At 45.5% G+C, this 121,896-nt stretch overlaps 3 protein-coding genes across 7 annotated transcripts; all 3 read right to left on the bottom strand.

Annotated features, from left to right (window-relative positions):
* Positions 1-605: 605 nt before the first annotated feature.
* Positions 606-17,250, bottom strand: LOC134542371 (alpha-1,6-mannosyl-glycoprotein 2-beta-N-acetylglucosaminyltransferase-like). 3 transcript variants are annotated; one of them, XM_063386553.1, is made up of 7 exons: positions 17,165-17,250; positions 9,893-10,257; positions 5,721-5,962; positions 5,206-5,351; positions 3,693-3,853; positions 2,566-2,780; positions 606-2,195 (listed from the first exon to the last, which is right to left on the bottom strand). In XM_063386553.1, the coding sequence occupies exons 2-7, from the start codon at positions 10,238-10,240 to the stop codon at positions 1,982-1,984; spliced, it is 1,326 nt and encodes a 441-aa protein (XP_063242623.1). In that variant the 5' UTR covers positions 10,241-10,257; positions 17,165-17,250; the 3' UTR covers positions 606-1,981. The 3 variants fall into 3 exon arrangements, with proteins under 3 accessions (XP_063242623.1, XP_063242621.1, XP_063242622.1); XM_063386551.1 differs by having other exon boundaries at positions 17,135-17,225; XM_063386552.1 differs by lacking the exon at positions 17,165-17,250 and adding an exon at positions 16,599-17,105.
* A 7,445-nt stretch (positions 17,251-24,695) lies between these two features.
* On the bottom strand, positions 24,696-83,044 carry LOC134542370 (alpha-1,6-mannosyl-glycoprotein 2-beta-N-acetylglucosaminyltransferase-like). 3 transcript variants are annotated; one of them, XM_063386548.1, is made up of 10 exons: positions 82,899-83,043; positions 73,268-73,325; positions 56,639-56,680; positions 52,294-52,703; positions 50,008-50,249; positions 48,884-49,029; positions 47,277-47,437; positions 38,114-38,221; positions 32,880-33,094; positions 24,696-30,564 (listed from the first exon to the last, which is right to left on the bottom strand). In XM_063386548.1, the coding sequence occupies exons 3-10, from the start codon at positions 56,643-56,645 to the stop codon at positions 30,348-30,350; spliced, it is 1,506 nt and encodes a 501-aa protein (XP_063242618.1). In that variant the 5' UTR covers positions 56,646-56,680; positions 73,268-73,325; positions 82,899-83,043; the 3' UTR covers positions 24,696-30,347. The 3 variants fall into 3 exon arrangements, with proteins under 3 accessions (XP_063242618.1, XP_063242620.1, XP_063242619.1); XM_063386550.1 differs by lacking the exon at positions 38,114-38,221 and having other exon boundaries at positions 82,899-83,044; XM_063386549.1 differs by lacking the exons at positions 56,639-56,680; positions 73,268-73,325; positions 82,899-83,043 and adding an exon at positions 56,574-56,595.
* Positions 83,045-86,492: 3,448 nt separating this feature from the next.
* Positions 86,493-94,327, bottom strand: LOC134541945 (mitochondrial inner membrane protease ATP23 homolog). The gene is made up of 5 exons (XM_063385700.1): positions 93,957-94,327; positions 92,284-92,329; positions 90,621-90,702; positions 89,563-89,787; positions 86,493-87,714 (listed from the first exon to the last, which is right to left on the bottom strand). The coding sequence occupies exons 1-5, from the start codon at positions 94,198-94,200 to the stop codon at positions 87,520-87,522; spliced, it is 792 nt and encodes a 263-aa protein (XP_063241770.1). The 5' UTR covers positions 94,201-94,327; the 3' UTR covers positions 86,493-87,519.
* Between the last annotated feature and the right edge of the window lie 27,569 nt (positions 94,328-121,896).

The following is a 121,896-nucleotide window of genomic DNA, read 5'->3' as shown; positions in this document are numbered from 1 at the left end:
AAGCAGTAGGCAAGGTGCCAGGTATAACTAATAAATGCACACACCAAACCCCAACTTCCAAATAATCTTTTACCTTTTTCCAAAATTCCTCTCTTAAGTAGAAAAAAAATTGTCTTATAATACTAATCATACCACGGTGGTAATCAAGAAAGTAAAAAGTTAGGAAACTTGGTATAGTTAAAAATGAACAAAATATACCAACTTCCGAATTTTCGCCCTTGGGGAGGATTTAGTTTTATATGGAAACATTTTGTATCACCGAAGGCAAGAAACTGATATATATGTATATATACACACATATATATACACATAGTGGGACTTTTACTTTGGCTATGAAACTACCAACTCATTTTCACCACTTTCTAAAATACCACCTATAAAGGGGAAAAGGGGTTTGAGTTGTTTTTATGATAATTCGCATATCCAAAGCTTATCAATCTGAAGTTAAGATATTTGGTCTGAATACCGATTTCTTAAATACGTTTGGGAATTTTTTTTTGGGGTGGGGGGGAGGGGGTCAGGGGAGCAGAGGTATAAATATGGGATGGGTTTAGTTTTATAACGAATACATTCTTACATTCTTTGAATGATTCTTGCAATGGGGAGACTGTTTCGAAATAATTTATTTTACATATGCCATTACTGATTGTCATAGAAAAATCTCCAGGTTGGAAAACAAAGATGACATACATAAACATAAGAAAAACAAGGCCAATATCAGCTGATGTCAGCAAGACCGCACAGTTAAGTATTTGGAAGGGATTCAGTCCGGAAAAAAAATCACAGCACAGACGAACACAATGGGGTGATAACGAGACAATGTATCAAGAATAGTAAATACAGAATAATACTCGTAACTCCAGACAACACGGCTGCACAATTACGAACCCAATGATGAAACTTAACAGATAATCTGACAACATAACGATGACAGTTTGTATGAACACAGAAGGCTTTCTATGACAAACAAAAGTTGTGAAGTTTCGAGAACTGGCATATGATCCCGTCTCTATGGACACTCCATGCTTTCCTCATGGCCAACTATGTTAACTGCTTGCCAATAACCAAACATAAGTCGTTTTCTTTCATGCACAGAGCTGAGCTGCAGCGAAGTCATTACCTCGGGCAAATATGTCGTACAAAAACTATGTGCTGTAATCATGAACACTATGTGAAAGTATCCTCGTGTAGCAACTAGTACATCTATAAACACCTGCATTCACTCTTTAGGGTGCATACCCAATTCCATATTTGGGCATATTTTCACTAAAAAACCACAGAACCTTAAATTAAAAATATATATAAATGTACATTTTTACATTCATTTACAAAAAAAAATGTATTTTCATTCATCTACCTCATTTCCCACAGCTGTAAAAAATTTATTGCACTTTGTTCTGAAATGCAAAACTTTATTTACATACCTCACAGTCTTTAAAGCAATAATTTAGTATAATTATGATTTCACTTGAATTATTAGCATCCCTGAATTTCTTTCCCTGGCACGATGAAAACCTCCTCGTTTACTCACGATCACTGTATAGGCCTCAACACTATCGCATGAGCACACGTGATGAGAACTGGTCCAGCAGAGGCAAGCACCCGCGGCAGTCTCGCCACTCACACGTCAGTCACGAGGGACAGGAGCACGCGAGCCCTAGCAAACACAACACTCGCCCTGCTTGTAGGACAGAGTAGCGCTGGTTCTACAGCACTACTTCTAGTGAGTAGGCATGAAAGAGTCCTCCGGAATGTGAGTATTGCTGAGCCTCACAGCTCTCCTCCAGCCGGGCAAACAGAGAGTTCTCGGTGACGGATGAAGCACTGCGGTGGTCACCACCAAGTCAGGGTGGCCAGGTGTTGCACTGATGGGATGTCCACATGGTGACATGTGCACCATCGAGCACTGGAATGGGCAATCCCGAGGCCTGCCGTGGCGATGGACGCCCTCCAGAACGACACACGGAGGGCCCTGGAAGAGTCATCGAGCCGGGAGCGTCATGTTGAGGCAGAGCTGGTGGTCCCTGACGTCGCCCCAGCCGCCGTTGCTCTTGACGAGCTTCTTCCTGGAGGCCCGGGGGGCGGTGACAGCCAGGGCGGGTGGGTAGAGGTGCTGGCGCGCGGCTTGCAGCAGCCACTGGACGGCTGACAGCGCTGCCCTCGGCTCGCAGTTGGCCTTGCCATGGTGCAGACCACTGCAAGCACCCCGTCACACCTGAGCGTCACTCCTCTTTCATGATGTCACACTGTGTGCACGGCAACCTCAGCACTGATCCACCACCAACAACCATAAGGAAGCTGGAGCAGATTCAACTCAAACACTTGGGCAGCAAGTTACAGCAGTTCTATATCGGCAATGTCTTTGAAAATTAATATTTGTATCTGAGGTTACCAAAACTAATTTTTATTTTTATTATCCGCATTGGAAGATTCTATTTACACAAGATCAACGCACCTAATTTCTAAGAAATGTTATAAATTCATAATAACGATACTGGAATTATGGCAAAGCATCAAGCTACACAGCACAGTGCCCAGGTAGAAAGCACAACAACCAGCACCCACCACTCTCCCAGGTGGAACACTCGCGGCTGCTTCATCATCAGGGTGACCAGGTCCGACCGCAGGCACTGCTGTGCCGAGAACTGCAGGCTCCAGTCCCAGTTGTAGTCGTCATACGTGCAGAACACGTGTGCACACTTCTGCACGGCGCGCCACGTGCTGCCGTTCAGCGCCATGCCCATGTTGTGCTTGTTGCCCGTCCACTGCGCCACCACTGTCTGAGACAAACAAGCACACTCTCCTCACAGCGGTGCTTCAGGCCCAGTTAGTGCTGTTATTGTTCATAGCCGCGTGTAATGATAGCTAGGATCTTGTTGTTTCTGGTATTAAATAGCTGTCGCGGTGGTTCCATGAAAACAAACATATATGAATATTGTACTTGATGGACTGGTATCTGTTTAAGAGAATATCTTCGGGGAAGTGTACTGGTTCTTCATGATAAGAAAACTATCAGCTTGAATACCTCAAAGGTAGAACCAACATTTCAAATAAAATTTATGTTTATATACAGACTGTACCTTGGTGTCTATATATTTGTGGATAGTTATAACTACTAATAAAATACCCAGGTACGTTCACAACGAACGATAAGGTCTAAATGTATCAGATACTGCAGCTAAAGCAGCATAAGGACGGAGGAATGGGTGAGCTGGGAGTCTATTACGGCATTAGGCCTTGCCGAGCCAAGTGGCCTGTAGTAAACCTACGTTTAAAATTGTCCCAGGAAAATAAAATAAGAATGGAATTTTAAAGTAGTAGGTATGTTAGAAAAACTTAATTGATGAAACATATATAATTAAAATTCAAAGAAAAAAATTGCGCCACATAAGTTTTATAATTAGCAGCACACAACGATGGCACAAAAAGCCTAACTTGGCATTATTGATATTTTTATAGAGTCGATTCGGGAATCATATACTTTGTCTACAATTATTGATGAACCAACATTACCAACGAATGGCTTTCATGTTTATGAAATTATAATTAATAATACATGTTAGCTTAAAGATCTAATACCATACTTTCCCAAAATGGCGATCAAACATCTTGGCCACCCAAACACATTGCAAGCATATACAGGCACAACTTGAGCTATTGATGAAAATGGTGATCATGCGTAAAATGTGCACCTTATTAGATTCCTTGCTGAAGTCAAACTTCTTCTGGTACGTGCCGAGGGAGAGGATGTTGCATCGCGGGCAGCTGGTGCGACATGTGAGCTGCATGAGGCGCAGTATGTGTATGAAGTCCTCTGCCACGTAATGGTCCTCCTCCAGAAACAACACCAGGCCTGCACACCCCACACTCCATAAGGTACACTCCCAGTGTTACCACCTGTCACTCATCATGTATAAAGTCCTCTGCCATGCAATGGTTCTCCTCCAGGAATAACACCAGGTCTGCACACCCCACACTCCAGCAGACACACTCCCAGGGTTACCACCTGCCACTCATCATGTATGAAGTCCTCTGCCACCTAGTGGTCCTCCTCCAGAAACAACACCAAGCCTGCACACCCCACACTCCAGCAGCCTAGAACCAGACTAGCCTTGGTGAGAGGCTACTGACTTCATAACTCAACCAGAGAAACCCTTCACAGTAAGTTATGCAAAGACTTAATGGGCAACAGATCGGCTCAAATAAGCATATCTTCCAGCCAGTTCTTCATTTTGTTTTACAAATAGGATTAGTTTTCGGAGAGATCGAGTGGACTCTGCCAATAGCAGCGAGGTGTTTGAGACCGATAGTAACTCGATGGTTCGCGATTAAATGTTTAGGAAGCAATAACTTTTATGCTCGACTGGGATTTTCAGATAAAATTACTTAAATATTACAATTTTTTTTCTTTACAATAGCTTGTGGAGAAAATAAAGTCACCTTACCATATAGCCGAAAAGTGCTATAGTGTTGTTATAATACAATCTTCTCAACTAAATTGAGATTCCTGTGAATAAAATTTTCTCTGCTAAATTAAAATAGAATTGATCTTAACTCACATGTAAATATACCTACAATTAAAATTTCTTTACCAGAGAAAAACATTTTATGTGTATTTCATTCCAAATGTAAAGATCATACAATGTTTAAGTACTACTATAAACACTTTGCTTCATTTTTAACTACAACTCATGTCTGAACGTTCAGAGTTTCCAATAAAAAACACAATCATTTCTCAGTTTTTCATGCTTGCTTGGAATGTTCAAACTTAGTTTTCCTGGGAATGACATACCGCCTGGGCCGCAATTATTTTGTTTTTTCTTGGAATGTTTCAAACTTACTTAGTACACTGGAAATGCGAAAAACACACTTTCCTGTAACAAATTAAAACTCAAATATAATTATAAAAGTAATGTTTTGCAAACTTAACTAGACTAGCCCATGCAAGTATTTATATTAATTTATTTCAACGAAATATATTTTTTATATTCATTTCTCCAGAGCAAAATTAACAATTTAAAATTGGTACCACATGGAGAAACACTAAGAAAATGTTTAATTTTCATTCAGAGGCAATTTTTGATATCAACTGTACTTGAGTTGCGTAAATTATGTGCTGGTAACTTATTAAGAATGTCTCAGATAAGTTCAGCATGCAATAATGCAAAGTAACATTTTATTACTGTGGCCATGCTGTGTCTGTACCTTCATGGTTGTGTGTGACTGTCAACTTGTTGAACACCCAGTTGGCCTTCCACCACCAATGGTGTTTGATCTGAGTGAATTTCGCCTCCCTGTAGTGGCCGTATGAGTCGGGGTGCATAGCATTAACGCACTGCGACTGAATGGCTCTAGAAAACAGTACAGCAAGGTAACTTTGGTTAGATCTGGTAATAGTTCTCATTATTGGTTTCCTGTACCCAGTCGAAGATTAGTTATCATCTTATAACTGTCACATCGCTCGTTTCAAAATGTCACAATGTTAACCAACAATCTGTATTCGCCACAATTACAATCAAACTTATATTATGTCCACCTATCCACTGTAGTAAGCAGATGTGTTCAGCTAAGTGAAAAAATGTGTAATTGGGCGAGAGCTAGGAATTGTGGACCTGGGTGGTGTACAACACACAACTCAATGGGGCTCAAAGATTACTATCTATCACAGGAAACCAACAACAACCAACTGGGAGTCAGTGTGGACTGCAAGCATCACTCACGCCTTCTTCTTGATGTTGCGAGGACAGTCGTCGGACGATTCCCCGGGAAACTCGTGCGGGTGGGTCTGGATGGAGTGCGGGTAGAATATCTGCATGACCTTGCAGAAGTCGACGCTCTGCACCAGCTCGTTCATCTCTTCGTCGTAGAAGTCGTGGCTGAACACCAGCAGCACCTGGTCGATGTCGCGTGCCTGTGCCAGGCTGTGTATGAGGTGCCGCAGGTAGGCCATTCGCCGGTGAACCTGCGCCAGAGGACCGGACTGTAGAGGTGGGTTGTTACAGCAATTTTCGGTATCTGTTCCAACCTGTTACTGATACAGTAATGTACTGGTTACAAGTAGCTGATACTTCTGTATCAGCTAAGCAGTAGCGCAGTAGCGGTCCTAGGAAGCAACAAGGTATCAGCATTCTCGTTACAGATTACACATCCTCAGTGCTGTCATCACCAGCGTAAAAAGGTATCAGTTTTCTCATTCTACATTCTTCGTAATCGAAAAAAGGTATCGATGTTCTCTTTCCACGCCTTTCGTAATCGGAGTCTTCAATCTTTGCAAGGAGCACGCACTGCGCACTGAGCGTACTTTGATGATAAGCCTAAGATGTACATCAAGCCCTGCCCCTGCCCGAACACGCCCGAATATTCACCTTCGGCCAACCTCGGGTTTGTTTTATTTTTGCGCAGGAAAAATGAATTCAAATATTAAAAGTAGTCAGTTAGGTTAGCTACATTAAAACACTTTAGAACACTATGGATGGTTAGTTAGATTAGTATAGCTACATTAAAATAAACAGAGAAATATAAATTTATATAAATAAACCCAAGGTTGGCCGAAGGTGAATATTCGGGCGTGTTCGGGCAGGGACAGAACTTGATGTAGGTACATCTTAGGCTTCCCCCTCCCCTACATTCTTTCCCATCTTTATCCCTTATTCGTCGTGCCGCTCCCTCCCCTTTCACAAGCTCCGCCCAAGTGACCGTCGTCTGCGATCGGGTTCTGCGCACATTGGCCGTGGTGTTGTTCCAGGCGAATTCTAAACAGATACTAAAGTACTTGATACTTGAATAGTGTACTCGTTTGTTGTACTTGATACAGGCGTGTATTAGTTACAAAGTATCTGATTGATACTCTGCAACCCACCTCTACCGGACTGTTGCCCTGCTGCATCATGAGCCTACTAGAGACACCTGACACTTCCCGGTGAACCTGCGCCAAAGGACCGGACTGTTGCCCTGCTGCATCATGACCATTCTACAGACACCTGACACTTCCCGGTGAACCTGCGCCAAAGGACCGGACTGTTGCCCTGCTGCATCATGACCCTTCTAGAGACACCTGACACTTCCCGGTGAACCTGCGCCAGAGGACCGAACTGTTGCCCTGCTGCACCATGGGCCTACTAGAGACAACTGACACTTCCCGGTGAACCTGCGCCAGAGGACCGGTCTGTTGCCCTGCTGCATCATGACCCTTCTACAGACACCTGACACTTCCCGGTGAACCTGCGCCAAAGGACCGGACTGTTGCCCTGCTGCATCATGACCCTTCTACAGACACCTGACACTTCCCGGTGAACCTGCGCCAGAGGACCGGTCTGTTGCCCTACTGCATCATGGGCCTACTAGAGACAACTGACACTTCCCGGTTAACCTGCGTCAGAGGACCGGTCTGTTGCCCTGCTGCATCATGGGCCTACTAGAGACACTTGACACTTCCCGGTGAACCTGCGCCAGAGGACCGGTCTGTTGCCCTGCTGCATAATGGGCGTACTAGAGACACTTGAAACTTCCCGGAGAACCTGCGTCAGAGGACCGGTCTGTTGCCCTGCTGCATCATGGGCCTACAAGAGACACTTGCCACTTCTCGGTGAACCTGCGTCAGAGGACCGGTCTGTTGCCCTGCTGCATCATGGGCCTACTAGAGACACTTCACATTTCCCGGTGAACCTGCGTCAGAGGACCGGTCTGTTGCCCTGCTGCATCATGGGCCTACTAGAGACACTTGCCACTTCCCGGTGAACCTGCGCCAGAGGACCGGACTGTTGCCCTGCTGCATAATGGGCGTACTAGAGACACTTGCCACTTCCCGGAGAACCTGCGTCAGAGGACCGGTCTGTTGCCCTGCTGCATCAAGGGCCTACAAGAGACACTTGCCACTTCTCGGTGAACCTGCGTCAGAGGACCGGTCTGTTGCCCTGCTGCATCATGGGCCTACTAGAGACACTTCACACTTCCCGGTGAACCTGCGTCAGAGGACCGGTCTGTTGCCCTGCTGCATCATGGGCCTACTAGAGACACTTCACACTTCCCGGTGAACCTGCGTCAGAGGACCGGTCTGTTGCCCTGCTGCATCATGGGCCTACTAGAGACACTTGCCACTTCCCGGTGAACCTGCGCCAGAGGACCGGACTGTTGCCCTGCTGCATCATGGGCCTACTAGACACACTTGACACTTCCCGGTGAACCTGCGTCAGAGGACCGGTCTGTTGCCCTGCTGCATCATGGGCCTACTAGAGACACTTGCCACTTCCCGGTGAACCTGCGCCAGAGGACCGGACTGTTGCCCTGCTGCATCATGGGCCTAATAGACACACTTGACACTTCCCGGTGAACCTGCGCCAGAGGACCGGTCTGTTGCCCTGCTGCATCATGGGCCTACTAGAGACACTTGCCATTTCCTGTTGAACCTGCGCCAGAAGACCAGTCTGTTGCCCTGCTGCATCATGGGCCTACTAGAGACACTTGCCAAATCCCGGTGAACCTGCGCCAGAGGACCGGACTGTTGCCCTGCTGCATCATGGGCCTACTAGACACACTTGACACTTCCCGGTGAACCTGCGCCAGAGGACCGGTCTGTTGCCCTGCTGCATCATGGGCCTACTAGAGACACTTGCCACTTCCTGTTGAACCTGCGCCAGAGGACCAGTCTGTTGCCCTGCTGCATCATGGGCCTACTAAAGACACTTGACACTTCCCGGAAAACCTGCGCCAGAGGACCGGTCTGTTGCCCTACTGGATCATGGGCCTACTAGACACACTTGACACTTCCCGGTGAACCTGCACCAGAGGACCGGTGTGTTGCCCTGCTGCATCATGGGCCTACTAGAGACACTTGCCACTTCCTGTTGAACCTGCGCCAGAGGACCGGTCTGTTGCCCTGCTGCATCATGGGCCTACTAAAGACACTTGACACTTCCTAAAAACCTGCGCCAGAGGACCGGTCTGTTGCCCTGCTGCATCATGGGCCTACTAGAGACACTTGACACTTTACGGTGAACCTGCGCCAGAGGTCCGGTCTGTTGCCCTGCTGCATCATGGGCCTACTAAAGACACTTGCCACTTCCCGGTGAACCTGCGCCAGAGGACCGGTCTGTTGCCCTGCTACATCATGGGCCTACTAGAGACACTTGACACTTCCTGGTGAACCTGCGCCAGAGGGCCAGTCTGTTGCCCTGCTGCATCATGGGCCTACTAGAGACACTTGCCACTTCCCGGTGAACCTGCGCCAGAGGACCGGACTGTTGCCCTGCTGCATCATGGGCCTACTAGAGACACTTGACACTTCCCGGTGAACCTGCGTCAGAGGACAGGACTTTTGCCTTTGTCACCACTTCCCCATGCCAGGTGTGATGATAACCCCAGCCCTCTACAGCAATTGTGGCTAACATATGCAGCACAAACATAAATTCAAAATTAATAAAAAACATCCGCATATTTTTTCTTATGTGCTTTTGTAGGTACCAAAAAGAGTCCCGGTAAATTCAGATTAAAGAAAATTTATCCTGTATGTACTCAACAGAAAATTTGCAGAGTACAGTTTAGTGGTGGCTACAAAGTACACAACTCTGTGTGTGAGGGGGGGGGGGGGGGGGTAATCAGTTTAGAGGTGGCAGTTTGAATATTTTTGGTTATCATGGCAATGAGTTGAGTGTTTGATTTCCTGAAACCTGTACATTAAATTCTGAACAACAAGAATGTAACATTACAAGAGGCCAGCCCTACATTTAAGCTTGTTGCCTTCCGCGGGGGTACGCGATGGTGCGTGATTGAAGCAGAATGTGCTTCAAGTGGACGCGGCCTAGCCACCACACCATCAAGTAGCGGTCCTAGTCATCAGCTAGGGAGACATCCCCGGAGCCCACGGAACACGAGCAGCTCGCGAGGCGGCGGCTACCTGCACCACGATGACCAGAGTGTCGTTCCGCACGGGCCCGAACACGTCCTCGTTGAGCACTGCCTGCGCCTCGTTGTAGCGCTCGAGGCTGCGGCGGATGTCGGCGATGCCGGGCTGACTGGTGCTGCCGCGCTGCGCCCGCGCCCTCGGAGACGTCGTGGAAGTGAGCTCTGCCGCCCCTCGGTGGCCGGGAGAGGGAGCCTCTGCCCCCGGGGGCGGGCCGCCCCCCTCGGCGCTAGAGGCGGGCCTCGCCACCTGCAGGTGTAGATGCAGCCACAGCAGCGTCGCCAGGACCACACAGGCGGCAGTGCGCGTGCATCTGCCCGCCCTCCGCCGCCACAGCGCCATGCCTGCCACGCGTCATGCTGCAACACACGCGTCATGCTGCAACACGCCGCAACACGCCGTGTCAAAGCACAAGCCTGCCATCTGCACCTCTGTATGCTGCAGCATACACCACACATTTAGGGGCGAAGCCAGGGGGAGGGGGGGTTTAGGGGTTCAACCCCCCCCCCCCCCCCCCCAGCACCAAATCTTTAATTAATTTCTTATTCATCACTCAAACAAATTTCATATTAAAATTAATAAATTTTTTACCATTACAATATTTAAATTTAAGTACCGAAAACTGCTAAAATAGCACTATTTTACACCTTAAAATCCAAATTTTCCCGGGGGAGGACCCCCCCCCCACCACCCGCTTTAATACAGGGGGGGTGGGGGCCATGCTTCTTAACACGCCCCATACACAAATACTGGCTACGCCACTGCACACATTACATGTTAAGATTTATTAATTTGATTATATTATTATTTACTCTTAGTGATAAGCAGTATTGTAATATTATGTAATGAATATTTTGATTGGTCACTTAATTCAAAGTGAACATAAAATTACTGATCGGCAACTTTCCCTTACTCCTCGCGCTAGGAGCTTGGTGCGAGGAGCCTGCACTCGAGGGCCGACGAGAAGAGGTGCCGGCAACCTGGAGACTCCACTTGGAGACTTCAATGCAGGAAAGAAAGGAAGCATGTGTGGGGGCCTGCGGCGAATACATTATCAAAACAGGAACTTAGAAAGTACGAGAACACTGTCTTCTACGGTGCGTGGAGTTCACTCCGAAATATTTTAGAGGATTGTTCACGCTTCACGTGTTAATTTTTAACGTTAAAAGGTTTTTATTTTTTATTTGTAATATATCATAATTAATTTCTTCAGTAAACTGTGAGATGTTGTTTGATAATCTTCAGGTATTGTTTCAAGATTAACTGAGTTTAATCGTAACCTATATGTTAAACATTAATTTATTTGTAGTCTGAACAGTGAATGTTGCAATTCCACTGAGTCCGAGTGAACGTTACATGTTTTCTCAACTTGTATTGATTCTAAGCTGTCAACACTAATTGAAGTTGTTGGCTTGAAGTGTTAGGTTCGTGTTTTCCCCCACCCCCGCCTCTGCTAATCCCTCACCCTCTGCTGATCAGAGTGGGTGGATGTTGTCATGAGTCAGTTGTTATTACTATCATCGTTGATTTAAACTAAGTTTATATTGTGTGAGTTAATATTACAGGGTAACTTATGATTAAAAAATTTCTTTTCAAAGCAATAAATAATTGGAAATTATTTACTGTCGAAGTTGTAATGTAGCGTGAGTCAAAATTGAACGATCTGTTATTTAACATATTTAAAATGAATCGTTTACACTGCATCACTTAATCCTTGGTTTAAATTATAAATGCGATGAACTTTATATGTATTTTGTCAAACAATTCACAAGTCTAGCCAGAGTACTAAAATTTTTAATTTCTTTTAGTAACATGGTTAAATAAGAATTAAAATTTTTGAAGTGGGTTTAGAATAGCTCCTAGAAGAGGAAATGTTTTTTTTTTAACTTTTAGTTTCCGAATTTGGCAATAATGCATTCAGAGAGAAGGCATTCCTCTCGGCACGAACTTATTTTAAGAATGACCCATTCACGTTTGTTAGTTTGGCGACCATGCTGCTATTGTGGGTGTTTGAAGCGGCAGTGTGTGTACATGGCAGATAAGATATAAAGATATACGGCTGTGTCGCAGAGACTGCAGATATCAGAGGGGAAGCAGGCACCTGGAGTTTGTCCACGTCAGCTGATAAGCGATATTGTACTCGAAAATACTGTGGCCTTGCATGTTTCTGGCCATTATCACAAAGTTATTAGACACAGAGTATTTGGCGAAAGTGTATATGTGCAAGCTAATGACTGGATGTTACAAGTTTATCTGAATTTTACATAGGGTTTTGCGCTCATGTTTGAGTGTGATCAATTCTTTCCCTGAACCAACCAAACTCCGGCATATCCAGGATATAGTGCCGTTGATTATTGTGCACTGTAGCTAGAAATAATTTATTGTCAATGAAAATATCTGAAATATATATAATTATATTATACTATTATACTATGAGCCTTCAGCGTTATTTTTTTCTGTCTCTGGCTACCGACTGTTGTCTGTAAAGGAATTTCTCGTTAGTTTCGCAAGGAGAAATTCTGCTACTGGAACTATCGAAGCCGTGCTAACGGCTTAGCAGCCTCGCAATGAGGTTTGCAATCCTTTAACACCCAAAGAAGCCATTTATAGTATCGAAAAATTACTTGCATAAATATTATCGCAGTAAAATCACCATTCGTAGACGAGTTCTGGGTGGCGCTGAGAGCTAAGACGTCTCCATTGTACACTCAGTGCGGTTTTCGTTACTTGACGCTTTGTCGTTCCGTGCCACGGAGCTAGAGGGGTTACAGTGCCATGATCCCTATGCAGAGCTACTTATAAACATATCGATACTTTTATAAATAGTGGTGAATAACTAACATGTGCCACCCAATCCTATCAACTAGATAACGCGGGGTTGTCACGGTCTCACCTTGGAGAGTGCGGGTTCCCGTAGACTCCTGACACTGCGTCTAGGGCACCTGTCCCCACCCCCTTTGAGACACCAACCAGCGGTGCAGTCACCATCTCGCAGCCTGACAGGGCGTGGTCGACACACCGTTGTGCTGAGTGCTCAGCGATAACAGACAAACGAAACACAGGTTGCTTCGCGGCGCAGACCTGGCCACCAACAGGACTGGACAGGAGCAGGGCCGCAACTAGTGGAGGGGGGGGGGGGGGGGCGGCAAGCGGGGCATCCGCCCCGGGCGCAAAGCTGTGGGGGCGCCGAAATCGCTTGCATTGTAATTCCTACTACAACTGGTAACTGGTAAAAAGTTTTTTAACTTGCATGCCAGGAATGTCTAATCTGATTTACAATATAACGTCTCAACATATTTATTTTAAAATACTCTGAGAAAAATGTTAAGTTCATCATTAACATAAAAAATTGTAAAGGGAGAAGTTAGAAAGTTTTAATGCGTCCTCTATACGAATACAGTACAATGTTGTCAGAGAGGGTGGTACCACTGGCTGTGAGGAAGAGCATCCTCTATTAGCTATAATGATATCATCAAAATCTTTGCTGCAAGAAGGTCTCGCAAGTTGACTTTGAATCTTTAAAAAACATTTATGACGACAATTTAATGAACAAGTCTAGTGATTATACGGACTACCTTATGGACATAGTGGGTTCATGCATGGAAGTTACAGTAGCACAGAAACTGTTACATTTAGGTACGGAAAATGCTTAAATAGCACCATTTTTCCGTGGGAGGGCCCCCGGACCCCCCCGCTTTATTGGTGTGGTATGTGCAAAAAAAGAGTGGGGGGCGCATGAATCCATTCATGCCCCGGGTGCCAGAGACTCTAGTTGCGGCCCTGGACAGGAGTGCGGAGTGTGAGCGCAGTAGGACGTGCCTCACGCCGCGCTTGTGCGGTCATAGGGGCGGCGCGGCGGCCGACACGCTTTCCACAGTCGCCCTTATCTCTCTCGCCCCCACAGCACGCGTCACTTCAGGCGCATGAACACCTTCACGTGGCTACCTTAACAACTTTAACTTATAAAAGCGTATGCCATTTAAATATTATATACTATATTTGTACAAAATACATATAAATCAGTTGAAATTATTAACTGATGTAAGGCACGCCACGTGTGCCTGGCCGGATTGCAAGGCTCCTCGCTACCCATCTCCCTCCGCTCCCCCCGCACCATCCCACTGCGGGATATCATCACCTTTAGCAGCCTGGGAATTCCGTGCTTAAAGAGGCCACCACGAGGAGTGGCGTGAATAAGCGTCGTTGTTCTGGGTGTTTCAGGCGTCGGGTCGACCCGGGATGACGCGACTCGTCACAGCCACTCTCGTCCCTTCGAGAAGGACGCCACAGGTATATAAGCGACAACGCCGGCCTCCGCGGCAGTTCCGAGAGTTCGGAGATGTGAAGGGAAGTGCGACATCGGCGAAGAGGGTGAGAGACCACACCCTCCACCCCATGACAGCAGCGCGACGCGGAGCGGCGGGACCGCGCGAGTGCGACCGAGTGGACAGGCGCGAGGTAAGGGGCGAAGCACTGTTGAGCCTAGCTCCAGCGAGGAGTGCGAACTGTGGAATTTGACAGACATTGAGTGACTTGCGAATAAACATTTTTAAGTGTCAGTGAATTGTGATCGGACAAATTTTAAGTACAATTATTTATTAGTAATGTAAATATTAGTAATTAATAAAACTGTAATGAAACTTAATTGAGCTATCCCTTACGAATGCAGTTGTTCGCACACAGGTCGTAACAATATTATTATAGAAAATAAAAATATATATAATTATCCTTACTAATATTATAAATGCGAATGTGAGTTTGTTTGTTTGTTTGTTACGCTTTCACGCGGAAACTACTCAACCGATCATCGCGAAATTTTGGGCGCATATTTTAAAGGGTATAGTAAAGGTCATTGGACACGTTTTATAAATTAAAAAAATATATATTTTTTTGGAAGGGCAAAAAAATTGATATTGGTTTGTATGATCGTCCGACTGAGAGTTTGAGTAAGTTGAATGAAATTTAACGCCATCTGGCGTTTCAATAAGTAAATTAAATAATTCACCAATCTAATACTGTAATACCAGCGGTAAATACACTATTCAATTTTATTTTTCTGTCACCGCAAAGCAATACTTAAACTTTTTTTTTTTTAATTTTTGAGTTTAGGTGTCTGTCTATTTTCTTCGGTGATGGTTGTTTTGACGTTGATACTGAAGGTTATATTTTACTTTTAAAAGAATTTTGTAATTTAGTAGAAAATGATGTGAATATTATTACCCAAGTTTTCCCGGACTTGCAACAAAATTTGAATAGTGATCAGTGGTTGTGCGCAAGAGCAATTTTGGCGCCAAATAATTATATCGTTAATAAAATCAACACTTATATTTTAAAAGAGGTGCAAGGGGAAATGAAGAAGTATTTGTCAATTGATACAATCATCACTTGAACTTTCGGGTGTACCCTCACATAAACCTCAAATGAAACTAAATGTACAAGTCATACTTATGCGAAATCTAGATGCTCCTCGACTATGTAATGGAACGAGGCTTCGAATCATACATTGAGGCAGAATATACTTGGTGCCACCATTTTAACAGGTGTCGGTAAAGGGGAAAGTGTTATCATACCTCGAATTCCAATTATCCCCACTGATCTACAGTTCCAATTCAAAAGAGTTCAGTTTCCCGTCAGGCTTAGTTTTGCTGTTACCATCAACAAAGCGCAAGGGCAAACATTGCAGGTAGCAGGGGTGCATTTGCAAAATAGCTTTTCCCATGGCCAACTATATGTAGCCTGTTCACGTGTGTCCAATGCCCGAATCTACACATGTTTGCACCGGACAGAAAAACTTATAACATAGTATACAGGAGCATCCTAGAATAATACTCTGATTTAAGTTCTTTTAAAGAAAAATTAATTTATTATACGTTAATACTTTGAACTTTTTAAAATTGTATTATTTAAAATTATTTATTTTTGTAATAGTGAATCATATTTCAATAAAGCATTTTTTCAGTTTTTTTAGCCTAATTGTATGATAGAATTTTTAAATACTGATGATCCCAGTCACGCAAAAAAAAATTACCATATTATTTTATTTTCTTTGCAATGATCTTTGATACTTATTTAAGGATATCAACGCGAGCGAAGCCGCGGGTAAAAGCTAGTTCTTTTTAATTTTAGTAATGTTAAAATAACTCAAATATTTAAGTTGACTGTTATTTTCACTAATACGTGGATTTATTTTTATCTTAAATTTTAAATATCTAAATTAAAATGTTAATTTACCATAACATAATTTTGCATAGATCAAGCATTTAAGATACAAATATTGTTTTTGTAGCCTTGCATTTCTATATATATATATATATAACTCTCTTTATATAGGTATATGTTACCGCACGTAGACATAATGTTGTTAAGTAGCATCAACACAAATGCTAGCCTTCGTGACGTGAGGTTATATTTCGTTATTATGTGCATTTGTGGAGGGCGTATGCAGAAGGGTTGATGAAGAGATGCTTCACACGAGCTCTCTCTCACTCTCTCTCCTCAAATCATAAAAAAAATGTATCATTCTCACAAACGAAATGAAATAATTTCAACACAAGCAGCGGGCAAAGTGGTTCTCCCTCCGCAAAAACCAAACCGAAACGAAATTCTGCGTGCGCTCCTGCAGTTGCGCAGTTGATGTAAGAACAAATGAATAAACGACGATGACGAGCACGTCGCTCGAGACGCGCACGGCGACCGTTACCACAGCGACTGGAGACGCGCACCGGCGCCGGCCTCGCTCGCCTGGTCCTGGACTGAGGCCAGAGACCACGCGGCGCGGCTATCGCGAGGCCGGTATCTGCGACCAGATAACACTGCCAGGATAGCAGCGCCACTCGGCCGCACTCAGCAGGGCCTGAAGGGCGATAGTGGCTCGCTGGGACACTGCCGTACTACAGTCGACAAACAATGGTTACACACCTCCACTTTTACTTGTTAAAATACTACGTAGAAAATTTTGCGTATTTAAAAACTCTTGTGAAAACACACATTTCAGACATTTTCACCGCCTGGAAACCAGATATTGAACAAAAGATGTAGCTACATACACTGTCGATGCTATAGCACAGGTTCTTAAATGCGATACACGCTTGCATGGAATTGTTTACTCTTCGACCAACAACCACGTGTGCGTATTCCTACGAGCATGATAGCTCCCAAACACAGCAGGACACGTAGTTGCGAACGGACGGCTGTAAGCGGCCTCCTGATTGGTGCGCCTCACGCGGGATAACTTACAATAGAAGAAGTAGGCACCGAGGAACTCACAAGGAGGCGTGGCGAGGCAGGCTGCAGCATAGCGGAGGCTGCGAGATGTGTAGCCCCGCGGGAACGGCGGAGGAGCCACTGGAGCCAGCCCCCACAGGAGTCGCGGATGTCCGCCGTCGCGACAGGAAGTGACGGACTGATACCCCCCCCCCCTCCCCCACCACCCTCCGAGCAAACAGCTCAAGTCATGGCCGCAACATAGCTGATAAGGGCTCTGGCTGACACAGTCGCCATAAAACAAACAGCACGTGGAACTATTTAGGTATCAGGATGCGAAAGGAGGGGGGAGTTAAGTTTCGAGATTATTTCAGTGCCTCGGTTTGTCCTGACAGGACGTCAACTGTAAGTCTATTGCTAATAGAACTCAGGAAACCATACAAGTAATGCGACATGCACTTATCACATTTATAGTCGTTAAGTTTTTTTTTTTTTTAAAGTTGTGTGGTTTGAAAAGGGCCCAAAAATTGTTAGTAGCCATGCCCTGCCTTGGCCAGATGTACAACATTATTCAGGGACGTCGGAACGTTTTCATGAGTTTGGGGGGGGGGGGGGGCGAAAAGATGTATCACACTTACCTCAGTCCTAGAGTGGGGGGTCCGGGGGCCATCCCCCGGAAAAATTTGGAATTTTAGATGCAAAATTGTGCCATTTAATGAGTTTCCGAACCAAAATATTAAATATACCATTCCAAGAATTTGATGACGTAGTATGTATTAAATACTACTCTGACAGTAGATGTAGTACAATTTAAATAAAATACAATCTAGGAAATTTGCAATCATTTTACAGTATATTGACAATCATAAATTTGATTTTCTAATCAATGTGATCACCAATGCAACGTTTGTAACTACTAGTTGAGAAAAATACTACTAGGACCAAACATTTATTCTGGGGAAAAGGAGGGGGGCGAAATGCTACTCTCACCTCCCCATGCATAACAGCACGGGGGCGACTCGCCCCTGCTGCCCCCCCTGTTCCGACGTCCCTGACATTATTCTAGAATGACTGAACTTTGTCAGAAGTATTTTTTTCTCCTAGTTTGTCAGCAGCCTGAGTGTGACCCTCGAAATGAGTTAACTTCAAAATAAACATAAATAAACATAAACAAAAATGTGGGAGATGGATTGGTCGTGACGGTACATGTACATCCGCCGTGCTGAGTCCGCCGTGTGTGCATCACTGAAAACTTGCAGCTAAGTCCTAGATGACAGCGACATACAGCAGTTCGTTAAAATGCTTCCCATTTGCACATAAACTTACCAAAATTTCTTAAACGCTATTGTACACATTCATGTTGAAAAAAGTTCCAAATTTTAATACTAAAGGTAAGATATAAATAGATGAATTAAAGAAATGTTTTTTTTTTTTTTTACCTCGTTCAAGGACATTAAAACCCGATTCACATAAAACAAAGGATCCGACGTAATAATAAATTCTACAAAAGATGTATATTATATTTTCTCATATTTGAAGTGACATACTTTTCAAGAGGCTAACGTAATTGATTGCATCGCTAGTGTTCCGAGCCTAGCAGTGTTGACCCAAAAGGAAATATCATTACAACAGTAATGTCAGTGTTTTATAATAACATATTAACAGTTTACCGCCGCAAATTTTGTGCGTCACACCGAAAACGTGCAGATAAGTCATAAATGATGTCTTGGAACGATACACAAAAATGCATTTCGTAAATGCAATTTCTATAGTGGACTCTCAATATGGACAACAAATTTATCTCGAAACAATATTCTACTGTACAATATTCTATTGTTACTAGCGAAACAAGTATTTAAGTTTTAACATCTTAATCATTTATAGATATTGCAAATCAATGAAGTTATGAAATAAGGTATTTTTTTTTTAATTTTCGGGAATCAAAATACAAATTAAATAAACGTGAATGGCCCGACATAAAAATCACTTAAACAAATGTTGGTTGACATTAATGAAGATTTAAATGCTATAGGTATTACAACAGTTTATAATATGAGAGGGTTGCAGTGGTCGGGGTGTCACAGCGCACTGCACTATGGGGGGGGGGGGGGGGGGGGGGGGTAAAGTCGCTGGCTTGTGGGGCTTCATCCAGCTAACAAGGATCCTACTACGTAGATGGAAAAGCGTGTTTGAATTTTATCACTTTACACCAGAAACAAAACATTTCCTTATAAGATTAGAAATAATATACACTCATGAGAACTATATTTCAATAGCCTGGGTAAATTACAAACAGACTGCCTACATTACGAAAGTGATTGTATGCAGTGGCGGCTGGTGCCTTTTGAAAATGGGGGTTCACAGCATTGGGCTCTTTATATAAAGGATCACCGACCCCCCTCCCTTTTGAAGCGGCGGGTCCGGGGGCCTCCCTCTGGAAAAAAATTGGATTTTAAGGTGTAAAATGGTGCTTTTTGGGCATTTTAAATCACATAAATACCAACAATTTTTTCCAAGTTATTGTGGGGCGAAAGTGAAGTTTTTACCTCCAAAATAGCCACCGGATTTGCCACTCACACTGATAATATAGCAAATGTTAAATTATGCAGTGTGAAGTCTTTTTAAAATAAATACAAATGATTACCATACAATGTAAACTACACAAAATTCTGATAGTTTGCTAGCAAGAGTGTATTGATGTGACCAGTTTTAAATAAGGTCTATCATTTTATCCATTGTTTTGTTGGTAATTATATATAAATAGATATATTGTATTTACAACAGCATTACATTTACAATATTTAAATACAGCATTGACTTACAAAATTTGAATTACCGGTAGTTTATACTTTTCCTTTGAACTTACTTTCCTTAAGCACTAAATATAATTACAGTAGTACAATAGTAATATAAACATATGGTATTCACAAATTTAATTTAGTTTTTAATCTTTTCCTTTGAGAGAACATTCTTTGAGCATCACTATATACATCTTAACTTGAAACGAATCTGAACAATTCACTGTAAAATGAGCTGAAAAATTCATTTCGCCTAAAAATGATGTTTAACAATTGACGAACTCTGGTTTTAACATAGGAAAACATTATGTGAGGATATTATTTAGAATATTATTGAAATTGAAATGCTTAAGTGCAGTTATTATAAACTAAATCTATCCTTCTATGTTTTTTAGAAGAAAATAATTCAATGACCATGACAATAAAATTTGGTATTTTGTTTATCATGTCTTTTTCTATTGAAAGCATGGCTAACGCACTGAGTCTGCTGTCTTCACACATTGTACTACTTAAAAAATGTTTTTATCCTCTTCAGGGTTGAGAAACATCGTTCAGCTTCAGCTGTAGTCATCGGAACAGTTGAAATAATAAGTAACAATTTGTGTGTTTTCGTAAACGTGGTCTGTAAATTGTTTTCAAGGACAAACTGCAGAAGACTAGCTGATCCATCCATATCTCGAAAGTCGTGTCGCTTGTAAATTACTGCTAGCTCAGTTTTTAAACGAGCCTCATCTAAGAAAGGATACGTTTTGGTTGTTTGTTCAAGAACATGAACAGGAAATTGCTTATATTCCTGGAAGTTTTCGGAATCAAAAAGGCAAACTGCAGAATAATATGCTGTGAAAGAAAACCTCTCCTTTACTCGATTAGTAATCACATCACATACTTACTTGGCTGCAACAGTTCTATTTACATGAACATCTTCCACTTTCCTTTTTTTAGAATGCTGCTCTGGCACCGACATTTCAGTTCGCACTCTCACTTTATCCATATTCTCTCTTTGTTTTCTCAAATGAAAGTTGAAAACTGTCAACATTTTTCCTGACTTTATCGGCATCGATGCTCCTTTTTTGTAGCTGATTAAACAAAATGTCTACGTGCGGCATTATATTGTGAAAAACTGTCAGCCAAAATACAAACACTGGATCATTCAACATGCGCCGAATAGCTCCCGACTGGTTGATTGTTGTTGACTGCCTGCATGACGACTCAATTTCGTTCATGCATTCAATCAGTTGTTGTCTGTACTCATACACAGTGTTAACAGTACGACTCTTAAAATTCCATCTTGTAGAAGAAGCACGAGGAATTCTCCTGCCAACAACGCCATCAAGAACAGCAATTCTCTGTGGTGAGTGGCTAAAGAAGTTAGTTAGTTATATCACTCAAATTGGAAAAGAATACACGGACTTGTTGGTTTTGGCTTGTAGATTGTGCCACAATTAAATTCAACTGATGCCCATAACAATGCACGTAATGTGCATATATATAATTTTGTTGAATAATGGCCTGAACACCAATGTAATGCCTACTTCATTACACTAGCCCCATCATAACTCTGAGTTATCAGTTTCTCTTACTCAAGGCCATAACGAGTAACTTAACTTAGTAGTTAAAACAAACTTTTTAAACGTCGCACTAAACGCACTAAAGAAGTACAATAACACGTGACAAACAGCGCCGTCATCATTCTCGAAGAGTGAGCCAAAATGGGAGAAACAGGACAAGAAATGTCGCGCCGCGCACAGGATAGTGTTGCGCACGACTGGACTGTGCTCCTAGGCTGGCTTATGGGGAGCTACCCCCACCACGTCGCTCCGAGCCGAGCGGCGCGCCGTCGCCCGCCTAGCCTCCATCGCTCGTGCGATCCCAGCATAGCTGCGCTTACTCTATAGCGGCGGTTTTGGAAAATATTGCTAATGGTTATAAGACCAAATGGGTTGCATTTATTTATTATTCGATGTGTATGATACTTAAGTATTACAGTAGGCGCCTATTTAAATGAGGCGAGGGGGTTCACGTGCGAGTGTGCTCTAATGCAATAATCGCCACTGATTGTATGAGTCAGTAACTTTCAGATTATACCTTTTGTATTAATTTAAGTAGTTTCTTTAAAACATAGTTTTTTATCTTAAATATAACTATTTTTCTTGATAATTTACATTCTGAAAACATATCTCATATGATGTCATGCTTTATCCTAATTGTGACATCATGTGCGAACCTCATAGTATATGACTTTAAACCTTATTAGCTATACCATTTTCCCATCCCAAACAAACAGATACCAGCAAAATTAAAAATGAACACTTTAATTGTGCTTTATATAAAGCTTGAGTTTATATATATATATATATAAAATTATAAAACCACATTAAAAATCCTTCAAAGAGAAAAGTTTTTTTAAAATATTATCTTACATGCGTTAATTTAACTGAAATTTCCTAAATTGAATAAACTTAACATATTTGCAGCATTTCCTAAACCAAATTAATTTACTAACTTGTGAACTTGACCAGCAAGGTCGCAAGTAACAACCGTCACTCCGGCTTGCAAAGACGTGAGCACCGCCACAGGACGATACACACTTTGGCGCTTAGGCTGCTTTAGCGATTCAACTAATTGCGCTACACTCTTTATAATTATACCGCCTTAAAGGTTAAGGAATAGGCAACAAATTTTACAAAGATGATTTTTACGCTGGAACTTTCATTTGCATGCGAATCATAACTTTATTTCCAAACTCTCCTGACAGTTACTTGACAGTGATAAACCTTACTCCAACTTGAAAACAGAACCGGCCAAGACCTCATTGGCATCTTTACCATTTTTAGCGCAGAACTCGACGACATCTGTACCATCATCAGTTGGAGGTTCTTCAGCCCAGTCTGACCTCTCCTACAATAGCAATGTCAACTCCAATGTCGGGGACCCTGACTGCAGCACCGATGATGGATAAGCAGATCCTGATGACATCACCTATAGAACTAGAGGAGACTTTAACATGCGCAGTGTCTTCAATATCCATGAAGCATCAACTGGTGGTGTTCTATCACCCGACTGTACGTACTGTGACAACATTACAAACATGATTGTTATAATAACTCTGAAAACATTAAATATCAGAGCAACAGCTGTTGTAGTCAGTTTATACACTACGGAAAATTAAAAGACACATCAGGAATTGTGATGGACTAGTAGCGCATTCAATGGGGCCAAAATGTATATTCTGCTGAAAGATATTAGTATGCATAAAGCATTCAAGGCATCATGAAATATATCACTGTCCTTTTAACGAAAATGAGAACTCTGTGCTGTGTGAAAAATGTGGTAATCGACTGTCATGGGAGATACCCTGAAATTACAAGACAAGACACGTAAAGGACTCGCTTTGCCCTCCGTAACGACTAAACCAATCGAGAAATGCTAGTGATGTTTGTTTTTGCGCTTGTAGTAAAGCAGAAATTATAAATAAAAATTTTTATTTGTAATTTTGTTATATTTCCTGTTCCTATCCCTTTTTTTTCTAGTAAATACCTTTTTTTTATATTAAGGATCGAACCAAGCATTGAAACCAATCGAGTCAACCATTATTTTATAAGTGATGTTTCTGATGAATTTTATAATTTTTCCTGAAATTCTAGCTAAAAAATTACAGATACCGCCCACCTTACTTGTTTACGGTCTTTATAAAAATGCAAATAAACAACACTGCACAAGACTGGCCGTTGGCAGCGAAAATGTTGACATTGGGCACATTCCGAAACTGCGACATACTGCAAACAGTATGAACAGGGTAAAGGAGTTACGAAGTCAAATGGTACATAATACTATTTCAAAGTTTTAATGAATAGAATTAAAATATTATTATTGCTTACAGAAATAATATTTAAAATTCTTTATTTTAAAACTTAAAAAAAAAAATCAAAGATTAACTTACAAAAAATATTTGACAATGAATTTAAAAGAAGGTATAAATTGTTGTTCTAAGTACCGAGTTGCTTTCGATGGCATGATTTACACATTGTCTAGCAAGTAGGAGTGGTCAACTCCAGTTGTTGTGAGGACGGAATGTCAAAGGCAGTTATAACATGTTTATTAGCATTATGCAATGCATGTACACCCTGGATACTCCCTCATGACCTCACATGACGGACAGCCAAGCCACTTACTTATCCTCCTACTTTGTAGTGTTTCAACATCATACTGTGCAGTTGAGGATTGCTCTAATGGCAGTATAAATACTGATGGAGTAATTTTTCTTTCCAGCTTCAAAAGCAGTAATTAATGGTTGCTGATGAAGTGACTACCTGAACGTAAGAAATGGTTCATATGTCACATATTTCTTCACGAAACTAGACAGTACAGGGTGTGAACCAGAGCCTGGCTGTACAACACCTGATAAAAAAATTATCTGTAAAGCCATTTCCCAGTGGATGGTTAACTACTTAACTGTAATTTTTTAATGGTAAGTTAAAATCAATTTTGTTCATTTTATCTCCAAACACTTTAGATGAAGGTTGAAAATCACTTCACTTAAATCAAATGTTTTGTTTATCCTACTTTTCATACAGTTATATTTGAAACTGTAGAATTACAGTGTGGTACGTTTAAAAACTAAGAGTCCAATATACATTACTGCTTGTTGCTATAAACCGTTAACCAAAAAGTTGTTAGTCTACACCTATGTGAAAGTAACAGTTAGTGTAACACAAAGTTTGTTCCAGAAAACAAGCAAAACAGCAGTAAAAAAAAAGTTTTACTGTAGTTCACAACCATTGAGAAAAATCCCAAAGTTTGTTAAAAATTGTTTTTATTGAAAATATTGTCATCACAAAAAAAAAACATTTTATGACTAGGGTAACATCTTCAAAAAGATTATCTGTAGTTATTCCAATAATCTTGAATCTTCACACAGCTTGCCCAATACTTTATCACATGCCGTTAAGTTGAAACCACTAACTTGCTGCCATTCCATGCACTCTCTCTTCTGTTAATGGAAACGTTATGCACATTTTCATAGCTATTTCCTCAATTTTAAAAGTTCTTGCGACACACATTGAGGATAAATACATGATACGTGCAACAAAGCAATACAATTAACCACAAAAATTGTTACAACACACACATATATATTAACAATATATGCAGCATGTGTATTTACAAGTAACTAGCAAACCATTCAAGATAATACTATTAGTGCTGTATTACATGTTGACAATCTTCATTTTCAATAACAGTTAATAAACTGTAAGCACCCAAAAGAAAGTTACTGCTTTTATTGCATAGTGAACCCAACTCTGAAAACCCAAACACTGATATTCAGTTTAACTTCCAACAAATATTAAATTTTTCATTGATATGAGAACTGCTGTTTCATCGGTTATCGCACTCATTTCCGAGCAGTCATGGTACAACACACTTGTGGTGGCTGGAATGTGCCTTCGAACACCTACTATCACTTGCGAGCTAACTAATAACTTTAAATAAATATTGTAAACCACATGATTAAAATTTTGTTCTCGTAATCACAATGTAACCAATATTACTTATGTGTGCCATGATGCCAAAAAACACACAACTGGGGTTAACATCAGTTTTGAGTTTTCATGTGGAAGTGAATCCACTGAGGGTTGTTTTAAAAGTAAGACTATGTCTTTGAAAAACACTGCTTGGGCATGCCGCAAACACATCACACAGAGATAAATAAAAGACTGTATACATTAAAAAAAAAAATACAAATAAAGTATTTTCCAGTTAATAACATGGGAAAAAAATTATTACACTCAATGGAGCACATAAAGTTATTTTTAACATGTTATGAGCATTTTTCAATATCACACATAGTCACATCTTACGCACACTGTTATATACAACATTAACAAACCTGGCTCACAGCCATTACTGATTCACTCAACATTTAGATCTTTGAAAACCAAATATTAAATGGCAAAGAAACATAAATGTACCCCACAGTAAATTCAAGATTGCTATTGTTCTTGGATGTTTTGGTGGAAGTTGAAAGGTGAATCATTGGGAATTAATGAAGTCTGTGATGGTTTAATGAGAAGTTGAGAACAGTGTTTTGGTCGGAATATGGAGGCCATTGTAACTTGTGAATTTTCGTCAATAATAATTACAAGCTATAAAATCATTTTATGACCGAGAGACTTTATTTCAGGATCAATCATCGAGACTAACATTTTTTTATGATACCCAGGGAATTCTTAAAGAGGTAACGCATGTCACAGTCGGACCAATTTGAGCTAGCCGGAGGTCTGGACTCTTATATTCCGAACAGACAGATCATATTAAACACAAAAGTCAATGAAGTTCAATCCTGCCACTGCTCGAACGAATGTGTCTGATAGTAGTGTAGGGAATGAACACGGCCAAATTATCCTTCGCGAACGAGCTTCCTTCCTCCAAGTCCGCCATCCGTTAGCACGTTCGACAACACAAGACTTGGACAATCCCGAGGCTCGCACTTCCAATGTCCTGGGGTTACATCGAGACGCACCTCGCGAGCGGGATGCACGTCCTTCTGGGGAAGCGTGAGCAGCACTCACAGCCACGCTCAAACAAGAGCAGTGCCTCGGACGTATCAGTAGCTAGTGAGCTCGAACAATAATAGCTCGACCAAGACAAAGCCCATTCGCTAAGTCAGAGTCCAGATTGAAGAACGAGGAGAGTCCAGATCAACTCTCTCTCGTCAAATGAAAGGTGCACTTCAGACTCATACACTATCTGCTATAGTAAATATTCTATAATAAATAAATTACTGAGAAATGTATGGACATATAACCAATGAATTAATTTTCTGCCCATGTGTACCAACTGCTACGAACATAAATAAAAATTTGAGAATGAAATGTTTTCTTACGGAGTGGTACCAGAGCAAAATAATTTTAATATGTTAACAGCTTAAAATTTATGTTTACAATCCAATTTAATAAAAATATGTTTTAACAGAATTGACTAATTATTCAAACAACAATAAGTTAAGAAGAGACCAAAATTTTAGGGAGTGTAATGTAAAATTTGATATTCTTTCATGCATAACTAGAGCAGCGGTTTCCGAAAGGTGTTCCGTGAGTCAGGACGAATGTCATTTAAAGCAGGCACAAATATTGTCAAATAACTTTCTTTGGGTTGGGGTTCCGCCAAACGAAAATTAGATCATAGGGTTCCCTGGCCGACAAAATTGGGAACCGCTGACTTAGAGACACGTTTACTACTTAAGTGCACAAAATAGAATCAAAATATTATCTACTTTATTATATCAGATGAATGTTTGAATTAAAAACAAGATTAATGAAATCATTGAATATGTATTGATTAATTTTATGACAAATTTGTCTAGTGCTTTAAAGGTGTGAAAGAATCACCTTCAGTAGATCAAAACAAAATCAAGATAAGATTAGGAAAATCCTCAGAAATTGAGACCAGATTGACAATATAATCTGACTCTTAAAGCTAATACATCAAAAAAGAGCAGAACTGCAGAAGAAACAGGTAGGTAGATATGCTAAGGTTTATCTGTACGTGTAGGTCCAAGAATACCCAAATTAGTCAAAGAAGACTCAAAATTATTTCATTATTTCTTTAATTTTTCATTCTCAAAATTTAAAATCTCTTTCATACTCCATCACATCTAACATTAATGGTTAGTATTTTTGAAATGGTTTTGTTTACACACAGGTGTAGTAAACAGAAAACAGTATTATTTTATCGCATCCACTGCATCAGTGTTTGGGTAAAAGGGACTGAGTTCTTGCTCAAGGCTATCGGACAGACACACCACCGCTGTCACTGCGCAGGTGCCGAAGGAGAGGTGACACCCAGTTGGTGGCATCACTGTCACGTCTCAATGACACACGCTGGCAACCATGAGCTTCCTTCTCTTTGCAGTATTCTGAATGAAACGAATCACCGGACAGGCCGTATTTCGTGTTTATACTATCTCCACTGTTAAATAAACACAACAAAAGAAACTGGAATACATTTACTTAAGATGGATTTAAAACTAAATCTCAAAATACCTTTTAACTACCAACAATCTTGAATGAAGCGGCCTAGAAACTACCAACGTTCACACCGGGGTTGTCTGCTGTTTCAGACACACACTGGCTGCTTCACAACCTTTTCATTGAGCTGAGATTTTTAAAGTGTTTTCAACTACAATACTGATTCAGGCTTTTACTATGTTCTCAAAAATTACCAAATGACATTAAAAATTACACCAGATGAGAGATATTTTCTACCTGGAATCTTTATCAGTGTTGTCAAGAACACTTGACTATAGACAACATAACAAAATTACTAAAAAAATTACTTCAACATTAACATTATCTGCACAAAGTCAATGTTCATGGTAAAAACACTAAAAACATGTACATAACAATAAAATAAAGTAATAAAATTTTAACAAAAAAAAAAAAATATTTTTACAAATAATACACAAGTACAAACAAAAAGTCAAACCTAACTTTACTCTTCAAATTCAGGAAGAAACTGGCTTCCGAGTTTAGAAATGTGTGTGAGTCGAGAGGCATGGCATGGGTGTACACATTAGTTCCGTCATATGCAAAAATTTATTTCACCATTTCATGATTAATACTGTGAATATAAAATTAAAATGTCATTTATAAGAAAATCAGCTGTCGGAAATGTGGGCAATCTAGTACCCAGTAGCCGTGTTATTTACACTGCAGTACTGTGCTGGTTTATCTTCACACTTCATTTACATTCAGCAAGGTGCTTTGTTACACTCGACAGACATACATAAAGTACTTGAACTGGCGAACAGAACAGAGGCGACACATGATGACGGAATAACTGCATCATCGCGCAGTAACTGCTGTACTCGTGTTCCGCGGTCTCGCAGTAGCGCAGCTCCAAGTGTTGCTTACGGGAAAGAGAGCAACTGTATACTGATTAGAATTTGAATTTGTAACAAAATTTTTACTTTTTCTTTGGCCTTACATATAAAGGTACAGTTTAATTCGTACCAATATTTAGTAAAAACTATTCTTATTCACGCAGGCTCATTCATGTTAAAATACTAACTGATGTACCCGCCAGCAAACTGCCCTGAAGCTAGGCACTTCGCGTCATGCCGAGAACACTCATCACGAGGGCGCCCGCTCCCGATGACAAGCTAACCACCTTGCTTGGCACATCGCTTATTCGAGAACTGTGCCCCATGACTGAAACACTCGACAAAAGATATCAATAAATGTTGTAATTCAATAGTCTAACACACATGATGCTTTAGTAGTGTTACAACTGCTAGTCAATATTGAACAGTTTAAATAAGAAAAGAGTTGATGGTAGCGCCACATGGCGAACTCAAACTCTATGGCTGACAGAACCCTGGATCAGTTCAGAGAGACCTTGTACATAGACCTGGTTCATTTAGTCTGGCACGACTACTGCGCTATTAACAGGCCGGGGAACTCTGAGTAAGTGTTCAGTACTTGAGCAAATAAGATTCCAAAAGAATGAAAAGTCGCTACTCGTCGATTGTGCTTATAACTGAAAAGCATACAAATCCTTCTGATAACAATCAATAGCTTTTAACACTTATTAGTTCGTTTTGGTTGTTGAAACTGAAAGACCAAAAGCTCTGCAGCAACACAATTACACAGGCGTTCTGCAGGTTTCTTGTAAAACTAAAAGAAAAAAAAAAATTGTGAGGATGATCTGTAAGTGTAACCTCCCTGACAGCCAATCAAAGCATCATTCAAAGACAAGTTTTCTTCCTACCTGACAGTTCCGTGTGAGAAGTGCCGTCATTCCTCGGACTTCGGGGCTGTCCGTTGAACAGGGTGTCCCTTGTCCAACCCGACACTGTGGCCAACCTCGTCGCCCAACAGTGCTCTCGGCCACTGTCGCACACCGGCCACTTGCTACGAGCCTAACTGTGACGAGATCGACATGTTCTTCAGGGAGCTGTCTGCACGGTGCTGGCATTGGATTACTTGTGACGAACATGCGTTTCACTATGACATGCTGAAATTATTTTTAAAAAGTTTTCTAGCAAAAAGAAGATATACTTCAATTCATCAAGGAATGGAACATAATTAAGATATTATGCATGTTCACAACACTGTTATTTTAGGTTTTCAGCTTAGTGCAAAATGCTATACCGACCAGATACCAACAAAGCCTGCATGTACTTTCCAAGTGTAAAGTCTAAGGAGTGTTGTTTCCAGTCCTTCAGTTGCATATTGCCCGAGAACAGAACGCTAGTCCCATGCCTTGCACGCAAGGAGACGTGGCCCCTGTCCTCGGTCGCGCACACACGTCCGGGCAGCTCGCCGCAGTGGCTCGGAGACCCCGGCGCTGGCGAGCTCAGGAACACGGCAGCTGCCTCACGGGGCAGAAGGCACGCACGGGCGTGTGCTGGGACGAGAGGAGAGTATACAGGGGCGCGGGGCGCGTCGCTACCTGCCAGCTCGAGTCATGTTGACGCACAGCTGGTGGTCGCGCAGATCGCCCCAGCCGCCGTTGCCCTTGCGCAGCTTCTGCTTCTTGCTGGTGTTGGTGACGGTGACGGTGAGGTAGCTCGGGAACAGATGCTTGGCTGCGTGTTTCAGCACCTGCTGCACCTTCGAGATCACCGCCGTCGACTCGCAGTTGGCCTTCTTGTGGTGCACCCCACTGCAACAGCCAGTCCCGTCCCAGAGCACTTCCAGCACTGCACATTCTCCACTCAGCCTCTATTAGCGGGAGCTGCTCTGTGCTGCAACATGGTTGCGAGGACTCTATGGGTTAGGAGCCGCCACAACCTCTCTGAACACCCGCTCAACTATAACCGTCTTGTATCTGGGACAAGTAGCTTACACAAATAAGTGTACTAGATTTTTCCAAAGCATTAATGAAGCATGCATTAAGCAAAAAAAAAAATATCTTATGTACCAGCAAGAGCATACTTTTTATATCCAGTGGGTGGATTAAAAAGAATACTTTTTTTCCTACCAGAGGCATAGCAAAATACACACAGAATGATTGTACTCTGCTACGTTAAGTGAGCCATCTATTCCAGCGGAAATGAACTATGTCCATGCAATGTTTAACACCTATAGTCTATGATCTATTGCCCCCCCCCCCCCCCCCCCTCCATTTTCGGCCATCAAAAAGTGTAAATAACAACACATCCAACAAACAATTTTCTGCATAGATAAACACTGTTATTCATATATTATACAGTTTATATGCAATCATACTAAATAAATATACGGATTGGAGTTTTTGTACACATATAATTGGCAAATTTTCCATGAATGGCAAGACATACCAAACATTAAAAAGAAAGTGTGACAGTTGTTAGACAATGAAAAGTGTTGTGTAGCTACAAATTGAAATTGCTGTTGTCTTCAAGGGCATAATCGCAAAGCAGTCACAAGAAATATTTTATACTAGTTAGTGTAAGGTGCCTAAGGCGCCCACTGAAAAATGATAGATATAACAAACACTTTAATTTAATATACACAATTTAAAAAAATAATTCCATTTCTTTTAATATTGTGCAAATTAAAATAATTATTTCTGATATATATATATATATATATATATAAAAGTATGAAATTATAAAAAAAAATGTTTTTAATGAAGAACCTCTTGAAAATCTACATGGCCAGTTAATGGACTGTGGTCATTCTATAATATTCCTTGCTGTGGATTCCATTCAACATACACCAGGATGGCAGCCATGTTAGCAGTGCGATTCGTATGAAGGTGCTCAACAGTTTGCAACAACATTAGCATGCTACAGTTCAAATGTGCCTTAACATCTGTTCGTGATCAATTTAATCCTATTATTAGCGCTGGTAATCTGCCACTGCAGTGGTTGGTAGATACATATTTGTAAGTGGAGGCCAACTACTTGAATTATATTGAACTGATGTATGCGGCCAAAATGTGGAAAACTAGGCCACAGCTCACTACTTTATCATTGAAAAAAGCTGAAAATATTGGCCACGTCAAAATATGACGTTATGCACCATGCAAATTTTCTTTGTACCACCAACTCGGCAACAATGCTAGGAGGAACAGGTTAGCATGATGTTACACTGTAAGCGCATGAAAACAGAATTCATACAGCTTTACCGAGTCAGCCAGTGAGTTAGTGATGAGCATATTTATATTATTTATATATATTTTTATTTTCTACAAGTTTTTTGTATCTTCCAAGTATCTGACTACCACTACATTAAATAAACACTTTCTTTTGGCTTGTATTCAATGGTTTTGTATGTTCCTAGTTGCCGTAAGTCAGAGAGGGTGTCTACTAAATTAAAATGAATATAACTTTTGTCAGTGAGCTATTTTTGAAGCAACCATCTCTTACGCACCAGTGTGTTTGTAGATCTGAAACCAAAACGATCATGAATACTGGTCTTAAAGTCATATGAATGTGGTTTAGACAACATTAGACCACACAAGAGAGAGCAAGGTTTCACCTCAATCCAACTGTGTACAAATGAAAAGTTTGTCACAATCACACATTCAAAAATATAAAACAAACGAAATTTCAATTTCTTATAATTGTGCTATAAATAAATTTTAAAGTAATATTTATTATCTTCAGTATGATTCTGTGTATTCTAGTATTGGTTACTGTTCTCTACATAATTATTGTTTCTACAATGCTAGACTTGTTCTTGCAGGCATTTTAGTAGTACTACACATTGTACATTCCCCATCCAGGTTCGATCCTGAACATGGTCACTCTTGCATTCTCTCACAGTAAGAAGCCAGCACATGCTGGTGGCTGGGAGTTTTCTCAGGCGTTCGTGTTTTCCTTCCCCACATCCATTGCTGCTCCACTGCAGACCCCACACTCCACCGAGAGTTGCGCTGTAAGTGGCTAGAAGGCTGGCTCGACAAACTAGTGCGTACTCAAGTCGGTTCAGGTTTCTGATCGTGACTGATTGTTCAGGGCGTCAAACAGCGTGTAATGAAGCAGCACGCACCACTCGCCGATGTGGAAGACACGGGGGCCTTTCATCACCATGGCGTGCAGCTTGTGTGGCAGACAGTTCTGGGAGATGTGCTGCAAGCTCCAGTCCCAGTTGTAGTCATCGTATGCGCAGAACAGCTCCGCGCAACGCCACATCTCCTGCCACGTGCTGCGGTTGAACGCCATGCCCATGTTGTGCTTGCTGCTGATCCACGGAGTCACCTCGGCCTGCGACACACGCCACGCACTCTCCCTTTCAGCCGCCACGCAACCCTCCTTCCCCGCGTGTGGGCACACAGACACGACGCCAAACTAACAGTGAGCTACACATCAACTTCCGGCGGCGGCCCCGTGAGACGTAGAGTCTGCTTTTGTGCCGTGCTCTAATGAACAAAAGAAAATAATTGAGAATATGAGGATGCAGGTGTGATCTCAAATGCAAAAAAAAACAGGGAGAGAGAGGTTTAGACAAACACAAGCAGCGTTACAAGAATTCCGTAGCACCACTGCTGCGACATTTCTACCTCTCCCCTGCTGTCACTCCTTCCGGCCATTACAACTAGCATGTAGCATGCTACGCTATGTACCTACTCCCCCCCCCCCCCTTTTCCTTCTCCCCATTCGACCACTGGTGCATGCTTTGGAATGGCGTCGCCGCTGACGCACTCTCCTTCTCTACAACAGCATAATTGTAAGACTTCATGGGTTATGATTGGCGGACATTGATAAACAATAACTACTGTTTGTGTGTTAATAATTCATGCCTAATGTCTTACCTCCCATGATTTTATTTAAAACAGAATTACCCTCTTTTCACTGTTAGGGGTGGAAGTTTGTTAAGATATCTAGTCTACGTGTATTTTATTCAAATACATTTAGTATAAAAGATGAGATTGAGTGTGCGTGGAGTCAACATGCGACTGAAGTGTTAATTATATTATTACGTAAATTCTCTTCGACTGAGACCGCAGATAAAAAAATATATATATGCAAGTGTGCAAGTATGCTGCGTCATTTCTAACTCTCTCCTGTCGTCTCCTCTTCTATTAGTTCCCCCACCATGTACCTAGTCATTCCCCTCATGCAATCGTAATTTTCGTAATGCTCAAAATTGTAGTCCCCTCAGCAAAGACCTTTCACTTAAAAACTTCCAAATATACACATTTTTAAATTATATATTAGTAGTGAGTGATGTTTGGGGAAATATGCGTATTTAGTGACACGGATTACCAGTTGTGGCCTTAGGCATCACCACGTGGACCCGGCCAAGACTACCACAGGCTGTGACAGGGACCGCGAGGCTGGTACTTGCACACAGCAATGGCCCGCTGTTACCATACTGGTATCACACTAGGCATCCGACATGCCCCAGTCGCTGGACGGGTAGACCAGCGGTTGAGCAAAGTGCTCACAGCTTCTGGCAAGTTAAGTTTTGTCCCATCGTTTCAATTGTCCGTTTTTAGACTTGAATCATTAGGTAAAGCAGTCTACCCCTGGAGTAGGCCTTGAAGATAAAGAAAAGCTTTAAGAAAATAATTATAAGCAGCGGATGCTAACGGATCAGTCACACAACAGCGAAGCCCTCGAGGTGGTTCCTTCTCCAGGCGGCGGTCAAGATATCATGGCCGAAGAAGCTTCCGAATTACTGTTAGGTCATGAAAAATTACATGAGGATAGTAGTAATTTCAAACTATTTACATTAAGTAACAAGTATTTACCATGTGTTAATATTATTTATATATTTATGTGTTTGTAATACTTGAGTTCAAGTTTAAAACGCTCGAGTGAGGGTGCAATGACAAGGCTTGCGCATGGCGCCGCTCCGTCCTAGCAAGTAATACCTGGAAACACATACACTTGGCGCTAACAGGAAACATGCAAGAAAATTAACCAAATAGTAAAATATTGTAGGGGATGTGGCACCAACTTTAACTTACGCCTCTTGCGGTGACGGACTAGAACATGCACACATGCGCACACGCACATTGACGTCAATAGGATATTTCCATATTAGCTACTGGCATTGTGTTTTTGTTAGATGATAAAAGAAATTTAAAATCTTTTTGTTTTTACGCTTTAATTTCTAAAATATTTAGCAAATCCCTCATAAATTATTTGGTAGGAGCAAACAAATAGCAAAAATTTTTACTGTAGATATATAAGTTGAATATAGTCTAAACATTATTTGTCTCTGAATACTATGGCATGGCTCTGCCACTCCCATCTATTTATTAATTATTGTAAGTATTTTTATGGTTATTTTAGGAAAACTAGTTTTTATCAATTAAGTTTTGAATTTAATATACTTTTTAATTGGTTTAAATTTACTTTTATACGCATGGTAAATTTGGTTCAGAATTTTTAAGGTTGGCAATGATTTTGACAAGACACTGGATTGGACTAGAAGCTCTGAGGTCAAAGATGATTTATTTAAGTTATAATCATTAGTTAAATTTTTATGTAAGTTTTAAAAGGTCATGTTTTTATATTTTTATTATTGTAAGCATAGACACTTTAAAGTGTTTATATTTATGTATTAATGTATGTATGTATGTGAGTGAACATAAACCTCTGAAAAGTGTGCATAGTTGCGACCAGCGAGCAGCAGTGTGCCGCTGGCCGGGGTCACATGAGGTCACAGCCCTGCATGCGAGCAGTCTAACGAGTACCGGAACAATACCTCAAAGTGTTTTTCTAAGATGTTCGTGAGTGGAGAAATGTGTTTTACGCCTGAGTGAGAAACACGTGTAATAATGTTTATTATTATATATTATATAGTGGTGTCAAAGTGTATCCGCGAATGTGCAACAAAATTTTTTAGACCGTGACTGATGCAAATTTTGGCCGCCAGAAGAGTGCAACTGCCATGCTTTGTGGCTGTTGGCAAGTGGATCAGCGAAAGTTACGTGGTTTTGGGAGTGCTTACGACCTTTCCATCACCTGTAATTTTGGGCATGAGTAAAGATTGATCACATAAATGGAGCACCAGAGTCGACTGCACAAACTTGCAAGTAAGTCTCGCTCCATTCCCCGTTTGGCAAGCTGGACCACGTCGGAAGATTGTGACGACTGTTAATTCAATTTAGTGAGAAATTCAAGGGCGTTCCCCCTTGTTGATTTTGGCAAGTACCCTAAACTTTGCTGTTTGAAACAAGTCCTGCAGGCGAGAAAATGTGATATGTCGCGACAGACCATTAAACTGAATGCAATTTTAAAATACTTTCAAAACTTTGAAGTGAATTTGTTAAAATGGAAAAAAAAGTACTTAGAACTTAGGTCGATATGCTTTCACAGTCAGAAACTACTAAAGTTTTTTTTAGTAATTTTTTATTTATGTAAATAAACTGTATGTTTTCATAGCATGTAAGTTTTTAAATATTTGTACACTGTGTTATATATTATCACATATGAACGTGTAATATTGTAAGTATCTTTAAGGAAAGATATTTTTTTAAGTAACCTTTTTTAAATAAAATGAAACACTGTTGCCATTTGTATATTTTGTAATATTGGTTGTGTTATATGGATTTATTTACATTTTAAATTACTATTAAATTCACAGGAAGTTACTTTGTGATTTTTACCTTTTATGCTACTATCACGTTGCCCTAATACTTTGCCTTTTGAGATTTAAAAAGAAATTGTTTTGTTTTGGACTCACATCCTTATGTTGCTTAGGCGCCCCTTGATTGTGTTGAAACTGAAATGTTATGATGCTGCTGAAGAAAGATGCAAGGTCAGTGTGGTTGTGGGGACAAAAGTCACTTGCAGAATGAAAACTGCTGTTCTATTTATTGCCCAGTCGCTTTTGTTCAGCTTTGCGCTGGACTATTCTGCCTGCGCCCAGGTGTCACACTTGGTCCGTTGAGGTGTGTTTCCCCACAGAGAATTCCGAAAACATCCACAAGCAGTGTCGAACGTTATGCATACTAGTTATGTCCAGCTCTTCTGCAGCTTGGAGCCACACCGAGTGACACAGGCAAGGAACAGGCAGCGCTGCTTTGCTGGATGCAGGTTGGTACTTGCAGGTGCCTGCATGCAGACCAACAGGGGACTGCCCACTGCCGCCAACCAGCAGACTGTAGCGACTACACTGGCGCGCACGTGCGCGGCTACTCTGGCTCCGGTGCACACGCATGCACTAGCATCAGCGACAAGTTCAAGCAGAGCGAGGCGGGACGACTCACGAGCAACTACTCCAGCCAATGAGCATGCGGGGCTAGGGGTGGGGTTCCACCAGTGCAGCGGACGTGTGTCTAGCATGCACGCAGCGCTCCTATCCGAGGTACAGAGGCCTGGCTAGCCGAGTGGCCAATCACACCCCAGGAAACTATCTCACTTACTCACACCCACAAGAAAAAAAATGTGAATGCAATCATATTCTAGGAGAGAATTAGAGCCTTGCTTGGATTCAGCAGTTTGTTTCATTTTAAAGCCATGAAGTAGGGTGTTTGCCACAAAGAAACCCTAATGATTAGTATCACATGGACAAGATTTGGTGAAGTACGCAGGAAAGTGTAACATCTTGAATGCAGAAAATAAGTTTTACAGTAATTAATTTAATTAGTTTACTATTTAATTTACTACATATGTACAATTAGTGTGTCAGCCACAGACAAGGATGTTCATGATGGAGTGGTGCTGGATATCACTGCACAGTACAATAAACAACTGAGTGTTTGAAACTAAGATGAAAACATTTTTACTTAACAATAAAATGGACATAACATCCATGTTAGTATATGTTTGAAACCTAAATGCATTTAAACTCACTGAAGAGGGCCCAGTCAGGAACAGAAGGAACTGAAGAAAACGGTTGTCTGTGGAATTATTGCCAGCTGAGGGTTCCGTAACGGGTGCGATTCGCGCGAACAAAGATGCTTGCCTGGTCGCCAGGAGATGCAGACAAGCTACGGCCACGCCAGCGAGCAGGCACGCAACAGCGCAACAATGTGCTTGCCAAGTGCGATACTGGAGCAAATGCAACGCGGGAGGCCACATTTATGTATCTAGTTCAACTATGCCTATGAAGATACTTCTTAGAATTCTGTGGTAAAACTAGTTTATTTAAGGTACTAATTAATCAAATTACATGTTATCATGTTCCAAAACTTGAAGCGGGATGCAGGCTCTAGTTGACGCACGTATGACCTAAGGTGCCAGCGAGCACCGAGCTATGCTATGGACTGTTAGTGGCGCTACAAGCAAGGAGGCGGCGCGCTACGTGCAGCATGCGACACAGGCTACCTTCTGGTAGTGTTGGTACAGGGCGGGCAATATCTGGAAGCCCCAGGATGGAGCTAGCGATCCCGGGGAGAACGTCTGGTGGCGTTTCAAGGCTTTCAGAGCCTCCTTCTGCAAGACAGAGACAGACACAGCACGCGTGAGAGAGACTCGACATACGCCAGACAAACAGCACGTGCGAGACTCACAGACGTGCAAGACACGGACACTACGTGCACACACATGGGCCGAGGGTAAACGACCACGCGTAGCAGTGCACAGTAAAAGATATTTTGAACACTCTGACACAAATGCAGAAGCAAAAACATTTATTAGCAACATAAGCAAATCATTCCGATTTTCTTAACAAACTGATACAATGGTCGGTTTCAAACCAAAAATTCACTTTTGCACTTTTGCGCGCTTGTAATAATAAGCAGAAACTCAGCTCTTTCACTTATAGTCAAGTAGGAGCCTGTCAGTTGTGCACGTACTGCTAGACTGCGGACACTTCTGCCAGTAGCCCCTTGCTGTGCAGTGACGCACTGCGCTGACTTCAGCACGGCTCAGTCCCTGATGCAGTGCACGGAGACAGGTGGGACACGATTTTATGTTTTTTTTTATAAGTTGTCTTTATTCATAAAAAATAGTGAATTAGGCAACAAATATGGAACTAAAATATTTCTTTATTACTTATTTCACCAGAAATGTCTCATTTTGACCGAAACATCATGCGCTAATACAATAACATAATTAGTAATAAGCTTGTCTACTCAGAAGAACAAAAATATACTGGCAAATATTTGTTTTTTAAATATATATCAATGTCATTAATGTAGAAATGTTGTTAATACGAGATACAATATCAAACAACAATATATTAATTCTTTCTAATCCATTTAGTTAATATATTTTGATAAAATTATGATGAATAAATTACATTCAATGAATTTACCATAATAAAGTATCATATTATTGTAATTTCAGCTAAATTATGTCAAATACAGTGTTATGGTGTATTATCTTGCATTTTGGTGTTAAATGGTACACTGAAATCTTCGCAGTTTATTTCAGTTTCATTGCAATTCACCACGTAAATCTTGTCCCTACCAACCAAACAAAATAAAAGGAATTTCTAAAGTTCATCCTGGTTGTAAAACATAATGCAAAATGTTTTACTCAATTTTGAGGCTCTGCTTTCAAAATGTTTTCTGTGGTTTAAAGAGTGCAGGAAAGCGAGTGCAAGTAAACACAAGCAGTGTAATCCCTGGCGCCTGGCATGGCCGCCACACTCTGCGCACATTAAAACAATTGTTTTTGTCAAAAAAAAAACATTCTGCAACATACAAACAACTAATTTTATAGATCTTTTTATCAGCTTTAAAGATGTCAAGATTATTATCAAGTACTACTTGAAAAAAAATTAAATGTCTATAACTGTTATAAATCTACCTACAACTTGAAAAGTGTATTTTTTTCTATCTTGTTTCATACGCTGTTTAACGTAGTGGTTCTCAGGCCGCCTTGCACAAGGATGCCAATGTCACAGACTGACTACACAAAGAGCTGCACATCCTCAAGATGCTAGGTACATCTGTTATCTGTGTTGCCAATCACATCCGCCAGTGCAGCGCCCAGCACACAACCAGCAACATGCTGAGTTCCTGTCGTCAACGCATGCCAGGAAGAAACCCCCCCCCCCCCCCCCCTTCCCCGAGCAATTCTCAACTACTGCTAGAATTGTTAAAAACCAACAATTTTTAAAGCAAGCTACTATTTGGAACTGACAATACATTTCTTGGTTTTTGTGCAAGAAATCAACTTAATGTGTGCTGACGTCGTCCAGGGCTACGCCCATCTGAGCCCGATGTGCCACCACCTCCCTCCCTTCCTGTTAATCCTCCCGGCTGACGTGTTTTAAATAGCGCGCCGCCGCAAGAGGGCGCTGTAGAATCAGTGCTTCGCTCCCCAAGATATAATAATACTGTGCAATCTTTGGTTTGTTCCCCAAGTGCCATATGTTTTTATATTAAAATTTATTGTAATTTTTATGCATTTTAACCACGTCCGCGGCACGACGGGAGACAGGGTAACTGTTCAGGGCGCTTGGCGCCAAACACCCCCCCCCCCCCCTCTTCACAAGCTACCTCTGCGGCCATTGCTCGCGCAGTCGCTTCCCGTCGCCAGCTGAAGAGAGACGCCCTGTTCCGGCTCTCCGAGGAAGGCGTTTTCATAGAGACATTGTGTTTGCGTGCTTCGAGTGTTGTTTGTCGGCGTGTGGGGCACCCTGAGATCCCACTGCGTGGTTAAGGTAATTGCGAAAGGGGGAAACGAGTCACGCCGCCACACGGGCTACGTCACGCCTGAGACAGAGTCTTCTCGCCGGGTCCGTGCCCCCTAGACATGGTGGCGCCCACTAAAAGTACGTTATAAATACTACCGAATCCCCCGACCTTGTCAATTGGCTCCCAAGAGCGTGGGGCGTGACAAAAAGCTGCCTTAACCACCAAGACCGGATGCGCGGGAGTTGTGCGATTGTTAACCGGAGTGCGCGGAGCCGAGCAACCATTGTCCGTGCAGCGCGCCTAACGGTACTCCGTCGGAGCCGAGCAGCCATTGTCCGTGCAGCGCGCCTAACGGTACTCCGTCGGAGCCGAGCAGCCATTGTCCGTGCAGCGCGCCTAACGGTACTCCGTCGCGACCGAGCCAGTGACCACTAGCGCGCTTCCAGGAATCCAGGCGCAGCAGAGGCATTCCGCATCCCGGTAGCGGTAATTTTGTTGCAGTGCTTATGTGAGTTGAACTAATGCGAGCATGGCAGACGATAGACGACCGGCAGCTGGAGTGGGCTTAATTAAACCAGAGCTCGTGTTTAACATAAACAGTATGTATTGCGTCACGTGCGCACGTCCGAGGCACGTGGGGGGCGTCACGGGGGCCTCGTGGATGGACACATGCGTGTGTCTGGAACGCTGCGAACCACGCCTGGACGGTTTTGCGGGGCGAATGAATTCAGTCGGGATAGAACGTTTGAAGTGTACTGTGGCAACCTGTACTGGAGAGGCGGGCAAGGACGCTTGGTGCCGAAACTGCCGGGCCTTCAAACACGTGCGGTGTATGGACCAGACCGAGCAGGCTTCTTCACGCGACAGTTGGTACGACTGCACCGAATGTCGGGAGGTGAAGTTCGCAACACGCGGGGCGGCGTTCGCCACGGGGACGCGAGTCTATGTCGAGCCAACAAATGCGTGCGCGCGACCTACGCCTGTGGGTCACATCGAGCTGCCCGAATTTTCTGGACGGACGTGTGACGACCCGGGGAAGTTCGTGCGAGTGTGTCATGAGAGACTGAATCGGTACGGCGTGCCGGACGTGGAGTGGGCAGAGCGCGTGGGAGGCGCGCTAAGAGGGGAGGCGAAGACGTGGTGGAGCATCGTCAGTGAATTCGACATGCCCTGGTCGGAGTTCACACGGCGATTCGAGGCGCAGTTCGCGGACGTGAAAGCGGAGATGAAGGTCAGGACGGAGTTGTACTGTCTGGAACAGAGTCTGAATGAATCGGCGGAGGCGTTCATTGTCAAGAAGCTCCGGCTACATAGACGGCTGTTCCCGGCGAGCGGCCCGGAGGGATTGTTGGAGCGCATCGTCGAGCTGATGCGTCCGGAGCTACGCCCGCATCTACGACATGCAACCCGCCAGACGGCCGAGGAGTTCACGCAACACGCGCGCGCCGTTGAGTATGACCTGAAGTCGGTACGGTCATCCAAATCGACAGTACGAGCAGAGACCGTGACAGCCGCTGACGCAACGGCTGTGGTGCCGTACTTCCCATCCGCCAACAACAGTCGGCAAGAACGCCCGCCACCAGCGTGGCGTAGACGCGAGATTGGCGTGGGGCCGCCACCGCAATGCCACTCGTGCCCGAGTGGCACCTTCCACTGGCATGAGGACTGCCCAGTGCGCAACCGATATCGACCAGCAGCCCAACGGAACGATCCGTCGGGAAACGGGCAGCCGGGGGCGACGCGCTAACACGGCCCGCCACCCCCCGCGCAACCGGCTATCACAACAACAACAGCTGGACCAAGCCTGGGGCACGTGAGCGTGGAGGAGTGCGTGCAACTTCGCATCCCGGTCGTGGTCAACGGGCGGGCAGTCAGTGCCCTCATTGACACCGCCGCCAGCCACAACTGTGTGTCATCGCAGTTCGCCGAAGGGACGCCCTTCGAGGCCTTGCCGGGCCAACTCCAGCTGGCGACCACTGGGAACGCCTGCCACACCAGGGGCGTCGTAACGCTGCACGTGGACGTGCGCGACCAACGTTCGAGCACCACGGCGTTGGTGGTCGACGACCTCCGAGACGACGTTATCCTGGGACATCCGTGGCTGTACGACCAAGGTGCCATGATCGAGGTACGCGATGGGTGCGTACATGTCGGCAACCAGGGCCGCCGTACAGTGTATGGCCTCGGACGCTCACCGCCACCAACCAAACACCAGGTCAGTCTCGCTACTTTCAAGCATGGGGTGCCCCGTGAGCACCAGGCAGCTATCCAGAGTGTAATTGTACCCCGCAGTGACGTGTTCGCGACTGCCGATCCGCTGAGACGTACGACGGTCGCAGAGCACTCTATTCCTACTCACCCCCACACCCCTATGTTCATCCCTCCTGGCAGCTACGGGCACACGGGGAAACAGACCATCCTGAATCAAGTGAGGGAAATGTTGCGAGATGGCATTATCGAGCCCAGCGAGAGCCCATACAACTTCCAGGTCGTGCTAGCGGAAAAAAAAGATGGCACTTTACGTTTCTGCGTTAATTTTAAACCAATTAACAAGGTAACAGTAAACGCACCACCTCCACTGTTGAACATCGCAGATACAATCGCGGGTTGGGTAATGCAAAGATTTTTTCCTCGTTAGATCTAAAAGCGGGTTACTGGCAAGTACCCATACGCCCAGAGGACCGCCCTAAAACCGCTTTTACGACTCCGGACGGCAGACGGTTTCAGTTTTGCGCCATGCCCTTTGGATTGCAGGATGCACCCGCCACGTTCCAGAACATGATGACGCGTGTATTAGGGGACTACGCGGGCAAGTTCGCGGCCGCATATCTTGATGACATTATCATTTGGTCACAGACATGGAACGAACACGCGCACCACCTCGCGTTGATCCTAGAGCGACTAGCCGCCCACGGGCTTACATGTAACCCCGAGAAATGTCATGTAGGTACAACGGAACTAGATTTTTTGGGCCTGGTCGTGAATGCGGAGGGGAATCGGCCAACGTCACAACAACTGTCTGTCATTGTAAACAAGCCTATCCCAAACACTCGTAAGCAGCTGCAACGGTTCATCGGACTGGCCAATTGGCTACGTGCGTTCATACCAGAGTTCTCTGTCATCGCCGCACCACTAACGGAACAACTGTCACCAAAAAAGTCCTACCGGTGGACCACGGAAATGCAAGCAGCTTTCGAGGAATTGAAACAGCGTTTCCGGCAATGTCACTTGCTGGCCCGACTAGATCCAGGGAAGCAGATAATTGTACAAACGGACGCAAGCCAACAGGGAATAGGAGCCATATTGTTACAGCTTGGAGATGCTGGCGAGCCTCGCATAATTGAGTATGCGAGCGCCAAGTTCGGGGCAGTAGAGCAACGCTACAGTGTGAATGAGAGGGAGTGTTTGGGCGTGGTGTGGGCCCTGAGGAGGTACAGGCCACACCTAGAGGGCCAGCATTTCATACTGCGGACAGACAGCCAGTGCCTGAAATGGCTTGCCACTATGCAGGGGCGGCGGTCAAAATTGACGCGGTGGGCTATGGTCCTGCAAGCACTCGACTTTACTGTGGAACACGTCGCTGGCAAACAGAACGAGCTGGCCGACGAGCTTTCGCGTAACCCAGACGACACGGTAGAGGCGCGGGACGACGCGGACTGGGACGAGCTCCTCCCACCCACGAGCGGCACACCGACACCTAGGCCACACACACTTAGTCAGGCGGCGGCGCTGTGTGCGATCACAGATGTAAACAATACCCCCACCCTACCGCCAGGGGCGGAACTAGACGATCTAGACGCATTCGTGCGCGCGGCACAACGCAGAGACGAACACACGCAAGGGCTAATACGTCAGTGCGGGGAGGCTGCGTGCGAGGGGTACCGTGTGCTCGAGGGATTGTTACAGGCACGCACCGCAGGCACTCAACAACCATGGCGGACATTTGCACCCGCAGTGACGCGACGCGAAATATTCACAATGTTACATGTGAACAGACTAGCCGGACACCCGGGTACGGATCAGACTGTACGTGCAGTACGAGACCTCTTCTTTTGGCCCGGGGTTAACAAGTATGTGAGGGACGGCGTGCGAGGATGCCGACACTGCCAACGGCGAAAGGTGCGGCGAGCCGATGGGCGAGAACAACAAAGACCCCGGCGACCATCCGAGCCATTTCACACGGTCGCTCTGGATTTGATGGGGCCGTACCCAAGGTCAGCACGCGGGAAGAGATTCCTGTTGGTTGTGACGGATTGCTTCACGCGCTGGGTCGAGGCCTTTCCGCTGTCAAACTGCCGCGCTGGCACCATTGCACGCACCATGGACACAGAATTTTTCCCGCGCTGGGGCTACCCACGCGTTGTGTTGACGGATAACGCGTCACAGTTCTCGGGACGGAAGTGGAGGGAGCTATGCAAGGCGTGGCGAGTCACGACGCATACCACGCCATTGTACCACCCCCGCGCTAACCCCACCGAGAGGCGCAACCAGGAGATAAAGGCGCAGCTGAGACTCCGGCTGGCTGAAGACCACACCCTGTGGGACACGCACATCCCGGAAATCACTTATTGCCTGCGGCGCCGTGTGAACACAGTTACCGGCGAATCTCCAGCCACACTCGTGCAAGGACGTAACCTACCCCTGCCCGGCCAGTACCGGGTGCAAGAGAGATGCGCGGAGGACAGGGAAGAATCCCCAGAGGAGCGCGGGCGGAACATCGCTATGACGCATGAAGAGGCTCGTCGCAGGCAGGCGGCCTACCAGGCGCAACACACACCCGTCACCACACGACCACCGCCGCCACTGACACCTGGGCAGATGGTGTACGCGCGTCTACATCCACTCTCAGCTGGAAACAAAAACTTCTGTGCGGGGCTTGCACCCAAGTGGATCGGCCCCATAGCAGTGTTGCGCATACCAGGTCCCACCGCGGTCGTAGTCACACTTCCGAGTGGTCGTGCCGCGAAGTACCATCGGGATGATGTACGAATCGCGCACGGAGGCAGGGAAGGAGGCCCTGAGGGAGAGGGAAGCGAACCCGTGACCCCCACAGTTACCGAGGACCAACATCACGCCAATGCTGCGACATCAACCCCTATGGAGAACGAGGGCGCAGGATTCCACGGGTTTCCAGGAGTGGAAGTGGAGTCGCCAGTTCCAGCCCCACGCAGAACGGGCCTGACAAGACAGCTGTTCACAGAGACAGACGGAGAGGACTCTCCCTTCCGCGGGTTCGCGGAAACAGACGAACTGTCGACGAGAGGAGACGGTATGCCCTTGCCTCTGATATGGACGCCAGACGAAGCGGACGAACGACCAGAGTCGCCGGACAGCCATGAGATGATGTGGCCATTCCACTATTCCATAGAGGACTCAGACTTTCGGGTCTTCGTGGAAGAACCCGCAGAATCCGAGGCAGGTGAAGGAGAGAGAGAAGCACCCGAGCCCGCTCCAAGGTACAACCTACGACCCAGGAGACATCCAAGGGCACGGAGCTGCTGCTCAGCTGGCGAAATGTAAACATTGCCACAGGGAGCGCGAGGTAAACAATGCCACGCCCACTCAAGGTCGGGAGATGTCATCACATCGGCCTACTTTAGGAGGGGGCAATTGACGTCGTCCAGGGCTACGCCCATCTGAGCCCGATGTGCCACCACCTCCCTCCCTTCCTGTTAATCCTCCCGGCTGACGTGTTTTAAATAGCGCGCCGCCGCAAGAGGGCGCTGTAGAATCAGTGCTTCGCTCCCCAAGATATAATAATACTGTGCAATCTTTTGTTTTGTTCCCCAAGTGCCATATGTTTTTATATTAAAATTTATTGTAATTTTTATGCATTTTAACCACGTCCGCGGCACGACGGGAGACAGGGTAACTGTTCAGGGCGCTTGGCGCCAAACACCCCCCCCCCCCCCCCCCCCCCCTCTTCACCACGCTACCTCTGCGGCCATTGTTCGCGCAGTCGCTTCCCGTCGCCAGCTGAAGAGAGACGCCCCGTTCCGGCTCTCCGAGGAAGGCGTTTTCATAGAGACATTGTGTTTGCGTGCTTCGAGTGTTGTTTGTCGGCGTGTGGGGCGCCCTGAGATCCCACTGCGTGGTTAAGGTAATTGCGAAAGGGGGAAACGAGTCACGCCGCCACACGGGCTACGTCACGCCTGAGACAGAGTCTTCTCGCCGGGTCCGTGCCCCCTAGACACGGTGGCGCCCACTAAAAGTACGTTATAAATACTACCGAATCCCCCGACCTTGTCAGTGCTTACAGCATTTTGAGATGCTCCAGACAGTCAGAAGCATTTCTAAGTTAATTTAATATATAATGATATGATGACCTCTGGTGTAAATAGCGATAACCCTCAAAAGAAGAAAATCTCTGTTTAAGAGATGATTGCGAGATGTGTAAACTGTCCTATGGTTTCAACTTTCTGAAGTTAAGCTAAGGATATAAACGTTCTTGGGAAAACACACAGAAATAAACTACAAAAAAATTTGGTTCTCACTGGTTTCATAAGCACAATTCACAATAATACTGGTAAACATTTATACACAAGAGGCATATTTAGACTATCCAGCTGGAATTTGTAAATAAAGTTATCAAAATTATTAAAATTTCTAACAATTCCCAACAACACAACAGCATTAAAGAAAATTCCCCGCTCCATAAACTAGTTTAAAATCATAGTTTGGTTTCTAAAACAGAAAAAAATACTAAAAAGGAATATCTTTCTAAATTTCTGTGGATATTCTGGTGTATAATACATTCAAAGTGGTATAGAGTATCAAAACAACATCACTTCTACAATCCATGGTGCCTGGCAGACTAGAGTGGTGCAGGACTACAAGGTAGTGAAGCGTGGACAGACAACGGACACACGCCCAGCCAGGCAACACCCTCTCCAGCCACGCACCTTCTTGGCGTCCCCATAGTAGTTGTAGGTCTTGAGGTACGTGCCGAGGGAGAGGATGTTGCATCGCGGGCAGCTGGTGCGACACGTGAGCTGCATGAGGCGCAGGATGTGTATGAAGTCCTCTGCCACGTAGTGGTCCTCCTCCAGGAACAACACCAGGCCTGCACACCCCACAATCCATAAGGCACACTCCCAGGGTTACCACCTGCCACTCATCATGTATGAAGTCCTCTGCCACGTAGTGGTCCTCCTCCAGGAATAACACCAGGCCTGCACACCCCACACTCCAGCAGGCACACTCCCAGGGTTACCACCTGCCACTCATCATGTATGAAGTCCTCTGCCACGTAATGGTTCTCCTCCAGGAACAACACCAGGCCTGCACACCCCACACTCCAGCAGGCACACTCCCAGGGTTACCACCTACTATGTATTATGTGTGAGGTGTCTGTTAGTGAGAATGTGCACTATATCAATGGAACCAAATCTCTGCTGTCACTGCATGCATTTAACTAAACCCTCCTGGTGTGCACTAGTTGAGCAAATTGTGACCAGAAAAACAGTTCTCATAGTTAATATTTGGAACATTTTAATGTAATTATTCTTTTTATTTTTTTAAAGTCAAAATTATTATTTTCGAAAAAAAAATAAACAAAAATTATCAAGCTTTCCACAAATTAAGGACAGATTGTAATTAATAGACTGATAACACTGTTGATTAAGATAAAGGAAAAAAAGTGAAGACTGCCATGCCAAAACGTTGTAAGTGCCAAACCGGGCGAAATGTGTATTCCTGTAAAAATAGGTTGTAAGTGCCATGCTTTTTCATGTGTTAAAAATTGGTGACGATTGTGGCGCTCCAAGTGGCAAAATATGTTATGTGAATCTCAAAACGTTGTAAGTGCCATAGTGCGAGTGCATTCACATTTTTCCTTCTCCTGAACATTTTAGTCAATGGCACTTACAACGTTTTGGCATGTCAGTCTTCAAGTGTGTTAGTGGAGACTACTCGTGACAGATGTGAAACTTCTTGTTTATTCTATTGGGTATATATAGATATAAATAATTAGTATTTTAATTGAACAAGAGATAATAATCAAAAACAGAAAGGATGCAGGTATGATCTTAAATGAAAAAAACAAACAAAAACAGAAGAGTAGACAAATACATGCAGCATTACGAGAATGATGTAGCATCACTGCTGCGTCATTTCTACCTCTCCCCTGCTGTCTCCTCTTCCGGACGTTACAACTAGCATATAGCATGCTACGCTACATACCTATCCCTCCCTCCTTGCCTTCTACCCTTTCAACCACTAGCGCATGCGTTGGAGTGACGTCGCCGCTGATGCACTCTCCTCCTCCACCGGTTGCCCCACCACGTACCTAACTATTCCCCTCATGCGATCAGAATTTTCGTAATACTCAAAAAATGTGGCTTCCTCAGTAAAGAAGTTTCAATTCAATAAAAGCCTTTGAAAGTCCTTAGTAAAATAACAATTACTGCCTGGTTTGGCAAGTGTGAGTTGGATGCAGGGAGAACAGAAAATCAAAACACAAACGGTAACAGTGATGTTGGCAGTAGGCGGCAGGCAGCACACAGCTCACCTGAGTGGTTGCGCGTCACTTCCAGCTGGTTGAATACGCGGTTGGCCTTCCACCACCAGTGGTGCTTGGTCTGCGTGAACTTGGCCTCGCGGTAGTGCCCATACAGGTCCGGGTGCAGGGCGTTGATGCACCGCATCTCCTGAGCCCTGCGACACCACGCATAAGCCTCGCATCAGCAGCTCTGAGCACCACCAGTGTCACCCTTCACTACCTTGCTTGTCATGTCTACTTACTTTACTATACTGACTTTGACAATATTCCATCTAGTTTGATGGATTCGGAAATTTACTAGAACAAATTATGATTGTAACCCAGGAGTGGCATTCCTAACTGAAAACAGTTATTCAACTTATATTACAGATATAAAGGCAATAATCTATGCTTCTTTTAGAACTTCCATGCTGTTTCATGTCAAAATAATGAACGGTACTAGCGAATGTTAAGACTGCAGTCCACTTCTCGCCACTCGCTCCATGCTGATGGCACTACCAGTTCACCATCCTCACCACGTTAGCATGAATCCTTTGTGCAGCACAAGTAGAACCCTGTGCTCAATGTGCTGTGCACTCAACACTATCCTTTGCAAACACGAGTCTCCCTGTGTGAACGAGACCAGCAGTGGCCTGTGAGGATGGGGAGAACCTCACGCTTCAAGCAGCTCTGGCCAGTGGCTGGAGCTCTCCACTATGATCATTACGATGACGAGACAGGAACTGAGAAGTCTTTCACACACTGACATAACTTTACATGTGCTGCACTCCCATCTGGCACGACACAACGTGCTCGAAGTAGACCAGCACACATCATTTCCTGGCTGTCCACCCCCATTACATATTCAAGGACTTGCGCGTGTAACTCTGGATGTGCTACGGGTAAGTAATCGTTGCCCTTCTTCATGTCCCGAGAGGATTCAGCAGATTCAAACCAATTTAGATGACTTAGAAAGAATAAAAAATTAATAATAGTACTAATAACTTAAGTTGACGAATTGTCAACGAGTAATGCTCCAACAAATTGTCTGGATGAATCAAAGAGAATACAACGGACAGAATCTTGACGTTTTGAGAGTAATCACTGAATTACCATCTCATAAACCGAATGCATGAAGAAATGCGAGTGCTTACTGCTCCTTCTTGATGTTGCGAGGACAGTCATCAGGCGACTCCCCGGGGAAATCGTGCGGGTGAGTCTGGATGGAGTGCGGGTAGAATATCTGCATGACCTTGCAGAAGTCGACGCTCTGCACCAGCTCGTTGATCTCCTCGTCGTAGAAGTCGTGGCTGAACACCAGCAGCACCTGGTCGATGTCGCGTGCCTGCGCCAGGCTGACGATCAGGTGCCGCAGGTAGATGACCCGCGTGTGTACCTGCGCAGAGCCACACAGTCATATCACTGGCAATCAGGCTTCTTTCACTGTGAACACTTAGTGCATTGCTATCAGGGAAAGGCCTTATCTAAAGCTAAAAGTCATATTTGTAATTCTGACAAATATAAATGACATATTAATGAGTATAGGAGAGACGCGGGGCTCAAAGTGGTCTGGGTAGGAATCCCGACAGATGTACTCCGACCTTTCGGCCGGCGTTGATCACGTATCCCCTCCCAATGTGCGCCCTTGAAGGGTAGTATGGGAGTATCTTCCAGGTCCTTTCTTTATAACATTCCAGAGCTTTTTAAATATTCAGAACTGCAAGGGATCTCTCCCTATTTGTTGATTGGGCGGGTATTAGAGCTTCGGAGCCGACCAGAGGCCAGGGCCACCAACCCAGCATAGTAGCCTCCTCAGCCCCTCCACCACACTCAGCTAACCAGACAGTTGGCTGTGTCCTGTGCCCTAAGACTTTATCAGCATTGCTGGCGCCTTCCCCAATCTCCCACATCACACTGGGACCCCTCAAAACACCCAGTGAACCCCCGTGGTCCGGTGGAGGCCTATCCAACCTCTGTTAGCTATGCAGGCTAATACCGGAGCTGTGTCTTCGCTCACAATGTCGACTCCGCATCGGGCTAGGGAACCCTTGGAGCCTGCTCCAAGTGATCGGAGCACCACTAACAAGTACGAGTCCTACCCAATCAGAATCCAGGGCCTTGTAGGAAACCTCAGCGGGACACCGTTCAATCTTTCATGGATTCTTCCCGTATTACTACCAACTTGGCGTTGATTCGGCAGACTGTTCGCCAGCTGCTAACCGACTGCCACTCTTCAGAGTTACTCCACAGGATGTCCTCGTCTCCTCGGATTACCCTCCGACCTGCCATACCTCGGCCCGGCAGATTTACAGCTGATTAAGGCCCGGAAGTGCCTGAACTCATCCGGCGGCGATCGCAGGAAGCCCTGACTAGAAATGACAACCTCGATGCGTGCGCAGGATGGCCTCGGGGTTGCCTCGGTAACACCCCCCCCCCCCCCCACAACCACTGAACTAGGGGAACGTATCACACCTAGTCGAGCGGTTTACAGCTCTTTTTTAAACCCGGGTGCACCCAAATACAGGGGCGACTTTCAAGGTCCTTCCATTACCATAGGCCTGATCCATTCACTATGGGGCACTATGAGGCCCTTTGGGGCCGAGACGTCGGGGCTCGGCAGTCGAACCCCCCCAGAAAGGTTTCAATCGCATCTGCTGTTGCCCACAGATTCAGCCAATCCACCATTTCTGGTCCCATACATGCAATTGAGGATGCACTGCGGCAGTGTTACGCCCAGCATTGTCCTCTTCAGTTAAGGCGATGCTATGACCAGAGGTTGAGGCTACCCATCCCAACATAGTCACCACTATTCGCCCCCAACAGCGGTGCCCACGTGAAGGCAGAGGATTGCCACTTGGTGCGGATAGGCTATATATTCGCATCCATGCACCCATTCCGTGAACCTGTTGGATCATGTCTCGGATACTAGAGCCGGCAACAGCTCCGACACCTCAAGGGACAATCACCTTCCCCGCAGGGTCAGGTCCACTCCCGACAGGTTGAAACTCATATTTTCGCGAATGTGGTGGATGTTGCAGTGGCCTGTGGGTTTTCTCGGGGTATTTAAATTTCCCCAGCCAATTTATTTCATCGCTGCTCCATGCCCCATCTCATCTCACCTCACGCATTCTTCAGGCTGTCCGGAACGACAGGCTCCTGTGAGAGTCAGCCCCATTCCAACCGTGTAGACCCTGCCTCAGGCTGGATACTACATGTACATTACCATTCATATTCAATGACTACAGCATACTTTAAACTATATAATAAACAGCGGTTGGTATGATACATGATCAAAGCATTAAAGTGATACATGATCAAAGCATCAAAGTCACAGCTGGCTCTACCGCTAGGAATTCAACACCGAGCCTGTCTACACAGACTAGGACTCGGACAGGTGAGTGTGGCATAAGGAGCTAGAACACACCATTGAGAGCGGCTACCTGCACCACGATGACCAGAGTGTCGTTCTGAATTGGCCCGAACACGTCCTCGTTGAGCACGGCCTGCGCCTCGTTGTAGCACTCGATGCTGCGGCGAATGTCGGAGATGTTGAGTCGGGGTCTCGCAGGGGCGCCGTCGCTCGAGTTGGCGGCGGCCGAGGCGTTGAGGCGCGCGCGCGGCGTCAGGAACTTGTGCAGCACCTGCGGCACCATGCTGAGGATGGCGGCCGAGTCGTTGCCGTCGGCCAGGTCACCGGCCAGGCCCTGGCGCGGCCCGCCCAGACTCGCCACGTGCAGCTGCAGCCACACGAAGGTGACGAGGAACAGGAAGATGACGGTGCGCAGGCATGAGCCGGTCCTCCGGCGCCCCAGGGTGGGCACCGGCACCGCCATCCTGAGGCCCCGGCCCGCTGCAACATGGTCCCACCTCGCACTCGCCTCGCCAGCCTTCCTCACTGCCCTGAGCTCCACCTGGGCTACTATACCTGGAGCACTCAAGCCATCCTGAGGCCCTGGCCCGCTGCAACATGGTCCCACCTCGCACTCGCCTCGCCAGCCTTCCTCACTGCCCTGAGCTCCACTGTGGACTACTATGCCTGGAGCTCTCAGGCCATCCATGAGCCGTACTAGTCCCGGGCAATTGAGTTAACACTCGCTAATTCCACGGGACCATATTTTTGCCTCTGGTGTCGATCGTTTGAGGGTGAACACAGGGCAGCATCGTTTGACATATTCATTAGCAGGGTGTTCCCTTCCGAAGAAGGGTCGACAAACAGTGAGGGGCACAACAACAGGGGGGGGGAAGGGTATTTTGCCCCCCCTCTGAAACTTTGAAGTGGGGGCAAATGGGGGCAAAGAAAGTGCTGTGTAATCAATTTTTAGATAATAAAACTGCTTAAATAGCACCATTTTCTACCTTGAAATACAATTTTTCCCGGGGGAGGACCCCCGGACCCCCCTGCTTCAATGGAGGATCGATGATTCTTTATAAAAAGGTATATTGCCCCCCCCCCCCCCTTTGGAAACTTAGTTGTTGTGCCCCTGCAAACAGTAACACCTCTGGCTACCTTCACTCCTCCGAGAGTGGTCAGGAAGTGTAGCTCACTGGTTCGTCATGTTAGCCTTGGTCCTGGCCAAGCTGCGTTAGTCTCACCTCTCCGCTGCTCGTCAGTTCATACTGACCTCGTACAGGCATGTACACTCTAAAAAATTTTTTGTACTTTTACAAGGGAAATTCTTGGAAACCCTGTTGCCAAGGATATTTCTTGCAAAACTACAAGGCAGAGCCTTGCAAAATCGCACATGGTACAAAGCTCTGCCTTGTAGTTTTAAAAGTAATATCCTTGGCAACAGGGTTTCCAAGGATTTTCCTTGTAAAATATACAAAAATTTCTTTCAGTGTATGAGACAACAGCTGAGAGATACAATCAGCAGACATGTGCCGGACATGTCTCCAAGCCATCTCGTCCACCATGAATCTACGACAATGGTTGTGCGTGCATTGCCATATTCGCCATGTGTTGGACGTGGCTTATGCTCCATGTCGAAGGCAGCTGTGGTCGGCGCCTACACTATGTTCGATTGGAAGTTGGGCCGAGATAGAGATATGATTTGGCATTCCAACCTGGTCGAGAACTTTTCACGAAAGGGAAGTTTGGAAGTCAAAAAAACGAGTTGGATTTTACCGCAATATTATCTACTAAATGGCTTAAATCGACCAGACCTCCAAGTTTAAAGTATTCTTCGAACGCCATGGATTCAATCTTGGTTGTCCATAAAGTAATGAAATAAAGTGCTAAATTTACCTGTTTAATTTAGTGAATTGTAATCAAAGTGTAAAAAACGATTGGGAACAAAATTCGACCCTGCCTTAAATAGGGAATGCAATGTCTCGGGAGATCAGCCTCCAACCACCCTACACCAATTACGAAAAAAGACTCGTGACCTCCTGTGTGGGTGATATCATGATTACTACGAGACACGGAGTCATTTGTTAATATGCTAGACACCACTGTCACCTACACACTCGAGTGATCTATGTTTGCTAAAATGATGTTGACACAATGATGCCTCTTTATTTACCCTATTGTAGAACAATTCGTTTACCAACTTTGTTTCCATCTACTTTATTTTATTATCGGTTCAGGATCATAAATTATGGGATGTCAAATAAAAAATAATAATAATACATTAATTTACGTGCATACATGCACAATAGACAAATATGTGAGACTTACACACAATCCATTTCTTTCATGACCAGCTCAAGTTAGCAAGAGATGTTCGTTCTGCTATTGCCTGCCTGCAGTTTTCCTCGCCAGGCACGAACAAACAGGAGTCCCAGCGCTGTGCGCAGACCAGCAATTATGGCCCCACCCCGCCGACAGCGAGGTGTACCTCGAGTACCGGACCCGGGTACTTTTCCCAGGACAAGATCAGTCTCCATGGGGCAGATTACTAAGGCCCCCTGACGTCCCGTCAGCTGTTCCACTTCGCCTACCAATCTTCAAAGCGCCAGCCTTTCAGTTTTTAAAACCTTTTGGGACTAGCATCCAACCAAGAAGTTTCTCAGATCAGAAATCCAGAAGCTCACTACGACTCTTTAAAATGTTTATTTTCACGAACTTTATTTAAATTGTGTGAATTGTCTAATAAGGGCCGGCCCATTCTTTCAATAATGTGATCTTAAATCCAGATTGTATATGTTTTCTGTTAATCAACTTATATTGTGTACTTATATCATATATAATAGATAATAAACAAAAGTAAAATAAAAAAACAGAGGAACTAATGTCTAGACGAAATCATAATCTTATCTTCTGAAACCAAAAGATCCACTGGTTACCCCCAGTCATCAGGAGAGACTGACGAGGCGTAACAATCGGCGGTCCCAGTCTGATGTGCCGGGCCATAGAGCCTCGACTGCACTCTGCCAGTTGGTGATACTGTTTATGTTGCGTGCTTGTACATACACGTTATTTTAATGGTGAAGAAATGCCAGTAAAATACAAAATAAAGAGTTTGAATGTAGTTGTGTCGGTATGCTTCACAGTGCTAGCGTATTCAGGTTGAGTGTGAATTCGCCCGACGAATTTCGTCTGCAGGTTCATTACGACAAAATTAATTTAAACTATATGTACGAATTACGGTCTAAAATATTTACAAAGTCTGGTATACATCTTTGAAGTTGGGGCTGAACATAATTTTTATAGTAAATACTGAGCATCTAGATTATGTTTAACTGAACGAAATTCATCAGCCACCACGATTTTTGTATCTGTAGCAAAATTATTTCATTGGAATAACTGAGGATATCACTTTTATTTTCCACATATTTATTTGTGGCGTGTTACTACTCCCAATTATTTCAGTGAAATAATTTTGCTACAGCAAAAATATTCGCGGCGGTTACAGAACTACATTAGCTTAAACATAATACAGACATCCAAGGCCACTGCAGAGTCAGGGAAGTAAAACATAAGCAAAAAGGTATGCAGGTTAATAAAACTGAGAAATACTTTGTCTAAAGTTACGATGCGAGCCGGCCTCGGCTTGCTCTGTCATAAATACTTTATTACCTACTTGCAATCCGACCTTCAAAGACTTATGGAAGCACTGAACTGCACACGCAGAGTTCAGACTGAGCCGGTATGTGCGGCACAGCTCAGTCTGAGCCTGTGCACAGCGGGCAGGGACGTCTTCCTGTCTGCCTGTGGGACTGTTTGCTACACAAATATACAGTTTTACTCCTAGCGCAATGCAATTATGCACACTTGACCTTCAAAATAAGACCAACGTTACGCTTTACATGAGATTTAGAAAAAGAAAAAAAAAACATCCTCCTTTTCAGTCATTCACAAATATTACTTTCAAAATACCAAGTAAATTACTGCCTACATCTTATTTCTAAAAAAAAAATCTACCCACAACCCCCTTACCTAAACCTTAATCCTTTCAGCGCCATGTTACATTTAAAATTTCTTCCTTGTAACCACCAGGAGTTTTAATTTATTAAATAAAATTTTATTATTTTTGTATTCGAATCAAGAATCAATATTAATATAAAACATAGTGTTTGTTGTGTTGGTTGTTTCTTTCGAGCATAGTAAAATTTTGCACAATCGTCCTTGCACTAAAATAAGAATAAAATCAATTTATAGGCCTACCTGAGTTTAAAAATAAAAATAAGAAACCACAGGTTCATCAAAGTACGAAGGTACTTTTTAGGCTTGAAAGGTACAATGTTGGTCTATAAAACCACTGAGTGATGGAAAACGTACCCTCTCCCTGCCCACAGTCTACAAGGCTAGCAGTCTGCAGTCTGCCGGGTTCGGGAGACACTCACCACGCATCAGACCGACGGCAGCTCAGGCAGACTCAGCGCCGCCTGTGAACAAACGACAACCGCGCCAGCTCAGACCACAGTCCACAGTCCACAGTCCACTGAAACCAACACTCTACACGCCAAATAACATCCCTACAGGAGAGCAATGCATATTTATACATATGAAAAGTATGAAATAGTAATTACAGGAAACGGTATTCAAAACCTTTTTTCCCTACTTTTCCTTTGAAAGCGTAAAGTCTTTGTTAAAACAATTTGTGCCCGTATGCATGTATTCATGCTGTATGTTGGTGCATAAGTTCGTAGAATCGTGTTGGTCAAAGTGTGCACTGTGTTGTGCACCAATTGCATTAAAACAGCGGTTCCCAAATTTTTTTTTGCCAGAGAACACTATAATCGACTTTTCTTTAGGCTGAACCCCAGCTCCTTCAAAGAAAGTTATTATGGCAATAATTGTGCCTGCTTTATAGGACATTCGCCCTGACTCACGGAACCCATGTGACCCTGCCACGGAACACTTTGGAGTACCGCTGCATTAGAGTTCCGTTAACTACTTTTGGTGAGTATATTTCTTTCAGAAATGCTCTGATCTCACAATACTGTCGCGTTTAGGTACCTATTATTGTAGAGGTTAACTTTTTCTCTCAAACCAATCTTGGTTCTATTTAATGGAGTTTTGAAAATACAACCTGGTAATTACTTATTTATGGATATTTTTTAATGTGTTTATGCTATTGCAATGAATTTAAAAAGAGATGAATCAATAAACCAAAATAAAATATCAAGTTTGTGTCTAATATTATACTACCCTTGGATTGGCCTACTCCGGGCAAGCAAGAGTGGCCTTAATTGAGGTAAATAGTGTTGCTTGCAGTGAGTACCTTGGTCGAGCGAGACCAACCTTAAAACATATCTGCTACTATTTATTACTAACTGCTTCGTCAAAGCCAAGCATGTATTTTGTATTTGTGAAGCACGAATGCACACAGTTTATGCATCAAATCATTTTCCTGACTCACAGGTAATTTTTCTGGAGGTGAAAATTCTCAACATTCACGTCGAGATGTTACGAGCAGATTATCTGCGTGCGCAATACGTAGGTGGGACTTAACTGCATCTCTACTGACTAATTATTATTTGTTATATCGTGATGCTCGTGCTAGTCCACCGCACAGCCAAGGACTCGGCCTCCGAGCAGCCACGGCGGTGCTCGACGAGCTGTGACGAGCTGTGACGAGCTGTGACGAGCTGTGACGAATCCCCCCAGGAGCGCTGGGCACTCTCCCTCGCCCGGGTGTTCCCGCGGGGGCCTCGACCACGCCGCGCTGGTGACCTCGGACAGCGGTGGTCCTGACCAGGAGGGCGGAGAGACGCGACTGGCTAGCACTCCGCGGGCGGCTCTGCCATGTCCTCACTGACCACACTTCCTGTCCCAGCCCGCACCTGCGTCCCCGGATAGCACGCGACACCGTCGGGTCACTGCCCTCACAGCCACTGTCCCATTGTGCCGTGCAGCCTGCTGACACACTTTAGTCCATTCGTCATAGAACTGAACCCTGGTGTGGGTTACCGCTGATTATCATACACCATATTCATTCTTAAAAATTATCTTTGTTCGGGTCCATGCCTGTGGTCATCAATGTCAATCTGTTTCTGTATTATGGTCATTAATGTTCTTTTTTATCGTTGGAAATTGAAGGGGTTTATTTTCCTATCTTTGTCTCTGGGATTGGATATATGTACCTTCTCTTATTCATCGTTAATCGTCATTCTTCTGGTTTTTGGTTCTTTTTAAAGCTTTTCTTAGGATGTTCGGAGCCTTCTGAATTGTTATCTTGTAATATGTTCTTGTGTACAGTTTCTTCCTTATTTTATTCCTTCTTCTCCTCTTCTTTTATCTTTCTGCAATTATCCGTTCTTCTTCCTGCTTCAGCAGGTGAAAATTCTTGTACGTAATCTTCTATTTAGTTTTCACCAATTTAGGATTCTGGAGTAGTGTACCATGCGTCGAATACTTCTAATATCTTCCCTAGCTCTGTCATAAGTTTCTTCCATATGTTATTTGTTCTGAACTATTTTATTAAGTTTTTCATATCTCAAATAAAAGTTGGTAAACAATTTTTTGATATTGGGTTCTTATGTCTACAGTCATATAGAACACGAGCGTAGTATCGTTTTCTCCAAAGATAATACATTTTGGTGACTCAAATAAGTCCGTCTGGTTGAACATTCGCTTGAAGTTCCCGCGTCCTATTGAGTATTGAGAGGTGCAGTGTTCAATTGTCATTCATCGGTTCTTCAAGAATCTTCTTGCGCCTGCATACATCGGGAAAATTCTTTAACTCTATATCCTTTTTCGGATTCTCTCTCTTCCCTCCCCCCCCCCCCCCCCTTCCCTTTTTTATTACCAAATTCGCAATATCTCTTCTGACATTTATTTTATTTAGCTTGGTAACTTTGTTTGTGGATGGCCTGTTCAGTTCAGCCTTTTCAATTATTAATAGATCAATAGGTATATTTCCCGCAGTTCTCTGTGATGATAGAAGCATTCTTCTTATGTCAACATGTTCAATAGCTGGTGTCCATACTGCTGGTTATATTAATATACTTGTATAAACATCTGTATAATCGAGACACCAATTTTATGGTGCAACACTTCTTAATTTATGAAACAGTTTCTTGCAGATGTACTTAACATGTTCATGATAACCTAATCTACCATCCAAGTTGACACCTAAGATATTTAAATTTATTCAACACTTTTACTGGACGTCCACAGAATCTTACAAAAGGGATGGCTAAACCGTCGTCTGCAAATCTGAATATTGTGCAGCCCTCGGATAGTTCTTGTAATAATTCATCGAATAGTACGTTCCATAGAAGAGGATGAACACGGATCCTGACATGTTAAATTGAGCATATAAATCTTATGTTCTTGAATAAGCTGTTCAATGCTTAATATGTTCATTTTTAGGGCATTGAAGTCTTTAGCTTCCACATAATCTGTGGCCACTACACACAATGGAATGCTCTTGCAACTTCTACAGAGATTATATCATATCCAATACTGCAGCCTCTCCTGAATCCATACTGCCAGTTATGTATGCCGTCCGCGCTACCCAGGAATTCAAAAATGTTTCATGAACATGGCCTAACGCTGGCAGCACCGCGAGTGTGACGTGGCCAGGTGCGGAGCGGCTCAGAATACTTGCTTAATGAAGCAATCCCCAGCAGTCATTTCTGACTGGCGGCCTTGTGCAACTGGTGCGCGGCCAATCGGCGCAAGGAAGCCCAGCAAGACCAGCAAGACCAGCAAGCATTTGGACGGTTGACCAGCGATAAAATATACACAGACTAGACTTTCAGCGGTAACCTTATAAATAATTAATGACTTAATAACATAAGTAAAAGTATTGTGCACGTCGTCTTGGTAGTTACGTACTCTGAAGAGGAACTGTGACAATAAAAATATTTTAACACTGATGTCATATAAAATACAAATAGAATAAGTATAAAATGTGCGCAGGCGCATGAGGAAGGGCACCGGTTGTAAGAACTGGCGCGCCGCTGGACGATGAGGGACGGGAGCAGACAGACCAGTTACTGACGTCCTGCCCAGTAGCGGGTACCAGAGGGGGGCGGGGGGGGGGGGGCTAAGGGGCTCAAGACCCCTCCAAAAGCATCTGGGTCCACTATTATTTTAGTGTTTGCCTTGATAAAGCCTAGCCTCAGCTGGGTCAAGCCCCTCCCAAACCAAAATCCTGGATCCGCCACTGGTCCTGCCACCTGTACTCTCACACGCTCCACCCGCCAGCACCACCAGTACTGCCTGCACTACCAGCACTGCCAAAACTGCCAGCACTGCCAACACTGCCAGCACTGCCAGCACTGCCAGCACTGCCAACACTGCCAGCACTGCCAACACTGCCAGCACTGCCAACACAACTGTCAGCGCAGCTTATGTCGACAAGGCCATGCGTATTGGTATACGAATGCCACTGCAACTGACACACATTCTGTTTCAATACCTGACTGCTAACAAGTACATTAAAAACCACAACATTATGTAGACTGGCACTATTATTATTACAGTTGTAGTTATTCCCAAGAATCAATTCAATCCTGAAAGCCAATGATTTCACAGGATAAACCATTGATAGCAGCCCGTCACTATGACCATGTGTATTTAGTAGCAGCCAGTCACTACTGATGTCACGCATTGGTAGCAGACAGTCACTACTGACTCACGCATTGGTAGCAGCCAGTCACTACTAACTCATGCAATGGTATTATGACTTCACGCATTCCTCTCAAATATATACAATGCTTTAACGAAGCCAAGGTCTGAAAATCAAACAAAACTGCAATGGTCTAAAAACTGTTTAAAAGCCAGAGGGCGTCCTTGACAGCACCCCCTCCCTCACGGAGTGCTCTGACGGAGTAGCGAACTGTCAAGAGCACCATTTTTTTTTTTAAATATTGATGAGGACTGAACACGTATCAGAAACAACAACATGGTGCATGATTATCTTATGTTTATTCTCAGACCAATACTCCACAGTGACTTGCAGTTCCCCTCCTTGCATTGTTTGTAGCTTCACCACTCAGCGTTCTGTAGACTAAGCATCAGCCGTAACTTTCAAAGTATTCTCGCGAAAATAGTGACCGAAAGCATCTCTTACAACAAACTGATTTAACTGTTACTTAAAGAGCAGTCCTCAGTTGTTGCTTTATATGGTTTACTAAGACGTTTAGCAGTGTGTTCTGCCGAACCGCTATTAAAGCCATTGTTTAAACTCGCAAGCAGAAAAAAGAGATCTACTGAGAGATGAAAAACCACACGTTACGCAAATTAAATTACCAAGTTTAGAAGAGTGACATACGAGTTTATAACACAAAAGTTTACCACGTGAGAAAAAAAAGGTGCTTGTAGTTATGTACGCGCGTTAGACGTTATACTTACTTGGTGTAATAAAAAAACTTTAATTTTGCATGCAAAAAATAAAAGGACTGGAGTGATATTATAAATACTGTTGGTACAGTATAAATTAAATCAAATTCATTTATTAAATAAATACTCAGTTTTCAATATTAATATATACATGCAAATCAATTTAATTATTTAATTTAGTAAAATAATCAAATTAAATTCTAATTAAACATTAAAATCAATAAATATGCTGAATGTTTATTCTAATTTATTTAAATTAATTAGTTATTAAACAATAATGTAATAATTGATAATTTATAATGCAAATAAATTATACATATGGGAACATAACCTCACTTATATAAATACACTTTAAAACGTTTATAAACACAATTTCTATAACTAATATTCACAATTGATTTTTTTAAAATTATATGTACCAGTATTCAATATCAGTCACTAAAATATATTATTTAAGAGCACTTAATAATTTTTTTTTGTATGTAGCATTTTTTTCATCCTGCCCATTTTTGTTGCATGCTGGGCGTTAATCGTAAACATTCACTATCATCAATTTTTCATAACGCGCCTAAAAAAGTATAACTCCAAAAATATTTTTTTGGTTATGTTGCATTAAGGTGAAACAACCTTTTGTAGGTACATCAGAATGATTGAAGTGAAAAAGGTGACAATAAGTGAGTTAAGTGACCATGCGCGCTTGTGAAAAGAAACACTCATTTCCGGCTGAGGAGTGCGTATTTATAGCGAGCTATGTTTAGTCCTCAATGCTACATCCCAGATAGTTGCCATGTTAAAAATACATACAAGGACTGGCGTCATTATCCATCACATATGCCCGCTACAGAAGACGTAGGGGCGAAGTGGCGTGAGGAGCGCGCGCCATTGTCGCCCTTAGCGGTCGTACGACAACTCACAGAGGGCGCTCCTACATACACTCTCTACAATTTAATAAATTAATACAAGTAAAAAACTTAATTTTTGTGGAGAATATTTTAATGGTTGTAGTTAATATACATACAAATTGATACAAGATTTTATACCCTTAACAATTAGTCATCTGTGACCAACATGACGTAAGTTCAGAAATAAGCCTTTTAATGTAAGAGCCAGGTCTATTGGTTTGAATATTTCAAAAGGTATCCTTTATTTTTACTTAAAACAAAATAAAATTATGTATATATACACAAGTCATTTAAATAAAACAATGTAATTCTCTAATTATAACACCTACGTTTATTAGGAAATGCATGCTCATAAATTATCAATAAATAAACCAACCCTTCATTAAAACACAACACCTGTTAGCCTAAATAAAAATGCGAGATAGTTTTCCTTCACTTTAGATTTAAGTTTCATTATGGAAACTACTACTATATTAAACTATGTGTTTTTATTTCAACTTGGTGCCACAAATTGTTAGTTACATTTTTTCAAAGTAGTATAATAAGTAATCAATTAACATTTATAAAAGTATGTGACTCGGTAGCTATTTGAACGATTTAAATGAAATTAGCACAATTATACTGATAGCTGCCTGATTAAAGCAATATTATAAATATATCATAAATAAACTGCATTAAACCAAACACATTCTCTTGTATCCTTTAAATTTTACATTACTAGATTTTGAAAGTAAACTACCAAGGAAAATTCAAATTCTTTAATTTCAAAATTGCTCCATATTTGTTTTTAAATATTACACCAAAGTTGTTGTATTTTTTTTTCTCCAAGGTATTTATAGAAGTTAAAATATCAAATAGCTAGAGACCCGAAAATTTCGCGGATTCTTCTGGCCTCAGGATAGGTTGATTTCTTAGCGAGAACATTTTTATCCTTGTTATTTGGCACTACCTGATTCGCTTACTTCTCTCCTAGATGGAAATCGTTGGCTCACGGTCGTAGACGGGCGTGTCCAAACAACTGCGTGCCAATCATGAACACAGAGCGAGAGTGTGAAGGTTTGCATTCTAGCTTGCGACTAAATGAATCCGCGAAATTTCCGGGTCTCTACAAATAGCATCCACCAGGTTACATAATTTTTAAATCAAACCGCCGCTAGTTTCATATATTTCCACTACTATGTTAAATTAACATGTTTATTCTTCCCCGATATGCCGGCTTAGGTCGGCGACTACGTTTGTTGTGGGACTCGACATCGAGAGCATGACAATGAGTTGTCACTGCGCGCTCATACGACTTGCATGCGCTGCTCTCTCGTCACGCGAGGGGGGAAAAAAAGAAAAAGGGGGGGGGGGGGGGGGTCGGTGCTCGCACTGCTGTGTGTCTGTGGTCGTCAAGACAACAGTACTTACATAACGATACATTTTTTTCTTTTAAGTTTGTTATGAAAACAATAAGTGTTATTTTAAGTTCACAATTATGTGATTTTGCATGCGGTAAAACAATTATTTATTTTGAATTTTTTTTTTCAATGTTAAAGATTGAGAGTAAGACTGAAAATAAAATGATTTGTTCACGTTCATAGATGCTTTTTGCAATAAAAAATTGTAACACAAAAATGTTTATCTTTTAACTATTGATCACTAAAACTTGTTTAGTAGTTCAAAACTATTGCTACTTCAATAACCGACTGCTGCGCCGTTAATAATTAAAAAAAAAATAGCTACTACCAAAAGTACCGGGAGTTCTCGGTTACATTGAAGAATAGTACCGAAATTCCCGGTTCTGAACATCGTGTTACGGCTCCGAATACCCTAGCGGGCAGGCATCTGCTAGCACTGTGACAGCCACACAACTACCATACAAGCGATACGAACCACTGTCCTTCTAGCATCGCTACTCCATGCTTTAGGTAACTACAATTAGTAAACATACTGTTACGAACGCAGACAGGACCGCGACACGCAGCAGGTTCGGAGCTGGCTGGCGGCCCTTCACGGCCACTGGCGTCACGCGCCTTGTCACGTGCCGTACACTGACGCAAGGCATGTCACGCGTGCCTGGCCGGGTTACAAGGTTCACCGCACTCCGCGCATCATCCTGTCACGATGCTGTTATATATCGCTGAGCGGCCTTGGGAAATTCTGTTGGCCGCCGCGCGGAGTGGCTCGAATGAAAGCCACCTCTCTCGATGTTTCGGGCGTGTCGGGTCGGCCCAGGATGACGCGACTCGTCACAGCCGCTCTCGTCGGTTCAAGACGGGCGCCTCAGGTGCTTAAGCAGCGACGCCGGCCTCCGCGGAAGTTCCGAGCGAGTTCCCCGACAGTTATGGATTTCCGAGAGTTCCGCGAGCGAAGGGAAGTGCTACATCGGAAGAGGGTGAGAGACACCTCCCTGAGAGTGGCACGACGCGTAGTTCGACCGGATCGTATGGGCAGTATGGGCAGTATGGGCAGTATGGGCAGTAGGGGCAGTAGGGGCAGTAGGGGCAGTGTGGGCAGTGTGGGCAGTGTTGACAGCGTGGACAGGCGGCGCACGAGCGGGCGCGGCTCTGCGTGATCAATGCCGGCGTGTTGAGTAACTGCGGTCAATAAGCCCCTCCCCGGCTGACGGCATGGCACACTAGCTCGGCTCAGCTCCTCGCGCCTGCTAGCACAGCTGTGAGGCTTGCAACCGCCCCTATACTGCATGAGCACCTTGCCTGCAATAAGAATAACTAAACACTCTTCAAGAAACATTCAAGACCACACGTGCATGAGCACTTTAGACAATAATTCGTATTGAGATATTTAACTTATTTTGTCATTATGAACCTGCAGCCGAAGTTGGTCAGATTCAGACTCATCCTGTATAAGATTATGTTAGCCAGTTCTGCCACTGAGGTGAGCACTGCGGATTTAAAGCTGATGTCATCAAAATAAGAAATTTAACAGTGGCAGCTAAACTTTCAATAATTTGTTGAGTCGAAACCTTCCAAAGAACCGTCTCCTGTCAACAACACCAGCTCGGAGCTGACTTGCAAAGTGCTGTCGCGAACACATCTCTTAAACCACTATGCTAGAGAACACACTTAAAGTAATAGCCTCCCATCATTTATTACATTATAATGTACAATAACATGTCATTGACTGGTCACTGAGTTTTTCAAAACCAGTTTAGTGTTGTCAAACTCTGTCGAATGCCATGCTTATGAGATGACTATTTGAGATTATAGTGTTACGATTGTGAAAATACGCCTGGAAGGATATCTCAAATAATTAAAAATAGTTTTATATATTACCTAATATTTGAATTGCTAATTAAGCTATAACGATTTCAATTAAGTTTCCTTGCCAAAAATTATTCACACTTTTAGTAAGTCCATTATTCACCCTCTCCACAGGACCTCGGCTCTGCTCGGCTCTTACCGCACATCTCGGTCCAAACACACTGCCTCGCGCTGCTCACTTGTCCCCGATGCACCACCTTCGCTCACGAAGCCTGTTCGTCGCCCGCTATCGCTCACCAAGAGGCCACTCACCCTCTTCACTCTCTCACCAGCCTCGCCCTCGCTCGTAGTTGTCGCCGCCAGCCTCTGCCACTCCCCGCTGGAGGTCGGCCTGGAAGAGTGTGCTTAGTCCTCCGAAGCATCGTCATCAAAACCCCCGACTTGACACTCGAAGCTCCCAGAACATGTTGTACTAGTTACGCCACTTCACACCTTCAAGGCTCAGGAAACGTGCCGAACACCCGAGGTAGAGGTAGAAAGACACCGCTGCTAATCGAATTAGGCGTGTAGCGGTAATGGAGGGACAGGAACTGCCTCCATAGCGCCCCTCATGCGGGCTGGCTGGCCATCCTTGCTCAAGTTTCCCAGTGGTTTCCAAAACCATCTCAGCTAAATAATGCGTGGTTCCACGCCACTGGCCGGGGTCCGCTCTCCTGGAACTACTGTCGAGTTATCCTGTAACATTCGTGTTACGTCTCCGCCTTTTATGGCTAACCTCAATTATATTTAATATTATATTTGAATTTTCCTTTTTAACTTATTCTTCTGTAAATGGTTTAGTTTAACTTCATTGCATTTAATAATTATTTATTTAGGTTCAGAAGAAATGGTAGTTACTGGCCGTTCATCGCAAGCCGAAGGCCATAATTTGCTTGAAAATTAATAATTCTTATTTATGGTGTTATTTCAATGTACGAAGTTAGACGATTATTCTTAATGTATTTAGGTATAAGACTGAATATATGGCCAGAAACAATTTTTTTTGTGCTGCTAAAGTATGAGTGTTTGACTATCAACTTGATTATGCGGCGAAGACTGCCCTGGCTATGAACTTTTCTGAACGGCCAATTTAATGTTAATATTTTATTGTAATATTTTTTTATAATGCAGTATTTAAGATTGTATATCAAATGTAGTCATTATTTTTAACGATTAGTGTGTTAGTTTTTTTAAGCATAACGCAAGCATGAATATGTTGTATGAAGGTTTTTTTTTAAATAGCTTTAAGCGAGTGTATTTTTGGGCTACTATTTGGTAAAGGACAGACGCCAAAAAATACGTACGGTACTATCTCGTGCGTAAAATCATGCATGCAGCTTTTTGGAATAAATTATTTCTATATAGGTTTTAATGTATTTTAATTTGAATTTATTTTCAGTTTAAATTCATGGCCACGCGAAAGTCAGTATGATTATAATTTGCCGATTTGAAATTATTGTTTTTTTCGTAAATAAATGGATGTTAACAACATATTTTATTTTAATTTTGGTATTTTAATTTTTGTATTTTAATTCATTCATGCTGCTACTTAAGTACACTATCCTGCTTTGGTTTTGCGGTGTTGTTTAATTAAATATTATGCATTTACCTGTCCCCTTTAGCATGGGTTGCGTTTTATATGAAGTTGGGGCTTTTGACGCAATTATTTTGAAAGTGGCCCGAGGCAGGGACGGGAGTAGGCCCAGTGGCCAGGGCCTAGCACCGTGAGCACACAGGTGAAAACCAGTCCGAAGTGCCCCCCTGGACTGGCCTCTCTGAAGACCGCGGGGAAGAGAGGTCGCAGCGCGAAGCGGCGGTGACCTCGGACACCCCCCTTCCCCCCCCCCCTCCAACGGCTGAGCGAGAGACACCGGTCCAGGAGGAGTGTCGTACCTGCCTGACCAGCTGGCGTGGAGACGAGCCGTCCTCTCCCATCAACACACTTCCTCGTCAGAGCAGTGTGGCGTCATGTACATGGAGCTATCCGGAGTGGGGCACTCAATGGTCCGATGGCATGCTTGCATTACAGCACACTCGCGTACTTGTACACATCCTTGTGTAGGGTGTCCATAAAATAATGTCGCAGTTTCAATGGTACATTAAAAAAAGTTTAATTAGGACAAAAATTAAAATAAATCATACATCGAATTGAAGGTAAACTAATATAGTTATTTCTTACAAATGTTCAATATGTGCACCTTTAGTTATACGGCACACATCTAACTTAAAGTCCAATTCTCCCCACAATCTGATAAATACGTCCGGGGTAATGGTAGCAACAGCCTTTTTTAATTTTGTGCCTCAACTCTGGCAAATCATTAGGTAGCGGCGGAACGTAGACACGATCTTTTATAAAGGAAAAGGAAAAAAAATAGCATGGCGTTATGTCAGGAGAATGTCGAGGCGTGCGAAAAAGAGCTCTGTCGTCTCCAATTGCCTGTACCATCGGCGGATGTTTTTGCCCACGGGGGATCACAATTAAACTTTAATCGAAACGCAAGGTAAAAGTGAAATTGAAGATTCACTCTTAGCAAATTGCAGAACACAAAAAGCTTTACGCTCAGAAGTCGTCATTTTGCGTACGTGGCGCTGTCAACGAAAAAACAACAAAGTAGTACTCGCTCATTCGCGTATGCGCTTATCTAAAACGGTTTGAGTTATTCTTTAATTGTGACCTTGAACCAATACTCTACAACGCTAACAGTTGATACTATTAAAATGTATAATTGCGACATTCTTTTCTGGACATACTGTACTATATCAGGGAAGAGTTGGCCTGCGCCAAGTGATGTTTTATTTGCTTCGAGCCCGTGAACTCTGAGCTCTTCTTCTGGCCCGTAATCAATGAGCAGAATTTTAAAGGTTTTCTAACTAAGAAAATGTCCTAGTCTCCTTCCATTAAATTACTCTGTGTATCTTCCCTTCAACGCCCCGACCTAAACACTCAGACAAGGGAAGCATTTGGTCAATTAATTTGGCGACGGAGCATAACCTTCCGGCTAGACTCCAACTCTTGTACTTAGCCGAGCCTATACCACGTGCCCATGTGAGGAAGCTCGACTGGGGAGAACGTGATTGGTGGCTAGTTCTTCTTTGGCTAAGCGCTCTCCACAAGAGTCGCGTCAAAACTACACTGCAACTAGCTTCTTTTATTCGGAAGCAGTTCTATAACAAATCAACAGTAGAGTGTAACGTAATACTTACGCTGAATAATAAAAGGTTTATCGTGTGGAATACAGACAAAGCAAAATCAATTATTGCTTCAATAAACGAGCGACTGTGATATATTTACTGGCAACTGATGACTCCGTTAAATTACAGGTATTAAGGAATTGTTTGACGTTATAAATTAAACTTATCACGAGCCTGCAAGATTTTATTGCGAACAGGTACGAAGTTACTTTTGTTTGCACAATCACCTCGTGTTACACAAGAATTTAAAAAGATATCTCTTCATCGTTTTACAGCCAGTTGTAAATTTACAAGACTCGTAAGATAGCGCCCACTCGGTCACAGATAAATGTCACTTGCTCTTAATGCGAGCTGCGCACAATAAAAGAATCTACTGCTGTGACTGCCAGCGGCTCATCGAGGAACGACAAACGACGAGGCTGTTAGTAGACCACCACGAACAAGGGAGCCTAGCCAGACGTCAGAACTGACTAACTTACCTGCGCCGCCATGCTGATACAAATAACTGAGCACTAGTACCCCAAAACAGTGTATTGGTTGGAGCACTAGCCCCAGGGAGCAGTGTATCACTGGAGCACTAGTACCAGGGAGCAGTGTATGACTGGAGCACTAGTACCAGGGAGCGGTGTATTGGATGCAGCACTAGCCCCAAGGAGCAGTGTATGACTGGAGTACTAGTCCCAGGGAGCAGTGTGACGGCTTGAGCACTAGCCCCAGGGAGCAGTGTATGACTGGAGCACTAGTACCAGGGAGCGGTGTATTGGATGCAGCACTAGCCCCAAGGAGCAGTGTATGACTGGAGTACTAGTCCCAGGGAGCAGTGTGACGGCTTGAGCACTAGCCCCAGGGAGCAGTGTATGACTGGAGCACTAGTACCAGGGAGCGGTGTATTGGATGCAGCACTAGTTCCAGGGAGCAGTGTGAAGACTTGAACACTAGTCCCAGAGAGCAGTGTGACGGCTTGAACATTGGTCGAAAGGAGCGGTGCGATGGCTTGAGCACTAGTTCCAGAGAGCAGTGTATTGGTTGCAGCACTAGTTCCAGGGAGCAGTGTATTGGCTGTAGTACTAATACCAGGGAGCGGTGTATTGGCTGAAATTCTAATCCAAGGGAGCAGTGTAGTGGTTGGATCACTAGTACCATGGAGCAGTGTGATGGCTGAAGCACTAGTACCAGGGAGCGGTGTATGACTGGAACACTAGTCCCAGAGAGCAGTGTGACGGCTTGAGCACTAGTATCAGGGAGCGGTGTAGTGGTTGGAGCACTAGTCCCAGGGAGCGGTGTGACGGTTTGATCACTGGTCCCAGGAGCGGTGTGACGTCTTGAGCACTAGTCCCAGGGAACCGTGTATTGGTTGGAGCACTAGTCCCTGGCAGCAGTGTGACGGCTGGAGCACTAGTCCCAGAGAGCAGTGTATTGGTTGCAGCACTGGTCGAAGGGAGCAGTGTGACGGCTTGAGCACTGGTCGAAGGGAGCGGTGTGACGGCTTGAGCACTGGTCGAAGGGAGCGGTGCAATGGCTGGAGGCTCGGCTGGTGCGGTCACTCTCGGCACGCAGTTTCACTTTCTGTCCCCCGGGGAAAGTGGCCCCACATCACCGGGCGGGGCGCTGCGCTGTAGGGTCCAACTACTGCATGTGTTCACGCCAAGTTAACGGTATGTTCCACACATTTTTTGTTTGGCGATCTTCAAGCTGCTGTAACCTAAACCTTACAAGTGAACAGTTATCTAACAAGGGCCCCAATCTTGTAAACTGAAGTTTGACTGAAGCTACACGACGACAAGGTGAACGTGCGTCACGACGTGAAGACTGCCTCACGCCTGCAGACTTGAGGCGCGAGTGCTTCGCCTGCTTGCTTGTCCCTGGCATTCACGCGTTCAACGACCTGTAGGCTGGACTCCATACTCCTATATGGAGGCTCGGGTTAAGGACTGTGGAGAACTAGACTTGGTAATTACAATAGGTAAGGCCGTGTATTTTTCCGCGAAAAAAAATATGTTCACTAATTTGACTACAATAAGATATGGTTGCACTAGCGATCGCTCCTTTGTAATTGGCGGCCGTCTGCAAGAGAAGCCATTACCCTTTGGCTAGGCCAGTCAGGACGCGTTTTGTTCCGCACTGGCTATGGTGTGCTGACAATAGAAATGTACCTGGAATAAACCCAGCCAATCACGAAACCCAGACAATGCTAATAAAATTTATCACAATTGGTCTGGAAATCTTTTCGCGAAAAACCTATAGCCATTATGATAGGGTAGATCGTCAAATGCACGTTTGCTACAGGCTATAGAATCTCCCAGAGCGTCTCATTATCTCTGGCAAACTTAGGTCTGATATAAAAAAAAGTAAAGAGATAGGTTGTCGCGATATCACACGAGTATATTTCCCGTCCCCACACATGAGGCTGCACACCTTAGGCTAACCAGCCATAAGCTCTTACCGTAGAGCAGACAGTTGAATTCCTCTCCTACAAGAAAGAAATAATTATGAATCGTGTAATTTTTTTTCCAGGCGCATCACGAATTTTATGTAAAACATCACTGGCGCTCTAGATAGCACGGACCAAATCAGAACTACATTCTCTCGACGATCAGAGGCGAAAAAGACTGATAGGCAGAGACCGGAAAAAATCGCGAATTCATTTCGTGATAGGCTAAAATACAGTGCTGCCACTGCTTTTTGCTCGCAACTCACCTGGATGACTCTGGGCCAATTAGAAACACCAAACCAAAGCTTTATCGAATCACAGGCTGCTACGTTAGGACGTCTCACAAGACAGCAGCCAATGAGTGGGTGACATTTGACCGAGTGTACGTATAACTATGGAGTTCATCCTACAGGGCATTGAACCCGCGAATTTTTCCGGTCCCTACTGATAGGTATGCAGTAAAAGGATAAATCTTGACGTACTAAATAATAGTCTGTACCCGTATGTGCTCAATTGGTGGGGCCAAAGAGAGTGTGCACGGTCGCTACTGGCTGTGCAGTATGCGCCAGGTCGCTACTGGCCCGCGCGGCGATTCTTGTTTGCAAGGGTGGCCCACCACCATGGGACAATGACAGGCGGGTGGCCCACCACCAGGGGGCAATACTCGGCGCACATATTGTTACTTACACAAAACTTTGTACAATATGTTAAATATGTAACAATGCAACTACTTTCTAAGATTATGATTATTGACTGAAACAAATTCGCGGTTTCCATTATGTCTGGGATAAACTCCACAATCCTATGCACACTTGTGCATACTTCTTGCTCATTGGTCGCTCACTTGTTAGATTTCTAGCCTGGGTTGCCCGTGATTTGATACTCTTATTGATGAGAGTATCTCATTGGCTCAGAGTCATTCACAATTGCTGTGAGCCAGTCATACAAGCAAGCCAAGGTAAATAAATTTGAATTCTAGCCTACCGCGAAATAAATCTGCAAATATTTCCGTTCTCTTCTTGTAGTTGGAAGAATTATTTTTAAAAAATCAAATTATTATTCTCAGACAAATGAAGGAGTCTGTAACATAGGCAAGACGTCCACATTGGCCCGTCGAGTGCAGGCCAGCTTCTATCGGCGAGCAGAACTAGAAGCGAGGGAAATGTAGTGGTCACGAGGGAATTATTTTGAAACCGAACAAACAGTACACCTTGCCCATTACGAATCATCATCTCTATCGAGACCAGCCCTGTAGGCAGCTATGCCCTTAGCTAGAGACTTGACACGGTTTAAAGGCTATAACGAGGGATTAAAATATCTGCGGTGTCCATGACCTACAGGATAGACTCCTCAGTCCTATTTTGGGCAAGAGTCCCCTGCATATTCGTCACTCACTTGAGAAGCGGGTCAAAGGTAAAACTGTTTGAATTCTAGCCTACCGCGATTTTTTATGGTGTTTAGCTATAGCTATATATCCATAATGTGTAATTTGTGCTTTTTCTGCTAGCCAGGATGTCTACAGAATCAACTACACGAAATCTCTCGACTTTTCCCTGTTTCCCAAACCAAAAGTTGTAATTTGTCCTTAATCTTATTTTAAAAACCAATAAAAAAATCCAATAGATGCATGTGACAAAAATAGGGTTAATTCTTAGAACACACAAATTTTCCCAGCCTGAAGGCAATAAGGGTTCAAATCCCTTACTTTTCCCTGACTTTTCCAGGATAGAGTAATCCTCTGCTTTCCCTTGTTTCCCTCGTCTGACGTCATCCTATAGACCACGCTGTGTAGCGCGCAGCTCAGCGAAGACTCCTGTCTCGGCCAGCCACACAGACAGCAGAGGACCTTGAGGGGACAGACAGCTTGTACATGTCATTTCTAGTGGCCGGACGTGATGGAGCTGTTACCTGTCGCGGGTCCCATGGCGCGATGACGTCACATGTGTCCTGGCGACAGCCCACCGACCTGCAACACACACACACACGCACACGGCTCAGAGAACAGGCACTTCAAGGATGGACTCCACAATCTCCTAGTCGCTCGGGCTAATGTCCCTCACCCAACGGCTGCTCCTGTGAGGGCTGGGCTGCCGCCATCCCGCACGAGCGCTGTTGAACAAATTACAAAAATTTGAATTTTTTTTTTTACTTTTTAGTTAATAAAACAATAAATTCCCGGGAATTTGTTCAACAGCGATATAATGAACTACAATTCTTTATAGCGTTTTTTTTAATAAGCTTAAAATAAGACTCGAGGATACAAACAAGCAATTAATTTTAATTTAAAAAGGCGTGGGGGTGCTTGATATCAGTTGTCTTAAATTTCCTATCATTAATGACTATTCGTTGGGATGGAGTCATTATGAAAACGCAAGAAGTGCGGTGTGCCGTGTCAACAGCGCGCTGTGCGAGAGAGCTGCTGCCATAACCCCGCCACGGTGTTGACTGCCGGCGCCTCTGGCTCCTGGGATAACCCGAGCGCACGCCATCAGCCACGGTGTGCACAGCGAGACAAATAGTCTACCACTGACACGCCGTCAACTCTCTGTACAACACAGGCCGCCTCCGCCGTTCATTTACCACGAATCTTCGGGTCTTGAGTGATTCATTCTCGTGCAACTGTAGGAATTACTCACGAGACACTTTGCAGCGATGTATCGATACTCGCAGGCACTGTTGTGCTGTGACGGCTATGAGTTGCGTGCACTTATGTACGCGCGTTAGACGTTATGTCTGCTTGGCGTGATCAAAACACAACCATAATTTTGCATTCAAATGTATCTAAAAATAAAATAATGAAAACTGGAGAGACATTATAAATACGGATGGTATAGTATAAATTTAATAAAATTAATTTTTTTTCTTCATAAATACTCAGAATTCAATATTATTCAGTATTAGTATTTAATTTAGAAAAAATCGAGACTATGTCGCTGTGGGTGACATAGTACGAGCAACTTGGAGAGCGTGCAGCTGCGAGGTCTGCTCGCCGTGCCCCAGCTCGTGGAGCGAGTCGGCAGCAGGAGAGACTGGAGGCAGACCCCCGGGCGCCGCGGCGACGAGTGGACAGCCAGCGAGGAGTCCCGGAGCGAGTGCTCCACTCGCTCGGCGCGGCTCCACGCCAAAAGGCGAGTGACTCTTGTTTCAAATGCCCTATTGAGAGCGGGTTTTCAGACAGCATTACCCAATAGAAAACCCGAGACGCACGGTAAACAAATTTCTTAGAAGTGATGTTATAATTTTTTCAAAATTGTAATTTTAGAGAAACTTGAACTGACTTTGAAGACCTAGTGTTCAAGACAAAGAACATGTTGAAGTTTATATTTGTTTCAAAAACGTTTGAAAGTAAAATTATTACACACAAAGCACTTCTCTCCCTCGTTATTAAAAACTACCGTCTAGTGTTTCACCTCCCGGGGTACAGCTCTTGGTAAGGATTATTTATTAAGTTTAACATGACGGTTCACAGCATCACTGCAGCATGCGAACATGCTGGGCACGGCACCGGCACCGGCACCTAACAGTTGTGTCCAAGAGGAGTGTCGGCGACTGGAGATGTGCGTGGCGTCGTGTGAGATGCGGGCGAAGGTCGGTGATGTCGAGGCTCATGGAGATGGATGGGCGCACGCAGTTAGCGCCTGCCAGGCTCCGCCCACAGCCCCGCCCCCGCCACAATCTGCACAACGAGCCCGCATCGCCGCACGCATTACCGCAGAGCTACAGGGCGCGCAACACGGGAGAGGTTCTGAGGGCGTGGCATGTCGGGCGTAGACTCGCCTTCACTCACTGCACAGCTCCCGCCCACCATGAGCAGAGGGAGGAGGGGCCACTACCGCATTGGCAACTACCAATCAGCGCACACATTACCGCAGAGCTACAGGGCGCGCAACACGGGAGAGGTTCTGAGGGCGTGGCATGTCGGGCGTAGACCCGCCTTCACTCACTGCACAGCTCCCGCCCACCATGAGCAGAGGGAGGAGGGGGCACTACCGCATTGGCAACTACCAATCAGCGCACGCATTACCGCAGAGCTACAGGGCGCGCAACACGGGAGAGGTTCTTAGGGCGTGGCATGTCCGGCGTAGACCCGCCTTCACTCACTGCACAGCTCCCGCCCATCCTCAAGAAAAGAAGTATCGAATCACAGGCACCCCAGTTAACAGGTGTCACGAGTTAGTAGCCAATGATCAGGTGCATTACATCGAGGACAGAGGGAGGAGGCGGCGCCGTGGCCTTGACAACATTCAATCAGCGCATGCGCTCTTGGACCGGCTAGGGAGGCGGGTCTACAACCACTCGCCCCAGTCTCTTCCTAGGAAGCATGCCCTGTACACCATCTTGCCATTTCACTGCTTCTATTCGTGGCCCTACTCACCCTGATTCATGGAGATGGTAAGTTCCGCACTAGAGTTTTTCCTGTCACGCTTCTCATGTGAGCTACATACCTTCTCATGTTCTTGGTGGCCATGATCTCTATAAGGTACAGCACGTCCATGATTTTCTTGATATTGACGGCTTGGTTTAGTAATATTGTTTTGAAACTAACTTGGGACAAACAATAATTTATGGAATTTATCATTAGAAAAAGGAATATTTCGAGGTAGGTCTGCATCCAAATACCTTCATGCTGCTTCAGTGATTGGACCATAGTTACCTGAAGGACTGTGAGCCAATGAAAAACCTTCAACAGGAGAATCATAGAATCACATTCATTCCAGTAAACAGGTCTCACAAATCATTCGCCAATGAGCAGTTGGCATTTACCCGAGTATGTAGATGATTGTGGAGACTATCATAAAGGTCATTTTTACAGTCTCTACTCATCATCTCTGTTTGAGAGCAAAGTGCCGGAATCCACAGAGTTTCCCATCAACTGCACACAACAGCAGCCGCGGGTTGTGGCTGCGCTGACGTCACGGGTCTCGTGTGGTCCGCCCCCGGGGGCAATGGCGACAGGAACTGCAGCGGGGACACCCGTCACGCCGACTGCCGGGAAGCCGGATGTTTCCTTATATATAATTTATTTGCTTCATAAATTATAATAATCATTTTGCATATTTATTTATTTTCATTATTAATAAAAATAATTTTATTTTAATAAATTAAATAATTAATATTTACACTTGTTTGTACTAATATTAAATACTGAGTATTTAATTTTTTTTTAAATTTGACTGAATTTATACTTTACCAGCCGTATTTATAATGTCACTCCAGTCATTTTATTATATTATTTCTATTAATTATTTGCATGCCAAATTAGAGTTAGTTTTTTGACGTGACGTCTAATAAATCGATGAACGCCGGCTGCACGCACGAAAAAGTGTCCCACTACGGATGTGTCCTGTTTGCTCATTGTACGCATGCGTGGCATCTCTCTTCCACTCGATTGGAACCATCGATTTGACTTTTGAATAATATTTTCGTCGTTTGAATTATTAATATTATGTAATTTAACGATCGTCCACCGATTTTCAGCACAATCGGTACAGTTATTTAAAAGTAATGTTGAATATTCAAATACGTTTTGAACCAACAATGGTGTTTTAAGGCCCGTCTACAATAGCAATGTCCTAAACTGTGTCCGAAGGACACTCGTCGCTGATTGGTCCACGTGACCCTCTGACGTCATGCGTCAAGTGGGCGAAGGTCCGAACCTACCTGGTCCGAAGACATTCGTCAATTTGAACTTTTTGTCCCAACCTGTGTACTTCGGACACAGAAAAAGAACAGAACACTCACGATATTTGAATTTCCTGTTCCCGTTTGAAAACGTGTGTTTGTTTTTGTTATTGAAGGAAATGTGTTATTGAAGGAAATGGAAGGTGTTGTAAGTCAAGAAGAGCCACTTTGCCTTACTGAATAAATATATATTATTGAACTCCCACAACTTTCATACGTTCAATCTCAAACTACAAAACATCAAAACAATAAAACAAAACATTTGGTTTGGCACATTTACTACGCTCTGGAGACAACTTTAGAAATCAATACATTCGGACTTCGGACATCGCAATTGTGGACAGGGCAGTTTTCGGTGAGACAATGCCTTAAGAGCCCGTCTACAATAGTCCGAACCTGTGCGTGGTCCGTGTCCTTATCCGAATGTGAGTGACGTCACATTGCCTCTTTTGCATTCTTTCTTCCAGTAGCCTGGGGGTCATTGACCAGGATATACTCCACAGGCCTGTGTATACTCGGGGCAATGACAACAAACTGGGTTCTGGCTATATGCTAGTCTCGACTGGGTTGCCTCTGATTAGATGCTCATTTAGTTGCTGGCTTGTTATTGGCGCACTGAGCCTCGCACGAACTGCGGGCCAATCGCAGACTGCCACTAAGGTACAGGGGTTTGAATTGTAGCCTGTCGCGAAACTAAACCGCGAATACTTGCTGTCAGTATTTATTGCCCGCAGGGAATCCTCGTGGTCAAGTAACGGCAGAGGAATTAGCGTAACAGGCAGCTAATAGCTGAATGATGTCCGGAACTGTGAGGTGTACCTAGTGGTGTGGCATATCTCGGGAATGGTTGCGGTTCCAACGAAGACAGAATGAACTCTGCAGGCACAGTGCCCAAACCCCTAAAACACACACACACACACACACACACCAGCCAGTAACAGGAGCCATATTACGGTCGTGTTTGACTATCAGGGTATACTTGAGATAGTTTCCGTTTCTGTCTTGTATGACAGTGAAACATCGACGAATTGTGAAGCCCTACGACACTTTAAAGCCAATGGCTAGAGACCCAGAAATTTCGGGGATTCATTTGGTATCAGTATAAAATTCACAGTCATGTGTATTATCAACCCACATTTGCTTGGTTAGTGGCTGATTCATTGCTGTGAAACAGTCTGTATTCGGTCTCTGGTTAGCTGGCGCCCAGCCGCAGAGGAGAGTGATGGCCAGCGTGGAGACCTCTAGTCCGGGCTGGCACGGGACAGCGACTCTCTGGTCTAACTGGGCCACACACACACACTACAGACCCAGCATAACGGCTCATCACTTATCACTCCCCGCACGGGCTCGGCTACTCAGCCGCAAAAACTACCACTATATTCCGCCGCCAAAACTACTACTACATACTGCCGCAAAAACTAGCAGTATATACTACCGCCAAAAATTCCACTATACACTGCCGACAAAACTACCGCTATATAATGCCACCAAAAATACTCTGCTCAAAATACAGTTTTGAAACGTTTAATAGAAGTTTAAAAGCGTGTTTTTTTTTTTCTGAATCTCTTCACACCGTGTGTGTGGCCGGGTAGGCGGGACCTTTAAAAAAATTGGTTCGCAGCTCTCCTGCACGTCACGAAGCAGTCGACCAATCAAGAGCGCCCAGTGCCGATGACCTCGGCACCTGCCCACAGGCACTGGACTTGGCCCGAGTCTGTGGAGCAGCCTGGGCCTACCACGGCCCCCGTCTCGAGATCACTTACCCCCAGGATAGACTCCGCGGTAATACACATACTCGCGCTGGTCCTGTTCATTGGCTGCTCACTTCTAAGTCGTCTCGTTGGGAAGGGGGGCCTTCCTTTTATTACTAATGTTTTAGTCATTCTGACAGGAAAAATGATTAAATGCGAAACACCAATATTATTTCACAGGTGAAACTATTTGTAACTATCAGTAATTATTAAAACAAGGCATTCCATGAAAGTATGTGCAATGCTGAAAAGAGCCAAACTTCTTCAAATTAAATAATATAAGCTTACACAAAATGTTAACAAAAACTGTTGAAACCAAGATGGCGTCTTTCAAATACAATACCAAACAAATAAAAAATTGAAATTAACAGATGATTCTATTGATGAAATACACAAGGAAAATATATTTAGAGAATTATCGTTTCAAATTTTACCTTGCAAAATACCATTTTTCCAATACATTTAACATATATTCATTACATTACAAAGTTGTGCCTGAATCATTTGCGTTGTATGGCGTGCACCTGGCAACAGCGCACCGAGACAAGGACAACGCTAATAGCAGAAATCTTGCATTGGAAATAAAGTATATACCCTTTTAAATGCAAACTGCAATCTAAGATGAAAAGTGCTACAGACCCCACACACCTCTACATCATCACAACAATGTCGTTTGTTTTGTTTATATACTCGTGTATAGGCCTCGTTAAGTGCCCTGGCCGGAGTCTCTAGTCCTTCAGTTCATTCAGACCTACAAAAACACGCCTAGGCAACACGATTTTTGCACGTCTGTATACGTGTACATATTTGTCAGACGAGAAATATCATCACTTGTGGGCAACACAGGTTCTGGTTAGACGGTAGGTTAAATAACTAACCTTGAAAACATAGGCATTCCGAGGAGTGGGGGTGGTTTGGAAGTTAAACTTCCTCCCCTTTCCAAATAAAGTCATTCGAAGCTCATTGTCTGAAGTTTCGCACCGAACGACGAACGAGATGACGTCACCGAGCAGACAGTTGGTAAGCAAACGGAAACATTTTCGAATCGCAGCGGGTGTTTCGTGATTGATCAGTCTCAATTCTAGAATCGTGGTGATTGGTCTACGGACTACCTAATCAATACAACTCCACTTCGATTATGTTTTAGTTTTGCTTAACAGAATTGGGCATTGGGTAGCAGTAGTGACTGTAACATTTTGTACAAAACTCCATAAAACTGTTAAAACATGGTTGGGGGGGGGGGGGGGGAGTAAACCGTGTTTTGGTCGCTATATGGAGTCAGGTGCATTCAATTAAATATTGCACGTATAACATGAAGAAGAGCGTTCGATCATCGCGAGATGTGTAATTTTAAACGAAGGTTACAAACATTGGAACACTGAAATTTGAGTTTCCCGCCTTCAATGAAACGGAGCTCATTCAGTACGACGCGGTGTGAATTTGTGATTGGTCAACAGCTCCGTGGCCTCAGCTCAATGCGTACGTGTTTATATTATGTATAGGTACTGGTTATAGCTAGGTAGTTAAGTGGAGCACACACATTATTTAACTTCTACGAGCGAAAGGTTAAAAATGTTAGCCTTATGATCGTAAGTACATACTCGAACATACATACTTAACATATTAATACATGTTTATACGATAGTACAGTCCCGAACCTATCTTTGGCTCACCTCCGCTAAAAATTATTTCTAAATCGCGACATATGAAAGTGAGGTTAGGTTCAAAACTTTTTTTAAAATTATGTTTTACTACACTTCAATGTTAGTTGTTAACACCCTTACAAGCAAATTATATATCAACTGCATTGTCTTCGCAATGTTAACTTAGTAGGGATAAGTTTGTAAAGTGCCTACTTAGGTCCGTTAGGTTAATTAATTATTTTGGCAACAGTAGTAATAATTTACTTATATTTTTTTTTAATTTTTTAGGGTTGTGTAGGTATTTATTCATATTGTAATGTAAACACACTTATGTGAATTGAAAGAAAAATTGCTAAATAAAATAGTTAATATGATAAATTTAACCACAAACTTGAATCACAAACTACAAACCTGTAACAACCCTAATTTGAAAAAGAAAAGAAATTCGCGGCTATTCTATTTTTTCTTAAGAAATAAAAAAAATTCATTGGAATAAAATCAAATGTTCAAAAGATTTTAAGTTAAGTTTTATTCCAGTTTGTTGTTTTTTTTTTTAAATTCAGCTTAGTGTTTTTTTCCAGCTAGGTCCGCTAAGGACCGCTTGCTTACAGAAACTAGCCTAACTAAAATATCACTCATGTTCTCCAAGTCCCAGTTAACGGAATTTTTAATTTTCAAGTAATAATAAGTAATGCTATTGTTATAGGTCACATTGTAGAATAAAATATTGGGTGGGGGGGGGGGGGGGGGGGGGGGAAGAATTACCGAAGAAGAGCCTATGGTATTTTAAATATTATATTTAAAAAAAATTTTTCTTATTAGATTTTCTTTAAAATCTGGACTCCCTCCCTCTCCCCCAAAAAAAAATCCTGCGTACGCCTATACTAGAAATAGTGGTTATCTTGACTGGTCTGGGTTATAGTATAGTTCCTCTTTATTTACCTCTGGTCCAGTGATAATTTGGCGTCGAGCAGTAATGAACACCTGTGGTTCGCCAGCAAACAATGTTCAATAATAATTGCATTTTAATTTTTTTTTAAAAAGCCGCTTGAATACGCAACAAGAACAGCGATTTAAAAAGTAACCTGGAAACTTTGACGGTTTGACTTCAACATACTATGCTCATCATTGCAAGCTCTTTCTTGATTGGATACAATCTGTAACGTTCTCACTCGACTTAGCCAAGTGTAATGAAGTGAGTGTACTGAACTTCCATGATCGGCCTAAAACTACATGCGTCGACACCCCAAGGTTGACTGCAAAAATGTATACAGTAGCAGTGAATAAGTCACGACAACCCACTCGAAAGGGGAGGTTTCCCAGTAATGAGTCAGCCAATTCGAGGGTTCGTAATATACATTAGTGTGAATCCTGAACTATCCGTGTGTCTAATAATATGCCCCGTTAAAACATGGATCAGACAACCGAATACCTAATCAGTATAAACCAGTATAAACCGGGACAATTCACGGATTCATTTCGCGATAAGCTAGAATCCAAACTCATTCTCCTTCATGCTGCTTCGGTGATTGGACTAAAGTATACCTGAGGAACTCTGAGCCAATGAAAAATCCACAACAAAAGAAGTATCAAATAACAAGCACCCCAGTTAACAGGTGTCATGAGTTAGTAGCCAATGAGCAGGTAGGTGCATTCTCCCAATTACATAGAGTATCGTGGAGTCTATCCTAGAGGTCATTGAAACCTCGAATTTTTCCAGTCCCTACGTATCAGCTACGCTGTTTTGAATTTTTTTTTCTAGACATATGTTTAAGACTACAAGTTTGTTCGATTATTTCGCCTTGTCCTTGACAGCCAGATAAATAGTCAAGCCGGGCACGCCCATGCACTGTGAGTGACCAATAGCAGCGCAGTTAATGGGCGAGTTTCACATTCTAATTTTCGTGTACAGTATTAACTAAAAATTCGATAAATACCCCTGCATCATGTAATGAAGGACCGTTATGTTGACAATTTGACATTTAAGTGGCTTAAACATGGCACTGTTTGTGCGGCAGTCTCTCTCTCTCTCTCTCTCTCTCTCTCCCCCCCCCCCCCCTCTTTTTTTAAGCAAACGGCGTTCGATACATGGAGCATCGGCTTGCTGACTAAAATACAATGCAGCAGACAGAATTTTACGAGTCAAATTAGTATCTACCGGTAGGCCTATACAGCAGTAGAGTAGATGGAAAATCGCAAAAACGCTAGCAGTGGTTATTTGATACTTTTTAGGATTTTTTTTCCTGCGAGATGAAATTTACTCTTAGCGAAATGCAATCAGTGAAGACAATAAAGATGCCTCAAAATGTCATGGTCAGCTGGGCAGATTCCCGTATTTGGCAAGTGTGTTAAATAAGGCGACCATGTCCCAACGGGACCTAGCACCTGGCCCGCAGACTGACAACACCGACCGAGCCCACGAGCGACTGCTCAAGGGCAACAGTGACGGCGTGCGGTACTCACCAGCGCTGGAGAAATCCACCGAAACAACGGCGGCACTACGCACAAACAAACACTCGCCACTCAGCACAAGCCCGGGCCTGCACGGCCTAATGGCGGCCAGCTTCGCGGCTGTCGACCGGCTCGATGCTCGAGGCTCGACTATCGACTGCGTGTCGGCGCATGCGCGGACCGCACCTCGCGCGTCGCTGGCAGATGGCACCACCTGTTCGCCATGTAGCTCAGGAATGTTGGTACGTGCAGGATCTCTTCCCGGATGACGTCATGTGGGCGGCGCTAGCCTCGCTTCTCGCCTACTGAGTCGCGGAGCCATACACACCGTTAAAATAAAATCGACATTTTTAAGTAACAAAAAAAAAAAAAATTTCCACAAAATATTTGCGTTCTATATCCTACGGTACATTGTCGCTAATGGATAAGTTGTTAACACTTCAATCACTGTAATCAGTGGCGTAGCCAGGATTTGTGTATGGGGGGTGTTAAGAAGCATGCCTCCTCCCCCCCCGTATTAAAGCGGGCGGGGGGGGGGGGGGGTTCCGGGGGTCCTCCCCCGGGAAAAATTGGATTTTAAGGTGTAAAATAGTGCTATTTTAGCAGTTTTCGGTACTTAAATTTAAATATTGTAATTGTAAAATTTTTATTAATTTTAATATGAAATTTGAGTGATGAATAAGAAATTAATTAAAGTTTTGGTGCTAAGGGGGGTGGGGGGTTTGAACCCCTAAAACCCCCCCTAGCTAGGCCCCTGACTATAATACAGCAAAAAAATAATAATAATAATACATCGCAGTGTGTTTAGATTAGTTTGTATGCTTGCAGTTGAGTTTCCGCCCGTTGGCAAGAAGCTTCCCCCTCTCTGCCTTATTCGCCCAATTCCTGCAGCTTCCTCCTGAATCTTTGAGCACACTTGTCTTCATCGAATGATTTTGTTTTCCCGATTAACCTAGTAGGTAATTGAAGAGTACGAAATGTATTGAGGGTCAAATATCAAATTGAAGATTAGTAAATATTTATAACTATAAACAATCACCTAGTATGTTTTCGGGTTTTGTGCACTCTCGCATATGCACAATGGAAATAGCTTTCGAAACTGCTGTCAATGACAATTCCCCCTAGTTGTTTTGATGGAGATAATATACTTAACATCAGTGATTTAAGTAAGTCGCTGGGCCAAATAATATATTTCTAAGCTAACAAACATTTTAGTACATGTTGGCACAGTAGACCTTGTGAACATCACTGTTACAAGGAATTTGTAAATCAATGTGTACAGCCCCTGCTCTCGAAAATTTTAGTAAAGTAATTAACTAACAACTATTCAAAATATTCTTTGGTTTTGTCTCTGAACATTAAAAACCTTTGACAGTGTGAATGTTATGACATTACAATCAGCATAGGTACCTAAGTCAGTGGCAAAAATTATAAAATCATATGTTTTTAGTTATGGCCGATGTTTCAGAAAAGTTTTGTTTAAAAGTTTAAAAAAATAACAAATTTATATTTTTTTTTATTATCCGTATGTAAGAAGCTAATTAAATACACCTATACACATGGTCAAATATCAACATTAATTGTACTTAAATCTTGTCTCTATGAATTGTTCTAAAGTAAGCAAAGTGTGTACATAAATTTGTAAAAATGGGTACTTGTTTTTGCTTGCTTAAATTTTTAGCTGATGTGTAAAGAGTTAATTTAACTACAAATATATGTTGATGATGTAAATGGTAGTTAAAATTATAGTTTATGTCTATACATACATAGTTGGATGTAAAACTACTTAGTATGAATTTCAACAATGCAACAACATTAATAATGTAATAATTAAATTTTAATTGTTTTGTTCTTAAAATCCACACAAATCAAGTACAGCAGCGTCCACTGTGCTCGCTGGCAGCGGCCCTAACAGAGCACGGTTGTAGATGGCAGACCAAGCTGCAAGCTGGTGGGTTTTCTCAGAGGTATCCTGTTTCATTTTCACACACATCTTTCCAAAACAACCTTAGTGTGACTAGAAATTTCTAGTATATTACTTGGTACATTGCATAACAATTTCACTTTCCCTCCTCCTTGTGACTGTTGCTAAGTATATTCAACTTCATGTATCATGTATTATGACTGTATACAATGTTTAAAAATTTATTACTTTACGTTGTCGAAAAAACTTTAATTGGATTAGGTTTTCACCATTTTGAGATATTTATTTCCTACAGTTCACATTTCTCTTTCTCTCTATCTCTTTATATATATATATATATATATATATATATATATATATATATATATACACATACATATATATACATATATATATATATACATATATATATATATACACACACACACACACACGTATATACATATTAATTAATTACTATTCAAAATTTAAAAAAAAATAAAAAATTGGTTCTAATTTTTTATACTCCCCAACAAATAAAGTCCACTTTAAAAATGTTTTAAAATCCATTTTTCATTGAGGCCATTGTTGTTATTTTGCTTTGTGGAAGTCTTTAACTCTTATTTCAAGAAGGTAAAGAGTTAAATTTCCTCTAAAAATTAATATTTTTTACACTGTTTAAAGAATATTACAATATATACAAATTAGCTTGTAAACCAGATTTTAAACACTATAATGCAAATGTTTATGCTCTTAATGGTTTAGGTATCCATACTTAATATAGCTTAAGCAATGAAAAAAATACACCACACTAATAATTCTTTAATGCATAACAATATTTACACAAAAATATTACACAGTGAAAAAGTTTTGTGTAGTGCAGCAATACCACGATTTACAGCACCTGTATTTCAGATTCACCGGGTCAACTCGCACAACTTTTCAAATCTAACAAGTAGATTATGTGCACATCTTGGAGCCTGAGCGACGCAACAGGCGGGGGAGGGGGGACCAGCGATCTTGCCTGCTGCTGGAAGGTCTGGCGTACGGCCGAGGGCAAGGCCCTCGCTGAGGGAACAACAGGGGGCCTGTCTCGGACAGAATAACAGGGCTTACATGTTTTACTTGTGCTCGGTGGGTTCTGCAGTGCCTGCCATTCATTTCCTCTGCTGACGAGAGTGTACTGTCACCACTATCACTCTCAATACGGCTTAAACTTACTATCACTTTGTCTATCTCAAAGTCAAAATGCACATCAATGTTGTGAACGTTCCAGATACACTATTTATTAAGACATACAAAGCACGTTAACACACCTTTCAGTCAGAGTGCTTATAAACAAAAGACTGTTACTTAGCAACAAATAAACATTTTGATCTTCTTATTCTTAAGCTAATACAAACACCTATAACTAAAAAAATGGCAATACAAAAAAAAACTTTTGACAGTTCATATTATTTAAGTTTGAAATGGAAAATTGTATTCTGATTGTGTGTATATATGTATAACGTTTGGTAAAAATATTTTCAATTCAGGAAAAATAAAAAAAAAGTAGAATATTAGGACCACCGTGGCTGCGCAGCAGAACAACACACACAGAGATTGGCCAATGCCGAAGAAGTTTAGTTATGTCAGCTGAGCACATGCTACTTCGGTCTAATACGTGACAACACATAACCAAATGCAAAATAAACACTACAGGCGACATTTAGTAAAAACATTTATTAATATGTAACACAAGCTAGGACCAGCCCACTGGACGTTACACAAATGATTAAGAAACACGAAAAAGAAGTAAATGATGAATCAACAAACAATAGTTTTCCTTTTCCTTGAAAGCTATTCACTTCCTTCACTGTCTAATACTTTAGCTCTTTTAACACAGCAAAGTGGGTTATACTATGCAGAAACATCAACCCCAGTGTCCATCCAGTTTTTACATTACGTCCTTCCGCAGTCAGCAGTGGCTCTCCTGGCTGATTGCCCTCGCGCCAACTACGCTGCGCTGGTGTCACGTGGTTAGTGGTTCATGGCAGTCCTTCATTTAATAAACAACTTAAACAAGAATTACTTAACAAATTAAATATTTTTCTAGTTAAGTTTATGCTTTATTAATTTTATAAGAATTGAAGCATATCTTCGATATTACATAATAACTTAATTATTTTATAACTCAGAAATGTAGTTAGCAACTACTTAGGAAGGAAATTTCATTCCCTAGACCTGTTTTATAAGCATGCTTGTAAATTAATTATATGATGTTTATTCTCCAAATGTAATTCACATGTTTATTTTAATGTATTAGACAAATTAATACTGTAAATTAATTTTAACAGAAGCATATCTGGGTTAAAAAATGGTAGCATAAAGTTAAGTAATCATCCATCTCGTTTTCAGAAAATTTTTAATTTTATTTTTGTTTTCTTACTGTGTACAATTATTTATTTCAACAAAACTTTAAATACTAGTCACTTAGGTAATATTTTACATCAAGCTGTACATAGTGTGTGTGAGAAACATGAAGGTAAGAAGCTGGGTCAGAATCGAGAGTGGCCTTTGTTTGGGCAACTAAATACTATGTGTACTTTCTGACTACTACCACTTGTAAACAAACACACACAAACCACTGTTCAAACTCCCGACACGACACACCTGGCCCAGCCACACAACCCACTGCACACGCCCGCATCTCCCAGGAGCACGCGACTGCCTGCGCGAGCGCGAGGCGTGTCAGTCGTAGCCGTGCAGTGAGCTCTCGAGGTAGGCCTGGTGCATATCCAGGGAGTTGCGGCGGATGCGGCGGCCGATGGGCTCCAGGTCGTCGTAGCAGCGCGGAAACACCCGGTCCACGGCCGCCCGTGCCTCCTCCTCAGTCACCTTGCGCACCGCCATCACCGACAGCGCGGCCTTCGTCTTCACGCACGCCTGCAACGTCACCGTCAGATCACACTAACTACCTGGCATGCCCTGCTGGACCCACGTCTGCAAGGGTGAGTTGCTAGGCCTTTTGTCATTTTTGTTTCAGTGAGTATCGCCTTATTTTAACTTATATTTCTTTCCAGGAATAGACTTATATGGCGCACCATAAAACAACATTCCAGAAACATTGGGAACATTCCGCCAGATGTGAAATATGTGAACTGTATTTTAGTGTCTGTGTATTTTTATAGTTCAATTGTATACGTTTATTTTAGTAGATATGGCTACCTTTTACTATAACTTTATTTTAGTTTACGGTATTTTAATTTAAGTTGGTGTCTGAACTCAAAGTTTTTTAATGATTTGGAAGCGCGCGCGAGCGATGGCGGGCTGGGTGTGTGGAGTGAGGGCCGGCTATGAGAGCCGCCAGGACTCGCGTACGAGAGACGGGAACGTGAGCATGTCAGAGCGCGGCGTGGAGACTGCAGACCGAGTGAAAACTGTTTTTTCACAAAAGCGTGGTTGTCCTGGGATTCTGTTCGTCCTGCAAGCCTGTGTACGTGCTTCTGCAGACCGTTTCGTGTCTCGTGTTAGCGAGGCCAAGCTGATGCATGGGGATTTGGTATGCCACTTTGCGAGGTATGGACGTCATCGCCAACAAAACAAGTAGTGGCGTCCACTTGATTTGTGTGACAGTGAACCCAGTGTGGGAAAAACGATAGCCAAATTACAAAAAAATCAGGTTTTGTTGGTTACGAATGTATAATGATGGATCCCGAACTAAAATGCACATAAAATGGTATTTTGGCAAGTTTGCAAAAAAGAAGCAAGTACCTACCTATAAGTGACTTAAAAATGACTGATAGCATTTTTTTGCACAATAGTAAGTTTGCCAAATGTAAAGCCACGCCCCGCCCACAAAGACTTGGACTGATAGTATTTCTTGGTGAGTTTTTCTGATATTAATGAAATTATATATTTTAATTTCGGGTACCCATATAATATATTAAAAGAACAATTTTTTACTTGCTAGTTCATACAGCCAATTCCTTAATTTTGATGTGCTTTACAGCACCCTGATTTCGGGGAGTAATGTCCGTTATGCACATGGTTAATTTAAATGGTTGGTTTGTTTTGATGACCAATTCATGTTGCACAAGGTTGACTTAACTCCTAGGAGGGTGCTGGAGTTGTCAGTTGTCGCTCCAGTTAAGGTGGCAGCCGACAGTCTTCTATTTATAATGTGCAAGCTGAAAGCAGAGGTTAACCACGGCATGGAACTCTCTGTGTACATGTTAGACTTGACTACCTGGATCGCATATACCATTGGAGAGACCAACAAATAGTGATGTAAAATGTAGGCAAGGGGTAGAATCCAAGAATGTAAGAAAAAGCTTCTACTGTGTTTGTTTAGAAAGCTGCCTCAGTTGAGTGTCCAGTCAAACTCAGGCTCTATTCACACAGCGCAAGATGCACACAAATCACCAGCAAAGCAACACACTGCTAAGCTATGCAAGAAAACATGTCCCATTATTCCAAGCAAGTTGCAGGAGGCATGTGGTATTGTGCATTTGTGTTAGTACTGGTCACATGAACACCTAGTGTTAGCCAGAGGTGACACACAAGATACTTTTGACACCTCCATATTGCAACAAAACCTACAATGCCGGAGCCACTTGCTTCATCAGGCATGAGCACAGAGGAAGGACATCAACTGGTATCGCTGACAGATGTGGACACTTGGTGTTGCTGGCGGATGTGGATGAAGGAAGCGGTACCTGGTGTCGCTGGCGGATGTGGATGAAGGAAGCGGTACCTGGTGTCGCTGGCGGATGCGGATGAAGGAAGCGGTACCTGGTGTCGCTGGCGGATGTTGATGAAGGAAGCGTCACCCTGCGTGCAGGCACTCAGGAAACTGCAGTGGGCTAGGTTGGCAGCCCTGATCTCTGTGCACGCTAGGTGGTCGACATTCTTGAAGTCCACCTGGTTGCGGCAGTAGTCGAACATGTGGATCAACTCGTGAGTTAGCACGCCCTGCACCATGCCTTCCGAGCGTGCCACGTTCTGGCACACCACTATCTGCAACAAGCACACCTCCCAACTTTGCACTTTACAGGCTACACTACTTCAACACAATACTCTTGTCTCAATTTTTTCAGGTTCTAATGGTTTTATATGTCAATTATAGTTCAAATGTTAAATACTTGATTTCTTTATATAGTACTTATCTCCATACAGATTAAAGTTAAGACTGTAACGTTAATAAAATATGGTCCCCTGGCTGATTTTGCAGTGAACATTCACCCAAAATTGCAGAACGACCATACGGATTTTCATTTGTACGAGGTACATAAAACAAATGTAATAAAAAGGAAACCATTCACCCAAAATTGCAGAACGACCATACGGATTTTCATTTGTACGAGGTACATAAAACAAATGTAATAAAAAGGAAACCAGAGTAAGCATAAAATGAACATGAATGACATACAAGTAACAAGATAGTGTCACTCAGCCAGCAGGTCTTGCAGGCAACAGTAGAAACAGCATGTTGCCTAGTGTTGGTACGGCTACACGATGGGTCGTGTCCCTCACACTCTAGGACACAAGACACGGTGCCCACGTACCCAACACAGCACCCAGAGAAAGACGAGAACCTCTATTACACTAGCGCTTTAGGTCACCCTGTTAACCATTTATTTATTTATTCTATCACTTACATAAAAACATTACGATACAAGAAATGTAACAGAAAAGCAAGCATGACTTGAGTGCGGTCTACGTGTTCCTACATATGCTGTGGAATTTTACGAAATATATTTAGAAATTAGGAACAATCACAAAAAAATTACACAGCTAAAATCTAGTTTGTGCCCCTCAAGGCTGTGGTGACACACGGCACAACAGGCTACCTGGTTCAAGATGGCGTCGTAGCCTCCGCTGACCGATGGATCACACACCTCGCACGAGATGTGTCTCCGAATGTCCACCTCGCTGCAACACAATTCAGCCCGGCATGAGGCTCTGCCTCCTTGCGCAGCTAGGGTCCGTCACTTTCTCCGTGCTCAATGCAAGACACTTAGTTTAATGTAGGCCTGTGGTTACCAGCTGTTATAGTTATGTTTGATGAGCTTAACACACCAACCAGATTATTTTTCAGTTCATATCAGTTTCATTAATAATCTCATTGGAAATGCAATGTTTATCGAATCAGAGGAGGACTGCCCTTGCTTCAGACAGTTTAAACACAAGGTCTCAACCGCTTCCTATCAGGTTTCTTTATTGTCCAAAGAGCCCTGAAATCTATATGATGAAAAAGAAACCATCCTACTCAAAACTGCAGAACCAGGGTTGGCTGATTTAAACCACAATGGTTTAAAACATGGTTTAAATCAAGTTTTTTTTTAAAACAAATTTTTTTATTGGTCTTTTAATAGAATGTCTTAATAAATTTTAACGAAAGGACTAATTCCACTTTAACAAGAAGTTTGCACATTAATGTTTCTTGTGATTTATGGGAACAAATACCTAGTTATATACTAATCAACATCTTATCATTGAAATTATCTGAATAAGTTGTAAATTATTCCCAACTAAATATTCCTCTAAAATTAAATTAATTAATAAATTGTAGCCAAAAATGTAAAAAAAAAAAAAAAAAAGGGGGGGTGGGAGATAATTTAAATATATGATTTAAAAAATTATTATTGTATGGGAAATCCCTGACTATACTGTAAATCCCTATTCTGTGGGAAACACACATTCTATGGAGAATCCTCCTCCTGTGGGGAAAAATACCCTTTCTGTGGTTAAGTCCCCTCCAATTGCGGAGATTTGCTGACTTAGTTCTTTGATGTTACAACTGTTCTGGTTCAAAATGAATGGCAGATAGCAGGATGTTGTACGGCTTTCATTCGAACTTGCTGACAACCGAAATAACTAATGTAATAAAAAAACCTAGTTTAGACCAAAAAAAGTGCTTGTTTGGTTAAAAAAACAAACTTGTTTTTCCCCCAACCTTGGTCAGAGCTAGCACAAGAACGGCACAGGTGGCTTCGTAACAGTATCTGGTAATACACGAACCTCCTCGGCAGCCTGTGATATGAACACACCTGATGACTGAATGCACCTTGAATTGACTGTCAGTTTAATAGGAGCTCGCTGGGTAACAAAACATTCCCTCAACTAACTCTGGCCATTATACTTGGAAAAGTTTTAAAATTGAGATATTGGGAACCAAAACCTACACATAGTACTTGTCACTTTTATACAGAATAGTGTTCCTTACAAGTTTTGTTTGGTACACCAATCTTGTGTCATATTCTACAGCCCTGACTTTGACACCTCGGCCATTATCTCGACTATGCTTGCACCGTACCTGCTGTTGGAACCACCTACCAGCCCGCATCTCTTCATTTTCCAATTTAACCAAGAAGTTTTTTTATGTGAAACTGCATCAGAATAGTTAGCAATGCATGGTTTATCCTTTGTGTACAAAGCTTGTTAATTCAAATAAAACATTGCTGGTGCTTAAACCTTTTCTAAACCCATATTGATATAACTGACTGTACTCACCAACCTGAACTTTTCAAAGCTTTCATCATCAGTTTCACCAATGGACCTGCAGCAAAATATGAAACTGTCACCAAGAAAGCTACTCAAAGAAAATAATCCATATTAATAACAAATTCAAAATTAATAATTAAAGTTGATATTATTTCCTCACAATGTACTTAGAAAAATATACTTCCATATAAGAAAGCTTCTGGCTTATCAAATACCTACACATTCAAGCCTGCACAATGCTGGTACGAGCATTTGCCTCGCGTCATGCGGTCGGGGAAAGATCCCTGGCTGCTCATGCACAGAGTGCTCGAGGTTGGCTCGTAAGGTGTCGATGAAGCAACTCGGACCAGCTCACGTGCTAACACACTCTACTTGAACATCAAAATTCCTGTATGCAGATTTATTAGATATGTTGGGAGATGAAAAAAAAAATAATAATTTTGCAATTTTCTCTCGATTTTTATGGAAAAGCAGCTCTCCATTATTATCAAATATTTTCATCTTCTTCATTTTATTTTGATAGTTACACCTCTCAGCTGGTATCTTTAGTAAAATATTAAGTTTAGATAAATTTCAATTTTTGAAATGTAACAATGGTAAACTGTGGTCACACCAAGTAGTGCTAAAGGGATTTTTAAAATATATTTTAAATTGTGGATTTCTTACTTTTACCATGTGAACTGTTGTGATATTGCATGATTATCATAATACTTAACTAAATTCAGTTTTTTTTTTTTTTTACAAATATTCACGCTACTGCTAACACCTGCACAATTACTTCTAAAAATTAACTCCATATTCAAAAGAGGTTAATTTTTATGATTCTTTTTCTTGCAATTTTTTTCTTACTTTTTCTTTTTTATCTGTGCCATAGTTTGTGATTCTACATTTATATTTGTAATAAATAACTGATATCTTAAAGAGTCTGAAGTGGTACCACTGTACGGTCAAATAGAAAAAATAAATAAATCAAGTACTCAAGGCTAATGTCATTTCATTATCCCAATTAATTCAAGATGTTAGTTTGCTATGTCAGTCAGCCTTATTTAAAATACATTTAAAGTGGTACATTAAATGAATTGAATTGAATAAAGTACATCACTCTCCCATTTATTTTCATTGATCCAGAGGGACACAACAAAACCTCAAATATCACAATACAAATTATGTCAGGTTTTGTAGACAATTTTTCTTTTGTATTTAACTTGCTAACAAAATTCATTGTATGTCAAGTTTTTGCTGTGTCAAAGATCTCTCAACATACTAAATTTAAAAAAAAACAAACATCAAGTACCACAGGATCATAATGTACAGGATCATGCCTTCAGGATCACGGGATCTTGGAAACATTATACGGAACTTTTACCATGAATTTCAGTGTCATTACAATTCTGTATCATTCTGATTGCAGAATGTTAATGGAGTGGGCATGACATGCACACCAATCTACCTGCAACAGTAATACTGTGATTAACTTATTTTGGTAGGTTAGGTCGGCAACATTAAATTTATTAGATGGTATTTCATGGGACAATCAAGAAACATTAGCTCTACAGAGCCCTTAAAGATGAAATTACCTATATAAATAAATATTTTTAAATATATTTCACAGTTAAAGGCGCACGATTTATTAATACCTACATGCTGAACAATAATTCAACTATACCAATACTTTCACTTACTATTTTTTACACACTTATAAACATTACGTTCACATTTTATCTTGTGAATACCGACTTTGCCCTCTTCAGTAAACATCATTCCAAGCCAACTTGGCTTAAATTTTTCACCTCTTCTTTCTGGGTACAAATCATAACCCCAATCAGACGGATCTAGTTTTTCATTCATATTCGAATTTTTATTTACAGAACCGTACTTCACTTCTTCTGAAGCTTTCCCATTGCTAGTGGTCGCCTGTGACTCCATCTAAAAGGAAAACAGTTTTGTGTACGTTTATAAAAATTTAAGGAATGAAGGTAGGAAATAATATATTCTCCAATCCAGCTAACGTGCTTTTTCTAACTCCATTTGAAACATCGAAATAGTATCGATTCTCTTTTGTCTCGAGTTTTTTTTTTAAGCCAATACTTTTGAATTCGTTACTTTTAAATATATCGACCACTAATCGTGCAATTAATATCGAAATCGATTTTCACCCTGTCAGCTGTAAACCTTATACGTTCATACTGTTTGTATTTTATTTTACTAGATACATATTATGGTTTCAAACTAAATAACCATGTCGACCGTTAGGGCCGTTCCTGTGGTTCGGAGTCGCTGCCCAGCTGCTCCGGCAGAGAAGGTACGTGCCACGTGGCAAGGGAACTAGCCTAACTCGGGTAAAATAAAAGAGTTTATGATGTTAAGTTGTGTTTACTGCACATGTAACACACTGCACATGGGCTGTCACGGCCCCCATCTGTGACAGTCCGTCAGGACTAGGTCCGGCTCCACGCACTTAGAGTGACACCACACTAGCAGTGACCTGACTGGTGTTGACACGACAGTGACGCGACTGACAGTGGTGTGAATGACGGTGACATGACTGGCAGTGACGTGAATGACGATGACACGAAAGACTGTGACGTGACTGCTGACGTGACTGACAACACACGAATGACTGTGACGTAACTGACGACATGACCAACGGTGACATGACCGATGAAGACACGAATGACAGTGTAGTGACAACGGTGACGCGACTGACAGTGTCCGTTTTTCTTTCACTCACATTTCCGCGACTGCACTCTCTCATCCCACTCAGGCGACTGACTCGACCTGCGCTCCGCGACGTCTCCGCGGCCTCTCCCCTTGCCACACGCACATCAATCCCCTCCTTCCCTTTGTGTGCGAGTGCGTGGAGCCTAACATGGTCACAGGTGGGGAGACGCGAATCAGGACCGTATTCCAAGACACAAAAATAAGGGTTTTGGTGTTGAATATGCAATACCTGTACCCTAACCATATTCCAAGTGCACGATAGAACACGCTCAGTACCTTATTTTTAGGGCACTGGTTTTTGGTGTCCTATCTGTTGCCGATTTGATCCATAACTGTGTGTGTATATATATATACTATATATATAGTATATATATAGTTCCGTTAAAGTTTATTAAAAAGGAATATATATATATATATATATATATATATATATATATATATATATATATATATATATTCCTTTTTAATAAACTTTAACGGAACTTTTACGATTACAATTTCCCCCCTTAATATCTTAAATACAGCAAACATAAATACAGCCAAAAATTCATCGTTTATTCTTGTACAACAAAAATTAAATATTTTATTTCACATTATAATTCCATAGTTTTAAAAAATAAGCTAAAATTACGATGGATTCCACAAAGTACAGCTGTTTATAGTCTCGCACAAGTCCTCGTTTATTAAAATGGCTGCCGATCTGATACCTATGTATTCCCTCAGTTGTACAAGATAGACATCTTAATATCTAGCATATCCAGCGACATCAGTTCCCTTCAAAGAAACGATACAGATTATCACGAAAATGACTCGAAAAAAATATTGTTTTCAAGTTACTACAGGAGAAGAGTGGGAAGTGTAAAAAATAGGTAATAAAACATACATCTTAGATTTTAATACATTGAAGATAATAATTCGATTGCAATGTCCTGCTAGCTAGACCCAAGATTAAAAATCATTCACGTCAGATCTTGTGCTAAAACAGATCTGTAAATACATTGAAATAAAACTTTGATTTTGATTAATTTAAAGGTTTTAATTAATTTTCGAAAATGCATTTAATCGTTGAATGTCTTAATGAATTTCGTTGACACCAACCGCCAGTGCTCCCTTTGGTTCGCACAGGCCGTTACGTCCCAACAACACTTACTCGTAAATGCAACGAACATGCCCGAGCGTGATGTCCGCTGTGTGAGTGAAAGTGCGCCGCGACGAACAGCAAGTCGACTACAGCGCCCGGCCGGGTGTGGCAATGCGCTAATGTATAATTCAATCAGTAATTCTTCTTTTTAAAAAACCAAAATAATAACATATAAAAGATACTGAAATAATATGGAAATTATGTGCAATTACTAAATAATCATGTAATATCAAATTCAACATTTAAGTCCAAAACTGGTTGGAGCTGTTTTCCCGTGCTACACACGTCTTGGTGCGAGGTCGGGCGGCGCTCTAGCGCCAGTTGCTGTCAGGAGCTCACAGGGGTCGGTCACTCTGCGAACGCAGAGCCTACAGTTTTAACGCCACGTTCAATTAATCGCAATAGTCGTACATTTACCAAATCTTTTCAATTAGCTCTGCGCCCGACCCCGCTCAGCCGTTCGTTCTTACGTGTGGCTCTTTGCATAATAATTTTAATCCCAACAGGGATATTTCGACATTCTATGTAAATTTCATGTCCTAAGCATTCGGACAGCGGACTTGAGCCATACACAGTTTAAAGGCTTCGACGCCAGTGAATCGTTATTTGTTACGGGCTTCTATCAAGCCTTGAGTGCCATATGGTGTACTAACTCTTTATACGTGTCTTCGATTTAGCTGATTTACTGTGTAATATATGTATTTGCAATCTAACCAAGTAATAACTTTGTTAACCTGTAAGAAGTGACTGTGACTCTCGTAGGTTATTTCATCTAGCCGGGCTTATGCAGAATTCGAAACATTCGTGTTGTAGTGGGTTAGAATGCAACCACCCTTAAGAACGTTTGATTATATTTTGCTGTCATTGTATTGACGTCCCTCGGCTTCTGGTCCCTGTTTCCCTGTTTACTTGAAATTCCTGTTGTGCCCGTACTGCTCTCGTCGGAGAGGTGTGGGTCCAAGCCAACGTGGCCGGGACCGGGGAATACGGGACCTGGAGGGAGAGTGAGGTGAGGAGGAAGAATGATAGGCAGTTTTTTTTTTAAAGGACCACTCGATGTTAACAGTTCCACGAACCCCTTTAATTGTAATTCTGAGAGTCTGCCGCGGCCTGGCGGATCCGGCGCGGAATGAGCGCCCTACCCACGAAGACCCGGACTCCCAAAGACCATCTCGTGCAACCACCTCGTCTCGACACGAACTAGAAATCCTCCCACGTAACAAAGTTCCTGACTAAAAGTTGCTCCACTAAGGTGCGTGACACGTGCATGGCCCTTTTCGTAACAGACGCGTAATGACGACGAAGGTTCGGCGGTTCGTAACTACGCTTACGCGTCCTAGGATGTTTGACTCGTGACGTAACTCGTAATTCGTAACTCGTAAGCTCAACCGTGTGAGCGGCACAGCGAAGGCAGCTCAGCTGCCGCAACAACCCATACAGTGGCGCTATCGCCGGACCGCGAGCTCGGAAGACGCGCCTCGCGTTCAGCGCGGAGCGGCGTGCACGTCTGCCGCTGAACGAGTCCTGAGCAACACTGCCCTTCCCTGCCCGCCAGCGGGCCGAGACCTGCGGGCCGCAGGGGAGGGTAGGAGAAATCGGTCGGCGTGGGAGAGCGACCCCCGCCCCCCTCGCGATGCAGACGAGTGCCAGGCCGCGATTATATATTAACACTGCGAGACATTTGAGAAAATTACAAGATTATTTACACAATAATTAATACATTACGGTTACATTATTTACACACTTATTGAGGTTCACGACCATTTGAAAAATACATAAAGCAGAATTATTCGTAACACTAAAGAAGCCCACTGGCATGCTAGGGCGCACGCGGGTGCGTCCCTGGCCGATGCACTACACTGATGGTTCACTGGGGAAACAGACTCCATCAGGGCCACGTCGGTGGCCTGGTACGGCCTCTGCATCTGGGAGGGTACGACGACTGTCGTCATATGTCACCCCTCTCCTGAGGGCGTCCTGGGCCCCGACGCCGACCTAGACCGGCAGCTGCGTCCACGTCCGGATACGTGTCGGGTCATCGGAGTCCGTCACGTCATTCCATATGGGTCGGGCAAACTGGGGCAGGAGCTGCATCACGCTGCAGCGTAGTCCCCCCCCCCCCCCGGCGGCCGCCTGTCGTACGTCTCGGGGCTTGTACTGACCCCCCCACTCGTAGTCCCGGAGGTACTGACGGGTCATTGTCTCATGCGTGGACCGGCGCAAAGCCGGTCCCCTCTCCGCGTGAGCGGTCGTCATCGGCTCCCCGGAAGGCAAGTCCAGGACCACCTGCTGGGCCCTGTCGACATCGCCCTCCCCACTGAGGAGCCGAACCGTCACCCCATCTGTCGCGTCCTTACTCACGTCCGTCCTCGTCACCCGCCGTTCCCAGGAGTGGACGCTTTTCCATCCATGTCTCCGGACAGGCTCCGGCAATGACACTATTGGTACACTCAGGTCAACCAGGTCGCCCTGTGCAGTGTCGTCATACGTCACGTCCTTGATGAGCGGTCTGTCTCTAACCGTGATGTTGTCGTCATCGGGCAGAAGTACCCGGTCCACAAAGCAATCCAGCTCTGCCATGCTCGCGCCACGCGGGCCCCTTCCGCCCCTCCTGACAGGCATCCTTGCCCCGCCCCCTATTGCCAGCCGAAAACCGCCGTCTCCCCCTTGATGTCCCCTCGTAGGGGACTGAGTCGGTGTCGTTGTGCGGGCCCATTCGTGTGTCGTGCCCCAGGTGTCATCGTCTCCGTCAACATTCCTGCCTACCACCCGCTGTGACCTAGGGTGGGCGTGTCCCCGTCGACGTTTATGATCCATCTCCGGTGGCATCACCACGGGGTCACCGAGGTCGACCAGCACTCCTACGGCGACATCATCATTTGCTCCGTCACCAACCACTGGTCCGCTGTCGTCGTGGTCGTCCTCGTCGTGCGGATCGTTTATCAGTCGGATATCGTCTCTGTGTACTTTAGTCGTCCGTCCGTCGGGGCGACGCACGAGGTACGAGGTGGTCGCCAGTCTGTCCACTACCTCCTGCGGTCCTGACCACTTAGGAGCCAGACTGGCACAAAAGCCCCTCTCGCCAGACGACAGGTGGTGACACCTGACAAAAACCTGCTGGCCAGGCTCCAATCGTCCTGGGGGCTGGTGCGGCTGCGGCATGCGTCGGGCCAGGTAGTCAGCTTGGCGACATCGGGCGTCTTCGCGCAGATCGCCCGCGGTCATGTCGTGCGAGTCGGGGGGTTTGCGCGCTTCCCCGGGCACGGCGACGTATCGGCCCTGCACCAGTTCAGCGGGGGAATGGCCCATGACCACGTTCGTCCGACGGCGCAGGCAAAACAGCAGCGTTGGCAGGTGCAGGTCCCACTTGGTGTGGTCCTCGTCCAACCGGATGCGCAGCTGAGTTTTAATGTCCTGATTCCGCCCTTTTTTCGGATTTGCGCGCGGATGGTAGGTGGGCGTCGTGTGATGCTCCACCCCCATCCCGTACAGGACATTCGCCAGCTTCTCCCAGTGAACTGCACCCCGTTGTCCGTCAGCAGGACAGTGGGGTACCCGTATCGCGGGAAGAACTCGCGCTCGAGCAGGGCAATCACTGTGCCGGCCTTCACGTTTGGTACTGCGAACGCCTCCGCCCAGTGGGTGGACGTCCGTGACCACAACAATGAAACGCCGGCCACGGGACGTGCGAGGATACGGCCCCATAATATCCACCGCCACAGTGTGGAAGGGATCCTGGGGCCGACGTGGGACCTGTTGCTCCCTGCCATCGGGTCGCCTGGACTTCCGCTTCTGGCAACACAGGCAGGCCCGCACGTAGCGTCTCACTTCCGCCGCATCGCCAGGCCAGTGGAACGTCCGTCTGACCTCATGCAGCAGCTGCTCCGCACCCGGGTGTCCCGCCAGGGGGTGGTCATACAGGTAGCCCATGATCCAGCGCCTAGCCTCGGGCGGCACGTGGGTCTGCCACCTGCTCGTCCTGTGAGCCCCCCTGGTCAAGAACACCCCTTTCAGACTTCGGCAGCCCTGTACCACCCCTTCCCCGCACTCCGTCAGTCGAGTCTGGGTGTCGGGGTCCTGGAGCTGCGCAGTGTGGACCCGCGTGAGCAGTTCGGTCATAGTTTCTGGTCGCGCGTCAGGCGCAGGGGCAGTGGAGCTTGTCAGCGCGTACAAGCACACGGTCGCGGCACCGAGTCCTCTACCCCGCGTTCACGCTCAGGGAGGAGCACTTCCTCCCAGCCCTGGTCATCGCGGAACTCATTCTCAGGATCCGGATTCCGGGAAAACTCGTCGGCCAGCTGATTTTCAAGTCCAGGAATGTGTTCGACCGTGAACGAGAATTCCTGGATCAGCATGGCCCACCGAGTGAACTTAGACTTCCGGCCCTGAGCGGAGACTAGCCAGCGGAGGCATTGGCTGTCGGTTCTCAGCGTGAATGAGCGCCCCTCGACGTGGTGATGGTACCTCTGCAGGGCCCAGACCACCGCAAGGCACTCCTGCTCATTCACGTGATACCTCCGCTCAGCCTGCCCAAACTTGGCGCTGGCGTACTCGATCACGCGCCTCACGCCCCGGTCATCCATCTGGTACAGTACCGCACCCATCCCCACCTGACTCGCGTCCGTCTGGTTGAAGATGGGGCGGCTGGGCACCAGGCATGAGAGCGTGTGACAGTTCCTGAACCGGTGCTTCACCTGTCGCAAGGCCTCGTCCGCGGCGGGGGTCCACCGGAACTTAGTCTTCGGCGACAGTAGGTCCTTTATTGGGGCCGTCACCGTGGCGAAGTCGGGGACAAAGGACCGCAGCCAGTTGAGCAGCCCCAGCAGCTTTTGGAGCTGCTTCCTGGTCTTCGGTGTCCCCTTTCCCTCGATCAGCTCCAACTGCTCAGGTCGGGGGCGGCACCCCTCCGCCGTCACAATGTGTCCCAGGAACTCGATCAAAGTGGCCCCAATGTGACATTTCTTTGGGGCACACGTCAGTCCGTGTCTGGCCATACGTTCTAGCACCAGTGCCAGATGGTGCGCGTGCTCCTCCCACGTCCTGGACCAGACGATAACGTCGTCCAGATAGGCACTTGCGAATTCGCTAATATACCCTTCTAGAACACGTACCATCAGGGCCTGGAATGTGGAGGAGACATCCATTAAACCAAACGGCATGGTGCAGAACTGGTATCGCCGGCCGTCTGGTGCTGTAAATGCTGTCTTAGGGTGGTCCTCCAGGCATACCGGCACCTGCCAGTAGCCCGATTTCAAGTCAAGTGTCGTGCAGATAGTCGCGTCCCCCAGTCCGGCTAGAGCGTCCGTGATGTTGATCTGCGGGGGCGGGCGGGAATGGTCAGTTTGTTTACCGCCTTGAAGTTTACGCAAAAGCGTAAACTTCCGTCCTTTTTGGTGGCCAGCACCACCCGCGAGTTGTACGGGGAGGTGCTGCGTTCAACCACTCCGTCACGTAACATCTCGTCAATTTGAGTCTGTATGGCCCCCCGTTCTTGGATGCCAAATCTGTATACCTCCTCAAAAGGGGGGGGGGTGCGGTACCATCGGTATCCGGTTCTCAGTCACGTTCGTCCGTCGTAGCCGGTCCGCGGCCGCAAATACCTGTGCCTGGGAAGCGAGGAGATTGTTGATGACATCGACGTACTCCTCGGGGACACCGTGCTGAAGATCCTCTAGGCGGATGACTAACTGAGGGGGACTGGGGGGAACCTGGTGCACGCCGTACACCGTCCAGCGCCCCCGGGTACCGAAGTGCATCCGCCCAGCTCGTACTTCCACGGTGGCGTCGACCTCGTACAGCCACGGGACTCCCAGGATCAGCCCCTCGTGGAGCTCGGGGACCACCCAGGCCTCGATGTGGCTAACGTGACCAACGATGTTCAATGTTACCTGAGTGATGGCCCCTGTGCGACGACGGCATCCCTGGTGGCCAGCTGCACCAGCTCACTCCGCGGGGTCACCGCCTCCACTCTCACCAGGTGGGTCGCGATGTAGAATCGGCTGGCGGTGGTGTCCACCAGGGCCAGCATCTCCCGTCCGTTAGCGTGGACGGGAATTCGCAGCAGCTCCTGCACCTCGGGGTTAACCTGCCCCAGCTGTGCCGCCGTCTGTCCCCCACCGCCCCCGGCCTCCTGGCCATCCGGGCGTGGGGAACTCGCAGAGAGGTCTGCGGCTCGTCCTGGCGTTGACGTGTTGACGTTACGGTGGTCCACCTTGTCAACAGCAGGCCGATGAGGCGGCTGGTCCGGCCCCGGAAAAACCTCCGTCGGGGCCGCAGTGGTCATGGCGGCATCCAGTTGTCCCTGGGGTTGTCCCAGCATGGGAACTACTGGCGGGATGCCTATGCTGATGCTCGGGTTGCCCACCTCGCCGACGGCATGTCGACGAGGCGGCTGGTCCGGCCCTGGTAAAACCGGATTCAGGGCCGCTGTGGTGGTGACAGCATCCAGCTGTCCCTGAGGTTGTCCCGGCACAGGATCAGCTGACGGGGAGCAGTTCTGTTGCCCCTTGCTTCCCAGCGAGGGACACGATGTTGGTGTGATAGGCGCTGGCGGTGGTCGACGAGTCCTGCTGGTTACTGGGTCTGCCGGTGGCTGGCGGGTCGGGGAGCGGCACCCAGTTGTCCCTCCACCCCCGTTCCAGCGTTTCCCGCCTGCGACATGTTGCCTTCGCGCGCCTACTCCCACGCGGCTCTGGTGGGGCACAGGCGATGCCAATGGTACGCCTCCGGGCAGAACCGGCATCGCGGCGGACACTCGTCCCTCTCCCGCATTCCTGTCTGCTCGTGACGTCCTCCTCCTGCTGCAGCTGTCTCTGGGTGTCCCTTGGTGCCACTACGGTCTGTTGTCTTTCGCGGTCCCGCGCCGTCGGCGTAGCTCACCATGGCCATGTCATTGTCCGTGACCTCTGTGACGGTTACCCCCGTGGTCCCTAACGGGCACGGGGAACCCTCGCGCCCCTAAGTGCCGTCCTCCACTGCGACATGTCGCGCTCAATCACACGAGCGAGGGCCACGAACTCCTCTGTGTCCCGTCCGGCGGCTGTTCTCATGAAGGGGCGTAACTCTGGTAGCAATTGTTCGACGACGGTTGGTAACTCCGCACTCATGTCCCCACTCGTCCCCAATCGGCGGAACATGCGCAGCTTCTAGTAAATGAACTGTTCCGCACTCTTGTCCTCATCCTAATTCCGGGAATAAAATGTCCGCAGACACATCGCACGCGCCTGATCGTTATCGAACCTAGTCTCGACATGGCATACAAAATGTCCCCACTCGGTATCATAACTCCCGGCCATTGACCACCTGTTTCTTTCCTCGCCGCGGAGCTGTCCAGCCACTCGCGATGTCCACTCTGCCCGTCGCACTTCATATAGTTTTAGGAGGTGCTCGCACTCCCGTAAAAACTCCCGTGGGTCCTCGTTGTCTCTCCCCGCAAACACTGGCAACTCGAACTGCGTATTCACGTACCGCACTTCCGCCCCTCCACGTCCGCGGGCCTGTCACTCTGTTCCCGTTTAAAGTTGTCCATGCCGTTTGCGTCCCCAGACACGCCGTCGGACCCGCACACTACGCTTTTTACGTCCATTTTTGCAGAGTCCCCTTCCTCGTACATGTCTGTTTCGAAACTAATCAGATCGTCTCTCTCTTGTCTCGCCTGCTTCCCCGCCATCCTATCCTCCGGCGCTACTGATCCGGGACGTTATCGCAATCTCCCCCAGTAATCCAGTCCGATCCTTCCCGTCACGTTATCTTCAGTCGGAGATCCTGCTGCGCCGCCATCTTGAATTTCCGTCGCTCCCACGTCGTGCTATCTCTCGCCGAAACGTCTCGTGTTCGCGCCGTTCCCGTGCCGCGTTCGTTATCTCCCGCCGGCGCGCCGGCGCGACGACTCGAATTCGCGCCGCTCCCACGCCGCGCGGCTGCACCTGCTTCCGTCCTGTCTGCGTGCGCTTGCGTGTCCTTACGGCCACACTAGTTGGGCGCCAAATGATGTTCCTAGGCTTCTGGTCCCTGTTTCCCCGTTGACTTGAAATTCCTGTTGTGCCCGTACTGCCCTCGTCGGAGAGGTGTGGGTCCAAGACAACGTGGCCGGGACCAGGGAATACAGGACCTGGAGGGAGAGTGAGGTGAGGAGGAAGAATGATAGGCAGTTTTTTTTAAAGGACCACTCGATGTTAACAGTTACACGAGCCCCTTTTATTGTAATTCTGAGAGCCTGCCGCGGCCTGGCGGATCCGTCGCGGAATGAGCACCCTACCCACGAAGACCCGGACTCCCGAAGACCGTCTCATGCAACCACCTCGTCTCGACACGAACTAGAAATCCTCCAATGTAACAAAGTTCCTGACTGAAGGTTGCTCCACTAAGGCACGTGACACGTGCGCGGCTCTTTTCGTAACAGACGCGTAATGACGACGAAGGTTCGGCGGTTCGTAACTACGCTTACGCGTCCTAGGATGTTCGACTCGTGACGTAACTCGTAATTTGTAACTCGTAAGCTCAACCGTGTGAGCGGCACAGCGAAGGCAGCTCAGCTGCCGCAATAACCCGTACAGTGGCGCTATCGCCGGACCGCGAGTTCGGAAGACGCGCCTCGCGTTCAGCGCGGAGCGGCGTGCACGTCTGCCGCTGAACGAGTCCTGAGCAACACTGCCCTTCCCCATCCGCCAGCGGGCCGAGACCCGCGGGCCTCGGGGGAGGGGAGGAGAAATCGGTCGGCGTGGGAGAGCGCCCCCCCCCCTCGCGGCGCGGACGAGCGCCAGGCCGCGATTACATATTAACACTGCGAGACATTTGAGAAAATTACAAGATTATTTACACAATAATTAATACATTACGGTTACATTATTTACACACTTATTGAAGTTCACGACCATTTGAAAAATACATAAAACAGAATTATTCGTAACACTAAAGAAGCCCACTGGCATGCTAGGGCGCACGCAGGTGCATCCCTGGCCGATGCACTACACTTATGGTTCACTGGGGAAACAGACTCCCTCAGGCCCACTTCGGTGGCCAGGTATGGACTCTGCATCTGGGAGGGTACGACGACTGTCGTCAGTATGTTTTTCATTCTCTGTATAAACAGTTGCAATTTATCAGTTCTGCGGTAATTTTTTGCAGCCTTTATGTTAGTAACGGTCACAGGATAAATCATTGTACACGAGTTTGCAACCTATCCTGTTCGCGCGCAACGGTAATGTGTTGAACCAATCGTGAAGGGACGGTCTGACAACAGACTCGGCAAGGCATTGAACAAGCAAGTGTATCAGTCTTAATAAAGTGCAGTATCTTTTCAGTCGGTTTTCCTTTTATTTTCAAAGCATCCTGGGTGGCCTGAACAGCCCAGGTAGTTTAAAATCGCGACGCACTCCTGCCTGCAGCCACGAGGTTGAACCCCCTTTTTTGCCCTCTGATATCATTTTCAACAATAATATTCACTCAAAACTTAATCAGGCAGCAGGAGTGGCGTCTACTACTAAGGTACTACACGCCCAAGCCAACTGTGGTCCCGGGAAAAATGTGAACTACCCAAGGTCAGACGGACCCCTCCCTCCGCCATCATCCCTTCCGCCACACTGTCCCCTCCCTTTCCCTAGTCCGCTTCAAGGGTCAAAGCGCGTCATGTCGCAGGTGGGACGGCAAGTAGAGTTGTTACCATAAGTCACGACACAGTGCGCGGACATGGGAGAATCGCTCTTCAAGTATTTCACGGATCCTTTGAAAGCGGAGCAAGGTTTCGAAGCGTGTGTGACTGTAATATAACGTGTATTACAAATGGCATCTGGCAGTACAACAAAATACAAAACTATACATAGCCAGTGCAGGGAAGTGATTAGCAATGTGATTGCATTTTGTGATCAGGAGAAGGCATCAGGCAAACTTACCCACCCATTATGTAATGCAACAAAGCGTGCGGCTGCAGCGACAGGGAAATCGAAAGGAACAATATGCAAAATTAGAAAAGAAAGTAAAGAAGCCGCTATCAGTGGGGGAATTTTACGCACACCAGGAAAGAAAAGAAAAGCAAGTAGTAACAAGATATCTGTTGATGAGTTTGACCTTGGGGTAATACGGTGCACTGTACAACAGTTTTATACGGTGAAAGAAGAGGTTCCAACACTTAATAAGCTTCTTACAGTGTTACAAGAAGAAATAAATTTTCCTGGACGAAAAGAAACTTTGAAAAAAATCCTGCATAAATTGGGTTTCTGGTTCAAAAAATGCAAGAATAAAAGGAAAATATTAATGGAACGCAATAACATTGTTGCTTGTAGGGGCAAATATTTACGTCGAATGAAAGCAAATGAACAGGCTGGTGAAAAGAAAAAAACAATTGTGTACATTTACGAAACCTGGATTCACCCGACGTACACAGTAAGCAAGTGTTGGCAAGACAACGAAACACCCGGTGTTTTGAAGAATGACAGCGCTGGTCAACGTTGGATAATCGTACATGCAGGTTGCGATCTAGGTTTCATTCCAGGTGCATATCTCATTTTCAAGTCCAAAGGTAAAAGTGGCGATTATCACGACGAGATGAACTTCGCAAACTTTTCCAGATGGGTGCAAGACAAGCTTATTCCAAATCTGTCTGCTAATTCGTTGGTGGTAATAGATAATGCCCCTTATCATTCCGTTCAGTTAAATAAGCCACCAACAGCCGGTACAAGAAAACAAGATATCATCCAATGGTTACACAACAACATTCCGCATGACAATGATATGACAAAATGTGAACTCCTCCAGCTCGTTCGTGGTCGACGTCCACCTCCCAGGTTTCGCATAGATGAGATGTTAGAAGAACATGGGCATGTAGTAATAAGATTACCACCATACCACTGTGAGCTTAATGCTATTGAGTATGTATGGAACATTGTGAAATCACGTGTTGCTGAAAAAAATGTCGCTCAATCATCACGTACCATTGAAAACATCACAACAGAAGCAATCAATAGCATCACCAAAGAAGAATGGAAAAATGCTATTTTACATGTAAAACATACAGAAGCAGAGTACTGGACAGGTGACTGTCTAATGGCGCACGAAATTGTGAAAATTGTTGTTAACTTTGGCGATTCCAGCTCAGACAGTGAATGGGACTTTTCGGACAACAGCAGCACATATTCCAATGAAACATAGGTAAAGTTTAAGCATTCTACAAACAATTATAATGGATTTAATAGTATATCTATTTAAAAAAAAAAAAATTGGTTGTCTGTAAAGTCGGTTTACGGACGATAGATTAACGTGACAATGTCATAACAAAACATTGATGAAATGATTGATCCAGAAAAAAAGGAAATATCATATTCGGCCTGAGACTGAGCCGTAATAGGTTTTTGCAACCAAACCATTTAGGCATTAAAAATATTATATTCTTTGAGGAAGAATTTTTTTTTAATTATTCAATCTTTTTCATAATAAAATCTACCTCTGCATACTTTTATGAATAAAATTGAATCATTTTTATTGAATTATCACTATTTTGTATGGATACAAAGGAGTGAAATGAAATGTGCAATTGAATTAATAAATTTACTTTTATTTGCATTCATTAATTCAAATATATTTATTACTTTTGAAATGTTGCGTGCGCCATATTTATTTTTACAAGTATAAAAAAAATTTCGCAACAGCTGGGTTTCGAACCGATATCCTTCAAATTAAGAGCTAGGTACGCTAACCACACGCCTACGAGGCCATACTAAAATAATGTAGTTTCAAATGTTATATATATATATATAAACTTTGTTCACGGTAGTGGTATAATATTAACACGATTTTATAACAAATACGCATCCCAAATACACCAAACTTATTTATAATGTGTTACAATATTTTTTAAAACATTGTGCAAAAGATCCCGGGTGAAATTTGAATTATTATGTGTAACTAAAACATAATTGTTGGTTCAAAACGTATTTGAATTTTCAACATTACTTTTAAATAACCGTACCGATTGTGCTGAAAATCGGTGGACGATCGTTAAATGACATAATATTAATAATTCTAACGACGAAAATATGATTGAAAAGTCAAATCAATGGTTGTTCCAATCGAGTGGAAAAGAGATGCCATGCATGCGTACAATGAGCATGAAGAGAGAGCCAATCATTCGTACAATGAGCAAACAGTACACATCCGTAGTGGGACATCCGTAGTGGGACACTTTTTCGTGCGTGCAGCCGGCGTTCATCGATTTATTAGACGTTGTCACGTCAAAAAGTAATGAAACTTTGTCTTTATACCCTTGTTATTTCTATGGTTTGTATAATCAAAAATGGTTTCAGACAAAAGTTTTAGATAAAAATTATAAGATTTACAAAACATCCGATTGAATTCGATGTTGTGCCTAATGAGGGGAATATTATTAATTTTGTACTCCAACATTTGTTTTTCTAACCCCTTGCAGTTATGGTTGGTCGTATGAAAAATCTTATTAAGATAAAATATTTTGTTATTACTTCTACAAGTTACAATACGTTCTACGAAAGGGATAGTCACCATATTATGAGAGTTATACGATATTTTTTTTAAAAACCTTTCCTATTTATATCTGTTAGGTCGGATATTGCCCATTAAAGACCTCGACCGAGATTTTCCACAACTAGATATTGTGTATCAGTTTGGAAGTGATTTGTGAAAATCTGCATCAGTTATCATGTCCCACAAATTGTGATATATTTATATATCTATATAAACTTTTGAGTTGATGGTGGTTTTGAGTCATATGGATCTTGAAAAAAATATATATATATAAATTTTCCGAAAGTCGCACCATGGTAATAGCTACAATAGGTAGTACTTCTCTGATATCTATATACTAAAAAAACAGAGCATAAGACTTCCGCCTTCTGCTGTTATGAAATATACATTGTTTATGATTATGATGCTGAGGGCACCAACTAAACCTAAGATGAGGGTCTGTAGGCTAGTTCACAGGTAGAATATGGCAACTCTTCATAGTGTGACATAGCCACATGGCTTCAGCAGGTGGCAGGAGTGATATCGACTATTCCTATGTCTATAGTAGCTGTCATAGCGATCCTGGTAAGAGACCTTCTCTCTTGCTCGGCAAGGAAAAGGGAGAGAGGAAGAATGCAGGCTGGGGATTGGGGGTGATCACCAGAGGGTCGCCACCATCTGAAAGGTGACAGGGAGGGGAAGTGGTCCGAGTTTTGGTTCTTGTGCGATTCTACAAACACATTATAAATCATTATAATTTATATTATTTACTCTAGATGTCCAATGGCGATGTTATAGGTCTTTTGATATATATTGTTTGAGAATCAAATCACCTTCCGTCTGTGGGTGGTGGTGATGGCAGGTAGCAGCTGGCGTTCGGTGTGTTGCACTTGCCTGCACTATATGTTTGTTCACTGTACCGCACTCCCTACATCATACACATGACATCGTCCGGCCGAAGGCCACCCCAAACCCGACCTGCAACCGCCAGTATCCGACTCCGCTAATGGAACGCACCCCTAGTCATGGCCCACCCGAGTCAGGCGAGCCCCTGAGGACCAGGTAGAACCAAGGGCCATGCATAATTAATCAAACACCTAGACCCCAATTCATTAGAATTCAGACCTAATTTAATAGTAATGCTACTTTTTATTGAAACCCCCGCCCAAGGAAAGTGCGACGCAGGAGTGCCCGAGTCACTCACGTGTGAAATTACGTTTATACATTTGTGAGTGTCTCCTTTGCGGCCTTCAGCCTGAATTAATTATAGTGTTGTGTAACGTAAATATTACCTCCCTGTTTTTTATGTGTAACTAGCCACTATAGCAGTCAAAAAGTGACGAACAGTCTCTGGTGTGACTCTTATTATTTAAACTTAATTTACGTAAATTTGCTAACCATAATTCTTAAAGAGTATCTGCCAATTAGATTAATCATTAATAATTAATGTGTGAATTTAGAGCTGCTCTCAGCTTCTTGTTATTAAAATTATTTCCGAATAACGGAACTTTAGAAACTTTGGCGTGAGAGAACGCTGAGACCTTCCCTTGCACGAAGGCCAGACGCCAGTACCGAGCGACTCGCAGACCGGGGTGGACGTGCGTTCCACGGGGAGCCATCATCCTTTGTCAACACCGAACCGTACTTCTGGTAAATATAGTCATTCAAAACAAATCACTTTGGTTCGTTAAGTTAAATACCCGTTCGTCCCTGGTCCTTTTACGGTGAAGGGCCTAACCCAGCTGCTTAAGTTTTAAACTCCCCGCAGGAGACAATACGCGGGGAAGTCCACTTTACGGCACGGGCTGACTTCCGTTTACAGTGAACTTTTGCTAAGGTCGAGTGCACAGGCACCGACAACAACTACAAGCAAACTTTGTGTCTAGTTTAACTGCGGGCCGCGATTACCACGAGTGAATCCGGACGCCGCCCAGTTAACCATTTTCGGGATTAGCCGCCTCCAATCAACCTCCCCCTCAACCTCGACTGGTGTGAGGGCGTAACATAGTGACAGTGCATCAGAGCACTCATATTAGACTAACTGTAACTTTATAAGGTTATTCTTTGTGCGACGTGCAAGTGTAGTGTAAGTGTAATTTGTGACTGTAATAATTCACCTAATTAAACGGCCGCTCCGCACCCCCCATGCGCGACGTGCCAACAGTCATATAAATCTCGAGTTCGTGTCTGTTATTGAACTGAGCACCCCTACACCAGCTAAGGGCTCCTCCATCCACGAACTCAGCCGACGGTACTAGCGGGCCACGCAAGGGCAACGCACCCACAAGACCTAACATTGGTTAGCCGATGAGCTAGCCTGGTGCCCTCCTGGAACGTAATTTCAATAAGAGCCTATTTCCCGCTAGGATACACGCCCGTTCTCGAACACGAGAACCCGGACGACGGCACACATATCATCGCACACGACACCCCAGAGAGGCGCCGAGGTGGCACAAAGGTCTGCGCGAGTGGAAGAAGCCCTTGGGCGATGTTAATTATGTAACATAAAAGTAGAACAAAACATATATTAAAAAAATTATTATTAATCAAAATATAAATCGATATTGCCATTGAACTTCATCAATAGTTGTCATGAAATAGTCTCTAAATTCTACAGAACTATTTAATATAAACTTATTTATCTGTAGTATCGTGAGTGAGTAGTGCGGAATGGCAGTGATGAAAAACATTTCGGGTTTAAGGAGAAAATTTATAACAGTATTTTAATTTTAGCGGCGTACAATGACTTAGAAAAACATCAAATATTTCTTCAACAACCGTTCTGCACAGTCCTGCAGTTCATCACAACAACCGCCTAAAAAGCAGTGCACATTAGGCTGTAATGCATGTAAAGACAAAGATCCTAAAGAAGAGTTGGATTCCTTTAACTCAGGTATTACTTTTGAGCAGTTTAGACTGAGACAAATTTTTACATGATCCCGAAAACTGTATGTAATATACCTATTTAAAATGCCGTCGTCCGGGGTCTCGGGCTCGAGTCCCGGTGTGGCTCCTAGTGGGAAAAGGCGGTTCTTGATCTGTGTTGTCCGGGTGGGCGCCAGACTAGCTCGTTTCTAGTCGTGAATTTGGGGTCGTGGATGTATGTGCCCCTGCGTGGCCCACTAGGGCCGGCGGCGGTGTTGCGTGAGATGATTTTAAATAAGAGACGTGGAGTTGAGGTGGTGGTGTCGTACCTTTTATTCAGAGGAGCGAGTCGTACACAATACAACACTCTACAGAGGTCCCCGGGAGGTTTTTACTTGTTATTCCGTGGCGCCTTATTGTTTGTGTTCCGCGTTACGTGGCCTCGGATGCTGTTATGTCTCAGACGTCTCACTGGGTACGTAGGTAACGTAATTTCGTAACACAAAGGCGGGACACAAAATACACTGAATTAAGGGGGCGCGTACAGGTTACGTGGCACTCGTTACTCGGGTAACGTAAGTTAGCAATACAAAATACGGGATACAAAAATACACTGAATTAAGGGGGTGCGCACAAGTTACGTGGCACTCGTTATTCGGGTAACGTACGTTAGCAATACAAAACACGGGATACAAAAATACACTGAATTAAGGGGCGGGCGATTGGAGACGGCCAATCCCGTATGCAAATGTCTCGGCGCGGGTGTTGTGCCCACTGTGGTGAAACACGCACCGCAATTAAGTTTGTCCAAGTTCCCTTGCGGGTTTGTGGTCAGCGCCGTGCGCGTGACCTTAAACAAAGTTCTGTACGTTGCGGGAGACGGCCCGTGCCGTATGCTGAAGAGCAGCCCCCACTGACCAAGTGTGGTGCGGGGTGTCCTTAAGTTGATGCGGCCGGATTAGGTCCTGGACCGTAAAAAGGGACCGGGTACTCACGGAGAGGTTAAGTAATAAAAGGGGTTTGGTTAATTAGTGACTATATTTACCGGACGTTACTTTCAATGTAGACAAAGGAAGTTGCCTCTCCGTGGGACGTAGGTCCGCCCCGGTCCATGAGCTGCGCTGAACTGCCGAACTGGCATGGCGTCTGAGGGAGGCTCGGCCTCTCTCGCGCCAGGCGTGACCTCATTACGCTAGACTCCAAACGGGTGTGTCTGGAAGAGATTTTATTGTCGCTAAAATCCTAATTTAATGTCTACTCAGGTTTCCGCGGCTTTGTCTTTGATTGCTGTTCGGGTCGCCTGACTCGGGTGGGCCATGGCCAGGGGTGTGTTCCGTTAGCAGGAGCGTATACTGGCCGGTGCAGGTCGGGCTCTGGGGTGGTCGTCGGCCAGACGACGTCAAACGCCCCCCCCCCCCTGTGAAGCCCGACCTTGCGCCGCTTATGGTCCCGCTAACATGGGGCCACCCCTAGCTCCGGCCGCTCCATCCCGGCGTGGTTCGCGACTCAGCAGCTGGTTGGCTCCGCGTACTGGACCTGGTGATCAAGGCCGACTGGGCCAACGTGCGCGCCGCCCCGGTTGCCGTCGTGGCAGGCGTGCCGGGGGCGGCGTCGTGGCGTCTGGGTGGGGTCAGCGGCTGATAGGGTCAGCGCACTGGACCTGGTGAACGTGGCCGACTGGGCCAACGTGCGCGCCGCCCCGGTTGCCGTCGTGGCAGGCGTGCCGGGGGCGGCGTCGTGGCGCCTGGGCGGGGTCAGCGGCTGATAGGGTCAGCGCACTGGACCTGGTGAACGTGGCCGACTGGGCCAACGTGCGCGCCGCCCCGGTTGCCGTCGTGGCAGGCGTGCCGGGGGCGGCGTCGTGGCGCCTCCTAGCTCCGGCAACAGCTCCACCCGGGTGGTGCTCGCGGTGGCCGCAGTTGGTAGGGCCCGAGCACCTGTCCCGGGTCGTCCCACGCCGAACATCCGGGGGTTGACTCGTCGAGGTAGCCTTGTGGCTGACAGGCCCTGCGCCCTGTTCCCAGGTCGAAGTCGGCCAGGCGAACTGGAGGTCTGTGGGCCCGTCGGGGTCGTTCTGCGGGCTCGCTGGCGGGTTCGCTTGTCCCCAGTCGGTGTCCCGGTCCGCGGAGGTCCTCCTTCGGCGGCGGTTGACAGTTCGTGGACTGGTACGGAGTCCGTTCCCGTTTGGGTATGGCGGCTGATGCTGAGGCGGCGATCTCCGGGTCGGTCTCTCCGGGTTGCGTGACGATCGGCGTTGGCCCGTCGTCGTTGCCCGCATCGGATTGACCTATGCTGTGCGACAGCTCGGCGATCTCCACGGCCTCTGCTTCATCGCCCCGTGGGTAGCATTGCGGTGGGGGGCTCTCGTACACCCCGCCTCCCTCCCAGGGTACCACTGCCGTCTCCGGTGCGTTCTCGTGGACCTCTTCTGGTTCGTCTGGCACGTCGTGGGCGGGGTCGCCCCGGGTGTCCCCCGTGGCCATGCTAAGGGCATAATCGTCGAGGTACGTGGGCGGGCGCCGCCACCGCCGTGGTCGTGGCCTCGCCTCGTCGTCTGACGCGGCCTCTGCGGGTGATGTCCCGGGCGTGTATGCAAGTTCGACGCGGGGCCTGTTGGACGTGGTGTTCGTGAACACTAGGGTGCGGTATGGGCGCGGTTCGGGTCGGCTCCTAGCGGGGGTCGCTTCTGGCGAGTTGTCCTCTTCCTGGACGGCGTCGCTCTCTGGCGTACGGCGTCCGTTGTCGTCCGGAGTGGGGGGTCCTGCGTCCCCGTCTGGGTTCCTCTCCCCAGGCAGGGCGGTGAGCCGGATGTCGTCCCTGTGCACCTTTTTCAGGCGCTGTCCCTCCGTGCGGACTAAGTACGTCGTCCTGCCTAGTCGTCGCCGTACTGTGTATGGCCCGCCCCAGCGCGGGGCCAGGCCCGCGCAATAGTTGCGGGGTGCGGCTGAAAGTGGGTGTAGTCGCGCGAACACCTGATCGCCGACCTGCACGGCGGGTGGAGGATGATCTGTGATTGGGGTGATCAGGTTGGCGTACCTCTCCTGCCTACGTCTTGCCTCGTCGTGCAGAGTCACCCGTCGTTGGTCGCGTTCCTCCGTCGTCTCGTCGGGGTGTGGAGTGCCGTGTGTGGCCCATTCTCCCGGTAAGGGCAGGTTGTGGCCCTGTATCATTTCGGCCGGTGTGAGGCCGGTTGCGGCGTTGGTGCGGCGTCGTACACAGAAGAGGGCGTCAGCCACATGCAGGTCCCACTGCGTGTGGTCTGCCCCCAGCCGGATCCGGAGCTGTGCCTTCAGTTCCTGGTTCCGGCGCTCTGTCGGGTTCGCTCTCGGGTGGTAGGCGGGCGTCGTGTGGTGCTCGATCTGGTGTTCGTCGCATCAGCCCTTCCAATGTCGCCCCAGGAACTGACTGGCGTTGTCCGTCAACACCGACTGGGGGTATCCCCAACGGGACAGGAATTCCCTGGTCAGCAGGCTGATGATGGTAGGTGTGCGCACGTTCCCGCATGGATACGCCTCCGTCCACCGCGTGAAGAGGTCCGTCACGACGAGGAGGAAGCGTTTGCCGCGCGGCGTGCGGGGGTAGGGGCCCATTACGTCTAAGGCTATCGTTTGGAAGGCGGTGGTGGGTTCCCTGGGTCGCTGTTGCTCCTCGCCGTCACGCCGCCTCGCTTTCCTCGCCTGACAGACCTCGCATTCGCGCACGTACGTACGTACGTCGTACGTGACGCGGGGCCAGTGGTAGTGCCGGGTGACTTCTCGTCGTGTCTGATCGGTCCCCGGGTGTCCAGCGAGGTCGTGGTCGTGGAAGAACCGAAGGACCGCTTCTCGGGCTTCCGTCGGGACGTAGGTCCTCCAGTCTTCCTGGTGTCCGGGTGTGTGAGTCTGAATCAGGCCGTCTTGCACGCGCCACGCCTCGTGTCCGGCGGTCGCTTGCTGGCGGCGTCTTGCCGCGTCTATTGACGTTTCCTGTGCTCGACGTACCCGGTCCTGGACGTCGGCCACGGTGTTGGGTGGGTCTTCGTCCCCGTCCGCGTCGGCCGTGATTCGCGCGCATGCCGAGTCGTGCGATGCGTGTCCGTGTGGTGTGTCCGGGGGTAGAATCTCCTCCCAGTCGTCCTCGTCCGTCAGCTCTGTTCGGTCGTCGGGTTCCCGCGACAGTAAGTCGGGGAGCTGGTTCTCCGTGCCGGGAACGTGCTCGACGTCGAAGTCGAACGACTGGAGGAATAGCGCCCATCGTATGAGTTTGCCTTTCCGCCCCTGCATCGTACGCAGCCAGGTGAGGCAGCTGTTGTCCGTCCTCAGTGTGAAGCACTTCCCCTCCAGGTGGGGCCGGTACTTTTTCATGGCCCAGACTACGGCTAGGCACTCTTGCTCGTTGCTGTGATACCGGCGTTCGGCCGGTCCGAGCTTCGCGCTAGCGTAGTCGATGACCTCGCGGACCCCGTTCGGGTCCGTGTGAAAAAGCACCGCGCCCACACCGAGTGCGCTGGCGTCGGTCTGAAGGTAGAGGCGGCGTCCGGGGTCTACTCGTGTGAGGGTGTGACAGCGAGTGAAGGCGGCTTTTATTTCTTCGAAGGCGCGTTGCGCGGGTTCGCCCCAATGGTACCGTGCCCGTGGTGACAGGAGGTCGGTCAGTGGTGCGATGGTACGGGAGAAGTCGGGGATGTACCCACTGAGCCAGTTCACCAGGCCGATAAACCGTTGGAGTTGCTTCCTCGTCCGCGGTGGTGCCGCTTCAGCGATCTTGCGCAAGTGAACGGGTTGGGGTCGGTTGCCAGCCGCGCTTACTAGGTGGCCCAGGAATTCGACCTCCTGGGTCCCGATATGACACTTGTGGTGTGCGGCCGTGAGATGGTGTGTGGCCAAGCGTTCTAGGACCAGCGCCAGGTGTCTGGCTTGGTCCTCCCACGTCTCGGAGAAGACGATCACGTCGTCGAGGTACGCGATCGCAAACCGGCCCAGGTACCCCTCCAACACTCGGGTCATCATTCCCTGGAACGTGGCCGGTGCGCACTTTAGCCCAAAAGGCATGGCGCGAAATTGAAACTTCCGCCCTTCTGGTATCGTGAACGCGGTTTTCCCCCTGTCTTCCGCCCGTATGGGCACTTGCCAGTACCCAGCCTTCAGGTCGAGCGTACTGAAGACTTTCGCGCGGCCGAGTCCGGCTACGGCGGCGTCGACGCTGATTTGAGGTGGGGGTGAGCTGATCGTGATCGCGTTTAGCGGCCGAAAATCGACGTAGAAGCGTAGCGAACCGTCTTTCTTTGGGGCTAATACGACGCAAGCATTGTAATGACTGTTGGACGGCTCGACTACCCCGTCGCGAAGCATGTCCGCCACTTGCTCCCGGATGGCCCTCTGCTCCCGGAACCCGTAGCCTCTCGGGGCCTCGTGTACTGGGTTGTCGTGTGTGGTCGGGATGTGGTGTTCGGTGATGGTGGTGCGTTTCAGTGGGTCGGCTACCGCGAAGACGTCCTGCCTTTCTGCCAACACGCGTTCCACTGCTGCTCGGTACTCGTGGGGGACGTTGTGGCGTAACTGGTCTAAGGTTACTTTCTCCCCCTGACTCTCGGGGGTAGTGCCTATGGCGTACACCGTGAGCCGCTCGCGGGTGCCAATGTAAACTCGTCTGGGTTTCATTTCGATCACCGCATCTTGTCTCGCTAACCATGGTTGGCCTAGTACTATCCCTTCGTGTAAGTCCTCTACCACTAGGGCGGTTACCGTGGTGACATCGTCCCGAATGCGTACCTCGAGTTCGGCTTGCCCCACTGTCCTTCCCGGTTGCGTGCTGGTTGCTAACCGTAACTCGGCTTGGTGGGGCTGCAGCGCGCTGGGGGGTACCAGGTAGGGGGCCACGAACACGTGGCTCGCGCCCGTGTCTACCAGGGCCGCCGTGGGTTGCCCGTTGACTTCCACTGGGATACGGAGTAGGCCGTCGCGAGGGCGGACTAGCTGGTTTATCTGCGGTGTGGCTGCTTCCGCGGCGGGTGTGGGTTGGCTCGGGTTACTCGGAGGCGCGGGTTTTACCGCCGTGCCCCCGGGTGGGCGTTTCCCGACGTGTTGGTGAAGGGTGGTGTTTGCCGGCGTGGGCAGTCGACATGCCAGTGGCGGGTACCTGCGGGGCAGCCCAACTGGCATCGCGGTAGTGGGGGTTCCTGCTGTGTCGATGACCCATCGGGCCTACCAGGTGGTGGTGCGTCCTCGATGGCTCGTCGCGGGCGGTCGGGTGGGTAGCCCCCTGCTTCCCGGTTCTGGACGCTGGCTATTCTCTGACCCATTGGGCGTCTGGCCAGGTCCCGGTCGGTGTTCGGGGGGTCGTAGTGTCGCAGTCCCCGGATGTTCCGTTCCGTGTCTATGGCTTGTCGGACGTAATCCTCGACTTCCTCTGCGCGGTAACACCGCATGAACGGTTGCAGTTCATTGTGTAGGAGGGTGGTAATGGTTGCGAGCGCGGTGGCTGGCGCGGCGCCGGGTGCTACTCGATTGAACAGTTGCATTTTCTTGGCCAGAAACTGCTCGACGGGTTCGCCGTCGCGTTGGCGTTCGCCATAGAACTGTGTCGTGCATTGGACCAGTGCGTGTTCCGTGTCAAATCGGCGGTTGAATGACGTGGCAAACTCCTCCCAGGGCATGCCGAAGCATCCCCAGATGTTCCACCATTGGCGGGCGGTCCCCTTCAACTGTTCGCTCGCTCGCCCCGACCATTCATCGGTCGGTATTCCGGACCGTGCCAGTCTAACCTCGCAGTGTGTTAGGAAGTCTCTGGGTACTTCGTGCCCTATTCCGCTGAACTCGGGTAGTGCTAACTTCCCTGTGTAGCACGGGTTGCGTGTATGCATCCCCGTGTTTGGTCCGGTGATTGCGCTTGGTGGTGGGATGTATTTGGGTGCCAGATTGGTCCGGGCACTCGTGAGGCCCATAGTCGGTAGTATGCCTCCCAGTGTGACGTTAGCTTGTGCCTCTGTCTTAAGCGGTGCCCATGACCACGGTAATTGGGTGTGCGGCTCGCCGAGTAACGTCTCGCTCCAGGGCTTGCCCCAGGTCTGTTCGGTGACGTTGTCCCGGGTGTTCGCGCATTGGCATGTCCTGTACCACGGCAGTGATCCCGTCAATAGGTCTATTTCCCTTGGTAATAGGCAACGCGTGCACACGAGGTCTGTAGGTGGTGCCTGCATGTTGAGCTGTATGTTGTACGTTCAAGTTCGCCGTCTGTGACGGGCTGTTCGTAGTCTGGGCGCGTGTTGTAGCGCGCGGGTTTGAGATCGGCGGCGGGCAGGTGCCCGGACAGCCGCACAAAGAGGAGGCGAAAACGGTCCGCGCGGAGTGGGGGTATCGGGATGGTTGCCCGAAGCGGAGAGCGTGTAGCGGGGTGACGAGGTGGGGGTAGGTGCCCGGACAGCCGCACAAAGAGGAGGCGAAAACGGTCCGCGCGGAGTGGGGGTGGTGACGTCGCTCCGTTGCTCGCCTCGCCGTGATGACGTGCGGGGGTGGGGGTGGTTGGAGTGTCCTTTGTCCGCTCGCCTCGTCGCGCCGGTCTGTCTGGCCTTCGACCCTTCCTGTGTCCAAAATGGCCGTTTCGTGTCTCCGCTGTCGCCTGTTGGTGAATTTATTTCGAAAATGTCCAGAAGTGAAAAAAAAAAATTTTTCACGTTATTTTCTGCCCCACGCAGCGGGCGCCAAATGCCGTCGTCCGGGGTCTCGGGCTCGAGTCCCGGTGTGGCTCCTAGTGGGAAAAGGCGGTTCTTGATCTATGTTGTCCGGGTGGGCGCCAGACTAGCTCGTTTCTAGTCGTGAATTTGGGGTCGTGGATGTATGTGCCCCTGCGTGGCCCACTAGGGCCGGCGGCGGTGTTGCGTGAGATGATTTTAAATAAGAGACGTGGAGTTGAGGTGGTGGTGTCGTACCTTTTATTCAGAGGAGCGAGTCGTACACAATACAACACTCTACAGAGGTCCCCGGGGGGTTTTTACTTGTTATTCCGTGGCGCCTTATTGTTTGTGTTCCGCGTTACGTGGCCTCGGATGCTGTTATGTCTCAGACGTCTCACTGGGTACGTAGTTAACGTAATTTCGTAACACAAAGGCGGGACACAAAATACACTGAATTAAGGGGGCGCGTACAGGTTACGTGGCACTCGTTACTCGGGTAACGTAAGTTAGCAATACAAAATACGGGATACAAAAATACACTGAATTAAGGGGGTGCCACAAGTTACGTACTCGTTATTCGGGTAACGTACGTTAGCAATACAAAACACGGGATACAAAAATACACTGGATTAAGGGGGCGCGCACAAGTTACGTGGCACTCGTTACTCGGGTAACGTAAGTTAGCAGTACAAAATATGGGATACAAAAATACACTGAATTAAGGGGCGGGCGATTGGAGACGGCCAATCCCGTATGCAAATGTCTCGGCGCGGGTGTTGTGCCCACTGTGGTGAAACACGCACCGCAATTAAGTTTGTCCAAGTTCCCTTGCGGGTTTGTGGTCAGCGCCGTGCGCGTGACCTTAAACAAAGTTCTGTACGTTGCGGGAGACGGCCCGTGCCGTATGCTGAAGAGCAGCCCCACTGACCAAGTGTGGTGCGGGGTGTCCTTAAGTTGATGCGGCCGGTTCCGCCACAACGTCCCCCACGAGTACCGAGCAGCAGTGAAACGCGTGTTGGCAGAAAGGCAGGACGTCTTCGCGGTAGCCGACCCACTGAAACGCACCACCATCACCGAACACCACATCCCGACCACCCACGACAACCCAGTACACGAGGCCCCGAGAGGCTACGGGTTCCGGGAGCAGAGGGCCATCCGGGAGCAAGTGGCGGACATGCTTCGCGACGGGGTAGTCGAGCCGTCCAACAGTCATTACAATGCTTGCATCGTATTAGCCCCAAAGAAAGACGGTTCGCTACGCTTCTGCGTCGATTTTCGGCCGCTAAACGCGATCACGATTAGCTCACCCCCACCTCAAATCAGCGTCGACGCCGCCGTAGCCGGACTCGGCCGCGCGAAAGTCTTCAGTACGCTCGACCTGAAGGCTGGGTACTGGCAAGTGCCCATACGGGCGGAAGACAGGGGGAAAACCGCGTTCACGATACCAGACGGGCGGAAGTTTCAATTTCGCGCCATGCCTTTTGGGCTAAAGTGCGCACCGGCCACGTTCCAGGGAATGATGACCCGAGTGTTGGAGGGGTACCTGGGCCGGTTTGAGATCGCGTACCTCGACGATGTGATCGTCTTCTCCGAGACGTGGGAGGACCAAGCCAGACACCTGGCGCTGGTCCTAGAACGCTTGGCCACACACCATCTCACGGCCGCACACCACAAGTGTCATATCGGGACCCAGGAGGTCGAATTCCTGGGCCACCTAGTAAGCGCGGCTGGCAACCGACCCCAACCCGTTCACTTGCGCAAGATCGCTGAAGCGGCACCACCGCGGACGAGGAAGCAACTCCAACGGTTTATCGGCCTGGTGAACTGGCTCAGGGGGTACATCCCCGACTTCTCCCGTACCATCGCACCACTTACCGACCTCCTGTCACCACGGGCACGGTACCATTGGGGCGAACCCGCGCAACGCGCCTTCGAAGAAATAAAAGCCGCCTTCACTCGCTGTCACACCCTCACACGAGTAGACCCCGGACGCCGCCTCTACCTTCAGACCGACGCCAGCGCACTCGGTGTGGGCGCGGTGCTTTTTCACACGGACCCGAACGGGGTCCGCGAGGTCATCGACTACGCTAGCGCGAAGCTCGGACCGGCCAAACGCCGGTATCACAGCAACGAGCAAGAGTGCCTAGCCGTAGTCTGGGCCATGAAAAAGTACCGGCCCCACCTGGAGGGGAAGTGCTTCACACTGAGGACGGACAACAGCTGCCTCACCTGGCTGCGTACGATGCAGGGGCGGAAAGGCAAACTCATACGATGGGCGCTATTCCTCCAGTCGTTCGACTTCGACGTCGAGCACGTTCCCGGCACGGAGAACCAGCTCCCCGACTTACTGTCGCGGGAACCCGACGACCGAACAGAGCTGACGGACGAGGACGACTGGGAGGAGATTCTACCCCCGGACACACCACACGGACACGCATCGCACGACTCGGCATGCGCGCGAATCACGGCCGACGCGGACGGGGACGAAGACCCACCCAACACCGTGGCCGACGTCCAGGACCGGGTACGTCGAGCACAGGAAACGTCAATAGACGCGGCAAGACGCCGCCAGCAAGCGACCACCGGACACGAGGCGTGGCGCGTGCAAGACGGCCTGATTCAGACTCACACACCCGGACACCAGGAAGACTGGAGGACCTACGTCCCGACGGAAGCCCGAGAAGCGGTCCTTCGGTTCTTCCACGACCACGACCTCGCTGGACACCCGGGGACCGATCAGACACGACGAGAAGTCACCCGGCACTACCACTGG

The sequence above is a fragment of the Bacillus rossius genome, assembly GCF_032445375.1.
Source record: "Bacillus rossius redtenbacheri isolate Brsri chromosome 4 unlocalized genomic scaffold, Brsri_v3 Brsri_v3_scf4_2, whole genome shotgun sequence".
Taxonomy (NCBI): Eukaryota; Metazoa; Arthropoda; class Insecta; order Phasmatodea; family Bacillidae; genus Bacillus; species Bacillus rossius.
This window is presented reverse-complemented; position numbering and strand designations above follow the sequence as displayed.

Coding starts and splice junctions, on each gene's coding strand:
- LOC134542371 (XM_063386553.1), bottom strand. CDS start 10,240: ATGGCGCTGTGGCGGCGGAGGGCGGGCAGATGCACGCGCACTGCCGCC. Junction 5,352..5,720: donor CGCAACATCAAGAAGAAGGC/GTGAGTGATGCT, acceptor ACTGTTTTCTAG/AGCCATTCAGTCGCAGTGCG. Junction 2,781..3,692: donor TCAGCAAGGAATCTAATAAG/GTGCACATTTTA, acceptor TGTTTGTCTCAG/ACAGTGGTGGCGCAGTGGAC.
- LOC134542370 (XM_063386548.1), bottom strand. Junction 38,222..47,276: donor ACTATGGGGACGCCAAGAAG/GTGCGTGGCTGG, acceptor TCTGTCTTGCAG/AAGGAGGCTCTGAAAGCCTT. Junction 30,565..32,879: donor GTCTTCCACATCGGCGAGTG/GTGCGTGCTGCT, acceptor TGGCTGTTGCAG/TGGGGTGCACCACAAGAAGG.
- LOC134541945 (XM_063385700.1), bottom strand. CDS start 94,200: ATGGAGTCACAGGCGACCACTAGCAATGGGAAAGCTTCAGAAGAAGTG. Junction 90,703..92,283: donor GCTTTGAAAAGTTCAGGTTG/GTGAGTACAGTC, acceptor ATTGTGTTGCAG/CGAGGTGGACATTCGGAGAC. Junction 87,715..89,562: donor ACATCCGCCAGCGACACCAG/GTACCGCTTCCT, acceptor GTGACGTTGCAG/GCGTGCGTGAAGACGAAGGC.